Source organism: Centropristis striata, chromosome 8 (genome assembly GCF_030273125.1).
Source record: "Centropristis striata isolate RG_2023a ecotype Rhode Island chromosome 8, C.striata_1.0, whole genome shotgun sequence".
Classification (NCBI taxonomy): domain Eukaryota; kingdom Metazoa; phylum Chordata; class Actinopteri; order Perciformes; family Serranidae; genus Centropristis; species Centropristis striata.
In genome coordinates this window covers 26,572,968-26,717,146 of record NC_081524.1, presented here as the reverse complement: position 1 = coordinate 26,717,146, position 144,179 = coordinate 26,572,968, and the positions used below count along the sequence as shown (strand labels likewise).

Here is a 144,179-nt window from a genome sequence, read left to right as displayed (position 1 = left end):
ACAGAAGCAGGATGCCGGGATCAAATAGCCCCACCAATTTTCCGCCTCCAGAGGTAACCACAGAGGTGGAAAATTGGTGGGACTGTTGGAAGAGGGTCCACTATGATCTCAAACAAACTGGCATCGCTTACTCGCACAGAGTGTCCGGTGCTTGTTGTAAAAAATCAGAGATCGCTAAGTGAACACATCCTGCTACAGAGCTAACTGTGCAGCCTATTAGCATTGTGCTACTGCGAAGCACTGCTGCTGCTCTGTCGCACGTCACTATCATCTCCTCCTGCTATCGTCTCCTCCCACGACGATCCGCGACGCCAGACTGCACTATGAAAGGGCATAAATATCGCGCCTTCACAGGATCACTATGAACGTCGTAAAGCGAAAAGCCGGCACAGATCTGTAACAGGGTAGACCTGTATCAGCACTAGATTTGGTGCATTTTGTGTGACACTGGTGGTGAATTTTGTGGAGTGGGTGTGGCTTCACAGAGTGAGTGTGTGTGCACTGATTTCATGGTGATGGGCTAACCTGAAACAGGTGTGCTGGGCATGGCTTCAGCCAGCTTAACTACCCCCACTCTCCTTCAGTCTCCCTCTGCTCTTTGCTGTGACAGGTACTGTGTGCATGTGCTCTAAGGTCTCTTTACCTAACAAATTGTAAATTGAATGTTTTATCTTGTATTGAGTTCCCTCTGCTCTTTGCTGTGACAGTGGTGTGGTGTGTGACGTGGGCTGGAGTAGCGCAAGGATGGCGGGTCAGGCTGAAAGCAACTGCAACGACTGAACAGCAGCAGCAGCGCCTTGCAGCCACACAGTAGGGTGCAGCAGTCCACAGCAGCACAGCATGCGGCATCAGCAGCAGTAGACCAGCCAGCTCCAGCCTGCCAGCCTGGTGACAGTGAAGCCCGGCCACTCACCAGGCCACACAGATCCCACCCCATCAGCTATCCCCCTCTAGTCTTTTTAAATTAATTCCCTTTGGACTCCAACTAACTTTTAAATATTTATGCATAGGAATAATAAAGGACTCATTTAAATTATACTTCTGTCTTGTTGTGTCTTGTCCACTATCCACTGGCTGGTCAATCATACGAACTAAAAGAACACTTTACAGATCTTTCCGGCAATATAGCGGGACAGTCGCAGGACCGCTCTATGAAAGGGGCTATAGAGGCAGAGAACCATTCATGCTCTCAATCACTCCTACAGTCAATTTAGGTTCACAAATTTTATCTTAGCTGCATGTTTTTGGACTGTGGGAGTAAGGGAACCCACACTGACATGGGGAGAACATGCAAACTCAACACATAAGAGCTGCATGCTGTAATGCAAAAGTGCCTACCACTACACCAATATGTAGCCCACACTTATACAAATTTGTAGAAGAAAAACGTAGTTTAAAGAGTTAATAGTTTTGCACTTAAACATATTATTTGTGAATCCAGATTTAATTGTCTACCTTTCTAGCTCTGTGTTGAGAGAAACAATTTGATTTTAATTTATTTCCAGATGTCTGAGTGAAATCTGTTGTATTGTGAGGTCGTTGGTGAAACTGACTTGTATTAGGCCTATGCATATCCACTCAGACAAACTTGTGAGTAGGGTTTCCTAGAAGACTTTCTTAGCCCAACCCAGTTTCCTGTAACCCTGTATGTAATCATGAAGAGAAACTCGCTCTGGTCAGAGAGAATTCTACAGCCTGTTTGGGAACTTCTGTCTCCACCGTGCAGTGAATAAAGCTGAACTAGCCACAAAATTAGACCTGCAACATCTTACACTGTTATACTACTACTATACTGTCATACTGAAGAATGCCGCAGGACATTTCACTGCCCAAACATTTTAAATGCTGATATCTTGGTTTTTCTTTTGCTAACAATGGTTATGCACATCTGATTTAATTTTTTTTTTTTGAATGCAGAGCGTTTACTTGTAATGTTACATTCTTGTAATGGTACTTTTAGTTAAGCAAATTATTTAACTACTACTTCTATCACTACTCTCAAGCTACACTCCAACTGGGTGAATGTTTTACAGCTTTATGGACAAGTCTTTATTTGACTCACTCCTGCCAGCTGCTGTTAGCTTCAGTGTTTATGTTGTTACTAGGGGGCTTAGGTCAGTTCAGTTATTTAGGTGACGTCTTACAGTGTTTTTACCCATGGAGCATGGAAAACTACTGACTTCAAAAATGTGTGTTAGGTTGTGGTTTCTGGCATTCACAGTTAAGTATCCTGTATTTATCCTGCACAGACTAAGATCCAGTTTTTTCTTCTTCTTTGACCTATGATAAGTTACTCTGTGTGTGACTGCTACTGTTGCATTTTAATTTAACGCTGTTTGAATCTACTGGTAACGAAACCTGCTATATATATCTTAAAAAACTTTAAATTACCTTAAATATTTTCGGGGAAAAATGCTGCATCGCGCTGCATTGCTAATTAGGAAATTCCAACAGAAAACAATGCAATCATTCTGATTTTGTTGCTAATGCTTACTTGTGTCTCATTCCAAAATGAGCATTTCATGGCTAACAGTACATCAGAGCATTCTAAACATAGCACAAATCATTATACATGAAAAAGGCAGTTTCTGACGAAACCACTGACCTAGGTTTAGGGAAATAAACTTCCTGGTAAGGCATTATAAAAGACAGTTTAAAAAGTAAATAAATGTACGTAAGTGCCGGAAGTGAAGTAGTTAAGAGGTTGACGTGAGCCACCTAAGTTACGTGAAAAGTATTTTACTTGTGTTTTAACATGGGACGCAAACCCTGTTCTCCAGGGTAAAAACGTCCGCCGTTTCTTCGACCAAGCCACCTCCCCTCCGTCCCTTCGTCCCACCCTGAATGTCACATCTGCCATTTAAACTCTACATTGCCTTCAAACGTTACTACTGCGTCAGCAAGATGGCGACAGAGGACAGTCTAACATGTAAATATGAGTCATATTTTCCTGCCTGTACAAACGCCCTATATTGGGTTGTTTTTTTAGGAGAGACCAGTCTTCTCATTCAGTTAGTACACAGCATTAGCTCAGCAGGCTGCTGCAACACGTAGGTCACGCTTTGTGTGTTTTTCTCTTCCTGTTGGGTGTTAATGTGGCACATTTACAGCACAGATGTAGCTCAGTACAGCCAGCGAGATAAATTGTTGCACATTTGATTTAAAACTAAAACCATGACCAAACATCAACCTGTGAATGAAACCACAGTCTTAATCTTGTTGGGATCCTCCAGGGAGTAAAATTTTAAGACTTCCAAAATGAGGGTAAAGGTCTCCCAACTGAACTGTAGGGACAGTTCATCCTTCTTTTATGATGACTTCCACAGCTGTAGGAACATATATCGCTGTCATTCCACCGGATATATGAGCATAGCTGACTTGCTTTGGTTGCATAACAGCAGAAATGCAAAGTAATGGGTCAGCAGTTTGTCTTACTGCAATGTATCCTGCAGATGAGCTAAGCTTATGAGGGAGGTTTTACTGGAACATCATAATCCTGAACACACGGATCCACCCAGGTCCTCCCATGTTAGAGGCACAGGATGGCCTCTATCTGCTAGGAGCACAGTGCAGCTGGACCCTGCACAGGCCCTGTCCAATATGCCCAAGCAACAGTGACAACACATATACTAGCACAAAAACACAGCCCTATAAAGTACATGCACATCAACACTTGTGCAACCCAAGTGTTTTGCTTACGCACTGAGGCACACCTACTCTTTCACAGCCAAAAACAGATTGACCACCTTCTGATTTTAATTTCCCCAGTGAAACATTCAATATCACAACTGTACATCACAACTGTACAAATTGTTTTTTTTTTAATTTTTATTTGATTATGTACAGGATTATTGCTCATCTGTTTATCATTATTTGGGAGGAAGCTAATGGTAGCAGCTTGAGAAGTTTGACCCTCAGTCAGGCCTGAGGAGGGTTGTTAACATGCTTCTAGCACACACACAAAAACACACAAAAAATGACATATGATCCAATCAGTGTCATACACTGCTGAAAAAACAAAGCTTTCTCCCTGACCACAGTTACATGTAATCACCATTATTCAGGTACTGCGGGTAGTTTATTAGGTAATAATAAGCTCCATGTCAAGTAGAGAGACAAAAAAGAGACCCATAGCAGTCATAGTAATATACTTTATACTTTTAGAATATTTCAAATAAAGCTAATGAACTAAAAAACTTACTATCATCATTAACTATATAAGGATGGACCCTAAACTTCCACTATTTGGATATTTGTTCCTTTTGTAGGTATTGAGTTCAATTTTTTTTCGTGTCTCTCTTCAATACTGTAGAAAAACAGAATCCTTAAAAATAAATGCCTTTAGTGAAAATGAAAGAATCATACTGAGGCACAGTGTTTCCATTTTAGTGCAGCATGAGACTCTACTGTCAGCTCCTTTTCTCTCTCTCTCTCTCTCTCTCTCTCTTTCTCTCTCTCTCTCACACACACACACACACACACACACACAAAATGCTAAATTGTTACTCTTGCTACCAATATTTGCTGCTCTGTTTCACAATGTTAAGTTACAAAAATGTGCATGCAAGCTGTTGTAATGGGATTAAAGAGAAACTTACCCCAGTTTCACTACATGCTACATTTCACGGAGCTCCCATCATCTTGGGGTGGCAGGGACTTTTACTATTGGCTGAGCACCATAATTAGATATCCATTTTCGACAACAACTCCATGGTCATTTTGCAGATGTCCAAAATGCCCCCACATTGCAGATTTAAGGTGCTTTTTGGCTGCATTTAAGATTGAAATGGAAGGGTCTCTCTGACATTTTCAAGTTATTCTCATAGCTTCAGTTGAGTCCATCTATACATCCGGGAATCTGTGTGCGTATGTGTGTGTTTGTTTGTAGAGTTTCTACACAATCATCATTTGGCGTCACACTTGGCGGATGTGTTGCTGAGGACCGAAGGAAGTGCGTTCATATTGTGGTTAAAAGATTTGTAATAGTTTTGCTGTGGTGCTATATAACCGTCTGAAAACAATGTGCACAGCACAAGCGTAGAGCGACACTCAGTTAAATGCTTTTTATGTTGCTGAGTGGACTGGGCGGACACAAGCAAGGCCACTCAACATTGTAACACAAGTTTACCATTTCATTTTGCTAAATTGACGTTATCTTTAGTAAATACCGTCCCACTTTCCGTTTGACTATTTAACAGAAGTCTGTCAAGCTTTTGAATTACCTTTACCTGTACCATACCTTTACTAGTACTGACTCAGTGCTGTGATTGCCCTGAACACCAGATTGGCATTTTTCCAAAGATTTGAGTAAGTTTATAAAAAATCCTCTTTAAGCTGATTATTAACAAGTTTATCCTAATAAATTCCGTAAAAAGTGATGCATCTGAGTTATTTAGCTTCAGAAGAGGTTTTACTAGTCTTCAAAGCAGAAGGGAAAACACCCATCTAAAGACAACAATCTTCATCTAAAAAGCTGTAAACCATTTTTTAAAAGGATTTGGGAATGGGATCTTAAAAGCAGGTTGCTGGTTTTAACGTTGTGTTTCAGCATCAACAGGACAAACATTTCTCCAGTGTTTCCTCACATACACACAACGGTTCTCAGTGTTTAGATTAATGGGCTGACTAAAATATTATCTATTTGACCTCTTAAGTGGAATATGTCACATTTGGAGTTGGTAAACATACTCAAAACTTTGTAAAAACAGGGTTATTTAATAGTTGCTTCTAGTATGTCACATATTTTTTCCAAAGATATCGTTGAGAATAGCAGCGGTGAAACAGAGAGTTGTGGAGGTGTGTATTTTTACATTCCTAATGATGACTGTCGTTGGATCGCTGACAGATCTCGGCAAACGGGGGCTGGAGTTTCAGTCAGAATCTCTGGTGTCAGCCAGGGTTTTGAGGAGACGTCCGGCCAAGGCCAGTGGATGTTTGCCCAAATGAAGTTTACACATTTTGAAACATCAGCCACATGGTTTATTTTCAATAACAATTTCTAAGCATCTCCTGCTGAACTGTCAGCAAAAATAATAGTTTCTGTTTCGGGGTTTATATCAGTCACTTCATCCTTCATCCTCTTTAAAAGGCCAATATTTTTTCCTATATAAATATTTCATCCATTGCTTCTCTTCTTTTCCTGCTTGATGGCTCCAGTTGCAGTGTTTGAAAACTGCCATATGTTTGTTCAAAACACAACATTACCACCAACATTTGTGAAAAAAAAATCTTAGCTTTATAAGTTAAATGGTACAGTTTGCCTTACACATTACATAGATCCACTGTTCTGTTCCACAGGCTGTGTTTTTTTTTTTCTGTGCATGATAAATGCTCTGTAGCCTATGTATGCATGAAAGTATGTATGTATTTAAGTAAATTCATAAAAATCTTTTCACATACATACAGACACGAATACTGACACATGCACAAAACACACACACTCTCTCTCTCTCTCTCTCTCTCTCTCACACTCACACACACACACACACACACACAAACACACACACACACAGTGTCATTTTTTATTTTTAAAATAAAAAGCCTGATAAAAAAGATGGATGACGTGTCTCCTCTTCCTCCCACTGTACAACAGTGAAGCCAAAATATATCTGATACGGCCGCTGCCATCTTGCACTGGAGGCCGCGTTATCAAGTTCCCACCAAAGCATAAATTAAACCTTGAACAACATCATTGTGATAAGACCTGCCTAAAATGACATAAACCATCTTTGGGAAAATGGATGTGACCTGTACTTTGATTTTTTTAGTTGAGTGTCATGTCTCTTCACATAATGCAGCCAGCCTCCGGGGCCAATGTTTTGGCCTCACTTGTGGAAAGCTGTCATGTCGTCCATCTTTATGTACAGTCTGTTCTCACAGTCAGTCATGCTAACCAAACAGCTAGCATGGCTGACTATTAACACACACTTGCCATGTCCTAAAGTCATTTGATTTGTAGCACACATCATCCCATCATACAGACAAAAGGAGTAGTGAGGTGATGAAGAAAGGATGCTTGCTTAAGAAGTTGTCATACCTGAAGAGTTGATGACTGTAAACGCTTAATGAGGCAAATCAGAACTCTGCAGGCTCCTCAATAGCCTGCAATGTTCGTGACCGGAATCAAAATTGCAGCACTGACAGTTTTTATTTGAACTACTAAAGACATTTCACAGTCCCTGTGAAAGCTGCTGACAGTGTTCTGTGGGTTATCTCAAAACAAAAATAAATACAACTATCTGCATGAGAAGATACCATTAGACTATGAAGAGAAAATGGCTTTTGTAATGTATTTTGTTAAATTACCCTTTTAAGTTTCTAGTAAGGAAAGCATGAATTCCTGAATTCCCTGGAGTCTAAACAAAATGCTGTTCAAGCTGTCACAGTTGTTCTGTCATGAGTGATTGAGCACTGCTTAACATTTGACTGTGTCTGTATTGACTGATGTCTTGATAGACTAGCTGATGGATTGATTGCCCTCTGACTGTGGTCTTGTGTTCACTTTTTAGTGACCCATTTCGCCCGCCTCCACCTCCCCTTTAACTCCCCTCCTCACATTAATCTTTTATTGTTTTTCCATTCATCTGGCCATGTTTCAACATCTCTTTATACTGGTCTCACCCCTACACACCCCTCCTCACAGTCCAAAAAAGAAAGCCAGCGTCTTGTAGAGAGGTTGAGTGGCAGTAACTGTTTATTGGTCATGTAACCCTGATTGACCCTTGACTCTTGGTCTTGGCCCATTGTTGGTGTTGCGGTGCAGGGCCCAAGGGTGGCCTGGTGAAAAGGACACCCTGTCTTGCCAACACTGGAGTCCAAGGTGTGAAAGGTGTAAAATCACACACACAGCTGTGTTTATTCTACAAAGAGGCCACACAGACTCTGCCTCTCTATCCTCATGTTGAAAGTTCAGTTGGATTGATACATTTATTTTCTCATATAGTTGACCAACAATCTTTTATCAATTGCACATCAGTGACATCCACCTCTAACATAGTGTACTGAATACACAGGTAGTTAAAATTAATAAACAATTCACAGGACTTCTAAACAAATCAGAGCAGCCTTGACTCTTTAAAACATAGTCTCTGTGACAGTGGCGGTTCTACAGGGCCTACAGGGGCCACTGCCCCTGTGAAGAAGCCCTTGGCACCTGCTGTGGCCCCTGTGTCAAATTAATAATAAAATTATGAATTTATTACGATGAACCATGGAACAATTCTTACCTATTTTTTGTTCAAACAATATGTCATTGTACACAGAAGGAACCCAGAATGTGTACATTGTACAATAGTTTAATTGTGCAATAAAAGCTTGTGTAAAAGATAATTCTCACTGGACTGCACTTTCAAAATAAAAAAGTAATTGTGCACAAAAATGAGAAATGTCATTGTCGTACAAAAATAACTGTTATTGTTGGTAAGTCTCATTGTTTCAATCAATGTTTTTGTGTCTTCCAAATATACTTAAATCACATTTTTAAATAAGCTAAAATAAAGGTTTTGAATGCTTAAAAACGGCAAAGATGATTTTTAATGTGCCACTCTGATTAAACACTGGCCCCTCCTTGGCCCCCACAGTGAAATTGGTCTAGAACCGCCACTGCTCTGTGACGTCAACCATAGGTTTCTGAGCAGCACAAATGAAGCCTTATGGGTGGCTCCCATAGTAGACATCTCGGCAGGGCTGACTCAGTCCAACTTCAATAATCCAAACATGGGCAAAAGGCTGGAGTTACCAAGCTAGTGGAGGCTACTGAGGCTAGCTTGGTGTAGCCCAAGCTTACGCTACTTTACTCAAGGTCAGTAACTCATAACTCTATGACACCAGCTTCACCATGTTTTAAATGTAGGTAGGTAAAATTAGGGTCATTTGAAATGCTGGATTATGTGGAGACTAATGTCTCCAATGTTACCGTGAATTGGCATGACGTTTGCATGTCGATTTGAAGCAAACCTTTTAACCTGAATTTAGATTTAACTTCAGCTAAAAGTTTATTTAGATTCTCTTTAATTAAACTTCATTAGCACAAAACATATGTATTTTCCTGTATTCAGAAGAATTTAATAAGTATTATTAATATAAAGGAAACGTGTTAATATGTTGCCAGCACCCAGAGCTCCCTGCTCACCCACTGGCCACAGGTATGCCAGATGATGTGAGGACATGCGTTTCCTACGGCTGACTTTTGTCACAGAATTGGTGAGAATTTAAAATCGGCAAAGTTTCCCTTTAAGTCTTGGAGCACTGCTTGACCAGACTACATTTTACATGCTATTTGTGAAGTTCAGTCTTCATGATGACAACATTTGCCTCCTCTCCAAACTCCTGATCATTAACAGCCATTTCAACCAGGCTGTGGAAAAATACAATGGAGAACTATCTTGTATATTTATATTTTCTATTCCTTAAATGACATGTATTCTTATACTGTGGTGGGTAGTATTTCAGTAGAAGTAGAAGTCCTCACAAAGGTTTCATTTTTCCATTCTTTTTATTGATCCATTCTAAGTATTTAATACTAAAAATCATATTCATACAATCAGGAGCACAACCAAACCCACCACCACAGTCTAGTACTCTAAATATTACATTCCCATGCTGCATTTGACAATTACGTTTTGACAGTGCTTTATTTATTTATGCTTAAAAACCTTTTTTAATTAAAGTCTGCGGATGTCCAGAGCTGAAGGGGGTCAGTATGGATGGCTGGGTCAAATAAACACAGGACTGTTACTGAAGAGCCTGCTGTTTGCATCCCATGTCAAACCAAATGTTAATGTTGACTTACTTTCATAAAAAACATGCTCATTTAATTCAACCAATTTCTTTTACTAAACCTTACCAAGTAGTTTTGTTCTCTAAACCTAACCAAACTGCTACAATTTCACTAGCGTTAAGGCGGATTTTCAGATGAAACAAGTATCTGGTATAGGTAATGTACTTTTTTTTACTTGATCATGGGTGTCATAAAATTTGTCAATGCATGTTGTTGAGATCAGCTGTCAGAATTACGTCACCATCCACCTGTCAAGCGCTGCATTAGTGTGTCTCAGAGCCACCATTGTGTTGGTCAGCTAAGTGAAACACCAGCTTTACACACTTATAGATATTCATTTTATTGTAGCCAACTTGGGGGAATCACAAGCCTTGAGTATGTCATAAGTAAAAATAAATAAGCCATCAACTCCTGGAATTTCTCTAGGAATTAATCCTGATGCTGCAAACCTGACTGACCATCTCAATCACTGTCCAATTGTTGGGTTTGTGGCTGCCCAGTGTATATGAGGTACACTCAAAAATGTCAAAGAGTCGAATGTCAATGTCAAATGTCAATCTCAAAAGTTTTGTATTTTTTGTGCGCCCGTGGGTTCATAAGGTGAGGGCTTCCACCCACTCTTCAGAGAGAAATGATCGGTTCCTGTCTTTATCCCTGCTGACATTTCACCTGTGTTTTCTGGTGGCTTAGAAGATACATCAAATCTTTTTGTTATGGTGGAACTTCAGCTGTGGAACCCATAACAACATTTTCCACTGCTCCACTCTACCTGGCAGCCACGCCCACTCATCATCTCAACCTGCCTCACCTGTGAGCTCACCTGCACTGATGAGCTCTGGCAGCATTTAAGCCCTAGCTGCCTGCTCTTCAGTGCCACACTGTTCTTTGTGATATGCGAGACTGTCCAGCGTTTGTTTCCGGACTGATCTTCCGTGACCAACCCTGCCTGTTTCCGACCTGCCTCCTTTGTCTCTGCCCTGGTGATCGTCTCAGCGTTCTGTCCCGGATCATGAGTACAGCCTGCTCCTCCCTGGTTCTCGTCTGCTCGGCTCTCGGTCTACACGGCACCTCTCTGGACCTGCCTCCACTATCATGCTTGGTGCTCCCGGATTGAAGCTTCCCCTCTCTGCCTGTAGTGAACTGTGTTTTCTGAGACCGTGCATCAAAGAACATTGTTCACTGTCTGCTGGAGCATGCTGCATTTGGTTCCACACTCGAGCCGTTACACTGGTTTGTTCTGCTCCCTGTGTGCTGTCCCTATGAACCAAGAGAAAAGACTTCATCCTGGATTGGGATGGAGGAAAACGTCTGGGAAAATTGACCTACAATTTCTCTGCAGTAAATCTAGGAAATTATACTGTTGTATAATTGCAAGAGTTTGGTAACAATATAATGTTTCTCATCTGGCAGCCAGAAGTGGTTATAGTCATGAACATGAGTTAAAGAAACACGCAGACACACAAGAGGAGAAAAAAGAAAGTGTGTGTACATGTTTGTACAACTTGTTGCAGTTTTTGTCTCTATTTTGCAGCAGTGGCACCAGTGGCAGCTGGTGGTGGGTTAGGCGCATCTTCATAACACCCATGTCCCTATCCCCCTAAAACCCTCTGAAACTCAACTTGAGTTGAACTTGCACCTGATCAATGGCAGATGCGGTGAAATTATACATCCCTCAAGAAAACACACACACATCAGTACAATACATAATTTAAACAGCTACATAGCCTACAGGGAGTGGCAGAGGGGAGTGAAATGTGGGTGTGGGTCTCATAATTGGAAAAATATTCATTCTGGTAGATGGTTTATGTGTAACATAACAGCAGATTCAGTTGGCGTCAGAGCCGATTCATGCATCACTGTTATAAAGCACTTGAGCTGCATTTCTTGTATGAAAGGTGCTTTACAAACTAAGTTTACTGTCTGGCTTTTTACCCTCTCACTGAGTGCTTTTAAGCGTCACATGCAACTTTTTAAGTACACCTACTGTTTTAAATGACTGAACAGGCACAAAAAATAATGAGGCCTGTCAAACTGCTTCAACACGCCTACTTCAACCTTGTTTTGATTTTGGAGTTTCTAATGAGGATCCACTCACACATTTTCTACTCCAGTTAGCTTTCCTGCTTCTTGCGTCCACCAAGCAGCCTCTCTCTGTTACCGTCTAAAGCTGACACACGTTCAAGGTCATCTTTATTTTTTCACCATTCTCTAACTCTCTTGGGATTAACTGAAAAATGTCTGGCTGCTGCTTCTCCCGAGTTTTCTTTGGCGAATGTGATGACCGATAGCTTGAATTTCATGTCATATTTCTTTCTGCGCACAGCCATATTTCAATTATGTTTTAAGCTATGTACTGTAAGAGCTTACGTCATGGCTTTCATGGCAACAACGTGAACAACTGTCCTTTCGTTATCAGATCAACATTATCATACAATCATGCAAAAAACAGATACACATTTATCAAATGCATTTAAACAATTGAATATTCAATTAATAATTTCACCTGCTTTAGTCACTATAGTTTGATACCTTAAATATCATCTACTTTGATTGTTTTGTCAGAATCCCTTAACCAGAAGTAGTACCTTCATAACATTAAATTGACACATACAAGTATTTTTGAATTGGTAAATTATTATTCATTAGTGCAGTGCCCATAGGAAGTATGTATTCGTACATTACATGCCACACTACAACGTCTGCAACTCCATAAAACACAATTTTCATAAGGTACGCACACCATCCAGCACATACACATTGAACATTGATATTCGCTGGAAACTATTCGAATATTATTGGAGAATCAAACCTTGTAGCGCACTTTAAAAGTCTGAAAGATAGGTAGGCTAAATAAAGTTACAGATGAGATGAGTCAGGCGTGGTAATCCAGAGTGAATTGTGTTACTGACCAGGTGTAGGCCTATCACACAATGGGGCGGAGCTCCCCTAGAAGGCGTCCGATCAGAAACACGTCCTACGTAAATAATGATACTTCGATGAAGAATTCAAAAATTTTCAAAATCGAGGATGCACACCTTCATGCTAATTTTATCATAGTGCAAAAATGCCCCTAAAGTTTTGAAGCTGAGTGCAATTTGCCTCTTTTTTACAGAAGATTTCAATTATCCAGGTTATCTGCTGCTAACGGTTCAGGTCCTACTTACATCCAGGACCTTGTCAAACTCTACACCCCTGCCCGTCCTCTACGCTCTGCATCAGCCAAACAGCTGGCGACTCCCACCCTGCGTGGGTCAACTTGCCTCAAAACCACTTCCAGACTTTTCTCTGTCTTGGCTCCCAAATGGTGGAACGAGCTCCCCACCGACATCAGGACCTCAGACAGCCTGTACATCTTCCGCCGCAGGCTGAAGACCTATCTCTTCCAACAATACCTCGGTTAAGTCATGGTCACCTAACAGATATATAAAAAAATAAAAAAACTCTTATTCTTTTCTCTTCTTTTCTTCTTTAACATATAGCACTCCTTAGCAATGACAGTTAGCTCTTAAAGTTATGTACTTACTCGATTCCTATGGTCTATGTCTAGTACCATCAGGTTGAATGCACTTATTGTAAGTCGCTCTGGACAAAAGCGTCTGCTAAATGACATGTAATGTAATGTAATCCAAGTGGCAGAGTATAAATGCACTAGAGGTTAAAGTGTGGGTTGTGAGGGGTGAAGCTCAGGATAACTCCCAATTTGTGCTGTATATATATATATATATATATATATATATATATATATATATAGATAGATAGATAGATTGGACTCATCTCATTTAACTGCAAAGATGTCCTCAGAGATAAGAGAGCAGTGGTTTTATGCACAAGGCACAACAGTGGTTCTCCATTTATTATTTAAATCTCCAGAGTCAGACCAGCTGATCAGTCAGGAACTAATGTAATTTAATGTTCTGTGTTCTTCCATGCACTCAAAAAATAACACACACACACACACACACACACACACACACACACAAACATACACACAACGTCAACTTTCACACAGTGAGCATATGTGAACGCATTAGCTGTGCACATCATGAGAGTCAGACTGAACCAGTAATCTATTTGTTCATTAACCTAATGAATTTTGTCATGTATTTTCAAAAATGACATGTAAGGGGAGCTGAGAGGAGGGCCCTGCCTCTGAATCCCAAAATTAAGGAGTTTGTGACCTTTTATTCATCCTGCGTTTCATTTCCCACCAGCTCTCTGAAGACAGTAGACAATAATTTTACTCTAGTCAGGTTTAGTGTCCCACTCTTTCAATAATTGCGAGACCAAAACACTGAAATTATATATTTTTGGCAAGAAAATTGTAAAATCAAAGGCATTGCATTATAGCTTTCATTCTTGTCTATTGGCAAGTCCACAAGCGCTGGTTTTGTATTCCCTCCAAACTCCTTTCGTCTTCAGTCAAAGCTCTATTTTGTCTCTTGAGGCTCACATTGCAGAAGGAGAGGTTAATGAGAGGGCCACTGGAAAAATATGTTAACCATGTCGAAAGATGTATTCTAGTAAAGACTCCACCCAACAATGAACTCTCCACCTGCCAGAAGCTTGCTGAGATATGTAATGAGGCAACACCACTCTGTACCATTCCAACTTGGACATATGCAAACGATACTTTTTCATACATACATTATACTTTTCATTTGTTTTGAAAAGATTGTAGTGCAAGTGTCAAAAACAGACAAAATCCTATTGAAGTAGCATTTTGCTCACTGGCAACTTTGGTATACGATATATAAATCAGACAACTTACGTTAAAATATTCATTGCAACAGGTTAGACTTTACTGTCTAGACTCCAACCTCATCACTCCTCACATGTTACTTGAGGTGTTGAGAAGTGATGCATATGTATACTTAGTGAAAGTACTATGTGTGGGCCTGGCACCGGCTGCCATGTAGCCATTCCCAGGGAGCTCCTCAGCTACAAGGGGGAATACAGTCAGCATCCCACGTTCCTTAATTGCATTCCCGTTTCCCTCACTTGCATCTTTTCCTTGTGTCTTAGTTCCGCTCACTGAGGATGCTCAAAAACCACGCAAGAAGAGAGGGAAAGTTTTAAGACACATGAGACATTCTTCTTCCTCTGCCTCATGTAAAGTGACGTTCGTTTCTAATAACGACGGCAGCGGATCACAGCTGGATCAGCTGTCAGTCGATTTTAACAGCTGTTTGTGTGTGCACAGATACAACCAAACACTAAAAATAATAAAGTGTTTTCTCTGTTTAACAAACACCTGCACATGAATAACAACTTTCATTCTGTATTTATACTGTGAACTGTGTCCTGGTTACTGTTGCTATGTACATCAAGCAGCAATGCCGTGGACAGGCGATGTGTTAGCCATTCTTTTTGGAGTAATACCTCCGCTACATCATCGAGATCAAGGATATAGGATATATCACAGCCTGTACCTTAACTTTGTTTGCTACAAACGTTGATAGTTTTGTGGCACAATCCACACATTCTCTATTGGTTTGTATTTACAAACACCTCATCTGTAGGCTACACTAGAAAACATGTAAAATATGGTGTCACTGGTGCTAAGATGGTAAATCATCCATAGCACAGATTCGTTTTTTGTAACGTGCTACATATAGCCCTGTACAGCCCTGTATTATGTTAAGACGTTATCATGAACATAAGTTTGGTGGACTAGTTCTGCACTAGTAGTGGTAATACTAGTTGACAGGAACCATAGCTGTTAAATCCTGTTTGGGTTATCTCATTTAACATAGACAGCTAGACAATCGTTAGTTAGCTCATGTTTGCTAACCAGCAGCTAAACTTGGAGCAGACAAGTGTCTTTTGATGTTGGAGATATTGAGTTGGGAGAGGGGTCTCCCACACTGTTTACTTCACAACCATCCACGCAGCTCTTGCATTTGGGTTTTGGAATTCGGGAAAAGAAACGACTCCTCCTGCTAAACTCTGAGGGTACCTGGTGTCAGACTGTTTCACCTTGTTGCTCAGAGCTCAAAGCTTGACAGATTCTCTTCTCTTAGTAACAGTTGCCTCCATAGGATTGCTTGTTTACTATGTTTCTTTTTGTAAATGCCACTTCCATTGGTTATTTTGACCTGAAGAACCGAACTATATTGTCTTACAACCAACCTTAAAAAGAATTATATCAACCACGGCTACTGGTGGAACTAGAAAGCTGACAATTCATATTTTCAACATTAAATGAACCAATAAGAAAAATCAGCTCCATTTGGCTTCGATCAATCAATTCAAAAGAGGCAGCTTCATTGCACACCTGCCACTCCCGCCTTCAAATTAAAATACTGTATGTCAGTGGTACCCAAATGGTGTGCCGTGAGATTTTATTTATTAGAAGAAGTTGGTTAATGCACACATGGTGCCAAACAAGCTGAAGAAGCATTTGGTAACCAAACATCAAATCCACAGTGAGAGAAACCTGGCTTTCTTCAAGAGAGCACAGGATCTGAACCATAGGCAGCAAAACCGCTTGTTGGATTGTGCGATAAGGCAATGGAGGCAAGCTATTTGCTGACGGAGCTTATTGCAAAGCAAAAGAAACTGCACACAACAGGAGAAGAAATATTCAGGGTAACAGATAACCATATAAAAGACAAAAGTCTGACCTGGGATGGATGGTGCGGCATGCATGACGGGGAGAGTGGGAGGATTTATTGCCAAGGTGAAAGCACAAAACCCAAATATTTTGACAAACTATTTTTATATACATTTTGCATCGAGAGGCATTAGTTGCCAAATCCATGCCCCTGGAGTTGGCTGAGGTGCTGGATCAGGCCGTGCAGATGGTGAATTACATCAAATTACTGCCCCTAAAGTCTTGCCTCTTCTCCCACCTGTGCTCTGAGATGAGAGCTGACCACGAGGTACATTGGCTGTCACTGGGGAAAGTGCTGTCCTGTCTTTATGTGATTCGAGAAGAGCTTTTGGAATTTTCATGTGAACACACAGTCACACATAAAGAAAAGCTTGAGGATGACGGATGGCCAAGCTGGCTTACCTTGCAGACATATTTGCCCATCAACGCCAAGCTTCAGGCAGGAATAAAAACATTCTGTCATCCACAGACAAGATTCAGGGGGTTATGGGCAAGCTCACCCTGTGGCACAAGGCTTTGGATAATGGCTCCATGGAAATTTTCCCAATGGCATTAGCTGCGCCACAAGAAGCCAGGGAGCGTGCTGTATTTGCGGAACACCATCAGACATTAAAAGAGAGGACTGAGCGCTATTTTTCATGTGTGGTTGACATCGAGGACTTTGACTTTTCAAGACCCATTCAATCAAGAAACCTCAAAAGAAAAGCTCATTTTAAGAGAGAGAGAAATGCACAGAGCTCTGCATGGACCCCACAATGAAGCTCAAATTTAGTGAGCTCCCGTTGGATCAGTTTTGGTTGACTTCTGCATCAGAGTATCCAACCATCTCCTGCTGCGCTATTGAGCAACTTCTTCTTTTCCCCACTACCTACTTGTGTGAGTTGGCATTTTCTACTCTGGTGTACATGAAGAGCAACAGGAGGTCACGTCTCTCTGTTGAACAGGACTTGCGAGTGGCCCAAGGATTAATAAAATATGTGAGCACCGACATGCGTCACAGTATTTTGTAAGCAGGCAAACATTTGTATAACAGCAAATAATTTCATGCGGATTGAAATAGTTACATTTAGCCTGCAATTGCATACTACTTGATAAATAATTTATGAGCATTATAGTTTTTGTCAGTTTTTATTTGGCATTAGTAAAGACTAATAAACGTTCACAGAGTGATAACATGTGTTACAGAAGCTATTTTTCAGCAATATATATATATATATATATATCAAAAGTTCTTAGATCAGTCACTTTGTCTGCTAATGATGAAAAAGTAAATCTAAATAACATTTGTATTCGTTTCTAAAACCAAATGTGTCAAACTTTACTAGATTGGGACTTTATTTTGCATTCACCAGTTAATAAAACAAAACAAGGGTATTTAAAAGTAATTGGCTTTTGTGGACACTTGAGAAAAAAACTTGTTAAAAGTCATCAAAACTTTTGCAGCATGTGCCCTTTTTTGGTTACATTGGTGTAAGATGATTTGCATTTTCCTAATTGTTAAAACAGTATGAAACACTAACACTTTGAGGATTTTCCTCCCCTGCTTTGAGATGGTTGCTTCCTCTACTGCTGTAATTGTTTTATTTAACTGAAGATGCCCTTGAAGGCTGCCTGTGACAGAGGTTCCTGCATGTTGGTAAATAAAGGCTGGAGGCAATCCAGTTCTCCTTGACCAGGTGCCACAGCTTCCAAAAGCATTCATTCCATCTTTGAACTGGTGTATCATCTTAGTCGTTCTATAAACCAACAGAGATAAAATGTGTTTATTACTGTGCAGAAGTTTGGAATCACTGAGAGGTTTTAAATTTGAAGTATACTGATTATGGTAAAGATTGAGATTAATTGATTGATTAATAAAAAATAATATTATAATGTTGAAAGTTTCTTAACTATGTTTACAATGGCTTGCTGGTTTCAGTGGCCATAACCAGGACAGAAAGAGAAGAGAAAGCCCAGACCAAGCAGCAAGTTCTTCAAGACAATTCAAGACAGGCCACAAACCAATGGGTGACACACCCCCCTTATCCACCATCCCACGCCTTCGCCGATTTGTAACCCCAGTGTGACAAGCGCCTCAATGGCTGCAGGACCGGATGGCTGCTTGCCTATGCTGGCTCCCCCTCCCCTGTGGCATATCATAAGTCTGTTCACGTTGTAAAGTGTATTAAGTATGTGATTATGTTGCCAAGGTTTTTCTTTTTTTTTCCTCCTCCCCTCACGTTATTCTGTATTTCTGTATGCAATGGGATGGCCACAATGGGGACTAACATCATCACACATAAATGCATTTTTGGCATTCTCAGTTCACCAATTTATATCATTCCAAGACTGTTCAGGAACACCAGTATGAAGAAATATTCAAATACAATTACCAAAAATAACACATTTGTACTGCATGACAAAACTGCAGTTTCTGTCCCAAAATAAATGGATTAGCATAAAGTGTGCATGTGTGTAAACAGGGACCCGTGGGTGCCCAACCCATTCTCATAAAGATAACTTGATGTCAGGTGTCAAGGGACCCCTTTGAATGGCCACGTCAGTTTTTGCCACTCTAAGATGTAGCCTGTAGCTGAAAGACGGATTTCACTGCAGAAAGACACACAAAATAAAATAGCTGCACAAAATGTACTGGTCATGTACAATCACTCGTTTAAGAAACTGGTAGTTATTTTGTTGCTAAAAATTAAAACACCATATCCAAATAGTCAAGAATTATCATCATTATTCAACACTCATAGCACATCTGCCAAAGACTAAACTATGGTTTCAATTTCATGCTGGTCGAATTACAGCTTCTCAAATGAAAACTGCATGTTGCACTGATCCAAACAAGCCAGCGCAGAGTTTAATTAAAAGTGTATGCTGTCCAGAATCATACAAATTCACTACCTGGGGGATTTCTCATGAGAAGTTTGCATGTGATATGTTTACAAATAAACAAAAGAAATCCCATGAAAGTGTTAAAATGCGGGTTTCATTAACAAACCCAAGTTTGCCATTTTTGGGTGTTTCCCCTATGTGGCATAGTTGCTTGTAACTGTTGTGGTGTCAGTGTAGTTGAAATGAAATGTTCATTCTTTTTAAAAAGTAAGATGTTAGTGTGATGGGATCTTACTTGGAGAAGGATAGTTAAGGGAAACTGACACTAAACAGAAATCACCAGTATTTGTACCAGGCGCAAACACAGCTGGGAAGATATAAACTGGAATCTGCATATTTTGTTATTCTGACAGAGACTTTTTATGTGTTAATGTACATACTCAACAGTTGGTAGATCGTCTGCCGAACTTTTGCTTTAACACAAGGGTCACTTTTATTGTTTGCAAAGAATTTTATATCCTTGTATTCATGAGGGAAATTTGTTCTGATCAAGCAGGGATGATCTCTCAGGACAGTTAATGTTAGGCAGAGTTGGACTACCAATTAATTGTGTAAGGTTTTAGTTTATCTGTCAGTCTGTCGGTCGGTCAAATGAAAATTGTTACGTTTGTAAGTAAAAAACAGTTCTCTAGACATGAAAATCCTAATACTTGTGCAGTCCATTCATGATGGTGAAACGCACTTGTTGTCATGCAGAGCAGACCCCAGGGGAAGAGCATTTCCTCGGGTGCACAGCCCTGACTGGTCTGAATTTCCAGGGTCCCATAGCGAAAATGGAATGGATGGCAGTCATGGAGCACAGCAAGGACCAGACCAGATCAGGGCAGAAGTAGTCCTAAGGAAAGCAAGAGAAATGTATTATTTGGAGTCGGATCAAAAGTAAAGTGCCTTGATCAGTAAAAACAATGAAAGACTCCTGTTTCATAGTCTAACAGACACAGAGACATTCCACCATTATGGAGCCAGGACAGCAGAAAGTCCTGATTTTGTAGAGCGGCTATCAGGCCCTCTTCATAGTGAGGGAGTAGCAGGTTGATTGGCAGTAACATAGGAGTTACTCCTAAAGTAGGAGATACTTGGGTGTATGGATTGGCAATGTCCAGGATGTAAGATGGCCCTGAGCCCGTCACAGCATGGCAAGCACCACTGTCATTTCTGTGTTGCTGTGTGTAGGCGTCTCCCATTCTATCCACCAAGGGAATTCAGAAACCATCATCATTATGGCTGTGAATATTCCTTCTGGTGTTAACACGAAAGGAGCTCTGAGTGAAGTGTTTTAGTGGTCGGTCTGAAGACAGCAGATGTTTTCAAAGGTTTTGTTATTGTTGAAGGAGAGATTAAACTAGGGGAGGCAGAAATATTTGGTATCATTAGGTAAAAATTCAAAATTATTGTCATGTGTTCTTTGCAGATGCTGAGATGACAGATGATGTGATTTGAGGCTCTGTATTCCCCCATTAATATGAATTGCTATGGCTAATTCAAGGCCAGACTATAAATTAAGAGAGACTTTATTGTCAGTGGGGTTTCAGAGTTTTGCAAAAAATTAGCAACACTCTGCAGAATTTTTTCAGTTGTACTCATCAATCTGGGGCATTAAAAGCTACAGCCTGTGACAGAAGGGAAGACAGCTAAGAATGCTGACGTCCTCAAGGAGTTTAAGAGGTTAAGGGTTTCCACAGTGTCACAGATCTTACGTAAGTCCAAATAGAGAGAGTTTTGGGAAGTTTGGGAAACATAACCTTAGGGACAGTTACCTTTTTTGTTTTAAGCCCAGATCAAGGATCAACCAACAGACCCTCAACAGAGTGCATCTGCTGGTAATAAATGTCTTTCAGACTGTCAGTGTGATGACGCAAGCATGAAGATGCTTCCCAGGACAAAACTGAACAGGAAACAGTCATAGCGGAGCCTGGTGTAAACAGCAAACAAACTCTGGTTTCATCTCAGACTTTTTAACAACTCTGCAGGCTTGGGAGAGTTCCTGGGATGTCACAGAGGTTAGGACATGTAGTCAATCAGGTTTATGTGTGCACTATCATGTCTGTTTATTCTTTTTTTCTTATTTCTCTTTTTATCTTCATGGTTGGAAATGCATCAGCTTACAATTCTGTATGACTTGAGTGATCATTGATAGGATTACATAAGAATACAAATGGGGAGAAGGCGGCGTGCGGGTGAGACCACTTCCTCTAGGTGACTCAGACTTCCATTAGCAATGCATTACCTTCGGTGTGTTTATCACTGAGAGCCAAATACAGTACACAACCCCCCCATCACGTTTCATCTTAACACTGTAACATCATCCACACAAGCAGGGGAGTTAAAAACACTTGCAGTGTTAAAGCTTATACAACAGCATACAATATTTTGTTTTTGGTTGTATTTAGCGCCTCTAAAGTTGCAGTTGTAACTACTGGCCACAAGCTCCGAAAAATAGGCTCTTAATCAGGCTTCAGTGAACTTTCCAAACTAAATTTAAGACCTGCACCGAGTCTGATAATTTGTTTTAAGAGACTGTTGCACAAGTCCCTCACTTGTGCTTCCTCTCACATCATTGCCTGTGACTCCTGTCTCCTAGACTTTTGTTTTCAATGTACTCTGCTGGATGAGAAATCTTTACGCTGAGAAGCAGCTGAACCATTGCAACAGTCTCTTAAGATCTGAATCTTAGTTCATGGATGGGCCATAATTATAGTTTTAGTTGTTAACTAAAGCTGCTTACTGCTGCACAGCTAACAGTGCAGCTACATCATCTCTCTGAGGGCAGACTGGACGCTAGAGTGTACCCAGTGTTGCCAACTCCTCTGTAAGGAAAGTAGCTATTGGCTGTCCTAAAAGTCACTAGAAGTCGCTAAATGACGTCATCACCTAATTTGCATAATGTATCATGTGCATGTATTGTAATGGACGCTGTGGGAGAAAGGAATAACTTTATGAGAAAGACAAAAAGTTAGTTAAAAAACACCCTAAATATGTTTGGAACTACAAGTGCACTGTCTTTTCTAACAAATCCAACCCTCCTCCTTTATCCAGCCTTCAGGACCGGCAAAAGTGACCCAAGAGAGGCAGACTGGATGCTAAGGGTTAACAACCCCTCCAGCTCTGTGACTGCAGCTGGGAGAGTCTCCTGCGGGAGGACTGTGCTGCTTATGAATGCTTTAGGATGAGGGAGGGGCCGCCGGCAGCCCCCGCAGCTCGTTAAGAAGAGTAAGAACGAGTCTCAAAAAGTCTCCAATAACACCAGAAATCTGGCTTAACCTTACATATGGCACCTTTAAAAATACCTTCCTTGTTAGCTAGCTGTTAGATAGAACAGTAAACAGAGTAGAAAATCAAACCAGTAAAATGAATAACATTCTCCCTCTTAAAATAAAATTGAATTCATGAGTAGGAATACACACCCTGTTCACACTGAATCACACTGTAACGTCTACAGTGCTCAATACATCTACGTAACTACTATCGTATCTACTGTGTACAACTATGTAATGTATTCATGTCTTTGGAATGGGAAACAGGTTCATCATAATTGGTGAGTAACAGACAAAAAAATAATATGCAAATTGTTTTGTGCAGGCCTCAATAATGCCACGTGTTTTGACATGATGTAGGATAACTTTTTTTTCTTCCTATAGTGCAATCCCAGCAGAGCTTAAAGGGAATTAGCATGATGTTAGTTATTGTAAAATTTCCAATCCTTGTAATCTTTCAACCGTTCTTGTGCATTCATTTAACTTTGGAATGGTAGGGTAGAGGATGTCCATTTTCATACCAGACATTGTGTTTATTTTCCACTGACTCGTGAGCAAAACTTGATGTCACTAGTTATAAAGTTACAAATGGCATGTGTTGACATGAGCAGCATAATGATCCCAGTCTTTGACAGACAATTTCTCTTTCGCATGGCCTGAGGTAAAAACAAATTAATATCCTGTTAAGGGTGTAGGTGTGGGAACTATAATTACGTGGATGACTCAGCTGTCGATCATGGGTTGGTCTCTGTACTTGGAGTTTTCCATTGTGACAGGTGGCACCACTATAAATAAACGTTTGTTGATGTTTTCTTTTGCCTTGGCTGTATTTTTGTACCCACGTGAGTGCTACGCAGAATGCCTTCCAAAGCAAATAACACACTCTGAATGATCTGTATTGACTTAAAGATAAAGAAATGAAAAAGAAGCATGTTGGAGGTATTTATGTAAAGTGGAGAGAATACAACAGAATATGCCTTTGATCATAAGTGAGAATGCACTTTCATCTCAGTCCAATACAAAGATAAGTCAAGGACCCGTTAACGCAGCATATAGCAGAAAGACTGGAATTAAATAAATTATGTTCCACAAATATATATTTAGATTTAAGTAGTGAGTGAATTTTCACATTTAACATTTACATTCAGGACAAATGAGAAAATATTATTACTTCATTCATTCACTATCCTTAACCACTTATCCGTTGTGGGGGGGCTGGAGCCGATCCCAGCTGACGGGAGAGGCGGGTTCACCCTCAACAGGTCACCAGACTATCACAGGGCTGACACATAGAAACAGCAATGGGGAAAAGAGAAAAGAGAAAGTGATGGTGGGATGAAAGAGTGTATGTCAATGGGGATACTGTAAAGCCTGTGAACATTGTGGTGAAAAGAATGGTTGAATTAACTGAAAGGTAAGTATATATATATATATATATATATATATATATTAACTGAGCATTAACTGGGATGTTAGTTTTGGCTAGCAAAAAAATAAAAACAAAATGTATCTTTCTTACCTCAGAAAACTGAGCAGCGACTCCCTAGTTTTTTGGAGTGTCTGTTAGTCCAACCAAACACTGAACAAGACATTTTTACTGAACAAAACGTTCAAATAAACATCAACACACATGTCATTAAGTGAAAATACAGTGTGAAAGGGTCAAAGTTATGAGACCAAATCGGTAAACGTCCTCTTTTCTATCTATATAACGTTATATATAACTGTATTGACACGTTGCCGTGGATACGCATTGCTCTGCTTCTCTCCTGGTGACGGCTCGCCTTGTCAGTGACCTGTCAATCAAAGCTAGCCACGCCCCAAATCATATGATTCTTTATCTTCTATTTTCTTCTAAATGGGGCCATAATTAGAACTATTGACATCAAATTGTCTTGAAGATGATTTTTTACTAGCGATTGAGACCATAATGTTGTCCTGAAAATGTTTTCTGAGGTAATAAATCAAGTGAGAAGTTTTCAAATTTTGCACTGAAATGAATGGGCAGATTTTTTTTGCAGCAAAACTTAGCACCCCCTACTGGAATTTTCGGTGAATTGCAGGCTTAATGCACTTCCTGGTTGGCCTCCATGCTCAGGCACGGAGATTGCCGCCTGAAATCACCCAATGGAGTAAGGTTGGAGTGTGTTCAGGGTTGTGTATACAGGTAGGGGTATGGTTGGGGTAAGACACTGGAGTAGGGTCCTGGTAATGTTGTTGTGATGGTTAAGGTAAGGATTTCATCAATCATGGATAAACCTACTATAGATAAACCATCATGTTATAATGTGTATGTCTGTGTGTGTATGAGGAGGGGGTCGGGGCTGGTATTATGCCAACGGACGGATGCTGAATTCCCCTGGGCAAATCCATGGAGCCAAACACCAGGAAGCTATTATCCCTGTCTGTCTGGGCCTCCATGGGACAGTGGACCACCCAGCTGGGTCCACTGAGCTGACTAGGCCAGCGCAGATAACCAAGCATGATGCTGAATATATGCAGAGACCAATTGGCTGAAGCATTAGGAAATAATAAATTGGATATATAATTACTTCAAAATATTTTTGTCTATCCAGGAATGTGCTGGCCACAGCTCTGTTTTCCCAATTCAACAGAGGTCAGTGAAGAGCTTAGGGTCACAATCATGTCAAATAGGGCTTTCAAAGTTTCTGTAACAAAGTCACGGTTACTTTGAATGAACACATTCGTTTTAACAACAGCATTTTAATGCATTAAAACAGGTTGTGTTATGATGAACCTTTGCCGAAAGTTGTATGGCAACTAGCAGCGGTCTATAAAGAAAAACTTACTCTGAATGGCAATTTCAGCTATAATGCCTAAACGGCCTAAATCCATTCAAATATGGATGATGACGAGGAGGAAAAGGAGGAGGAATAGGATTATATTACTGATCATCAATCAACTAACTATCAATATTATGATTTGATAACATTTTAACATTTTGGGTATGGCTTTTTGGGTATCATGAAACAAAAACACATTGTGGTGGTAATATTCCCCATAAAGTCAATGCATTTTCATCTGCTCCTCCAAGGCCGGGTCATGGGGGCAGCAGGCTAAGCAAAGTATTCCAAAAGTCCCTCTCCCTAGTCACAACTTCCAGCTCCTCCTAGGGGACCCCATGGCGTTCATAGGCCATACAAGACACATAATCCTTCCAGCGTATTCTGGGGTGGCTGTCCAGTGTTCAGCCCCATCTTAACCCCCCCCCTGTGTTAATGAAAAAAATATATGTACATGAAAGGAAAATGTATGTATGTGATAGGGCAAAATGAATAATGTTTTGTATGGCACCTCTGGGCGTGAGAAAGACTGAACCGAGACATAACATGTTGGTGTTCGTAAGCCTTTGAGTCTGATTATATATCTATATGGCAGTTGAACTTATCAGTGTGACGCATATGACCTATTGCAAGAAAGCTCAATAGTCTGCATTTATTCATTAAGCAGACAGACAGACAGACAAACATCATTGTAAAGTCTGAGTCTGAGACCAAGAGGAATTTGTTACAGTACAATGCTGTTACAATTCAAGATGCCCATGTAACGAAGAGCACATCGTCACCTGGCTTGCACACATGGCACCACGCACTTTAGACTGAGTGTGACTACATATGCACTTTAATAATTGCACAGACACTTTAAGAGGAGCAACAGCACTTTATTGGAGATTTGCACAATACATTTTAACACAGTGTTTTGCTCATTGGTATGGATATATTAATCATATTTATTGAATATCTTTTAACCATACTTGTGTTGTATTTTAGCAGATGATTTGGATGTGTGTATTTTCTTTGTTAGCGGATATAAATGGGGTGTATGTACTGATGAGGTTTGGGTGAATGTAGAAATAAAATGGTAGGTTCAGCATGTTGTTAGGCAGTGGATCCCGGTAGATGGAATCTCCCGCAGTCATTAGCTGGGACACCCTATAAATAGGCGCCATTTTAACAACCGGGGTGGCTTTTGTACTGAGGACTCTATGCTGTCATGGTTGAACAAAGAATTGTCTCTGTGACCCACTGCAAACCTGCCTTGGATCATTCTTTGCTGTACTATCCAGCAGTAATTGTGGAAGATTTAAAATTGTCCAATGTCTTTGACGACCGGATATGCAGCGGTAAACTGTTCCACAGCTTCGGGGCAGCCACTGCAAAAGAGCGATCGCCTTTAGTTTTTAGCCTGCATTTAGGCACATCCAGGTAGGACTCATTTGCAGACCTCAGAGCTGTGGTCGGTCTGTGAACCTGTATCAGTTCGGTCAAATATGCTGGAGCCAATCCGTTTAAAATTTTAAAAACAAACATCAGGATTTTAAAATCTATTCTGAAACGGACAGGAAGCCAGTGTAGAGAGGCCAGAACTGGGGTTATGTGTTCCCGTTTCTTTGTGCCTGTTAAAAGACGCGCTGCAGCATTCTGTACGAGTTGCAGGCGTCGCAATGAGCGCTGGTCTAGACCTACATACAGCGAGTTGCAAAAATCCAGCTTTGTAGAGATAAAAGCATGAATAACCTTCTCCAGGTCACTAGGAGAGAGGTACGGTTTTACCCTGGCCAGAAGTCGCAGCTGGAAAAAGGCACTTTTGACCACATAGCCGATTTGCTTATCTAGTTTAAAATCACTGTCGAAAGTGACACCAAGGCTCTTAATGACAGAGCACTTTTTTTAACCCAGGGAGGGGGGCAGAGCATCAGCACAGTCGCTGTAATGTTTATGTGCCCAAACACAATGACCTCTGTCTTGCTGTCATTCAGATTTAGGAAGCTGAGGCTCATCCAAGTCTTGATGTCAGTTATGCAGTCAAGTAAAGATTGTACAGAGTCTTTACAATTCGTTTGCATGGGGAGATAAATCTGAACATCATCAGCGTAACAATGAAAAGACACATTATGTTTGCAGAAAATGGAACCAAGGGGCAACATGTACAGTGTGAACAGTAAAGGGCCTACAATGGACCCTTGAGGCACCCCACAAGTAAGAGGGGTCACACTAGAAGAGAAATCTCCCAAATGCACGGAGAAGCTCCTATCAGTAAGGTAGGACTGGAGCAGCATGAGGGCAGCACCCTTGATACCAACATGATGCTCCAGGCGTGAGAGCAGGGTCCTGTGATCTACCGTGTCAAATGCAGCGGTTAAATCTAATGTCACCATGATGGCAGCACATCCAGAATCAACAGTTAAAATAAGATCATTAAAAACTCTTAAAAGGGCAGATTCTGTACTATGACGAGGTCTAAAACCAGACTGGAACTTTTCGCAAATGTCATTGTTTTCCAGAAATGATACCAGTTGGGTAGCCATTACTTTCTCTAACACCTTGGACAGAAAGGGGAGTTTAGAGATAGGCCGAAAATTAGCAAGGATGGATAGCCTGGCTAACACCAGACCAAATCTCATTGGAGATTAGGTCTGGACACCTGCTGTTTATTTCTCCGTAGAGGAGGTGTGGTTTACGATCCTCCGGAGCCGTTTATTGGACGCTTAGAATGTCTATCAAAAGCGTCTGTAGGTAGCTCTTAGCCAATCAGATCAGTTATACCAGATGACGTAGTAAAGCAACAGAAATGGATGTTTGTTGTGTGTGTGTCTGTGAGAGAGTGTTGTTTGCTGCTTTGCTTCTCCAGTTCTCGCTTTCTGCAAGATTATTTATTTTCACGCTTTATTCCCCCTCATGTCATTCAGCCACACACATCCACTGATTTTATGGGCAATAATCAAGCTGCTGCGGGCCTCTCAGCGGCTCCGCTGTCCGCGGTAGCGGGGCTATTAGCCGTTAGCGGCTATTAGCTATTAGCTGCTAACGGCGCTAATAGCCGCTAGCGACGCTAATAGCCCCGCTACCATAACGGCGGTGATCTCAGCGGAGCTGCCGAGAGACCTTTCGCCTTTCAACTTTCGCTCTAAACTATTTAAAACACCGTCTTCAGCTAAAGAGAGTTTCGCGTCTGCAGCAGCCATGTTGGATCCGGAAAGCTTCCAAGTGCCGAGTAGTGCGCGTCATCGTCTCACCGTCCCTCCCCGCTCTGTGATTGGATCCCTAAAACAGGGCTAAGATTCCTTCCTGGTTGCCAGACTGCCTGGAGGTTTGAAATTAAATTCGAGCGCGCAAGGCAGTCTGGGTATACCCAGGCTAAAGGATGGATGGGTCAAGGCTAGGTTTTTTGATAAGTGGCTGCACTATGGCATGCTTAAAAGGAGCTGGAAAACAGGCTGAGCTAAAACAAGCATGAAACAGTAATAAAATGAATGAGCCCACAGAATTAAAAACCTTTTTTAGGAGACGAGGGGGAAAGCTATCAGAAGGGGAAGTTGTGGGGCGTAGTTTCTGCACTATATCCAACAGCTGAGACAGTGATAAAGGTTTAAACTGGTCAAAAACAGCAGGGCACATCGGGGAGCTGGAGGGGTCAGAGGCAACAAGAGGCGGTACTGATCGCAGAGCAGAGATTTTGTTGACAAAAAATCAAGAAAACTGTTACAGAGAGCAGGTGATGGCACAATGGGATCAGTGGTGCATGGGTTTACAAGAGATTCCAGAACATTGAACAAAACATTTGGACTGTTGATGTTGTTTGAGACAAGGTTTGAGAGGTAACCTGCTTTGGCAGCTTAACAGCATTCTGATATTCCAAAAGACAGTCCTGCATTATGCCACGAGATACGTGTAGCTTATCCTTCTTCCACCTCCTTTCAGCACGCCTACAGGAGCGCCTGAGAGCTCGGATAGAGTCATTTATCCACGGTTCAGACAGGGCCTTGACGGATTTTTTCCTCATAGGGGCGATATAGTCAAGGATGCTAGTACATTTTGAGTCAAAAATAGCTACAAGCTCTTCAGGACACAGACAACCCAGCTCATCCATGTGTGAAATTACAAAATCATCGAAAGCCATGGAAAACATCAGTGTAGTGCAGTGTCCGAGTTTATAACACAGTAACGACGGGGAGCAGGACGAGTTTCAACAACAGAGCAAGGGACAGTAGCAGAGAACAAAACAGGCAGGTGATCAGAAATGCAAGCGCTACTACAGATCTCGTCCACAAAAACAGGCACCCCTAGAGACAACACTAGGTCTAATGTGTCCTTTTTCATGTGTTGGGCCAGAAACCCACTGGGTCAGGTTAAAAGAGTTGATCAGAGATAGGAAGTCCTTTACCAGAGGTTTGGTCTCACAACACACATGGATGTTCAGATCACCTTGAATTAAAACATGTTCATAGTCAACCATAACATCAGAGAGGAAACCTTCAAAATCCTGTATGAACTCCTTATTATGTTTTGGAGGACAGTACACCACTGCAAACAACATGGGAGGAGAACAATTACGTTCAAAAAACTGCAGTTCAAAACTGGCAAATGTGACGGATGGAATCTGCCGACAGTGGAAACAGGATTTATATACACAAGCTACTCCACCACCCTTCCCAGTGGTACGCGGAGAGCTAAGAAAAGTACAGCCAGGAGGGAGAATTTCTGAGAAGGCTATGGACTCACCAGCATGTATCCACGTCTCCGTCAGGCACATAAAATCCAGTTCACGGGATGTGAAAAAGTCGTTCAGGAGAAACATTTTGTTTGCTAGCGATCTAGCATTTATCAAAGCTATCTTCAGTGTGACCTGGGGAGTCACGGTGGACGATGCCGCGGCACGGCTCAGCGGGCGGAGGTTTGTGTGCACAACGCCGCTTCTGCTCGCTCGGTGGTGTCCAGGAGAAAACGCCGACGTCAGGCCATGGACGGCTGGAGCCACCGGGGGTCCGGGTGAAGCAGCAGGGAAGAGCAGCGGACTGGGCGACAGCGTCAGACCGGGAGAAGAGTGGCTTTGCATCAGTAGCAGGCCCTGAGGTAGAGAGATCCTTTTCGGGCCGGCAGAAAACGTCCGTTCGGAGGCACCAGCAGGAGGGCTGGGAGCTACAGCTCGTAACCAGGGACTCCTGAGCTGCAGTGAACATCTCACAGCAGAGGAATAACACAGACCTTCACGTCTGAGGCGAGGGTCGGACACACAGGAATCCGACAGGTAAGCCTTAACTTTCACCAGCACACCGGCCCGTTTCCCTCGTCTTCTTCGCCGCTTCTTCCAGGGAGTGGCGCAAGGTGTACGGCGCAGGTGAGCTGGGATATCCGCCAGCAGGGGAGGGAGATTTGCGGTCCGGTCCGCCAATCACTTCAGTTTTATCTGAGTTTAACATTAGGAAGTTGTGGACCATTCAGGTTTCTTCTTTCCTGTTTTCACTGTTTTTCATGGGACCATCAAGCGTGTACTTAAATTGACTGGCACTTTGCACAGAATACTACGGTACTTTGTTCACTCATTCAATCATTCATTAGCCTGTCCTCTTTTTTTGGAACTCAAAATGTGGTACGATATAGGCTACATTAAACTTAATATACTGCCAATAATGTTCAACTGCTGGAGTAACATAGGTATAAAGTGTTTTTATTAAAGCCTCCTACTTTGAGCAGATGGAAGTCGATGGCGGCTGTGGCCTTGAGCAGAAGTGTACGGCGTTTAAAACCAGAGAGTTCCCATTGAGTCAAATGTATTAATTTTTCGACATTGTTGACTTTACTGAAAAAATATTATTAAATTTTACTCAGTGATTTTGAGCTGATATTATTCAACCAAAAATAAGTAAAATGCAATTAATGGTAGTAGTTTATATATACTTTTAATGTAATAAATTCCCGATAATGTAGTAACTTCCCGATAATGTAATAAAGTGCATTTCCCAATAATGTAATACATTTTTTTCCCAATAATGTAATAAAGTATAACATTAATGGGAGGTTATTACATTATCAGGTTAGCCTTCATTTCGCAAGTCTTGATAATGTAATAATTCCCCAATATTGTAATAATTTAACAGCAGACCACCCATGACTTGAGTTCAAGTGGTGTTACTGTGTAGGCAACTCTAGCTCAAGAGCTCTAGCGCCACCAACAGGTCAAAGTTGCTGTTTATTAACTTTTGACCCGTTCGTCCGTTTTTCACAAACGAGGTATTCATGACACACGAATGCATTCAACAGCTTCTTGAAATCTAAAGGTGCTTGGTGTTATACTTTATTACGTTATTGGTAAAAAGTGTATTAAATTATTGGGAAATACACTTTATTATATTATCGAGAAGTTATTATATTATCAGGTTTTTTTTACATTTTCAATGGACTCAAGTGCAGGTTTTTATTACATTATCGGGGTTATTACATTATCGGGAATTTATTACATTATCAGGTTCTACAAGGCTGTAGGTAGATCTTTCCATCTTTCCATCATTTGACACACCAACAGCACTACGGGAGGATGGTGAATAAAGTTAGTGAAGAGCCCTGCGTCCATGATTCTGTTATCAAAGAAACTGTTGGGCCTAACCATCACTGTTACTGGCCTTTCCTGGAGGAATCCCTGAAACCAAACTGCCTTGTTACACAGTTTGGTTCCTATGAATACTGTACTGCATAGTATATAGATGGATGACAATAAAGTCTCAATCTTATCCAATAGTTTAGCTTTGAATTTTCCATAGCTGTTCATGTTTTTGTAGCCAGCCAAAGCTTCAAATCAATATGGTCCACAAGTGTGTTTTCTAATAAAAACGTTAAAAAAAATAGCCTTCAAAGAACACATGATGATAATTGTAATTGGATTGCCACTTTATAACCTCATGGGATTGATTAAATGAATGATGAGTCCTCCTAGTTACAAGACAGCAGAGAGGGGAGAGCTGTATTTTCAAACGTATAGCACAGCTCACACAACTTGATTTATGATATATTGAAGACTTACTCGAGACTTGAGTAAATGTACTTCCTTCCACTGTAATTTCTACATTCATTGGGCTGTGACGACCATAGATATATATATATAAACACTAGATGGCTCACGCTCGCTGTTAGCCAACGGAGACCGACGTCCGTACACGGTGGCCATCTTACCACAGGCAGCTTGCCCACTCTTAACATCAGTCATGGTGCACGTAGCATTTAAATAACCATAGTTTGCTTAATTTGAACCGATTTTCAAACGGTTTGATTTGTTATAAACCTCAGAGTTGTGGTTATGTGCCTTAATACTGAAGAATAATTTTAACCATGGACTTTCATAAAAAAACATTAAGCAGATAGGTAGAGTAATAGCTATAGGCCTACACACACAAGGTAGTTAGCCTATATTAAATCATTTATAAAACATTTAATCATTCCATGTATATTATGTTAGTAATATTTCTTTTATAATAACAATAATGACACATAAAATTAACATATATGTATTTATTTTCATTATAAATATGTCTTATGCCTTCCTGTATATCCATATACATAAACACACACATACATATATGTGTATACACATACACACACACACACACACACACACACACATATATATATCTCACAGAACGGATATACAGAAAGGTGCATGTATATCCGTATCCAGGGCCGGAGTGGGGCCACTTTTCAGCCCGGGAATTTCAGGCCCAAGACCGGCCCACTTTTTCCATGGTAGTGGAAATTGGATAAATGAAGCAACAGTTCAGCTCTTACTATCCTGTAGTTTTTTTATTAATACCATGGTTCAACAGATAATGTAAAGGTTAAATAATAATCCACTTAAGATGAGAAGTTAACAAAAAATATTCCACTATTCCACAAGGATACAGTAGGTTGATAAATTAACAAAAGCATAAAATAAATAAAGCATTTGAAACATATCCCACTCTTCAATAAAGATGCATATTGAACTACTGTTTACAGTTCAACTCACAGTAGCTACACTATTTCTTACATTAAATAACTTTAATTCATATTGTTTACTCTGTTATCTTCTCTACCTGTCCCTGTAGTCATGGCCTCCTCATTGCAAATTTCGGGCTCATCATTTTCAGCAGGAGACTGGCTTATCTGCTGCTCAGAAGCTACAAAGAAAAAATAATTTCACTGCATAGCCTACACAGATCAAGTTTGAGTTTTGTTATCAATATTTTCATAATATTTGCAAAGTCTATGAATCGCCATATATCAGGTGACATAAAAAGGCTTATATTTTAATTCAATTCAATATTTTGCTTGCGAATAGGTTGACAACGCTTCAACGATATTAACAACGTTAGCCGAACAGTTACGTTGCATTAAGCCTATGTCTCTCTTTACCAGTTGCCACTTGTGTTTGTCCTCTCGAAAATAAATCTGTAAGCTTGGCACATCTGGCAGCATCCTCCTCCAATGCCTTTCTTTTCTTCAACCTGGCTTTTTCAGCCCCTCCTGGCCTCTTCCTCCCATCCATCCTCCCCGACGTGTACCGTTGAGATAGGGCTGGCCCAGCTATCGGTAGCCTACCTGAGAAAACTTTTTTGGAAAGACGGCTATGGACCCAACCAACTTTATTTGGGAGGGGAGAACTCCCTCGCATGGTACAACCCATGCTGAGGCTGCGGTGTCAGAATGCAAAACGTGTTTAGCGTACTTTAAGAGAAGATGGACTAACGTGAAAAATGTCAAATAAATAAATAAATTATCCAAAAGTGAAGCGGCCCACCGGGAACTCTCCCGATTCTCCCGATTACCCACCCCGGGCCTGTCCGTATCCAGACATGTGTGTGTGTGTGTGTGTGTGTGTGTGTGTGTGTGTGTGTGTTTATGTATATGGATATACAGGAAGGCATAAGACATATTTATATTGAAAATAACAACTCTGAGGTTTATAACAAACCAAACCGAAATTTGAAAATCGGTTCAAATTAAGCAAACTATGGTTATTTAAATGCTACATGCACCATGACTGATGTTATGAGTGGGCGAGCTGCCTGTGGTAAGATGGCTGCCGTGTACGGACGCTGGTGACTCCGCCTCGAGCCATCTAGCCTTTCTTATATATATCTATGGTGACGACCCCCAAGACACGGGTGACTAAAGGCTCGGACACACTTTCTGCATTGCATCTCCAGACAACTGCAGACACAGACACGCACACATCCTGCAAGAGCTTGCATCGGCCTAAAGTGGACCATCATGGACACAGACATGAAAAGTATAAATTGGCTTTTACACACAGTGTCAAACAATCCACGTTGATACTGTCAAGTTCTAGTAGGTCAGTTATAAATGCAGAATCTGGATGAGTGTAGTGTGATGTGACCCAGTGCCAGAAAACCAAACCAACCATACAAGTAAAGTAAGAAGGAAGGACATGTTCTAACACAGAGGGAGCCGTGGCTGATGCTCTGCTATGCTTCCTCAAAAGACACTGTGTTTGGGAACATTTCATTCATTCATGTTCATGAAAGAAACATTTAAGGAACTGGTTCAACCTTTTCTCTCTATTGACATTCAGTCTACTGCGTTACATAAGCAAATATCTTGTGATGGCATCCAAACAGGCCATTTGTAATGTGATTAGTGACCACACTGTGGTTTTCCAACACCTCCAGGTCTCAGTGAACTTTGGTTGCTGTGCACACTCACTCCCACACTCCCTGCTAGCAAACATGCAATGCTTTATGCAAGCAATCCAATGTTGCCCCTAGAACATGAGTTGCTGGAAGAAACAGATTACATTCTAACACAAACACTATGGTGACTTATGACTGGTGAGGCTTCATCAGCAACATCAGCAGTTACAGAGCAACAATTATAGTGGTGATGGAAAAAGTGAGTGTTTAATGGATGTGTACAATAAAGACATGAAATATTATAATTATTTCTACCAGAAACTTCTTCACATTGTTTGCACACATAGTTATCAATTCATACATTTTTCTCATTTTATATTCCAGTTTAGCCATAAAACTTTAGTATTATATTTAAGACTAAAACTGCAAATACCACAAAGGAGCTGACCATGACCTGCCAACATAGCAGAATGTGATGACAGATTCCAGAAACGCATAAACCGCATAGTCTGTGTGTTTAGTGTAGCTGTTAATGCTTATTGAACTGGAAGAAAGCTCATTAAGTTTTGTGGCCTTTAGAAATCCACTGGGCTTCTGTGGCATCAGCAAAAACGTCAGGGAGGATCTGATGGCGGCTGACACACTCACTTTTTGTTCTTCAATTAAAACCCAAAGCTCCACAAACTAAAAGAGTGTGTTGGTGCTATATCACATTACAGAGGGACTCACATCTTTGACCTGCCTCGCTCTGTCCTTGCTGCACTCCTGTCCCACAGCATAATTATAGTCTGATGCGTCTTCCAGCCTCTTCTTGTGCACATTATCACTGTGACTCACCTCCAAGTTTGAACCTGTTAAAATCACACTTCTATATCATGTAAACAAACCACAAACCAATAAGCTGTGCGCTCAAGATCAGACTGAAAACATTACCACTTAAAGGATGGCTGATAAGCCTCTTCGTACAGGAAACACACATTTTTATATGATGATTATTCAGGTCTGTGGCTCCCTCCAGCCAGCTGCCACCTTATATAGGTTGAACATATGAAGGTATTGTATAGATCATTCTTCATGTCAGCTTTTTGATTGCAATACAAGTGACAGGAATAAATAGTCACTGATTATTACCATACCAAACTTTTACCATAGTTCTGGTTTTCATCCAACCCCTTTTAGTCTCTCAGTGTGGTCTTTCTTCTTTCTTATTTGTTTGTTTTTTTGTTTTATGTTATTAACACTTATACTATTATTTATATTACTTCCTTTGTGAACTTTGTTGTTTTTGTTACTGCTCACCACTGCTACCATCATTGTTGATTATTAATATTATTATCAGTATTATTGGTGTCTTTTTCTCCACATTCTCCGTTACCACCAGGAAAGCTACTGTTCACATCTATTACAGCTGCTTTTACCTATCACCCAGGTTTTCTGTTGTTTTTTATTTATTTATGTGTCTACCTTTTCTTTCTTTTCTTTTCTTTTCTTTTCTTTTCTTTTCTTTTCTTTTCTTTCCTTTCTTTCTTTTCTGTCACCTCCCAATCTTTTGCTATTTCTGGATCTGACTCTTATTATTTCCACTAGTATTGTGTTTACTACCTGTTACTGAGGCCAACCCACAATTGCCATTTATGCAAATTTCTTTCCCCTTTACACACATACACATGTAACAGATGAACTGCATCACATCACAACCACATCCTATTACACACCCCTGCAATACATACAAATAATCACTATAAAAAGAAAGTACACCAGCAACACACCATCATCTCCCTCTGCCATGTCAGCCGCCCATCTCGCCTCCACTCTCAAACGTCACCACCCTTCAATATAATATGTCAACATGTCCACAACCCCTTCACACCCATTTCTTTCCATATTTTTTTCCTCTCCACCTCTATTATTTTATCAATGTTTTTTTCTCTATCTTATTCCCTCCCATCCACCCATTTTTCCTCTCCTATCCCTATTTCCTGTCCATACATTCTTTGTATATGAATACACATGAACATGTATATCGACATTTATGTGTGTATGTGCAAACATTTCAAAACCATCTGAACTGGCTCTCTGCCAATGGGTCTGTTCAAGATGGGGAAATGGCGACAGAATGAACTCTCCATAGCAAGCTCCCTCCCCTGGGCCTGGGGGCAGCTAAAGGGTAGGAACCATTGCCTTACACAACATAAACAAAATGATAGCAAAAGATAAAAATTAAATAAATCATTGGAATATAGGTCATCATATCATTAGCCACCCCGGTCAGGGAAACTCTATGTATTCATCTGTACCTAATGTTTTGTCTTCTTTATTATTATTAGTTTATCTCTCTGTTCCTCTTCTTCTAAACTATCAAAATAAGATTATATATCACCTCAATGTGTCTGATTTGGTTAAAGAGATTTCATAGGTATAGTAGTTTGGAAAAACAAAATTCACACTATCCCAGAGTCAGAAACGTATAAATGCCCGTGAACAGAACTGATTTGTGGTTATCTTGGCTCAGTTGTTGTGTCTTGAGGATCAAATAACATATTAATGATCCTAAAGGCATCCAGGGATTGGTTAAACAAAGTAAAGCATGGGGTGGGGCACCAAAGTCTTTGAAAATTACTTGCCATAGCCTGTTGCTACATTGAGCATTATGATACACTAATATTATAACCTTCACTGTCTAAAGTCTATCAACGACAGGTCACGCAGGCATAATAGCAACAGAAAGCCTAGTGGTGCCAATCAATGAAGTAGTCAGCGTGTCCATAAATGGTTAACCTGCACATAATGGATTGTCAGATGTTCAATGGAGGCAGTGACTCCAGGGGAGGGTTTAAAGATGTGTTTGGCCCCTGTTCCAGTGTAGAAAATGGGCTGATAACAGTCAGACATATAAAAAAAAGAGAAGACAGTTTTGTCAGCCGGCCCTCCGATAAAGTGCCAGGCAGTCCAGCCCTGTTTCAGGCAGCCAGAGAGGAGCAGTGTCAGATCTGTGCAGAGCACCATAACAAAACACTAAAAATTTGACAGTATAATAATATTATCCAAAACAAGGCAGGCAGCAATGCACACTCTGTGCACGCGGCGCACAGTGAGACTCTGGGGTTCAAAGCGGGACATCAGTTGAGTAGGTGGTCCTTTTTGCCATTTTATTATAGTAGAGTGAGTGAAATATGTATTTCAGCAAGTGTGTATGATCCATTTGTACAGCGAAGAAGACAATAAAATACACAATAACAATATGCATTTTAGCATGTAAATGTGTACTATAAACATAGGCTTGCCCCCTTAGATGTGAAACAATAAAAGACACCTTGCCAGCAGCCTCATGCCCGAGGCACACAATGTAGCTGGGATCCTCCCCAAAGAGATTTAGTGTCATATATTAAATTTCCTGCATTTTGCTGCTTTTTATGCATCACTTTACACATAAAGGAAATAAAGCACAGTTGCATCAGTTACGTTGAGGTCTGAAACATCAGATCATAAATATGGCCAACATGTTTGGTCTGTTAAAATACAATTTGGTAAACTGGATGAACTGATTCAAATACTACACTTAAGTACAAATTCAGGATACTACATTGCTGTAGATTAAATTACCTGACAGTGTATAATTAGCACAACATCACATCTACTGCATTAAAGATGTAACATAAACATTTATGCAGATGTAATATTAATCCAAACAACAACATCAGAAATAATAATGAAACATTGACTGGGGCATTTTACTCTTCTTTCCCCTCCTCCACCGCTTATAAAAAACTACTTATGTTGTTATATTCAGAACCTGACCTCTTGATGACAAGTACAGTCAAGAGGCAAATTAAACAATACAAGCAGCTTCTTTGAACATGCCCGGTGCTCCTAGCGCAACAAGCACGTAAATCAGTGAATTAAGATTTATTCCTAGAATCAGATTGGCCAGTGGTAGTCTTATCTCTGATCCAGCAGGAATTACAACATCTTTTTTTGATTTGATTTATTTGTCACAGTTTTAAAAGAGAGAAAATAACATAATAACAACAACAATAATACAATTTATATATTCCATATACATATTGAAATAAAATAAAGACATGCCAGGAAAGCCCCAAAAAACCCTCATGGGGCTTGAATAGTGGGATTCCCTAATATAACATAAAAATAAAAAAGAACAAGGAACATAGAATTATACAGAGCAAGAAACTAGAAAAACAAAACAAACAAAACATACGAAAAATTCGTATTCTGTAGAGAAAAGTAATAGCACACCGATCCCGATCAAACCGCACGTTTTGATATATAATTTGTCCTGCAACTCTTCAAGTTGTAGGACTAGTAGCGGGACAAAATTACGTCCGGAAGAGGAATAAGAATAAATCCACAGTGCTCGGTGCGATTGCCCCGAGGCCCTAATAAGTATTTGATCCCCTAACAAAACATGACTTGTTGGCAGCACACAGAGGTCAGACGTTTCTTGTAATTGGTCACCAGGTCTGTTCACATCTCAGGAGGGATTTTGGTCGACTCCTCTTTGCCTCAAAACCTTAAGGATATAGACAGGAACTGCAGTCGCTTGGCAGCTCCAAGCTTCAGCTCCCTCCACAGATTTTCTATGGGGTTAAGGTCCGGACACTGGCTAGGCCACTCCATCACCTTAATATGCTCTTTGTTGAGCCACTCCTATGTTGCCTTGGCTGATGTTTTGGGTCATTGTCGTGCTGGAAGACGACCCATCTATCTTCTCCTCACTGTGGTGGAGTCGTCCTGTCCCCTTAGCAGAGAAACAGCCTCAAAACATAACGTTTCCACCTCCATGCTTGACGGTGGAGATGGTCTTCTAGGCAGCATTATCTTCCTCTTAACACGGCAAGTCAAGTTGATGCCAAAGAGCTCAATTTTGGTCTTATCTGACCACATCATGCTCTCCCAAGCCTTCTCTGGATCATCTGGTGTTCATTGGTAAACTCCAGATGGGCCTGTACATGAGCCTTCTGGAGTAGGGGGACCTTCAGGCACTGCAGGATTTTAATCCATTACAGCTTAATGTGTTAACAATGGTTTTCTCCATTACTGTAGTCCCAGCTGTCTTGAGATCATTAACAAGCTTCTCCTGGGCTGATTCCTCACCTTTCTCACGATCATTGATACTACATGAGACGAGATCTTGCGTGGCGCCCGAGACTGACGGCCACTGATGGTTATTTTGTGTTTCTTCTAATTTGAATAATCTCACTGTCTCCTTCTCACCAAGCTTCTTGCTGATGGTCTTGTAAATTCCAGCCTTGTGCAGGTTGACAATCTTGTCCCTGACGTCCTTAGACAGCTCTTTGGTCTGTCCCATGGTGGAGAGGCTGGAATCTGAATGAATGATTCTGTGGACAGGTGTCTTTTATACAGGTAACGAATTGAGAATAGAAATACTTTATTTAAGTGAGACGATTAATTTGTGGGCCTCATGGGCACATAACTGGTCTGTGGGAGCCACAATTCTTGCTGGTTGGTGGAGGATCAAATACTTATTTCCCTCAGTCAAATGCAAATAAATGTATAACTTTTGTATGATATGATTTTCTGGATTTTCTTTTTTAAATATTCTGTCTCTCCCTGTTTAAATCAACCTACCATTAAAATTGTAGACCGTTCATTTATTTGTCAGTGGGAAAATGTAGCAAAAATCATAAAATTGGCAGGGGATCAAACACTTATTTCCCAATTCTAGCAAGGATGTTCAATGATTCCTTTAGGGAAGGTTGATTGCCAGTGACATAATCTATCTTTGCTTAGATAAAGACCTTACTTCCTGCAGTAGTTACAGAACAATTTCAGTTTCACCAAAAGGCTGTCCATTAGGACACTCTTTTTTTAACACCAGGTTAGTTAACATATTTTTCTCCCCCTTCTAATGCCATGAAATTATCAAAGTACTTGACTCCTCCTGAGTGTCCTGAGTTCTCCCTGAACGTCTACATATGTTTTTTTAAGAAAAATGAAAAAATAGCTTTGTTAGAGCGATCTTAAAAAACTGTTACATCTCCTTTTTTCAGAAATCTTCCTGCGTTTTTAATATAGGAGCCAATGAGGCTGTTGGTGCGTGTTGGTGGCGCATCTGCGGTCCTACACCCAAACTATAATTCTGACAGCTTTACCAGAGGATTGTGAGGGAGAAGACTAATTTTCCTATGTTTCTATGTATAAATTATTTTTGTAGAGTGAAATTTGCGGCCTGGAGCGCAGTTTTCAAATTTATTTTTTGACAATTTTTTCTCTCCTTCTACACTCTGGCCATGATGTTACACACTGTGACACGAACATTCCATGCAATACACACCCATTATAATCCCAGAATTTCTCCAAAAATGATCATGGTCATTGAACAGGGATTGATAAAAAAACTATATGACCTATCGAAACGTGGATTAATACACCAATACACAAGACTTGTGTCTACTGTTTAAAGTTTAAATGGAGTCTCTAGGTGAAATTATGCCGGAGAAGTAGACGTTTAAAAGTCTCCAATTATTGTTCTTTTTCGCTCATTTTTTTCCGGCCGTCCCATTCATTTCAATGCAAAATTTTGGGCAGTTTTTCGTAACTTACGTCGCGAAAAATTCGTATTCCATAGAGAAAAGTAAGAGCACACCAATCCCGATCAAACCGCACGTTTTGGTATATAATTTGTCCTGCAACTCTTCAAGTTGTAGGACTAGTAGTAGTAGAAATTGTGTCCAAAAGAGGGACAACAATAGTTATACAGCTATTGCTGTATGGGACCAGTGCTCGTGCAATTGCCCCGTGGCCCTAATAATGGTTAAACTGCAAACTCTTCTCTCTCTCTTTACACTCTGTGACTTGCTCTCAGCCTATTATAGCAGTCCACAAAGTTTTAAACATTCAGGTTTTTACTAATACCATCAAGATCTGGCTCCAATTCAGAGAACAATATGGTTTACACAGAGCTTTGATTGCTTCGATCATCTTTTTTTCCATCCTGCTATAACCCCACTTTCCACAGTTGGTCAAATGATGGCCTTCAATCATGCAGTCATCTTTTCGATTTTTTTTCTTCAAGTAAGGCATCTTGTTCAAAGCATTTCCTGTTTCCCAAACCACTCCACGGACTCATTCACCTTCATCCTGGACTCCAAAAGGGACTGATATCCATTATCTATGGCAAAATTGATCCCAACTCCCGGAGGAGGTCAGGTTTAAGTGTGGCAGCATTTGGGTTGAAGCCTTTGATCTATACTGTGACATGGAAATCAGCCAAAAGTATAGCTTGTTGTGCAGTAACTTATCATATGTTCATGACCACAGTTATATCAGACATGTATCACAGACAGTCTAGGGAAACATAGGACTTCCTCTTGTACAAGTTGGCACAGTATCAGACATTTGACAGACGCTACAAAGTAAAGAGCAGACTCTTTTAGATACAAGTCCTGCTTTTTGATAAAGAGTTAAGGCCAAGGAGTGGGAGCCTGCTCAGCAAGACAACCACAGCCTCCTCATGACCCACGTTGTTCATTCATTAAACAAGTGACATTTCATAGAGTTGCATGCAAGGAGTCACATGCTGCTTTTTAAGCGTCATTACTTCAGACACAAGTGACTGCAGGTGATTAAAGTAATATGTCCGGAGCCCTGAAGAGGACATGAGGGAGAATTAACAAAAAATAAGGCCAAGAGTTATTATTTTGTGCACTCAAAATTGCTTTTCATGCTCACAAGGTAGTAAAATGTAGCCACGAGGTTGTAAATCATGGATATGTTTTGACAATTAATTCTCTCATTTGAGTAATTTGTTACCTTGTTTTAGTTATTCGTTACCATGACAATTGGAGGACCACAACATGCCTCATCGTCTCTTAAGGGCACAGATCTGATGGGGTCATTACAATCTAGTTTTCATGCCTGTGGGCCCTTGCACTCAAAGGCAAACTTTGCTCATTTTCATCCGACTCTGTTTCAGTGCAGTGCAGGCAGTAGGCCTATATGCAGATGAATGGACTCCCTCCATGCACCAGCACCTGGAACTCCCAGCTCACAAAAAAGCTCGGCAAAGGTCCAGCAGATGACATAAAACATGTAGTTGATGAATGATTTTGACTTTTGACTTTTGACTTGACGTTTGAACAAATGACCAAGACATTTCCAATTATTTACATGGAAGCATGAATATCCACAGCAGCACTGTGGTTCTTCTGTGTGGAGTTTATATGTTCTCCTTGTGTTAGCATTGGGTTCTCTTCGGGTCCTTCCTCCCACAATTCAAAAACAAGTAGCTTAGGTTTAATAGGTGACTCTAAATTCCCCAAAAAAGTCAATGAGAGCGTGACAAGTTGTCTGTCTCGATGTGTCAGACCTGTTTTAGTCTAACAACCTGTCCAGGGTGTACCCCGCCTCTCACCCCACAACCTGAGTCAGTTAAGGATAATGAATAAATTAATGTCGTAGACGTCTGGCTACTGATTTAACATTGCAATGGACTTTAATGTTATAACAGTATTGCTCCAGTATTGCATATTTAGCTAGTTTTGCTATAAAAAGGTCAAGCAAAAGGTTGGCAGAATTATTAAGGATTGTTCTATGAAGAACTATACAATGAATATAAAATATTTAAATTAAATAAATAATTCTTTGTAATCTGTGTAGTATTTTTTAAGATGGGCAACCATGAGAATGGTTGTTCAAAAGGGAAAAAGTATAATACTGTGCATCTAAAACATAGATATGAAGTTCTGAAATTGATTTTCAAGTTCAACTACTCCATAAATTCCAGTGATATCCTCAAAATAAATCAACTGCTTCTGAAAACATTGTTTCATATCAAGAGAGTCTATTGTTTTCCTTTTAAATGAGTCAAGCACTTGTTTTAATCATAGCTACAGCTAACTCACGTGTTTATGTATTGGAGCACCTTTTACTGTTGTCATCACATAGTTCTGACACAAAATAATAGTCATCATAGTCATCATCAACTGTTACTTCAGCAAATCAAACAAGACAAGTAGTATATATAAGTAGTTAGTATGTTTTGTCCTTAAATTACAAACCAGTAATGATACGCTTAATGATATATATATATAAAAACTTGTCCATCACACGTACGTCTCTCGGATAAAATAGGATTCCATTCTATTAAATGTGTCAATCCACACTGAGACACACATCTCACAGAAACCCCCACGTTTTATAGCTGTCAAGTCTATTTTTGTGGCGTTATTTGCATCCACATTGACCATTGATCAAGGCTCCCGCTTTGATTAATCACTTAACATGAGGTTAATAAGTTAAAAACACATATATAGTGGCACATTTGTGTGATTTAAACAGCTGTCTATGCAGATTATGCTTCATTAAACGAAACAGAATTCAGATTCAGTGTGGATCACTGTATACATGCCGATCACGTCTCCCTGACAACGTGTTTGAAAACAGATGCGCACTGCGAACATATAAGTAGTCCACTCAGCCAGTGGGTCACATACAGACCTGTGTGTAGGACTGACCTCCAAAATGAATAAAGTGTCCTTTGAGTTATGGGGAAACAAATGTGTTTTTACTACAAATAGGTTAAAATGTAATCTGGAAATATTTCACCACATGGGGAGTGTGGACCCCACACCGTGCCATCTGCATGCTAGGTATCAACAGATAAGATGACTAATGTCACATCCACGGTAATGTACAGCATCAAATCATTGGGCCATGTCGTGTTACGTGGAAGTTAGACTGACGCAAAATTACATAATTTAGTTCTATCCTGTCTTACAACACAATTGCTCTTTGGAAAATGAATATAGAGTGAGTGGGGCACACTGCATAGGCTGCATACATGTGCAACATTTCTCTGCCTCACCCTTTACTCATCGAACATTAGCCAAGAAAGGCTTTCCTTTGAGATACATTGGTAATATTATATGAGTTGGTGTAGTTTTCCATATTAGGTTTAGGTACCATTTGGTACCAATTAGGTAGCAAAAGAATACTTTGAAATGTGCTAAAGAACGTCATTTAATTTTAGTGCTGTTTTCTTCTTTCTCATATTGCATGCCTGTTATTTGGTTTTTTTAAGACGCAGTTTCACCCACAGAATAATCCTGTGATGAAATAAATATGTTAATGAATAATTTTGTGGTTTGTTAGTGAAGGTTATGAACTACATTGCAGACTAGAGTCTGAATAAAGGCATTGTATCCTTCTGTGATGTTGACTGTTATTACTTAGCCAATCAGATAGAGTAAGACTACAGACAGGTGACTGCAGACAGGCGGAGGCTGCTGCATTAGAGCACACTTTTTATTGTATATATTTGATATGAAATTGTAACAAACAGAATGTAATTGTGTGGAACACTTGATTCAAACACCCAACAAAGCCTTTGGTTGAGTAACCTAGGAAATAATAACTTTATTTATATAGGTAGTGGCAGCAGGCTTTGCAACCTAAGAAGAAATGGTTGCAAACTGTCATAAAACAGAAAGATGAATTAACTGTTTTTATTGTTTTTTATTTAACCTTTATTTAACCAGGTATTAACCCACTGAGAGCTTTCAGTCAGGTGACCTGACCAAGAAACGCAGCAGCACACGTCATAAAACATACTGTACACAAAACAACATATAACAAGACAAAGCAGCAGTATGGAGAAAAACAACAGAATTATCACATCATATAAAGTGTCTTAAGTCAGTACGGTGGCAAATCAAATACATAGACACTGTCCAATATTTTTAGATCCTTTAGGTTTAGGCAAATTTAAATTCCTCTGGAGAGTATTCCAGGCAAAAGGGGCAGCATACTTCAAAGCTCTTTTTCCCAACTCAGTGCAAATAGGTGGAACATTCAGTCAACTTTGCACATTTAAAGTGCCATGATACGCAAAAGAATCATGGTACAGGAAATGTTTAACATTAAAAACTTCCTGGGGGCGGAACCCCAGACTCCATACTTCATACGTACAGTATTGTTCAAAATAATAGCAGTCCAATGTGACTAACCAGATTAATCCAGGTTTTTAGTATATTTTTTATTGCTACATGGCAAACAAGGTACCAGTAGGTGTAATAGATTCTCAAGACCCAGCATTCGTGATATGCACGCTCTTAAGGCTGTGCTATTGGCCAATTAGTTGAAAGGAGTGTTCAAAAAAATAGCAGTGTGGCATTCAATCAGTGAGGTCATCAATTTTGTGAAAAAACGGGTGCAAATCAGGTGGCCTCTATTTTTAAGGATGAAGCCAGCACTTGTTGAACATGCATTTCTCTTTGTTTGCCATGTAGCAATAAAAAATATACTAAAAACCTGGATTAATCTGGTTAGTCATATTGGACTGCTATTATTTTGAACACTACTGTATGTAGGGCAGGCTGAGTCCTGCCTCAGCCTGCCCCTAGTTGCCGCTATGGGCCCAACGTGTCTGGGGACACGATACACCGGGCCCCTCTTTTCTTCTCTCTCTCTGATGTCCCAATAATACATGACACAAGCTTGTATTTTCCCAGAGTACTCGCACTTTTCTTTGCTCTCTCTTCCACAGAGTGTGGAGCTGTGGTCCTGTTTCTCTCTCTCACTGCCGTGGATCTTGTTCGGGCATGCTCCTCTCCTGGTCCACTCTACACTCACCACATCACTACTGGCCAATGGTGGCGCTTCATCACCTGCTGCTGCTGAGTTCTGGGAGGAGCAACTTTTGCTGTTTCCTTTGCTGCAATACAAGGTCCAGCCATCAAACCCACTGATGATGCTGAACAACCCCATGACCGATCCCAAGGGAATTCCACCGGACACACCAGATGGACTAAACATGTAAATTGTCACCTGAGCTGTGGACTCTGCGTGTGTGTGTGTCTCTCTCTCTTCTGTACTAACCCACACACCCATTATCCCTGCACACTGTTGCATGCATTACATACTTCAAAGGTCATGTGCTTGCTCATATCTAGTTAAACTCTCGAGGTCCCACCTGCTGACTGGAACTTGATGCAGTCACTCACAAGAAAATGTTTGCAGCATGCTGTTAACACACACGCACACACACACACACACACACACACACTTGCTTTGAAGCTCAGTATTGTTGTACTTTTAGTGTTTATTGCTGCTTGCTGCTTGATTGTGGATTAATATTGCTTCAGTTTAGTAAAATGTATTTTACCTTTTAAAGAGCAGTTCTCAGTTAAAGTTAATTTTATTGGTATTTAATAATTCATAACATAAATGACAACAATAATAAAATATAATATTTGATAATAACCAAACCTGCTTCTACCAGTTTCTATTAGGTTTAGGTTTAGTTTTATTTTATTTGCACAGTTAGAATTACATAAAATGACAAAGATAGCATATAGTGTAAAGTGCAGGGAGAGGCAGAAAACCCAGATGGGCTTATTTAAAGCCTCCACCTAAAATTTCATGGTTATTAGAAAGCAATAAACTGATAAAAGAAAAAACATATGTTTAACATCAACAAGTTATAATGACAATAACAAAAACAATAAAAAACAAAAATGAACATGTTATAAAAGTGTATTTGTGTGTGAATTAGAATTTTAAAACAGCAGTTAAATGAGCTTTTAGACATCCTTTGAAACATTTTAAAGATATGGAGTTATTTGCCAGATGGGAAAAGGTATTCCATCATTTAGTCCCTAAATTGAACAATAAATTGACCCCTGCATGTCAGAAATCTTGGAGGATGAAGATCTAAAGACTGACGCGTTGAATAAGAGTGAACCTGATAATTAAATTTAAGATAAGTCTTAAGGTGCTTTGGAAAGTTTTCATGATCTGAATATACCTTAAAAATAAAAACACATATTTGAGAAATATTGATGTCATGGACAGTAAGTATTTGGAGTTTCTGAAAGAGGGGTACAGATGAGGCATGTGACTCAGATTGGGTTGCATCCTAACAAAACATTTCTGAAGAACCAAGATTCTATGGAGTAGGAAAGGTGCTTGCCCAAACTATATTACAATATGAAAGATATGGATAAATTAGACTATAATAAAGCGTATGAAGACAGTTTGTAGTTACCAAATTACTAATATTACTAATCCTCTTAATTATACCAATAGATTTGCTTATTTTTTTGCTAACCCAGTGTATTTGTGCTTTTCAACTCAAGCTCTCATCAACAAAGATTCCCAGGAATCTTGCTGTTGACACTTGAGGCATCTCAACAGACTGAATTATGACTTTACAAGAATCTCTAGAGTATGATTTTTTGCCACAAAATATTATAAAGTTAGATTTTTTTTATATTCAGAGATAATTTATTTAATTTGAACCATGTAGTATATGTAGTTAAACAAACATTATCATTTTTAATCAGAGAACTAAAATTTGAGTAAGAATGAACTAGAGTTGTATCATCTGCAAACATTATTGGATAAAGAATATTTGAGACATTTGATAAATCATTAATATAAATAAGAAATAATAATAGTCCAAGAATGGATCCCTGTGGGACCCCACAAAATAGTGTAGTTTTGTTGGAGTAGCATCCATTAATACAAACAAACTGTCTTCTGTTTGAGACATAGTTTTTTAACCATTCAAACGTAACATCATGAAATCCATATCAAAGCAGTTTTATCAACAAAATATGATGGTTGACTGTATCAAAAGCTTTTGAAAAGTCGATGAATATACTACAGATAAATTCATTATTTTCTCATGCAGAGGTAACTTTGTCAATCAAATGAAGCAAAGCCATATAAGTAATACAGTACTACAGGTCAGAGGAAAGATGCTGTGCTTCCAAACTTTATACAAGTCACAATAACTGTCAGCTTCAGTAGCCTAGTAGATAAAACTGCTCAGTCAGCTAAATTTCATGCATGCTTTAAATACATAAAAACCTGGATGACCATCAACTTAATGATGTTAAACTCAGACATAACTGAAGTTATGGTACTCAGCTGCCATCACCTTATGGAAAGAAACTGTTACACTGAATGGCATCACCGTGGCCTCCAGCACCTCCGTAAAGAATCTCCAAGTTATCTTTTATCAGGATTAGTTTTTCAGCTCCCATATAAAATGAACTGAAGTACTGCCTTCTCTCAGCTATGTAACATCATAGCAAGACACATCCTGGCTAAAAGGATGCAGAAAAACTAATCCATGCTTTTGTTACTTCTTGGATAGATTTTAACATTTTTTTCACTGTCAGGCTGCTCCAGTAAATCTCTTAAGACTCTCTGTCGGCCAAGAAACTGTGTCTTGTATACTTACAAGAACTAGTTTAAGGGATCATATCACCGGCACCCTGCAAAAGCCAGAATTTAATTTATAATCTCACTTACAAAGCCCTTAATGGTCAGGCACTATCATATCTTAAAGAGCTCATAGTATCTGTCACCCAACTAGAGTACTGTGCTCCCAAAATACAGTATTGGGGTACTCGTGGTTCCTGGGGTTTTCAAAAGTAAAATTGGAGCCAGACCCTTCAGTGATCAAACTCCTCTCCTGTGGACCAATCTTCCAGTTTGAGTCTGGGAGGCAGACACGCTCAATTAAGAATATGCTTAAAACTTGAATTACAATTGCATTTTTTAGTGATTGGATGGCAAACACTTTCGTTCTCGAAACTGCTTGGAAGCCTCCTTTTTGTCAGTATATCCAAAAGCCATACATCATCATCTGAAAGGTTGTGGGTTCACACAATTTCCCCTTGGGGATTAATAAAGTACTGTGTCTGTCTGCCTGTCTAGCTGTAAAGTTTTAAGACACTGTAGTTATCCTAGAGGTCACAAGAGGTAATTTAATACAGTGAGGGCAAGTTTTTTTAAGGCCTCACTACAGTGAAATGGTTACTATGGGACTAACACATTCACACATTAAAAAATGTGGACTCATTGAATCCACTTAGCTTTCCAGACATACCCAATTCATGTAATCCAAACACTGTTTCTGTAATTTAGTATGCAACAATTTGAAAATACACCATTTTAGAAACATTTTTACAGAATACAAAGAACTGCAAGGTTCTTGTTCCAAACTACATAAATTGGGGGTGTCTGTAAAGGGAGACAAGTGGGCACCCTGAGGGGAAATTCAGTTAGTCTGTTGGCTCTTCTGTAAATTATTATTATAAGAATGAGACAGCCTGATGGCTGTAGGAGCGAAGGATCTTTTGTATCTCTCCGTCCTGCAACAGAGGAGTCGTCTACTGCTGTTTTTTTGGTCCATAAAGGTTTTGTGTAGCGGATGATCCGGGTATTTCAGGATGGACTCGAACATCTCTCCACCACCTCCTTCTTATAGGGGCCAATAGAACCCATTTTCATTCTGATACGTAACGGTTAAAGGTCAAGGGACCCTTTGAAAATGACCAAGCCAGTTTTTCAATGATTATGCACACACCAATCAGGAAACTACACGGTGAAACAGATAATATTGGTAATTATATCCAGGAAAGAAAGTCAAATTGAATTGTAAGTCATTTTAACAAGGCTGGAGTAGTTTCTGCTAACTACTGTACATGCATAGTGGCTCTTCACAATAAACTTCAGTTTTCACATAAAATGGTTAACTCCAGGCAATAAAATAATTTGAATTAAAAACAAATACTTCCACTTATAACTACTGGATGCAGTAGGCAAGCTGACAAAGTAATGACGAGTCCAAGGTTTGTTTGACCCATCCACCAACTCTACAGCACACCCTAAACCAACCAACTGGTGAGTTGTGAGTAAGACAGGGCTAGTGGAGAAAGAGAAGGAGGCTAGAGAGGGCAGAGACCATGGAAACTATGTGGAGAGCTTCAGTAGAGCAATGAGCCATCACTGTGCCAGACTCTGCTTTAGATCAGAGGAGGGGCTGAGGGTGTTGTTGTACAATGTTAGTGCACCACCTGTTCAAGACCAACAATCGAAACCTCAATATAAAAGTTGACATATATGCAGTCATAATAATACATTGTAGGTAACTGCTTATTAACACTGCATAGTAACACATCTGGGCAATTTAGGGTCACCAGTCTTTGGAGGAAGCCACAGGACCAAGAGCCATTTGTATGTATGTAAAACCTACTTGGCAATAAACTGGATTCTGATTCTAAAAACCTGACCAAGCTAGTCAACTGTTTTTTTTTTTCAAACCAGGATCAAAAATAATAATAGTACACAAAGTTGAAGGTAAAATTAGGCCCATTTTGGGCAATTATTATTTCTGATTGTGAAGTCATCATTTTAGCATTATTTTAGTAGTTTTGTTGCCTAAACCTTTACAAGAAAAAACCTAACCAAAGAGTGACAGAAAATCAGTCGACAGTCATGGAAAAAGTTATTAGACCACCCTTCTTCAGTTTCTTGTTCATTTTAATGCCTGGTACAACTAAATGTACATTTGTTTGGACAAATATAATGATAACAACAAAAATAGCTCATAAGAGTTTAATTTAAGAGCTGATGTCTAGCCATTAACCATGGTTTTCTTGATTATGATTTTAGTTATTATCAATAAAACTGCGGCTCTTCTGTGTGGAGTTTGGGAGTTTGCATGTTCTCCCCATGTCAGTGTGGGTTCTCTCTGGGTCCTATCAATATTATTATTATTATTATTATCATTATTATCATTATTATTATTATTCATAACAAAAATAATAAGTAAGAAGAATAAGTAGTCTAAGTAGTAATACTTGTTGTAGTAGTATTTTGACAGTTGACAGTGGTCAACATAGGAGGTTATAGCAAATACTCCAGGCTCAACCAATGTATGAAATATTGAAATGAAACGCAGCCAAACATAACATATGATAGGAAACGTTGAATGATCCAGTCTGTCGTCAGTGGAAACCCCTCCTATGTGTGTGTAAGTGAACAGCAGGCCCAGATCAGCTCCGCCTCCTTCTACCATTGGTTGCTCTCGGCCGCCCCGCCTCCAGGAACCAGCCCGCTTGGCCGCTGATGCCAGGCCACCTTAATAACGCATGAACTACAGGAGAAACCGCCAAGAGGAGACAGAACGCGTGAGAGACGGGGACAAGCTGCTGTCGATGCTCCCCAAATATTTATAGATAGCGAAGAGAAGCCGAGGCACAACATAGAGAGCGACACTAAATAAGAAACATTAGAAGAACGGTTTGCGGAAGAGAGCGAAAGGATCACTTTCTTCTACCGGCAAACAGTGCCTGCTGTCTCCCTCCACACAATCACACACAGACACACACCTTCCTGTTGTGGGATTAATGAGCGTACAGAGAGACACCGGTGCGTAAAGTTGATGTGCTGATCCGCCAGTCTCATCTTACACTGTGGACATTATTGTTGTTTTTTTTTTTTGGATGCTGGCTGTGTTCCTGAGGTCCGGGATCCAGCGTGGATTTTAGAACCAATCACAGTGTCTTTGTCTGGATGAGCGAGACTTGTTGGATGGTAAGAGCTCCAGCCAAGCGCTGCTGCTAGACACTGGAAGCGTCCCTTTCAGCGTGTCACAGCGTGTGGAATATGTGGATTTGCATATATCTATAACCAAGATTTGCCGTGTTTAAAAAAAATATATATATTTTTGTTTCTTTCTTTATTTTTCAAATGTGTGCATAATTTTTGTTGATATTTTTTTTTTTTTACTCTTCAACGACAACAGAGATTTCAAGACTTATCGTGCGGAATTACAACCATGAACTTTGTTGTCAGTTTGCTATACATCCTTTTCGCAGCGGTTCTTCACCTATCCACAGTAAAGGTGAGTCTTTGATTTATTTAATGCCCATCTTTATTATTAATAATTAGACTGCTTCTCTTTCACACGTGCTTTTAAAGCTCAACCCATTTTTCTATCCTCAATTATAAGGTTACAGAAAAAGCTGACCAATTAAAACAACTAAATGTGTAATGTGGAAATGTATAAATCATTTTAAAAATATATATTGCATACATGTTGTGTTTGACTGTGTAGGTAGTCTAAACAATCAGCATTTTCTTTTCAGTAATTATCTGAAGGCCTTCGTCTTACATTGTCCCTTTCGTTGAAACCTAAATAGGCCTACATTCGCCTCTTTTCTTCTTCTTTTTTCTTTTTGCAAAGCCAGACTATATTTAAAAATCAGTGAAGTTAAGATTGACCAAGACGCACAATACACAGAGTGATTCTATTAATACACAGAGTGTATTAATAGGATCCATGTCGGCATAATTTAGTTCAAAGCAAAGTACTTCTTTCAATGGAGATAAAGCGTCCATTTGGTTGGTGCGAATGTCATAAAAAAAGTTGTGAAATGTTCTTTAATTAATGTTGCTTGCTGAATTACCTCTGTTACGAATCGAATGATAAATCCACAAAAGTTCCTTAGTTATTACTAATATGGTCAATATTTTTCTGAGAGTGAGCTTACACTGAGAAAATTCTGAATGGAGTTCTGCCTCAGGCGTTTTCATGAGAGCTAAGTATTGTGTAGTTTGAACTCTGTACAGTCGGCCCCCTTAGCTGTTCAGCAGCTGGGTTTAGACATAGGCCAAGTCTTCTTTTTTTTCTCACGGTGATCTGGAGTAGGTGGAAGCTGAGACCCGGTTTCTCCTGTCCTGCCGCCCTGTAGGATGTCCACATCGTTCCCACACACACTGATTTGCTTTCTCACGCAATATCTCGGCCTCTTACAGCAGCCACATGAGGTGAACGGAGGTCTGCCAGGGATGCCGATACGTCACGTCATTTTTTTTAACCCTCAAAACAAGGGCCGATTCCTGTTACGCCTTTCAACGTAAAACTAAGCCACACAACACTTTGACAAAGTGAACCGTTTAAAAAGAAAGCATGTTTTAACAGAATATGCTATCTCTTTAACTATTGAAAACGTATGTCAGTTGTTGGAATATTATTTGGACTCTCTACTTTCATTTTTAAATGATTAATCTCATGAAAGTAAGTAAGCACTAACTCCTATGAGACTTTTAAATGAGCGTGTACAATGTAGATTTAAATGTAGTTTTATTGTCTTTTGGTACATCACAATAAACTGTACGAGCAAAACTATTCAGCGCTTTTATTTTGAAGGTAAATCAGCCTTGCGCCTCAGCTGCGTGTTTGTAGCTTGACTGGGCTGATGCATCTGACTGCACTTGCGAAACAAGCAGAGATAGACTGGAAAATACTGCTTATAAAACAAGGTTTTTAGTGTGTGACACCTTTATTCTAGTATCAGTCTTTACCTTTTTGAATTATAGCTCATGTCATGGTCAGTATTGCATCAGACTGGGCTTCTCTGTGGATCATGGTTTGGTATGGCCACTGAGCTAAAAAAACAAAAACCCAACAACAACAGCTAAACAAAACCTTTCGTAGGCTACTTTCATATACTATCATATATCATGTACTTATTTGGATTTGTTTTGGTGATGACAGAGGCAGTGCTGCATGCAGATGAAAAATATTTGACACCTGCTCTGATGTGCATCTCTTACAGACTGCCAGCATTAACAAGGGAGTGGACAAGAGTAAAAATGAGGGTAAGTTTTCTATCATTGAATCCAAATATCAAGTCTTCATCATACTTGCAGACTTGTAGACTCTGCGGGGGCGGTCCCGGGAAGTCTGCAAATACTGGAACTGTCCAAATCCACAATTTATCCAGTTCACAAGGGCCGAAGCTGACTTTCTGCAGGCTTCCAGAGAAGCTGCTTGGGGTGCAGACTTTACCAGACTAGACTGATTTAACCCACAATTCATTGTAATACAGAAGTGACAGCATAGTTTTCCAATTGATGGCTAACAAAACAAAAGGCAGAAATTATATTCAGCCATATCATGATACAGAAATATGTAGAAGTAGGCTATAGAGGTAGGACATTCTGGAATTGTTGCCATACTGCTTCTGACATGATATATATTGGGACATTTGTTCCTCAGTTTAAACTGAGGATTGTTTGTCTATACAGAGCAGACAGGAATCGAAGTTCCCAGCGGTAAAAGGTCTCACTTGGGACTTTGGAGTCGTCATAAAAGTGTTGCAGATTTCAAAGCAACCATTAATGTGAGAGAAAAGGTAGAAATAAGTCACTGCCGCCACAGTCATTTACAGTTGTTACATTTTTTGTGTTACTTTTTTTGAAAGCAGTCAATACATGAGCAGATAGTCAGCCTTGGTTCAATGCCATACTCATGTTTGTTTGACAGTGACTCTGTTATGCTGAGGCCAAGGTTGGACCTGTTGGTTGGTGATGGATGGAGACAGAGATTAGTCACAACAAACAGCATCACTGGACATGTTGTGTGGTAGTTTTAATTGTTTGTATAGGAGCAGGTACTTTGGCATCTGCATGCAGCTGCCTTACACACCCACACTGTCAGAGATAACACTACCTGTCAAATCGTATACACTGTGATAAGAACGTGGGCTTATTACACCTGGTGGAGAGCTCTGAACTGTTGTTGATATGACTTGCTTAGTCCACCTCAGCCAAGAAGGGCCTTGATATATTTTTCAACAACAACAGATCCCACAAAATGATCAAACCCTAAATTATGTCTTGTGATGCTTTCTGACTTCTCTTCCCTGTCAGTGCCTCCTGGCGACAAGCTCATTTCTTCCTACTGAATATGTAAATCTTTAAAAAGGACTCAAAATATGAAGTTTCATTGGAAAAAAAAGGTCAGTAATTATCGAAAACAGCTGGGCACAGTAGTTTTCAACAAACCAAACATTTCTGAAAGATAAAATTAGTGTTTTTTTTGCACTTTAAGTGCTGTAGTTAGAATTTAGGGCAGCACAATAGTGTATTCAAGATTGAGTCCAAGATCATGAGATGTAGTTGACAGCCCTCGAAAAACGTAGTTAGTGGACCTTGAGTTATGTCTTTTTCATTTTAGAGACTGTGTGGGTAAATGTCCAGAGAACAGTACAAACATAATAATTAGTTTAGTGAGAGCCACAATAACCTTACAAATTAAATAAAACAGTGTTTATATTTTCTTTATCACCTCCTGAATAATCTTGCCAGCTTAAAAGAAAGCCCCTCTCATGATACAGAAAAGCCTAACTTTAGCCTCAACATACCTCACTAATCCACTATTCTTGCTTCATGGTACAGCCCTCTTATGCATGACCAGAGGGCTGCCTCTGAAATAATGTGTAAAAACCTTTAAAATGAAATGAAATACCCAAGAATGCATGAGTGTATTCATAATCATAAAGCAAACACAGTGATTCTGTTGAATTAGTCCCTGGGCAGAGCTTGCACAGGGGTGGGCTTCCTTAGGTCACAGGTGAAGCCTGGCGCCTCAGTGCCTGAGGTCACGGCTGCCCTGACAAACCAGGGGTCAGGACTTAGCCATGGGTTGTTGGGAACCTAGGCTGATCTACTGTGGGCCAAATTATTCCGGGCTGCACAGGGAATTGAAATACAGAGAGGGCTGCCAGTCACTCGGTTAGTTTCTTTAAGTCTCGAGCTTGGTTTGATCACTATCTAACATTGTTATCAAAACTCTGTTATCAACTTATGTTCTGGATCTACAAAGATTACTTGATGCTTGTATGTCATGTTGTATTCAATTTTTGCAGAGGGGATGTCAAGAGATTTAGTATTTTTACTCCATGGCTTCTTTCTATGTAGCTAAAATCTGTCTATATTTGCTCTCATCAGCTTTTTACTCTTTTGTAACATGGCCATATGTCTGCAATTGCATATTCCTAAAGCTTTGTGGTATTTTTTGGTAATCTTGGAATTTTAACTTTTTCCACATTTCCACACATTAATGGGAGTTTATTGGAGCATATCCTAATGTTATGTCAATTTTCACCAAATTTTTGGATGGCTGTTTACCACTACTTTACTAACTTTGAACTTTGAACATTTCTTAAAAAGAAAAAAATAGCTATAGGAAACAAGCAGTGAATGTTGGGCTGGAGAAGTATCCATTATAATATAAATATTTTTTCACTTTTGGCACCGACTATAAAGATTGTGAGAGTAATGATGATTGTGATGATGATGATAATGATGATGATGATGATGATGATGATGAAGAAAAGCTGATTAATCCTTTTCTCTTTTTACAGTCATCCCTCTCCTAGATGTTTTTAACAAGAGTCAGTGTCAGCCCAGAGAGGAGCTTGTGGACATCTCCAAAGAGTACCCGGGGGACACAGAATACACCTACGCTCCTTCCTACGTCGTCCTCAACCGCTGCAGCGGCTGGTGCAATGATGAAGCAATGGAGTGTGTACCTACGCAAACAGGCAACATCACAATGCAGGTAAGCCCAGGGCTAACCAGGGTTCAGAAAGCTGCTGTCTGTTGATTAAACAGAAAAAAAAAATTGACACCTAAATCATCCAGAGACCACTAAGACTTCATGCTAGAGCTTAGCCAAAGAATTGTTGTTGAGATGTTTCGGTTGTCATCAAATATTCAGTTGGATTATCGTGTGACTTAATTTGTATACCGTCAAACCTCAAATCATTGTGATTATTAGAGACATACAACTAACATACAGAAGCAGAGCAGAGAAAGTGAGTTGGCGAGACATCTTAAATATCTTGTTAAACTCGCCACTGTGTTTGAAGCCATGTCTGTGGGGTCAGTGCCTCTCCTGTCTGTTCACCATGCCAGCTGTTTGGCATGGATGTCGGCTGTAGACTATAGGGTCATAGAGTAATAAAGCCAGGTCACAACTTCAAGCTGTGTGGTTCAGGAGCGATCAGGGCTGTGTTGCTCAGACTGTAGATGACGAAAAGTGTCATTGATGTTCTTTTAATCCAAACCTTGCTTATGTCCTCTGTTTCTTTTGAAGGTAATGAGGATTAGACCATTGATAGCGGAACATATTATTCAATTAAGGTTCACAGAGCATCAAAAGTGTGAATGCAGGTAAGAGACTATATGAGACCTAACACACAGTGACAGTGATATAATTAAAAGGAGAAACTAAATAATCTTCCTCTTTTTTGATTTCAGACTAAAGCCAGATGTTCAAGCAAAGAAAGAATAGTAAGTACGTGTTTTTATTTCTTTTCTCAATTTGAAAGGTTTTGGTGCTGGTGGCAGGATCTCACCTACTGCAAAAAACTTTACTTCATTCCTGTCCACCCCTGGTTAGCTTCACTTTTGACTCTAAATTGCTGAGCATAGCTGTCTCTTTCTATTACCTCTTTCACACTAACGACCAGGGTTGTTCTAGGCTTATCTGACCTGTGTCCAACCCAAGCCAGTCTTCATGACAATTCAGATATTACCTGATTTTGTAATATGGATACTTCAGATTTGCAGTGTCTGTCAATCAACAGCCTTTTTTTCCTCTGTCTACAGTACATACTTATAATACTGGACACATACTTAATAAAGGAACATTTTCATTTGTGTTCCTTTCAATCCAATTTAACAGAAAGTGACCACGGCTAGTTATGCCATGATTTAGGAAGTCAAAAGTATCCAAGTCAAGTACCATCATGTTTTCTTCTTGGAGTTGGAGGTAGAGAGTAGGGCCTTCAGGTCTTCCACCTATCTTTACATGGCTCTTACACTTTGAGCGTGTACTTTTTATGGCAGCAGGTTTAGTACTTTATGGTGCGGCTATAGCAGAGTGAGGTGAGTGATTGAGGCGTAGCCAGCCAGCTTCGGACCACCCGCTGCTGTCTGCACTCTTGTCTCCAGTTGCACAAACCTGACCCTCGGCCCTCGACTACTTCTCCAGTCTAATCATAGCAACAGGTGTCATGCAGTTAACCTATTTTTATTTTTAGTGGTGTAAATAGAGGATGAACTCGGAGGCGAGCAGAAGTGTCCTCGCTGATTGAGAGAAAACACTCACTGTCACAGCTGACAAAGGGTTGTGTGTGTTTGACATATACATGCATGTGGTTTGTATGTGTCTTGAAGCTTTTCAGCAGCAGGTCAGGTTGTTTAATTGGATCAGACGAGTATGTGTGTGCCGCCTGTGCCTTGGCAGGTTAATAGCTGATGTACTGGTGGAGCAGAGATGGGATCATGTTAGCTAAGTCAGAACTGGTTCCACTGAGCTGAGCTTCATCCAGCCTTGTTCCATGTCTGCCTGTCATTGTGCACGTAGGTGGCTAGTTTACCATGTGGTAGGGTGGAGGGGAGGCTACAGTCCTATCCTATGGATCAGTATCCATGGCTGCTCATGAGGAGACCAGATTACTGCAGATGGTTTGTTGGTTGATTACCTCTTGTTTGGTTTATCAGCTATTGATTGAACCCTGAATGCCAGTCCCTGCATCTGCTTAGGTCTCTTTTTTCCTGCTTTCTCTTCTGTTTATCACACTGTAAAAAAAAGATGAACGATAGCTACTCAATAAAATTAAGGCAACAGATTGCACGCAATTTTATTTATTAAATCTAACTACGTTACAAGTTGAGTTAATAACAACTTAACAGGGAGTGCCTGTCAATTAAAAACGGACTAATTCTATTGTGTTGGATTCATTCAAAATTCTCTTGATTGAGAATTACAAACACATAAAGATTATATTTAATGTGATCAAAATAAGTAGATTCTATCTCAAACATTTTTATATTAAAGTTACTTAAACAACTGCCTCAAAATCAAGGACGCATTTATATTTAATACATTTTATCAAATATATTAAGTAAAATGAAATGACTACAGAATAATTTATTACAGTGCAGGCAGAAGGGCTGAAAGCTAAAGACTCCAGCAGGATTATTGAGTCCTGACCCACTGCTGCAGTATATCTTGGCATCAGCATGCTATCCTTTTGATGGTTGATGCCAAATAACTTTTTGGTGTCTTCTAAATATACCTTTTGTACACAGATTCAATCTGTTACCTATGTCCTTTTTTATATCTGCAACAACATTTCTGTGCCATGGTATTTGTCATGTTATCTCCATAAGAAAAGGATATTGTGAAGTCTGTCTGTTGGCCTGTAGTGTGCTGCACTGATAAGTATTTTAAACAGGAGGTCTCGTAGATGATACACAACTTTATCCTGCTGCTTGGATGTGTGTTTGGTAAAGCATAATCGGTTCTTTGAGACAAAGCAAAGCTCCTTTTATATATCTAGTGCTGTCCTTGTTGTGTCTTTGGTGTGACCTTCCATCTCATAAGCTGAGCATTGTAACAGATACGGCAGCAACTATAGTGTCTACCTCAATGTCAAACTATTACATGTTCATTTTGAATCTTTGTGCACCACTTATAGGTGACACCCTGTACCAAGCCTTTAGGGATATATTATGAAATACTGGGCAGAGTGGGCTCTGTTGGCTTTGGCTCCAGCTACTTTACTTCAGGTTCTGCTGTAATGATGGATAATTGACAAAATCCGAGAATCATCTTTGGCTGTTTGTTAAAACTTAAATTTCAACATTTTATTCACAGAATTGATTTTCAAGCATGATCTGAATTTGTAATTTGTGTTCTTGTTGAAACAGAATTTTGGGGCATTAAAAATAAAAATTTGGGTTGGTTTATTAGCTCACCTGCAAGTGTAATGTTAGTGTATGTCACCGTTGAAGATTTTGTGATTTCCAGAGAGCATTTCAATGCTTCTTAAGGAAAAATAATGGCCACGCTGGAATAATGCTACTTCTACGCTCCCTTAACTGAGTAGACTTACTTTGTGATTTACACGAATGCAGCATCAAACATATGACATTAGTCTATGAGCTGAAACATCACATCTGAGCCACAATTCCTGTTTGTGTGTAAAAAAAATGTTCATATTGTATTTACAAAGTGATCATAGTGAGGGCTGGTTTGGGATGTGTGGAGGAGATGAAGGATAGGGATGTTGCATGAGTGTCTGTGTCCGCTCTTTCTGCAGTATTTGCTCTATAGCTTAGATCTCTCTCCTTGTTTCTCCCATTTTGCCTCCCTTGCAGCCACTGTGGGCCTTGCTCAGAGAGAAGAAAGCGCTTGTTTGTGCAGGACCCTCTCACCTGTAAATGTTCCTGCAAATTCACACAATTAGACTGCAAGTCCAGGCACCTTGAGTTAAACGAAAGAACTTGCAGGTTTGTTTACCTTACATACACGATAAACAATAAGCCCTGAATTCCCTTTCTAACCCCCTGTCTACCTATCTCTGTGCTTCCTGCAACAATTCATTTCATGCTTCTTCTTCCTGCTTTTTGATGTTGTGTTAGTGTTTGTACAGGAGTATGTGGTAGCTCTGTGCTGCTCAGTGCTTGCATTGTCTCTTAAGATTCAACGTGTTGATGATTACCACTGAGATGTTTGAAATCATTCTGCATGTTAAAGATGTTACATGTGACTGGTTGCATGACACTTTTGCATGTACTAAAGAAGCGTGGTTTAGGGTTACAAACTACCAGACCCACACATTCCATATTAAGTCAGTCTGGATGAAGCAACCAGCAGCCTTTATTTATAATTAGAAATGCCACCTCAACAATAATTTTTCAATGTACTTATTTTTTCAATCATCATGAGCTGATGTGAAAAGTGAAAAGCTTGTATCTTAATGTTTTGGTGAAGTAAGACAGTATTTTTCATCATTCAATAGCAACCTTGTTTTAGCTGGAAGACAAAAGCTATTACATAAAGGAAAGGGTTTTATGGTTTTATAAGCTTAAGAGGATTGCGCCATGGAGGGATGTGTAAACCTTTAAAGGGTGAGTTCGCCCTTTTTTTTTCACTAAACTCTGGTAAGCATACATTCTTATTTGTCCAGTAGTTTTTACTTTTACTGGGCTGACATCTATTTTTCCATTTCCATCCATTTTGCATGGCCAGATACCATTAGAAATAACTGAAAATCTAATTTTTCCCCATTCAATTTTTGATGGAACAAGAATCACCAATTTTGAGATACAAGGTTTTCACATTTCAGTAACAATAAGTCTGTCTACCTGTAATGGAGGTGCTTTCCATCTGGCTTTAGTTCAAGTAGAGAAGGAGTAAAAAAAAAAAAAGATCTATTAGGTCTGCCAGGGTGTCAATAATTATTCATTTTAACAGGGTATTGCAGGGAATTGTGTCCATGCTGCTTGCGCATCACATTTACTAATGTATTATTTTCATATGAACTCAAATCATATTACTAATGAGTTGAGTTAAACTCATCACCCCAACTATGTGCAGCATATAGCCAAATAGAAAAGTGCTGGGACTGCTGCCCCTAATTAACAAGGTTTACGACCTCTCCTGACCCAGCCACTTCCATGACCTCTGACCCCCCAGGGACCCCCCACACAGCTTTGGATTTAGAGAACCACACACTTATGGGTGAAGAGACCACTGACATGATTCCAGTTGACTTGTTCAGTGTTCAGAAGAGAGGGTGAAGGGACCTGAGGATGGGGACTCTCTGGAACTGGAGTTAGAACGTGTTTACTTCCACCAATCCAATCCAGCCCAAACCCCAGATCCAGCTAGAACCCGGGCCCTGATCCCTTAGCTATCAAAAAATGTTATGACATGAAAACTTGATGTGAAGGTTTAATTGGTTGTCTATGTTTTACTTAATTTTAATTACCTCATTTATTTTACTGAAAAAGTACATTTCATATTCAGCAAAACTAGTACCAGGAACTGGAAACTGACCCAGATCATCTATCCCCAAACCCCCAGTGTCCCCCACTATCCACCTATGCTTCCTGTTCTGCCCGTCTCTAAAGAATCCCTTTGTTTTGCATGGATGAGTTATGTGTAAGACATCATTCTCATATTCTGGGAGGCGAGGCTGTGTAAGACCAATTTCCTTCTTGTCACTTAACCAGATTTTCATCTTGTCTTCCACAGATGTGATAAACCGAGAAGATGAACCCAGCAACACTGTTATGAAGGAATTCTTTTCTTGGCACAGCACTTTCAAACCTGAGGATGCATTCCCTGCAAGGACACAAAATGACAATGCAAGACAGGAAATCCTTGAAACAGATCTTGCCACTGTCTTTATTCCACCTAAAGATATTAATATATATGTATATATATACTTTTAGTACATCGACAATGTGTATTGCTGCTACTTAAAACAATACTATTTAAAGTGAAACGAATGCGCCACTGGCGTGTGAATGGGAAAGGTTTCAGTGATGTTCTGCTCATGGGTAGAACTGGTAGACGAAATCTATTATTTTATTAACACTTCACTGGATGCTGGTCTACTGTGGATATCTTTAATATTTCTAAATAACTAGTGACACCAACTTTAACGAGCGGTGCAGCAGAAGCTGAACTCACTTCCAAACTCTGACATAAGGACTAAGAGGAGAAGGAGCGAGGACGAGGAGGCGGAAGTGGAGGAATGCCTGTTGTACTTGAACTGAATGGCAGGTCCAAGAACTGTTTCCCTCTGTGACATGATGTGAAGTTTTGTCTCCACTGTATGGAGTAACTCCAGTTTATGTGAGAATACACCTAAAAAGTGTCTCAGAGTTTCCTGACTGTGACTGCGGATGCATGTTATGTGCCAAGGTGACGGATAATGTGAACATGACCTTCCTTCCTCATAGGGTTACATGATGTTAGCAGGAACTGAACTAGTTAAACAGGTCAGGTAGATAATCATTTTAGCAGGTAGAAATATTTTAGTCAATGTTAAAAATTAATTTAGGGTTAGGCATCCATAAGTGTTGGCAAGTAAAAAATGACAAGAGTTCCATCAGGGTTATGGGTAAGAATCAAGTACCTGTTTCTGGTAGTGCCTCCTTCATGTAATCCTTCCTGGTGGGAAAACAGATTTGTCTCTCTTTTTGTGCACAGAGTTTATTATTTATATTTTGTGGTATTGTGTTCCTTTCACAAACTGTCTTGAGACTAGGCTGTCTAAAGGGATATTACTGTAGGTATATACAGAGACAAGAAGGGACTAGACAAGCTGATCGTAGATCAGATCAGCATGTCGCTGTTGAAATCCGTAACTTTTCCTTATTTAATGGCTTTGTTTGTGTTCCAAAGAAATAGGCATCCACAACAGAGCAGTTCATCATAAACGATCTGTATATACTTACTAGGTATTCCTTCGTCTAGTACTTTGTCTAAATATTTATATGCAGTGTTATTTTTATTTGTAAGCCTCACCTGTCTGAAGATTGAATGGAGAACATGTATGACTGTAGAATCCTTCCTTTTTTCTTTTTTTTTTTGAGGGGGATGGGGGGTGGGTGGTATAAATGCTTTGACATTCCTGATTTAAACTAAAGCTGTGTTTGTCATGGTGGGGGCCTGTTGACCGAAAGAAACCCCAGTCACCAACATGTGCGTGAATGATTTGCCAACACAGATGTTTTTCATTTTGGACTAAGGCTATGGACACGTGGTTTTGCACTTGTGGGCCCAAAGGCGTGTCATATGGAGGACTGAGGGCGTCTTGTTGCTGGTGCTCAGCTCTGACCTAATATAGTGAAGAATTGAACCAGACTGAGGCCTCTAGTCTGACGGTGGTAAACTGGCATTGTGTTGATTTTTTTTTAACACAGGCGCTACTATAACTTCCTCATTCCCAAGTATTACACTGTTATGTGGTTCAGTAGGTTACTGCCACTTACCACAAATCAAACATCCTTTAATGCCAAACTCTTCCGGTGTGGAAAAAAAACCCTCCTCATCCATGTGTCATAATACAGAAGAAATATGACATAATGTTCAGTGTAGTTGCATGGAATATTTTCAGTAGTGGATGACAAGGAAACACAAGTTACAGGAACAAAAAAAAGATGTACTGATATACAGTGCCTGTGCTTTCACATCAACTATTTAGCTTAAAAAAAAGAGTTGGTCCATGATAAAAACAATTTAGTTGTGACATTTATATCAATTCTGTGTTGCCTGGCAAGTGTTGGGATATTCATGTGCAAGAATTGGTAACTTGTGCTCTCAAGTTAATAACTATTTATTCCCTTGAAATAACAACTTGTGTGCTCAAATGAGTTTTTACATACATTCCTTTACAGAGTATTTACATGTACCTCAGTAAGAAATCAAATCAAATCCATACATTGTCCACTGTTTATTTCAGCACGTGTACACCCAAAAGCCAAAACTGGTCAACAAAAACTACACCGATGGAGAAACATCCATGTTTCATGTTTATTGTTTTGTCAGAGTGAGTGTTCATAGTTTGAAGACATGTGAATCTATTATTTATTTGAAGGAACGATTGACTAATTTGTGTGCACAAATTATTCATCCAATGTCATGAATTCTTAACTTTACTACCTGCAAGGCACTGTACAATATCATTAGAAAGTGTCAAAAGATCTGTCAAAACTCAAAGTCAGTTATTCTGTAGTCCATTTCTATAATATAGGGTCACTTTTTTTCTTGACTCCTACCTGTGTCCCTATTGGTGTCAGCTGTACCACTGCTGTTCATGTGAATGGACTTTCTGTGCTGCCACCCTCAAACTTGGGGCCTGAGAGTGTCTTCACTGACCCCGGCTGCTGCCTTAGTGCCTAGACTCTCCAGTCCTCTGATGATGACAACATTCTATTTGTATTTAAATGACAGACTTGCTTGAGTTTATACAGCAACACATATTTAGTATATTTTCACATTAATATATTTATTGTGCTGTAAAATGTTATTAATACGCTTTTTGTTGTTTTTGGTGTAAGCATTAAACATATTTATTTTGAAAATACATTGAATATGTTTTGTTTTTTTAAATTAAATGTTAACTAATGTAAAAGCTTCTGTTTTCAGTGTGAAAATGCTGCTGTCAGAAACAGCTAATTAAGTAAAATGAAACATTTCACATACTGGTAGAGAGTTTTTCTTCAGCTCATCTGGACCTTCCCTATGGCTTTCTGTCAGTGGCCACCAGCATGGATGAAAGCAGGAGGAAATTCAAAAGCCATTTAGGCTATACTACCGCTGGTTGCTATTTATTGCTCAATTAGAAAAAAATGAAATGCAACTGTTTTGAAGTAAAATCTTTTGTAAATCAGTACTTCTTTCCATTACAAATTTTCACTGACACTTGTTTCATAGGCAAGCATCTGGTTTCTGCAGATATGGCAAGCCTGTCAGTATTGGTTTCTTATAACAAGGACAATCTTTTCATAATCATAATCTTAACCATGAACTTTTATGTTGTCATAAGCCCTGGGGCTTGTCCAGTGGCCTCGGGTGGCACAGGCCACTCCTGAAAGCTGATTGGCTATGCCAGGTGCCTCCCCATTATCTTGAAGTATAATTGGCTATCTGCCCAGTCAGAGGCAGGACTTCAGGCTTTTTTTCCAGTCTTGGCTAACACGACTGTCTCCGTTTAAACCTCTTCAACTCCTTGAGGATGCCGGCGTCCTCGACCGACTTTCTGTCTTTCAGAGGCTGCAGCAGGCTCATGTTTAATGCCACAGTGAAAGGCTGACATATGAAACTAGAACACCTAATGAATCCATTGATATTGATATCCATTCCACTGATGTCATGCTAGCATGGCAATATTCAAAGTGGCCCTTTGACCTCTGACCTTAAGATATCTGACTGAAAATGGGTTATATGGGTACAAGTTTCTTTGAAAATCACCTTTGAAAACAAATCACAGCATGGATTTTTCTATAGTGTTCGTGTCCTAAAGTTGTATTCTGGAGGGATTTTTTAAACATTTTTATCGATTATTAGGGGGTCAAAGATTGTTGGATTTTGCAAAAAAAAAAAAAAAAAGGTGTCAACCCAGAAATTGCTGCAACAACTTATGAGACAAAATTGAGAATGGGAATGGCCTTCATATACTAACATCATAAAACACAATGTTTATTACTTGCTTACACAGTGGTGACAATGGTATATATCATTTCTATGTGACCCCCCCCCCCCCCCCCCCCCCCCCCCAAAAAAAAAAAAAAACCCACCCGTCCCACTAAAATTACAAAAATGGCTTTGTGTGGGTCTCAAAGGGTTAATGTAGATATCAGTAGTGGAGCAAGAAATGGTGAACTAATGCCCAATGCTATTCTGACATGTGTCACCCCTGCATGCCCCCCTTGGGCCACCCCAGTCAAAAAAGTCACGACAAACTGCATAACTGCATAAGCCACGCTTGCAGCCCTGTAACACTGGATTGAGGCACAGCAAGTTAAATGCTAAAGTCAGCATGCTTAGATGCTCATGATGAAGAGTCCTCCAAAAAGGTCAAGATACTTTGGCCTATAAAAGGCATGATCAATCACTTGTTATTGGATGGTATGCTTCTCAGTTAATATAACTGAATTGGTTGGTGATTTGCGAAAATGGTGAAATCAGAAATGTTTGGTTGCTTGCCAATCTCCTGGTAACCTTGCAAATTATGCCTGCCATTTGTGTCAAATAATGACTGCTGTGATGACTGGATACATTTCAAAGGTGGTGGAGGAAGAAGTAAGAACTAACAGCTGCAGATAAAAAAAAAAGAAGAGACAGGGTCAAGGTAAGATGGATGAAGGGGATGAAAAGACGAGGTAGGGTCAAGGGGTGATGGATGAAGAGGACAAGGGAGATGAAGGAAGGGGTCGAGGGGCATAAATGAAAGGGATGAAAACAGGTAGGGTGAGGGATGAAGGGGTCAAGGGAGGCTGGATTAAGGCAATCAAAAGAAGAGGTAGGATAAGATGAAAAGGATGATGAGGGTGAAGTGAAGAAATGGGTCCAGGACTAATGGATGGATGGATGAAGGGGGTTGAGTGGATGAAGAGAAGAGGTATGGTGGCGGGGTGATGGATGAAGGGGATGAAAGAAGAGGTAGGGTCGAAGTGAGATGGAATAAGGAAAGTAGGGGTCAAGCAGGATGAATGAAGGAGATGAAAAGAAGAGGTAGGGTCAAGGGGGATGGATGAAGGGGGAAGGATGAAGGAGATGAAAAGAAGAGGTAGGGTCAAGGGGGTTGGATGAAGGAGATGAAAAGAAGAGGTAGGGTCAAGGGGGATGGATGAAAGGGGAAGGACGAAGGATGAAGAAGATGAAAAGAGGGAGGGTTGAGGGTGGATGGACAAAGGGGTCAGGAGAGGAAGGACCAAGGGAATGAAAAGAAGAGGTCTGGTGGAATGAATAAAGGGAATGAAGAGAAGACATGTTGTGTTGTTGAGGGGTGATGGATTGTGATGGTTTTAAAGGAATGAAAAGAGGTAGGGTGGAAGGGTGATGGATGAAGGAGTCAGGGGGAAGAATGAAGGGATGATAAGAAGAGGTAGGGTCAACGGGTGATAAGGCCCTGCTTCCGAGCCGAAGTTCACTACTTTACTACTGTCATTTCAAAGGTTTAATAATTTGAGAAAGCATAGGATGGGCGAACAGATGTAAGGAAGTAATTGAGGAACTTGGAACAGATGTATGAAGGGGATCTTTCTCAGGAGTACAGCCCCAAACCAGTTATGATTCCCAGAGAGAGTCAGATTTAAAAGAACCAAGGTGAGTCTGCATATAACGGAGATTGTTACAATGTTATGACTCTAAGAGGGAGAAGTGATATGCCTGAGATGACCGATGGCCAAGGCTGCATCGTTTCAATTCCCCTGGACTATTGACTAAGAGAGAAAGAAGTATGAATTGCAGTGTGAAATTGGCTGGGATGTAGAGAAGGGTTGTAGGTAGATGCAGTCATGGCAAATGGAAAAGTATTTGCTGTGAGGACAGGTATGTGTTTTGTGAGGGCTGATCAGCATGGATAAGCTGAAATGGAAGGTAACCAAAAGCAAGGAACTGTTTCAATGAAAAAGCTGATTCCATCTGTGTAGGTATGGATAGAAGAAAAGCAGATTTTTGGAATTGCATGAGCCTGGGTGATACAATTGCAGAACGATGTAATGTCTAGAGAAGTGAAAGGCAATGGTATAAGTTGGAAATGTCTTGAAATGTTTCTGGGTGGTTAGAAAGGCTAAGAGAAAACTTAAGACAAGCAGTTAAGGATGGCTTCTTACGAGGCATTTAGTTTTCCAGCTGTTGAGCTGATTTTACTGAAAACTGTGGGACTAGTATGGGATAAATGTCAGATTCTGGGCTAGAGTCCAATTTTTTGAAAGGGGATGATTCTCTTGGGTTGTTGTGTTAGCAGTAAGGCACATATTTAGAAGGGCGGAGGTCATATTGCTCTATACTTGTGAAAGACGGGAAGAGAAAGGGATGGTGGGATGAACCTAGTCATGAAAAGACCGAAAAATTAGCTGTAAAAGGTCAAACACATATATATTTTTTTCACATAAACAAGCATTTGTTTTTGTCTTGAATGATTTTCTTACATAAATATTAAATGAGTGTTGTTAGAAGGAGCCTGAAATCTAAGATATGCAATGCCAACCAAAATAACTGAATTAATAATTGATAATGATAAAAAATAACTTGAAACTAGAAACCATACAACATAACACCCGCTATGGAGAACTAGTGACACGAACTGTGGCCATGGAGGAAGTGGAGTCACAGTGATGTCACATCTGACAATCCTGCAGGTGGATGGGTCTAGCCAGGTTGTCACAAGCTTGCTCAGCCACAGCAAACACAGCATCTCCCAGTTGGAACGACCTGAGCTGTTGTTGCTGCAGATGAAAGGTGTGCCTTTTCTCATTTAGAGTGCGTTGGAGATGAGGCAGGGCCCACTCTCTGATGTCTGGCTTGGATTGTTGTTATGGAGACAACAGGTCCCAGGAATGGTGGATCCAGCATAAACTTGAGGTATACTGCTGCCTCACACATCCTGCGTGTATTTGAAGCGTTGGTTGTGCACATTAATGCACTTGTGTGGTCTACTCATCCACCTCATTGTGCATTAGTACACTCCAATCAAAGCAAGATGAATGAAATTTGTCCGGCAGGATGACTCATTGTGTATGAATGCAGTTTCCCGTATAGTACAGTTTGGTGCCGCCAGACTCCTCACCTGCACTAAAAAACATGATCACATCACCCCGGTCCTCGCATCACTCCACTGGCTCCCCATCCGTCACCGCATCAACTATAAACTACTTCTAACTGTCTACAAATCCCTCCATGGTCTGGCCCCTACATACCTGTCTGACCTCCTGCACCACCACACCCCCTCCAGAGCTCTACGGTCAGCTGACCAGCTGCTGTTGGAGGTGCCCAGGTCCAGACTAAAAACAAGGGGCGACAGGGCCTTCTCAGTAGCAGCCCCCAGACTCTGGAACTGCCTCCCCCTCCACATCCGTGCAGCGCAGTCCCTAAATGTTTTTAAGTCTCACTTAAAAACCCACCTCTTTTCTCTTGCCTACAATTAAAGTTTTTTGTTGTTTTGTTTGTATTGTTTTGTTTTGTTTTGTTTTGTTTTGCTTTGTTTTGTTTTAGTCTCTTTTTACCTTTGTCAATTCTGTATTTTATTGCACTTTTTGCACTTTTATGTGAAGCACTTTGGTGCGGCTCAGCCGTCTGTAAATGCGCTATATAAATAAATTTGACTTGACTTGACTTGACTTGGTGATACATCAAGATAAATTGAGGATTAATGATCATGGGGGCATTTTGACAGAATAATACACAGTTCCACTTAACTGAGAAATCTGGTGAGTAAAGCAGAGGCATATTTGTTTTGTGTTAAAAATGTTGTTGTGGTTCATGCTGGGATGGTGGCTCAACAAGCCATTAACTTTTAAGTTTGAGTAAATTACTTTCTAATTTTTTTTGTTCTATTTATTGTACAATAATAGAGAAAAGATGTGGCATATGATGGTTCACTTGAATGATAGCTTTTCTAGCTTTAGTTATTAAAGTTCTGCCAGGTAAACTCTGGTATTGGCTGAATGTTTAGGAACTTGTGTACTACATTTCTGCTGCTGAATGACAGCTGACTGGAAAATATGAGATTCAAGAGTGGGAATGCATTGCCACCAACTGACGGCATTTTTAAACAAAGATTAGGCATTCATATCATACACAGGTTTGAAAGCACCTTAGAACAGCAGCTTTTAGGCAAAATGAGGCCTCCTAAAATGCTGGGTCCTTGTGCTGCTAAATACTCAGAAGAATGCAGCAAAAATAATTATTCTGTGATTAAATGGGTTTTCTTTTAATCAGGCCAACTGTACCCTTGTATTAACTAGAGTGTGGCTGGACTTCCATCTGTTCCCTCACTAATGCCAAAGACAAATAGGGACCTGTGCACAAGATAGCCCTTATATCCTTCATTTGATTGGCACAAAGTACATTTCAACTACTTTTGTTACTGTAACTGGCCATGACTCTTTGTGCACTAACACCTGATGAAATTATACTTTAAAGTGGCACTCAATATCTCTTTCCAAACAACAGATCGAATGATGGTGAATGTGTATTGTCAAAAGTGTCGCTTGCAGTAATGATCTAAAAGAGAATTCACACAAACTCTGCAGTGCTGCTCAGCTCTCATCTTTTTTATTTTTCTCACACCATTAATGTTTTGGTTCAATCTCAGGGTTTTCCTCAACGTGCCATTCAGCAGCGTATTCTATACAGATAATGTACTTTTTCAGGCCCAAGTATTATCTGAGTAAAATATGTCAATATCTGTTGTAGACCAGCTGTCAGAATGACAGCACTGCTAACCTCATTCAAGCCTTCATTCATGTTTTCCACAGTTTAGTCCACAATTTTCCAATAATCCAATCACAACACCTAAACAAACCAACTATTCTTCAGGAAATATGTTAGCATGTCTCAGAGCTTTAACTGTTTCAGTGTAGCCTTCTCCTTAGATACAGAAACCTTGGGAGTTTGCTTGTGGTTGTGTATTTTTTTGAGTTTCTCTCTGAGTTGCAGGTATTGGTGGAGTAAAGGCTGATGCTGCAAACCTGACTGACTTGTTGGTAGTATGAGAATCTGGTGTATTTATTGCAAATAATTTCTGTTATTGAACTGTAAATACAGATTTTTGATTTGATTTCATGATTTTTGTTCTTTTGTGGGAATCTGCAGTAAAACCCAAAATAGATTTTTGCAACACATTGTCACCCCCAAGCTGGGCACCCCTTAGTGTCAGATATGGGAACTCAAAGTATGCTAGAAATTTCGTCTTAAAACCCACTTATGCAGTTTTCTGACATTCACCGAAGTTTTTCTAATGTGGGATTTTTTGGGAAGAACAAAATATGAGCAAACTTACACACATCTGAGTGCTGACATGTTTGTACATGGTATACATGTATCTATAATATTATATATATATATAATTGGCATTTGAATCAGAACTAATAATAATTTACTGTACTGCATTAATATTATTTTTGTCATTTATAATATCATTTTTATATATTTGTCATGTGGTTTATTTTCACAAAGCACTGTGGTATTTTTAGACAAAATAAAACTCCTTAAACACCAAACAAACTTAATGTTTGTAAACAACAAACAAACTTAATGCCAAACTTGTTTGGCATTAACTTCCTGTAGATGTAATTTTTCTTTAAAGCTATTTAAGTTTAAAAAAAAATTGAAATCAGATACCCCACCCTCTTCAGACGTTCGTTTGGAATTCTTTACATAATTCTCTCAACTTTTCTTTTCAATTTCTGTATGTGACTGATTCATCATTCTAAGAACACAGATAAAAAAGGCTCCATCTCATAATCAGGGATGCTCCCTTGATAGGACAGGTCCTTGTTAGTCATTGCATAAATGGACAGGTCCTACATTTAATTCAGCACTGATGTCAGGAAGAAATACTTTTATACATTTTTAAAAATATATTTCATAAGTTTCTTTAAAAATAAGTAGCATACTTTGCCACTGAGGTCGGTTATCATTTTTTAAACTAAGACCATCGTTCCTTGACTTTGAGACACACCTAAGCAGTTTAGTTGTCCAAGAACACATCCAGAATAAATCTTCCTTTCAATAAAATGTTTAATTAAAGTAAAGTATATTACTTTACACTAAAACCTAGTGTGTGGTTATTTTTTTTATATATTTTTTTTTCAGAAATTATTTTCAAAATGTATTTCAAAATAAGAGGGTCACTCCCAAGCTGGGCATAAGAAAAAATAAATTTCTGTAGCTATGCACTGAACACTTTTTTTCCTATTTTTGTAACTAGTGTGAAATGACGGCTTCGTGGTGTTATTATACTGTCAGGCGGTGTGTATGATCTGGAAGTATAGCGTTTTCTTTTCAAGTGGATGAAATGGTTTTGAGGCGAATCTTTGATTTTGCCCGAAAAGTCTATGTTTTTTTTAATGGCGGACAAATTTGAAGATATAGATTTGTGTTTACACTTTTTTCCCAAAAGGCGAAAAACTGTAATAGTTAACCAACTCCAAAAGATGGCAGTAATGCAACACTAAGTATGCCAGCTGCCGTTTAACCTCAAAGAAGAAGTTAAGAGGCGGAACCCTGTTTGTTGGTCGAAATTACACCACGGAGCAATATCAGTGTGACTCCACGATGGCAGCTCCTTCGACAACACATGTGCAGTTCTCTGGTGAGTTTTGGTTTGAGATTTGCTATTGTTGACTCTTAAAACACGACAGATGTTTTTGTTACTTATTTTTAATTCTACAGATATACGCTGTCTAATTAGCTAGCGTTATTTCCTTTGCTGTGCTGTATGTCAAGACGTTAGTTCTGCTCCTGCTAGATAGCCACTTAGCTCAAATGTAGCCTCACTACCTAAAACTGTACAGTTCCATGTTTTATGTTCCACAAAAGTAATGCGGCACTGCAGGCAAGTACTAGCTAACAACCATTACCTGTCACAGGAGGAAGGGAAGTCTTTCCAGTGATGTTCTTACCAAGTTCTCCGTGGTCACGTGGACAAACAACATTTAAAGACTTTTATTTTGTGATCTTGCCAAAAATAATAAGGAAAAAACTGTATGTTTCCATGCTTGTCGATAAGAATTTGACATCGCAAAACATTTTGAGTACGTTCCTCGTTTTGAAATGTAAGTTTCCCTGTTGCGTGTCTATTATTATAATAACTATTATTATTTCCAAAATGCTGGACAGAAAGTCGAATGTACATTTCAAAAGTCTAACCACTTAAGCAATAACACCAAAACCACAGACAAAAGGCCAAGATGTATGTATGCTGGATTGAATGGATTTATGAACCCCCCCCCCCCCCTCTCTCTCTCTCTCTCTCTCTCTCTCTCTCTCTCTCTCTCTCTCTCTCTCTCTCCACAATTGTTAAAACACGACACCCCCATATTCTCTGAACCACATACTCACTACCCAAAACGCATTTATCAAGTAATTCACGGTTTTGCACTTTAATGCACCTGTGTTGCAAATTGGTAAACACGTTTGGTAGAAGCTGTACACAAATATCTCAGCTATCATTGTTTTTAATGACTCAAAACTGTAGATTAAATTTGTGGCAATTTGAGGCACAAACTGTTGCTGCTGCAAAAACACAATGCTACTCTGTTCTTTAATTGTTAATTTTCACTTTTGCTTGTATGTTTTGATTAGATCATATACCTTACCACCTTCTCCTTTTATGAAAGATTTTGAATAAAAAGCCTTCATGCAAAATTAAATTGAAAGACTTTAATTAAATAAATGAAACCCTAACTCTTTTTTGGTTGACATGCTTTTTAACTAAAATGTGTAAGGTATTTTCTCAGTAAAGCCTTGTATCCTGGTCTTGCACAACAGCAGTAATAATGTATATTTCCTTGTGTGACTCAGGAGACGATGCACTGCATCAGTTTCAGGACAACGACGAGAGTGATATTGAAGAAGTGAGCAACGATGATGGAGAGAGTGATGACGCAGATAATGAGGAAGATGGTGAAGGAGGGAGTAATGGGGAGGAGGCAGAGGATGAAGATGGAGGAGAGGATGAAGATGGAGGAGAGGATGAAGATGGAGGAGAGGATGTAGATGGAGGAGAGAATGAAGATGGAGGAGAGGATGGTGAGGGAGATGACGGCAATGCCAATGCTGGATGGGCAGAGGCCATGGCAAAGATCTTGGGGAAGAAAATCCCTGACAGCAAAATCAGCATCCTGGTTAAGAACAAAGAGCTGGACAAGATGAAGGAGAAAGAAAAAGAGGAGCAGCTGGAGAGAAAGAAACAGGTGATGCGACTGCTTTATTCTTTATTCACTAGTGTGTCTGTGCATTCATCATAGTTTAATTATGTAATTATGTTTGTTGTTACTGAGAATTGTTGATCATTGAACAGTAGGGCTGGGCGATACGGTCCTAAAAGAATATCACAACATTTCAGGATATAATATTTCTGTAATAACAATGTTCTTGACAATATGACAAAATACTGACAAATGTATAGATTTTTTATATGATATGATTTATTATTTTTGAGTCTGTATGGATAAAAATCGTACAACAAAATAGAAATGAACCATAACAACAGTACACAAACACACAAAATGTACTTTTGACTCTTCAGTGCAAAATGGAAAATAATAAACATAATTCTGCAAATGTCAGCGGTTGAATGTAACGAAGTACATTTACTTCAGTACTGAAGTTAAGTACAATTTTAAGGTACACCTACTTAACTTAAGTATTTCCATTTATGTAACTTTATGCTTCTACTTCACAACATTTTAAAGGCAAATACGCACTTAATTTAGCTGCCAGCTTTAGTTAATTCATACATCAAGATTTAACATAAAATATGAGAAAACATTTTTATAAATTAAACGACATAAAAGTATAATCAGTAGTTGAAATGAGTGCTACCTTGACGACAGTAAAATGCTGCTTTCATAAATGCATCAAAAATAATTATCCAGAAATATATATAGAAAACTAAGTGGGGTCCTTCTGCATAATTAGTACTTTTACTTTTGTTACTGTAGGTACATTTTGTGGCTGCTACTTTTCAGTAAGTTTTGCATGCAACGATCAAGAAGTAGGAATGTTGGCATTAATGCCATACGCATTTTTTTGTCATAAAAAATATACCAGTATTACAGTGACTGAAACAATATGGCACGTCTCTATTGAACACCTTCTAAATCAATGTAACACTAAAGTAAATTTGGCATACAAGTGATTCACGTCGAGATCACATTATAGCGGACGCTCCACATTTGTGTCTTTTGTACTTGCATTGTAAAGAGCTTGAAATCATCTCTCAGACAATATCGAAAAACTTTATTCTCTCACATATCCAGTGATGTGATTCCACATTGCCTCCATATTCATCACACAGCTGAAAGCAGCACTGTTTCATTTGAATCCAGACTTAAGAGGCATTTTGGCAAAGGTTGAAAATCTAAATTGAGCTGCGGTTATACCATGTTCAAATACTTGAAAAACTTGAGATTTATTACATCTGCCATAGACTTTTGCTGTCTGGGAATTCAAAAGTACTTCTGAGGTGGAGCATATGTCATGTATTTGTTTTATTATTATTATTATTATTATTATTATTATTAATAATAATAAAGTTTTACAAAACAATTCTTAAAGTATGGAAGGCACTAAAAACTCAATTTGAATATACAGGCACCTTATGTGCTGCCAAGTTGAAGATGTTTGAAGCATTAACATTTTTAAAATATAATTTAAATTATTGTCTCCTGTCATTGCTACAAATGAGTCAGGACAGACATGGATGGTTTTTATTATAGTCAGTTGAGCGTCAGCCAATAAATAAAAAGATAAATGTTGCAGATCATATCAGCGACCGTTAATTAATATTCCATGAGTAACTTGATGACTGGATGAAGTGCCGTCTGCTGAATGGTGTGGGGTTAAGACAGATTTTTGTCATGCAGGGCTACAGTCTGAATGCAGCTTAAATGAGCAGGTACATTGGTGCAAAATCTAAGAAAGTCAAAGGAATGACAGATAGGGAACACTGAAATGTAAAAGTATTGCACAAGCTGCCTGAAGTAAGACTACAGGAGCAGATGCAGACAGGTGATGTTCTCCAGCATCAACGTTTTGGAAGCTAAACCTGGAGATTTTTTTGTACCTGTGTCCATTAGGTTGACAAGAAGAGAGCGTGGGAGATGATGTGCAGGGAAAAACCTGACATAGTAAAGGACCGTGAGACTGAAAAAGCTCTACAGAAAATCGCTACCAGGTGCGTATACGTTGAGGTTCAGCTCAACATTCTCTGAAAAAAGTTTCAAACCTGATTGCAGCCTGTATTGTCCTGTTCAGAGGGGTGGTGCAGCTCTTCAACGCCGTGAGGAAACACCAGAAAACAGTTGATAGCAAGGTGAAGGAATTTGGTGGCTCAGAAAGGAAGAAGGCCAAGTTTCTGTCATCGGTCTCTAAGAAAGACTTCATCGATGTGCTGAGAAGGACAGGGGGAAGCAGCGGAGTCACTGGCAAGACGGAAAAGGATGCTGTAAGTACATTTATGCTCTGACTGTTTTTAGATATGCCTGCCCCCCCCATTGATTATTGATACATTGATTCCTCATGATATATCCTCACTATGAATTCATATTTTAGAATCAATACTTACATGTGCACCGGTCTGTTTTCTATATTCTGTTCAGGGTCATGGAGTTAAAATTGCTTTGATAAATTAGGGCCCCGATATTTAATCCATTGCAGTGTTATTTTTCAGAATAGATCAATACTTCACCTTTTCGTGGCTCTTTTTAAGAAACTGCAATTTTACTCTCATGGCGTCACTAGCGTTGTTTCCATCAACGGATTTTGATGCACATTTTGAAGATTTGCATAAGGAAAGCTTAATGGAAACACCAAAATTTGAAAAAGAACTTTCGAAAATGCACAAAAGTTTTAATCCTTACTTGAGGTGGGTTTTTTTTATTTCTAAGTAGTTAAAGCACTTTTTCGAATAAGGTCTGACGTAGTGAACATTGAACTCATGACTGATCAGTTGTTTCTGAAGACTACTCTCCATTTTCCTGCCATCTCTAGCCAGAGTTAACAACCTCTTCTATGTTATTTTTTCTCTCTTGCTCAATCTCTTCTATTTTCTGTCTCACATAATCTCTTCTTCTACTGTTTAATGATGGAATAGACTACGGCAATACATTACACTGCCATCATCTGACCAAAATGCATTCATGCAGCTTTGTTTATTTGCTCTAAACTAGTTGATAGAAACGTCCCTAATTAGTTTTTTCTTTAAAGCAACATTTCAAAATTTGGCTTAAAAATTGGATTAGATTTTAATGGAAACACGGCTACTGTTGCTTCTGAAAATGTTGATGAAACGGGGAGCAGAGCGAGAAGCACATACTAAAGCTAAAGCCACTTGTGTCTGTGCAGGCTGCTGTAGCCGAGGAGAAGCCTGCCTGGAGTGTTCTCACAGACGACTTTATGATGGGAGCCACCATGAAAGACTGGGATAAAGACAGTGACGGAGAGGAGGCTGATGCCCCCGTAGGAGGCGGGGCGGAGGAAAGTGACTCAGACTAATACCATCCACCACCTGACACCAAGTCTGTGATGCCTTGAGTGACATTCTGAGGAACAGAACTGCTGACCTGCTGAGAACACACTCAGGAACAGGCTTCACATGTCTGTGTCTGGAAACCAATGCATGGTCAACTAATGCCGTGGCCCCACTCCTCATCAGTGTGTTGACTGCACAGAAAGCAGAGAGAAAAGCTAGAAACGGCTTAAGTTCTTGTTCGGCAAGAAAACACTTTTATACCATCTGACAGTCTGATATTAGTTGCTGAATATATGTGCAGAGAAGGTATGGTATGGTAATGTACAACATTCTATAGCTTAAAGATGTAAGAAGAACTAATATGTGAAATTTGCCATAAAGGGAACATAAAGATCTATTTAACTTCCTCCGCTTTTCCACCAGCATGGGAATGGTTCCCTTCCAGTTTTTGCACCTAATATTGAACAATTCAGAGAAACGGACTAAAAAACAGTTATTTCTGAAACAAATATTTTTTTTCCAGCTGGAACCCCAAAAATAGCAGCTTTTTCTGAACTACAGTGGGTGTGCCATATTTTATGGTTGGAAAGAGTCCTGCATGTGATATCCTTCTTATAAATAATTCTGTAAGTCTCTCCCTGTGTGTGTAATAACTGACAAAAGCTTGCAGGTAGTCAGGCCGTCAGGCTACTACTGTTTACGCCCTCCATTAATGATACATCTTTGATTACAATGGTCCCATTAAAATCTGGTTCGCTAGATATCACAAAGGTTCCAAGAATCCTGAACAGAACTGTTTTTTTAAAGAACCAGAGCTTGTGGAGAAGGGGTTTGAGTGAATTTGCAGGTCCGGAGCTACTGCTCTTAATCATAGAGTCAGCATCAGTTTACTCCATTTTTGTCTATATTGTACTTCATTATTGAACTTGGTGAAAAGGAATGTTTTGTACAGCTTTGGTTGAATAAACAACCAGTTAATTTCTCCCTGTCAGGGCTTTGTGTCCTTTCTGTAGACTGGACTTGTAATTAGTCATAGACTTTCTAAATCTCTCTGCATCATCCATGAGGCAGTTAAGTGTTGGGAGGTGATCTCTTTAGGGTCAGAATGGAGAGGTGGGCTATTAACAGCTACTCAGATAATTAACATATGGCATGTGAATGTTATTTATACAGTATATGGTCCGTATATAACAAAAAGCATTGAGTTGCTGCCATGTGTTTACAAGCAGTTGCACATCTACCTAATAAAGTGGCCGCTTAGTGTACATGTGTATGAGGCTACAGCCTACATTACATTTAAATATATTTGTTCAGGTTCAATCTGACCGGTACGAAACATGGGCCAGCAACTGAAGATGGTAAAAGGAAAAATATATCCATCAAAGACGGACATAATTGTCAGTGAACAAGCAAAAAAAGCATAAAATGCTTAAAAAAAATACCCTGTCCATTTTTCCCTTGTTGAAAAATAGTTTCTGTGGAACATTAGTCACCCCCTCCCCGACAATATATTATGACATGGTACCAATTGATTCTTTAGATCTTCTAGTTCCATATGATATCAATATCTTCTCTGTAGCCGTAAAATTGAGTCCACTGCAGCTTCTGAACAAAAAACCCTTCCGATATGTAATTTGCCAAGGGGAAATCCCACCAGAATTTTTTTTTTTTTAAATGGCAATGCAAAATTGTAGTAAAAGGTGATGAGGGCTTCCTCTATATGACCAGCGCAGTAACAGCAAGTCTTGCATGTTGATATGCAAGATACGATGGTACACAGACTGAATCCTAACCACAGAAAAATCAACTTTGTAGCAGAAAATAAGAACTACAACATTCAACAATTCTGCTCATTTTCCCAGGCAAGTTGGTGAGTTAATGAGAAAACAAGGGTGCACTCTGTTCACTGTCTTCCCAGCCCTACTGAAGCTTTCCTATATATTTTATTAGATATTTTAGATGTTTTAACTCTAATCTGTTTTAGAAATCTGAAACCCTCTTCTCTGCCCTGACTGAATGAGGAAATTAGGATTTTAAAGAGACAGTGCAGAAAAGCTGAGAGGAGGAGGAAAAAGGATAAACTCAGTGCCCCCCTGGCTTCACTTAAACAGTTCATGTTCAACTATCAGCTCAAAGTCAGAGAAGCAAGAAACCCTTTTCAACACTATCAAATCTGTCACTGGCCCGCCAACTAATCAACCTGTTGATTCCTCCCCGGAAAAATGTGAACAATTCTTTAACCATTTTATCAACAAAACAGAAGTGATACGCCAGCAGTTTAAACCCATATTCAGAGACTGATTCCTTTTCTGACTCATCGCTCACTCACTTTGAGGAGATATCTCTGTCCACCCTGGAATGCACTGTTGCACTTTCCAAATCATCCACCTGCCTTTCAGATTGTTTGCCCATTTGGATTTTAAAAGCTGTATTTCAGACAGTTGGTGCTGTGACTTTAGCTATTATTAACTGCTCCCTGTCATCTGGAATTGTCCCCTCCTATTTTAAACATGCTATTGTTAAGCCCTCTCTAGATCCCTCCATTTTAAACAATTTTAGACCCATTTCTAAGCTGCCCTTTTTATCAAAGATTTTAGAAAAATGTGTGTCCACTCAGTCGATTTATTTTTTGAATGACAATATGATTTCTGAAAAGTCTCAGTCTGGTTTCCGTCCCCTGCACAGTACTGAGACTGCTCTGGTCAAAGTGTCCAATGACTTGCTGCTGGCAGCTGATGCAGGTCTGTACTCCATTTTAGTTCTTCTTGACCTCAGCTCAGCTTTTGATACAGTGGACCACAGTGTTTTAATCAGCCGTCTGAAAAACAGTATTGGTATCAGTGGTGCGGCGCTGGACTGGTTCTTATCATACCTGTCAAATAGATCATTCTCTGTCATGCTTGGTGATGCATCCTGCTCTTGTGCTCCTCTTTCCTGTGGGATGCCCCAGGGGTCCATATTGGGTCCCCTCCTATTCAGTATTTATATGCTTCCCTTAGGAGAAATCATACACAATCATGGTATAGATTTCCATTGCATTGACACCCAGTTGTATGTCCCTCCAAGGCCTGGATCAACAGATGTGTCCCACATAATGTCCTGTCTGTCTGACATCAAAAACTGGATGTCCACATTTTTTTTTTACAACTCAATGACTCCAAATCTGAAGTACTAATAATAAAACCCTCTGGCTCTAACAAGAGCATTGCAAATAACCTCACCTCTACTCTGGTGGCTCTATCAAATTTTGCAGTTTGCAAAGAGGCCCGCAACCTTGACAGACAGTTGTCCAGTCCTGTTTCATACAACTTAGGCTACTTACCAAAATCAGGTCATTTCTCTGCCGTGCAGACTTGGAAAAAGTCATTCATGCTTTTATTTTTTCCAGGCTTGATTATTGCAACGCACTTTATACCGGCATCAGCAAACTTAATATTCACAGACTTCAGCTAATACAGAACGCTGCCGCCAGGCTGTTAACCCGCACTACAAGAAGGGAGTACATCCCACCAGTCCTTGCTGCCCTCCACTGGCTACCTGTGAGTTTTAGAATTGATTTTAAGATTTTACTGCTTGTTTTTAAAGCCCTTAATGGTCAGGCTCCTGCTTACATTACAACCTACTTACTCCCTATGAGCCTGACCGCTGCCTGAGATCATCCAGCAGTTCCCTACTAGTGGTTCCTAAATCCAGACTGGTCATAAAAGGTGACCGAGTCTTTGCTGTTCGGGCCCCAAAGCTTTGAAACAACCTGCCTGGAGATCTCAGGCTCAGTGTCATCTTTTAAATCTCTTCCTAAAACTCACTTTTATCGTATTTCCTTTTATTGACCTTTTCCTTCTGTTACATTGTTATATAAATTGTTTAATTGTTTTATTTATGTGTTCTTAATTGCATTTTGTTTTATTGTCAAGCACCTTGTCACTTTGTTTTGAAAGGTGCTATAAAAATAAAATAATTATTATTTCCTGAGGCTCAGACGTGCACTCTTCGATACTCAAGTCAATCCCAAGGATGTCCTCAATAGCGAGACCAGGCAGTCTAAAGGGAGTGTACTAACAGCTCGGAATGGGGAATCTGTTTTTTTTTAGCGGCGGGGACCTCAGAATAAAGAGCATATTGATTCATCCGCTACACATCACCTTTATAGACCAAAAAAACAGCAGTGGACGGCTCCTCTCTCTGTTGCAGGATGGAGAGATACAGAAGATCCTTCTCTCCTACAGCCATCAGGCTGTCTCATTCTAACAGAGCTAACACAATCACTGGATTTCCCCTCGGGGATAAATATAGTAATTTTGATTTGATTTGATTTGATTTGATTTTGATTGGTCATATATTGATATGTCATTTGTCAGATCAGGTGAGTTCAAGGCCATAATATGTCTCCAAGGATTCAATTTATACATCTTACCAGGTTCCCTGTTTGTGTCATAATTGACATGAGCTTCGAAAGAACACATTATTTGGCTGTGGTCTGAAACAGGATTGCGGTCAAACAGTTAATGCATTAAAAGTGGAGGGCTCCATGTCAGTGCATAGAGTGCATAGTCTACTTACTAGACCAAGGAGGTGAGGAGCATGTAAATCTACACTTAACTTTGTACTTGTTTTTTTATTTTTTTTATTAAGGGGCTTACTGTGGCTGGCACTTGCTGGTGGCACAGCCATTGGAAATATTTAGGCAGGATGTTATCAGCATAGCAGGAGGACAGCAGCAGCCTGTCTGCACCACACTGGACGCTTGTCTGTTATGGCAATGCGGTGGCCTGCCACTCCGGAAGGCTGCTTTTTATCCTGGACCTGTTGACACAGCCTGGGGAACAGGCAGCTGTGACGCATCATTTACCAAATCTGCTCGGTCTCTTTATGAAACTTCTGTCTACTTTGCTCTGGGCCAACTGAAGCTTCCAATTCAACTTCTGGCTTGAATTGTGACTGTCACATGAAACGTCACAGTTGAAAATCCAATACAACACTTGAAGGCTTTACAGGAAAGGCTTGTCAGAATAAGACTGAATACAGTTTTTTTTTTTTTAAACAATGGACAATTATTAACATTTCTGTAAACGTACCATTGTTTGATGTTTGTGTAATTTTCAACTACAGTCCTTTGGCAAATTGGGCCTGCGTTGGGGGTTTATCTAGCCAAGGTTGTGAAGTTATTTGGGTCTTTTGCTTAAATCACTGTTTTTTTTAATTATTAATGCATATATATATATATATATATGTACATTTCATCAAACTTATGTCTTAACAATGGTGCAATGCTATCATGAATGAAAGAAATGATGATCAAAGCTATGAAAAATATATATAAAACATAATTGCAATTTAACCCCCCCTGAAAAACTGCTATTTGTTGAACTCCAGTGGTGTAACTTTACCCTGCTGTAGTGATATACAGTACTGTAAAGCTGAGCCTCTTTCACTCCCTACATTTGCACAAATGCTGTTGATGCTGCATCTCTAGGATGTCTTGAAGAAGAGGGAGCAGGAGAACCTAAAGCTGCTTCCACCACTGTCTTTTTTACTTCTTTACTTTTTTTTAACATTTTTTTTTTAATTATTTCTTTTTTTTTAATTATTATTTTTTTTATTATTTTTTAAACATTTTTATTAATTTTTTAAATTGTATTAAATTTTTTATTTTTCTATCCGGCTTTCTTTATCTCCGGCTTCTGCGCATGCGCGGCCTTTCTGCGCTTCTGCAGGTCCAGAAATACCGCTCATGCGCAGAACCGAAAAAAAAGAAGAAAAAAAAAAAGCCACGCATGCGCAGAAGCCGGAAAAACAGCGCATGCGCAGAAACGCTGAAAAGCCGCGCATGCGCAGAAGCGCCGGGAAAGCCGCGCATGCGCAGAAACGCAGAAAAAAATAATAAAGAATAAAGAAAAAAATAAAAAAAATAAAAAAAATAAAAAAATAAATACAAAATAAAATAAAATTTAAAATAAAAAAATAAAAAAATAACAATACATTTTTTTAAAATAAAAGAATTCAAGAAAATAAAGAAAAAAATGTAAAAAAAAATAAATGTAAAAAAAAGTAAAGAAGGAAAAAAGATGATGAAGAAGAAGTGTTCAGATCCTTTACTTCAGTAAAAGTACTAATACCACACTGTGAAATGACTCCACTCCGCTCATTTTCACTACAAATATATTATATATATAAATATAAATATATAAATATTAAATGTATCATGTTTTTCATTTTAAATCTTGACCTGAAAAGTAACTAAAGCTGTCAGCTGTATGTCTCAAAATGCAGTGGAGTAGAAGTATAAAGTTACATAAAATGTACATAAAAGTACCTCAAAATTTTACTTTAAGTCCAGTACTTGAGTAAATGTACATAGTTGCTTTCCTATGTTACCATTGCTACCTGCCTCTTCTAACTTATACATATCAGTTAAGAGTCCTCCTTCAGAAACTGTATGAGGATTAAAGGGATAATTTGTGCATTATTATACAAAACTTGGTACAATTATTGTCAATGCCCTCCTGAGGATAACCCTTTAAGGTTTTATTGATCGGCCCCTAGGTGGCACTGTGGTGGCAGTCTAATTTCATATTTGGTACCGTGGCCACACTATAACACTTAAGGCAATGAAATTCATAGGGGTGGTATAGACTGGCCCCTGTAACGCACACACCCCGACGGCAGCATGCCCCGACATGCGTGTACTGCGAGGGCCCGTTCAGTACTGCTTGCAGTCCTAGTTTCTTCTTATTATTACTCCTATTATTACAGATACTATCAATTCTATTATCATTGCACTCTATTCTCTGCTAATATAACTATCAGTTATTGTCATGTTTCTATGATACTATTACTCATAGTTCTGCTGTTATTTTCTTTCTGTCATATATACCACCCACACGACAACTATCATTAATCACAGACATCAGCCCCCCTCTATCTTTTGTAATATTATGAGTTTGATCTGTTCTGAACAAACAATATCTATTATGTCTGTCTGTCTGGGGGAGGGGAACCCTGTTGCTCTCCTTGAAGTTTTTCTTTATTAATTTTTTTTAGGAGTTTGCCCTTATCTGCTGATACATAAATGACAGATTAGGGAGAGAAGGTGTCATTTGCTTGTGATTTGGCTTTATATAAATAAAATGGAATTGAATTGAATTGAACGGAACTGAAATACAGTTCCAGTTCCTTATCTTTTACCCTAATGCCTCTGCTTAGTATCTGAAGCCGCACTTGCAGCAACTAGGAGTCAGCAATACATGAGAATCATTACTTTACAGAGTGTGCATCCCAGCAAGCAAGTGTGCGCAAAAAGTATGAGGCTGATTGTTACAGTAGTATGAGAGATAAGTTGCAAACTGACAGACAGATGAACAGATACACACACTCACACACACACAATCAAAAGCTTGATCCCTTCCAGGCCTACACCTGGGGAAGATTAAAAATGCTGTATGAATGGTATATTTATTTATTTTTTAAATCTGTGGACATTTCACTGTGGAGTTTCACAATCTGCAAGATGCAGTCAAAAAACTTTTCAGACGTGTGTCCCATGATGGGTGTAACCCCCTAGTAAAGGCACACAAGTAGGGGGTAGGTAGTATATAGTGAAGGGGCCATCGCTCCCTGCTTTACATCCCTGGCCCAATTTGGTTTTGCAGCTGGTGTGATCCTATTGCAAGATTCAATTAAATCTTGTTTATATAGCCCCAGAATCACAAAAGACAAGTTTGCCTCAAAATGCTTTACCATCTGAACAGATGATGGTCTCTAGTTAGTAGTTGCTTTTGAAAAATTAGTTTTTCTGTCCCAGTACTCAACATTTTAAAAGTACATTAATTATATACATAACATACAGTATAATGGAATAGTTGAACGTTCAATGAAAACTGAGCAAACTCAATCTGCTGATGGGTCATTCCACAGAAGACTTTATCGAGAGGGCTGTGGATATTAGAACTAGATTTACATAAATTTACCCACCATCATGGATTGACAGAGCATATGAGTTGGTCCTCAAAAAGACTGAGACAAAAGAATTTGAAACAAAAATAAAACCTGTTACCTATAAATACACGACACTCTGTCCACTCCAATGCCATAAAATTAATCTCTAAATAGAAACCTGAGAATATATATATATATATTGAAACCGGAGAATATATATTAAAACCTGAGAATATATGTTGAAACCTGATAATATATATTAAAATATGAGAATATATATTGTAACCTGAGAATATATATAAAAACCTGAGAATATATTTTGAAATTCAGGGAATATATTGAAATCTGAGAATATATATTGAAATCTGAGAACCTTTAATCAGCCTATGAGCAGTAGAATATCAGTGCTCTGATGAGACGTAAATACATAGATACATAATGTAACATAATGAACACGTCATCACCACCTGAAACCTGAGATATTTATTGAAAGTCTCAGAATATCTAATGTTGGTGCTACAACAAGTGACTAGTTAATGGTGCTAATGGTTATCTAAAACACTGAGGTGATTATTATTGTTATTATTTTTTATTTATTTATTTTCAAAAAACATTTGCCTGATGAATGTCTAGCATCTATAATGCTTCGATAAATATATTTTATCTTGAAGGTTAGACTTGCGGGAGTCTTCCTCATATAATCTAGCCTACTATCCCTCTCCTACACATCTGTCCATGAAATAAATGTGCAAAGTTTTGTGGTACCGCTTTAGTGACACCAACTGTTGATCAGCAGCCTCTGGATGCAGAGAGTCATGGCTGTCAGGCCAGCAACAGGCTTTGGCAAATCATTTCTAAAAAGTGAGAATTTCTAAAGGGTGTGAATGTAAATTCAGCCGCTACACACAGGCTCAGAGTGTGTGGGATTGCACAGAGGAAACAAGGCTGAAGGAGAACATGGGGGATCTGGATCCGTTTGTAACTTCTGATGAAGTCAGATCAGTTGACAAGCGAATAGAGAATACATTCTCTACAACACTCAGACTTAATCGCTGCTATGACGCCTGAAAATTTAGCATTTCCTGGCCACAACCCACCTGATCCTTGAAAATAAGATAGATGAGTCCAGATATGTTTATTAAGACATCGGTGACTGCAGTCAAGCTTAATCTGAAATGTCCCTAGTCCCTGGGAAAATTCCTGTAGTTGATAAAACCTATGTAGCCTGTCACAGTACTGATTCTGTTCCAACATATAACCTATCAGAACTCAACATGTTTGATATCCTGTCTTTGTGAGGAATTTAAAAATATTTCATTTTTAGATCGGTCAGCTACTGACTGACTATACCACATCTAGTGACACAGAGGCTCAGTGTGAATCTCTCACTGTTATGGTGTTTTATGTATCTTTATATGGTTCGTTATTATGCTTTTTTGAATTCCTCGTTGAAATCAAGTTGAAAAACCTAACTTGTGTCTAATGGAACTGTGACTGGGAGAGAAAGTTAAAACGTATCAAGTGTAGAAATCGAGAGAAATGTCGGCTTTAGGACCCAGCGTCACACCGCAGCGGGAGCCAATGGGTCATTAGCCGATGCAGCGCTGTCCCAATGGGCACAGTGAGCTCCTATTTACAATAAATCGCCTCGTAACCTGGAGTTTAAGGGGTTCCCTTCTCCGACAGTGATGACCACAAACTCGGTTTGATGCGGGTGGAAGGGGGAGCACGTGGTAACTTTGGTTCTTTATTCTCCAAGCGGCCACTGCTGCCCGCTTGGCACGCGTAAAACACGAGCCATTCCCCAGCTAGATGGGTTGGGGGAGACGGGTAAAAGCGCTATGCAGCCGTCCCAAAGAAAACTCCGAACTCCGAGCTGTTTTTGACCTACTTTTAAAGGACCTTTGAATAACTTTTTCATCGTGAAGTCACAATTTCGTATGGATTTTTGGATTTCGCCTTAACGAGTCGGCCAAAGTTGAGAAAAAAAAAAAAAAAGGTTCACACTTATGTCCCTGCTCGACGCCAGAAGCGCTCCTGAGTTCGGATGTTTACGAAACAACGTTGTGATATGTGTGGGGAATAAAAAGGAATGAATCGCATGTCAAAGCACTGAGGTTTGTCGGACAGAGATCTCGGAGGTCGGGCTGTTGTTGGAGAGCTCTGATGTGGTGAAGGTGTGCTCAGCCGTCTGTGCCCCGCTCACGATACCCTACGCTGTTTTTAACTCTCCTTTTTTCATCCATATATCCCAGATCCGTTTGATGGCCGTAAGTTCACCTCTGGCAACATTTAGCAGCACCTCTACGCACTTTCGCCATGCGGTAACTGTCACCGGGGAATAGATCCGTGCGATCTCTTCTGACCGAATAACGGCTCTCTTTGTGTTTCGAGACAGTTGGATGGATTTTCAGGTACACTTTACTGAAACTGGAGAATTCGAACCATACGATTTTCAAATACCTGTTCGGGGCCAATTGTCTCGTTTGCATAAATGCTTTTCACTTAGATTTTTACCATCAAAATGCGTTTCCCTGGTAATATTTAAATCAATTCGGTGGATATTTTCCTGAATCTGTATTTTATTTGAGATTAAACGACGTCGGAGAAGATGAACCTGTGTATTGTCAGTCTTCTTCTCACTTTGGATTTAGCCACCGTGGCGCTCAGTTTGTCCACATGTAGCACGCTCAACATGGATCAGTTCAAAGAGATGCGCATCCAGGCCATCCGAGGGCAGATCCTGAGCAAGCTGAAGCTCACCTGTCCCCCGGAGGACTTCCCCGAGCCCGAGGAGGTGTCTCGGGACATTGTTGCCATTTACAACAGCACCCGAGACCTGCTGCAGGAGAAGGCGAACGAACGGGCGGCGACGTGCGAGCGGCAGCGGAGCGAAGAGGAGTATTACGCCAAGGAGGTGCACAAGATCGACATGCAGCCCTTCTACCCATCAGAGAGTAAGTTGTGTTTATTTATGTATGTGCAAACATGTGCAGGCCCGCTGGCCCCCACTCATGTTACTGGAGTGTACCAAGTTTAAAAGTATTGAGTCCAAAATAGCGTTTGAACGGTGTGTTTGTGATTGTTATGGAAAATCCGTCCCATCGTGCTTGGCTGGAGTGCAGGGTGAAGCAGCCAGAGAGAATGGGGGAGTTGGAGCTGGGCTTCACTTCTTGGACATCAACAACGTCCTACTTCTCTCACTCATATAGCTACAGCATGCACAGGCCATCAGCAGAGCCAAAACACAGTCATTACTTTAACCATTACATCTGTGAAGTTTACCATCAGTGCCAGCAAAGAAGGTTTTATTTAATATTTTTTAGCCCTTTAAACTTCACCTTCAGATTCTCTGTCAGTGCAGTTAGTTTTCACGTTGGTTCACTCTTGTTTTCATGTCTCTGAGATTCTCATTGTAACTACTCAAATTGTAGTCCCTGTAAAAGCTGTCAATGTATTATCCAGAGCAATAGTTTCTGAAAATACGATTTTTAGATCTGGTGAACTAACCAGGCACATTTGTCCCCACTTTACTCCCCTGAGTTATTCAAGTTACGCCCTGAAAACTCTCACTCATCTCTCCAACATGATATGTCTGCAGTTAAAACCCACTCAACCGCTATCCCAGGTGTTTAGCAGTAAACTGCACACACTGACCCTGTCTCTGTCTCACTGTTTTCATCAGTCAGTCACAACTTGATAGATTTTAGGCCAAGTAGGACTACAATACAAGCACATACCCAGAGAGATCAAGTTGATTTTTGTTTGTTTTTATTGGCTGTTGTAATTGAAATTAGCTTAATTTTGCAGTTTTAAAGGAAAGAGTGTAAGAAATGTACACAATTCGGTGATATTTTCTTTAGATTTTAAAAGTGCTACCATCAGAAGGACAGGTTATTTTTGTACCGAATATTGTGATCAGTTAGACACAGACCACACTGATTCAACATTTGACCTTTAACTTATCTAAGAATCTAAATGTCATTTGAGTCATCATCCTGAGAAAAAGGGACAAATTCAGTATTCTACAATGACACAAACCCACCTTAACCCAATTTACCCTACTCTTTATTTGTACAAGTTTCATAACTTTTGAAGCTGGAGATTTCTTCCCTTGTCAAAGAGAACGTCTTCCAGAGATAATGGGGGAGTATTTCTTTCTCCTTCTTTCCCTTTTAAAGTCTTGTATTACTGAGTAGGCTCCAACCTGAATTTAATTTAGGCATTATCATCAATATGAAGCATTTGCCCTGACATGCAATCTGTTTATGCTTTCACCCACTCGGACATATTTCAATGTAAATTCTCTCTCTTCTCCCACTCTGTTTCACCATTAATCAGCTCACTTTGATTTGAGTGTCTGCTTGGCAGCATTTCTATCACATTGGTGATATCCTCATTTGTCTGTATTATGTTAAGATGTTCGCATTCATCAACAGGTTTATGTTTGCTTTCCTGGAATTGATCCTTGGTGTTACGAGCATGCAGACATTTTCAAGATACACTGTTGCCAATTAGTTGGAATCATTTTGTTTTCAGACATATTTCTCTGTTTATTCCTATTTAAATGCAATAATCTCTTTGGAAGAGATTGATTAATAAAGTTTTTGAGAAGATATACACTTTATCTGTCAAGAATAAATCACATTGTCACAATCATTTCATGAAAAGAGATGAAAAATATTTTATTCCAACTTTATGAGCAACCATGTATATATGTGTGAAATGGAGGGAGCATCTCTTTGTGTATTTAAAGTAGTGTCAGCCTTAAAATGATCATGAACTGTGTTATAAGAGTTGCCTTTTCTATTCAACTACCACTCTGGTGCACAATGTGCCCAACCTATTCTCACAGATTTAACTAAAAATGCATGCTGACATCTCAAAGGACTTGTGTCAGTTTGTGTGTATGAGGTGGGCTGAACCCAGTTGTTTCATTAAATACATTTAAAACGGACAAAGAGGAAGCCATGTTTGAGTAATAATCCTTAGATGGCATGAGTTCAGGTCTCTCCTGTTCGACAGCTGACCCTGACCTTTGACCTCCCATGTGGAGAAAAATAATTTCTCCTTCTGCCGAGCAAAGAAACATTAAAAGGCAGGCATGGTTTTCGAATAAAAATAATCCAAATAAATTAAATTGCAGAATCATTAACTAATGGTTAATTAATCATTAACTAATTGGTTAATTCATTATATGGTTTTCCCACTCACATTAGAAATGTGAGTACATGAATTGAAGCAAAAATAAATTAGCACATTTTGTATGCCCTAAGGTGTTTTATGCATTCAATGCTGTCGTTGGCCCTGCTTCTTGTGTAAATACCTTAAATATGAATAGATTTGGCCTGATGCCAAGTGCAGTCTGGAAAGCATTTACAGGGTATAAATAATACTGAGTCAACATGCAGGGAGGAAAGAGGCCAGAATATATTCCCATTCATGTGAACTGGTGACACTGGTCAGGTCCTCACATCTGGTGATAGATAAGAGCAGGAGAGAGATCAAACAGTAAACCCTTTAGCTGATAGGCTGTATTTATCTATTCTTTTTCACTTGACGTGTGAGTGTCAGTCGCTGTGAAAATAAATATCACACACAAAAAATCCCACAAAGTATCAGCCTTATTTGGTTGAGTGCCAGGAAACCTTCAGAGGCAGCAATGTGAGGGCACAACGGCCCTGGAAGCTTAAAAGAAATGCTGAGCAGCGGAATGAGGAGGGTGGGGAGGGGTGAGGGGGTGTGGGCGGTGAATGGAAGGGGTTGGAGACACTAACGTCCCAGGTCTCACAGTCGTTTATTTTAGACCCAGTTAGCTGTGAGGCGTTGTGTGTACCCTGCCTGCCAGTCACTGCATGGAAAATTCCAGCCGGAGAGACGCTCAGTTAGTGGCTCATATCTTTGAAGCTCTGTTTGAGACTTATAGCAGAAATTGGGGGTGTGGACTGTGAACACACAATGTTGTTTACCAGGCAGGTAGGGTCAATTAAAGACAATATCAGTTGCATCATGGGACATGTAGGAAAGAACATTTTTAAGCTTGATTCATAATAAATCTGACGAAAAGTAAAGCTATTTTGTCCATTACTGTTTTAATCCAACTCTTGTGAGTACTCCAACTTTATGTACTTCCTCTATCTGACGGTGGTACATGCCATGTAGGGGCTTGTCCCTCCATGTTGTTTGCTCCTCGTCCTCTTCACCGTTGTCTGGTTTCTACTGCCTGAGGCATTCACTGAGCAGCTTATCATTTGGGGCCATTTTCTTGATGTATTCCTGGACCTTTGATGTCTCATCCTGGATAGTGGCTCTGACGCTCGCTAGTCCTCGGCCTCCTTCTTTCCGCAGATTGTAGAGCCTCAGGGTGCTGAGGTCTTGTCTTGATATCTGTGGCTTCTTTCTTCTCCTTTGGCCACTTTATGATACCAGCTGGGTATCTGATGACTGGTCGTGCATACATGTTGATGGCTCAGATCTCACATTTCAAAACTTGCTGGAGGAATTAAAAAAAAAAAATCTTCAGTCTCCATAAATTTAAATCTCACAGTTTGAACCCATCTTAAATTGTTTTATCTTGAAATGATATGTTGTATAAACATTATCAAGTTATTTAAGTTACAATAATGCAGAGTGTGTGTTTTGTTTGACTCTGAAATTAAAGTTTTCTTACATTGATAATGTGACTCTCTTCTTTGTTTTAACTCAGGATTAAGTTGAGACAAGTAATTAAAAGTTCAATCAGCTTAGAAACAATATTGACTTAACCCGAACATCATAGTTAATTAAACTTTATGAACAACTGAAAATGTCTTACAGTGTACAACCTGTTGTCTCTGCACTATGCTGTTATACTGTTGATAATGTGTCCAAAGCATCAACTGTAAAACATTGTTAGCAAACATTAATGACATTCTTTTTGTTCAATATCAACCTCCTAGATACCATAAGTAGCATATTAACAGTATTCCAAGGAAAATATGAGCATTGTCATTGTTTCTCTGACTGCATTAGTTCAACTTCATTCTCCACATTTGCAGTGACATGATGGTTTTCACACCACGCTTTGCACAAAGTGTCCTTTATACTATATCAGATATTGTTTACTATATTTCACACACTGAAAGGTTGACACTGCTCCTGACCTCTGCAGGAGATGTCAAAGTAGCAGAGTTGTGTTGTTTCTGTGGTGTGCAAAGATCCGGAGTGTAACAGTTTGAAACATCTCGATAAAGCAAATTTGTCCTTGAAGGCAGACAGCCGGCTAAGCATGGTCGAACACCCTCCCACTTTTCCCCTCAGTCACTGATAAAACATGCTTTTTCACAGCCAATGTTTGTCTTTAATATGTGGCATGGTTTGATTTACAGCACAAATTTTGCATCAGACAGTGACACAATGCCAACTTCTGTAAAAATCCAGAAAAGTAAAACACTTGGTGAGCATTTCACACAGGATGTAAAGTAAGTCTGTTTGTTAAATAATATAGTGAGCCAAATATTGACATCTTATTTACACAGCAAACATGAACCACATGTTGCACTCTGCTTTTATAGAGTGAGCTGAATTTTAAGACATGAGGTAACAACTCACTACATTAAACACTCCAGACCTGTTTTTGGATTAAATACATATTAAAAGTATTATGTGAGCTTTCTAAAACTTCTGTTTGCCTCATGAACAAGAGGTGAACTGTGAATATTATGAACTAAGGTATCAGTGTGAATACTCACTTACGCAAGAGCTTCAACTGGTAATCTTAAAGCAGAGTGAACTGTTGTCTTTTCAATGCCTCTAATAAGGCCTTTAAAGGGTTTGCAGGAGGGATAACTGATTCCAGGTTTTCTTCTTCTAAGATTTAGAATCTGTATGTGTGGGACTTTAATGGGATTGCTGGAAGGCGATGAAAACTGAGTCACAGCACATTAATGTTATAGCACATATAAGTTGCCTGGAAAGTCCCAGAAAGTTTACTTTATAAAATAATTGTAGCTTGCAGGTGGCTACCTGAAATCTGATGACATTACGTGAGATCTAACTACACAAGATCAATGTAATATGGACACACATCTGACGTGGGGCATCTGGAACACCGGCTGCCTTCAGTATAAGGCCTCGCACTCTGCCAGGTTTGCTACGCTTCGTCCCTTCATGTATTAATATTAGGGCCAGGACTTAAACACGTTAATTAAGATGAATTAATTACACAAAAATAAACGCGTTAAAAAAATTGACACATTTTAATCACACTTATTTTTGCACCGCGGAACGTTTCTCACTGGATGAGTTTCAGGCGGACCGATCATACTGGAGCACCAACTAGCATTCATGAGTTCAGACAACAACAAACCACAGTGAACATGAAGGAAGAAGCTGATGAGACCGCTTTGGTTGGCCCTGTGGATGGGAAATTTTGTTACAAAAAACGAACGGATGGAAACGTTGATAAGAGCATGGTTGTATCAGCTCAATACAAAACATATAGCAGCTCACGGCTAGTGTGGTAGCTAGCGTGGATTATGTATAATAGTTTACAGAAGGTCTACCTACCTATATGCTACTTGAATTTCTGAAATGTACTATATTTCTAAATATGCTATTGCTACACTTAATGGCAAAAAATGCACTGGTCTGTTGGACTGGTAATACTAAAAATCCATGTGAAAAAAAAATACTTCTCACTGTTCTCAGGTCAAATATTTATATGCGATTAAAATGCGATTAATTACAAAGGCTCTAATTAATTAGATAAAAAATTTTAATTGAGTCCCGGCCCTAATTAATGTTATCATGAAGCTGAGTTAAATTGCTCTGAAACTATATTTTATGCACACTAAATATATACAGTACAATACTTTACCCTCTGTGCCCCGTGTCAGTCGGCTGTAGAAATACTGATATCATCAGAAACTAGAGAAACATAAGTAATCTATTGGTACCACATGTCATGCGAGCTTGTTGTGAACTCTTGATGAATGAAATGGGTTCTATGGGTAACCAAAAGTCTCCCCTATAGACTGTATAAATAATAGATGTAATCACAGTGACATCAACCGTTGTTTTGCGGCCCATTTGAGGCATCGAGTTCAGCGTTACACTCGTTGCCATCTTGCGGGGAGCAGACCATATTTGGACTGTGGAGGAGCGAGAGGGATCTGACGACACTGACTACACGCCTCTCTACACCTCAACCTGACTCAGCGAAGCCGCTGCTAATTCATGTTAGCATTAACTGGAGCATTAACTGGGATGTTACATTTGGCTAGCAACAAACAAAACAAAAAATGTATGTTACTTACCTAAAAACTGAACAGCGACTTCTTGGAGTGTCTGTTATTCCAACCAAATGCTGAACAAGACATTTTAATGAACAAAACGTTCAAAAAACTGTCATTAAGTGAAAATTCAGTGAGAGGGTCAAAGTTACGAGACCAAATCGCTAAACGTCCTTTTTTAAAATGTATATAATGTTATATATGACTTTATTGATACATTGCCGTGGATACACATTGTTCTGCTTCTCTCCTGTTGACAGCTCGCCTTGTTAGTGACCTGTCAATCAAACGTAGCCACACCCCAAATCATATGATTCTTTATCTTCTATTTTCTTCTAAATGACTGTTAACATCAAATTGTCTTAAACAAGATTTTTTACTTTGAGACTTTTAGAAATCAAGTGAGAAGTTTTCTCATTTTGTATTGAAATGAATGAACAGCCACCATCAGCGCCCCTTGTTGGAATTTCCGGTAGAATGCAGCTTAAGGCACTTCCTGGTTTGCCTCACTGCTCAGACCCGGAGGTTGCCGCCTGGTCTCCCCTTTACATACATGCTACTTTAATCATCTTTAATCATGCATTTTTAGCCAAATATAAGTATGTTTTTTCATGCAGTATAAATGTGTTCATTTGGAACAAAGTTTTGGAGTTTTATAAATTCAATATCACTGGAAAGCTGAGATTATTGTTGATTTAATTAGTCTAATTTAATCAGGTGTGATGATGTTAGATATTAGGTCGGATGTCCTCAATCTTGTCTTGACTCACTGAATGGTCAATTGTCTTAAATTAAAAAAACAAGGTTTGTTGTGGTTAGAGGTCATTAGTCAAAAAAAACATTTTGCTGTAGCATTTTTATTTTCACTCCTATGAAACTGCAATATAAATATATAATATGATTTTAGTGTACTGATATTCTTCTTCTACAGTCTCTCAGCCTTCTTACATTCCCTTTTTGTGCCACAGATTCTTTCTGTAATCCAAGGTGATACCGAAGATAGTTTAGCTTTGGATACACACTTCACTAGATCCATACTGTCAAGACTGTTGTTGACAAATCTTTAAAAAGGTTCACTTTTAAATCATTAGTGTTTGAATGCAACTAGAAAGATTCCCCAGATTTTCAAATAATGACGAGAATAGATGACACAGATGATCAGAAATAAAAAAGTCTCTTAAAATCATCTATGATAATTCCAAACCTAAAATAAAAACCAATGTATGGCCACCACTATGATATTGGCCAGACACAGGTTGAGTAAAGTGCCATGAGAAATTGGATTTAAGTGGACGATAAATAACAGCACAGAGGACAGGATCTATGCAATACGTTTTTAAGACAAGAGCCTCAGAAAATATTTATAGATGAAATAAAATCACTAAAGATAAACATGTTATTTGAAAGTGATCATACAGTTAAGAGGGATAATTTGGCAGCTTTTATTCATCTCTGATCTCACCCTCAATGAACTGGATTGCTAGGATGACCTACTCCGGTGTTCAAATTCCTGTTTACATTTGATGAATAAAGGAATACCGAACATGTGCTGGCATTGTCAAGGTAATGTTATATGTCTGTCTCATTCCTATTGTACCATTTTTAGCCCTGACAGCCTCTCACACTCAAGCACTACCAGTTGACGTCAGTTAAGTTGCTGCGGGTTCAGGGCTTAAGGCCTGAGGGTGGACATTGAGATTCAGCTATCGTGTTATTGCTGGTTGCTGCAAACAGACTACTTGGTAACTAACATTTTTCATTTCTGTAAACTGCCAGTGTTCTACTGTGATGACTGCAGACCAGGCTTGTTTTTAATCAGGATCTTTGAAATTCAGCTGAAATCCTCTCTTCCTGTGATGGAGTGAGAGAGAGAAGGCAGCTGCAGGGAGAGTTGAAAGCTTGAAGACCTCTGGGTATTTTCCTGAGTGACAGACCTCACCACAGGGTTGTTGTTGAGAGCCTGCTCTCTGTTCACTTACGCAAGACCTGGACGTTGCTGCCATTTGAACTGCTCAGCCACTGTGGCCAAGCAGCATTGCATAACAGAAGGGAGAGAAAGAGAGAGCGATTGAGCGAGAGAGTTAAAAGAATAACAAGTTCTCCTCCAGCACTTTCAGTATTGTTTACATCAACGGCACAGGTCCTGTGTAAGATGATAGTCTTAACAGGAGTGCAGGAGGATGTTTGGCTGGGCTGTGGTGTGGCTCACATGCTGGATGGGGTACTGGACTGTGTTTCTGGCTGTGCCAGTGCTCAGCCTTGGGTTATGCAACAGGTTGGTCAAGTAGAGCATGCTGGAGCCGTGGTTACGATGTGTGTGTCATTTACTGAGTAATAAGGCAACGTTTGTCTGCCCTGCAGCCTCTCTGCATGTGCGCACACCACAGTGTGTGCGTGTGTTCTTGCACTTTCTACATAGTGAGGACTGGAACAAGTCTTTAACTGACAGCATAAGGACATTTTTGGGAGGTGAGGCCATTTCGGCCGGTCCTCATTTCTTCAAAGGCCTGTTGGACGGTTAGGATTTGGTTTATGGTCAAGGTTTCAATAAGGCCTAGATTAGGGTTCGGTTTAGGTTTGGGGTTAGGCATGTAGGTAGTTGTGATGGTTAAGGTCAGGGTAAGGGGCTATGAAATGCATTATGTCAGCGACTGTCATCACAAAGATAGAGGTTCAAGGATGTCTCTTCATGTGGGTAATTGGAGAGTAAGGATGATAAGGATGTTTGATGGGCATATAGCATTTTGGACATTTATGAAGGAGACTAGAGTTTGCGCCCAGTCACAGACTTGCAACAAACATTTTCTCTTTTATAAATTGCAATCAGGATCTTGTCGTAAACCATTCTTAACATGTGCAGATATTGCAGAATTTGTAGAATTTTAAGAATATTAGCAATGGGCATTTAAAATAGGGATTTTGAGAATCATATATATGATTAACTCATATATTATATTATGCCATTCTGTAAAATATGAATCAATAGTATCGATAATAAATACTCACTCTTACTATTGACTTCAGTTGCTTGCAGCACAGAAAACCACACTGAGGTTATACTGTAGTTGGTACACTTGTTGGTACTGCTCTTTCTATTTACTCTTATTCATTATTATTCTAAACACATTTTCAATTACTTTTCTTAATCCTACTGAACACTGGACATCTGCAAAGGATGATTCTGTCCTTTCCCATATTTTGCACATTTGCACCAGTCCAAGGTAATTAAATATGATTCATTGTTTAAAAAATGCATCGCTATATTGTTGCCACTCAAGATTTTTTTAAATTTTTATATGTAAATAAATATCCCAAGAGTCTTTCCAGCTGGGGTGTGCCATATCGTGTCGTTAACGATTATACCCGTATTATTTTTTATATGATAAAAAAAATGCAAATCATGATACTGGTAACATTCCTACTTTTTGACGTAGTGGCGTAAGGGTTTCCATTAATCACCCAGACTGTGGCGGCCCACCAGAGTCTCATGTGCTGCGCTAACTACACATTTCAAGCTACTGAAAGTATATTTACATTATTCATAATAAAAAGTTATTTTGCGTTGTGTTGCTGTTGCTCAGTAGAGTGTCTGTCATCCGTCAGTCAGACAAACCCCGACCACCATCTCTCCATCCTCCTCCGAGACATGCATGCACATTCACACACTTACACACACAATGAATTTACCGAGCTGCCCTCCCCACTTCTCCGCTTCAAAACAATTCCAACATGATAAAGAAACATGCCTTTCTGTCTGTATCAGTCCCGTCCCCACATCATCTCTCCGTGTGCGCGCCAAACTAAATATTAGCAACCTGTACGGGCCGGTCAGAGGTGATCTAAACATTACAACTAACTAACATTAGCTAACAATTAAAGTTGTTTTAATTACAAAAAGCGAAACTGTGGCTAACGGTCTGTTGCTAAACAGATAGATAGATAGATAGATAGATAGATAGATAGATGGATGGATGGATGGATGGATGGATGGATGGATGGATGGATGGATGGATAGATAGATAGATAGATAGATAGATAGATAGATAGATAGATAGATAGATAGATAGACAGACAGACAAAATATGATCACAGTGTGTTAAGACTGTCAAAATGATTAAAATTAAATATGCATGAACCCTTATTCTCCTTTACAATATTTCATTAAAATGTGCAGTGATTAAGATCAGTGTACATGATGGAATAGACTGTGGAAAATGTTACATGAGGTGTTTGCTATTTATTTCTCAAAAGTGCTCAAGATTGATGCATTTTACATAAAAATGTTCAACATTTTCTCCTGGGGGGCATGGCCCCGGATCCCCTGGATGGTTATTTTTTATTATTTGCTAATATTTCCATTTTGCACTGAAGAGTCAAGAGTACATTTTTTGTATTTGGCAATTTGTATTTTTGAGATTTGCACTTTTGTTGTACGATTTTTATTTATTCATACAGACTAAAAAAAACATGTTTTCTATATTTTTTTTCCAGTATTTTAATAATATCGTCAGCAATATCGTTATCGCAGAAATACCCTGAAATATTGGGATAATCTTTTAGGGCCATATCGCCCAGCCATACTTTCCAGTATGCTGTCTCAGATAGACATTGGCCATGCAGCTGTTCAAAGTACCTTTTATGTTCTAATTTTGACACTGGTGGTATTTAAATCATTTTGTATTGCTTTGAAATGTGAAAAAATATAAATCATGACTTGGTATAAGGATTGGGTGGATGACTTTCAATTGGCCACTTAAAAACCGTCTCTCTAAAGAATATCATAGCAGTAACATATCTTAGTTATACAAACCCCACCTCCATGTCCCATCAGTCATTTGTAAATCTGTATATGCATATGTGTGCTTCTGTTTTGATTAATGCCTAAATAATACAAGTCACACAGTGCATAAAGATCATGTATCCTTGTTGTGTGTATGTATGTTTATCTGTTGCTGGGAAGTGGGCCTGTGGAGACTGACAGGCAGTGGTGGATGGGCCTTCAAAGTACTGGGTATTTTTAGTTTCCAGGGATTATGTGCAGAGTTGTTTTCAATTTACTATTGGCAGGTGAGTAGTTGGGCGGAGGTGTCTGCAGGGAACCAGACAGGCAGGGGCTCACATTCCCTCTGCGTAGATCCTTCTCTTTCCATCTCTTGCACTCTTATTCTCAGGCTTTTCTTTTACTCTTTCACTTCTGACACCTCCTTCCCCTCCTCCTATCCCCCGTTCTCTTCCTGTTTCCTTCATTTCCTCTTGGCTGCTGTGTGTCTGTAGCCGTCTGTTCCTATCTGCTGCACTCTTTGTCATTCTTTCATTCCTCTTTCTCTGTTTTGTTGATGTTACTTTTACTATTTGTTTGGTTTCCTTGTCCATAAATCACGTCTTTAAGCCAGACAACAATCTGAATCACTGCCACTGCAAAGGGATTCTTTCTCCTTTAACTGTGAAAACTTTTAACCTTATATCATTTGTTGTTTCATGTGGTGATTTTTTTCTTTTCATTTCGTCGCTGCTGTGGCCAAACTCACTCTGGCAAGGGGGAACATTTTTTCAACTTTTTTCAAATCCTATTCTTAACCCTCTTTTATTTTTTTTTATTTTTATCTTTGAAAATCTTTGCAAACATTGGACCTCATTCAACCACTGTTTTAAAGAGGAAATTTCTTCTTAAAACCCGCTTCTGCAGTCTTCACAAAGACGCAGACGTTCAGAATCTACACACACTGAGGAGCAAAGTTAGATTGGAGATTTAAGTGCTAACATGTTGTGTAAAATAATTGGCTATTGCATTATTTTTATCATTATTTACATTTTTCTTCTACTGGTATATACTATTATGGGATTTTAATTTAGAGTAATATCTTATTAATTTGCAAAAATATATATATATTTTTTATAAATTATTTTAATTGTTTTACATAGCATTATGGCCTTTTCTTTTTTATAAAATAAACACTACACTTACACTTGCAGCAGTATGCCATGGGTCAGAACTGAACCTGGGCCTGTTGTAGGGTTGGTTTTTAAAGGAGGATCAGTAGATTTTTCCAGTGTGTAATGTGTGAGGTGTTCCTTGATTTCCAGTTCATGAGTATAGTTTATTTTCAATAGCTAAGGCCACAAGGAGTAATCTGCTGTTGGTTTAGTTTAGTTTGATTGCTGATAGGTCAGTTTACAGGGAGAGTGGGGGAGATAATGTGGTAGCCCAGGTGTACAGTGAACATAGCTATCTGGACTATTTTGCTTGTAGTGTGAACAGATATCTGATGGTAATCCCATTTTAAACATTTTTTGCTCAATAAAGTGAATTCTGTGAAGAATCTTAAACTGTATGAATTGAAGGTTGGTGTTTCTTTGTCATTAAGAAGACATTTTTTTCAAATTTGGATCCAGAATTGGCATCTGGTGTAAAGGATAGGTCTCCTTCGCATTTTATTGATGGTATGGATAGGGTATTGTTGGACTGTCATATTATTGAAGATGTGTTAAGGATGCCTGATGACTTTTTTGGTCCATTTGTGGAAATTGAGTGGTTTATTTTTACTTATAAAATCAGGGTTGTTCCAGATGCAAGTAAAATTAGAAGGTGCTAAAGTGGAGTTTGTGATTTTGTGGAATTTCCACCAGACTGTCACAGTTTCCAATATTATTAATGCTTTGAAACAACGATGATGTTTGCTAGATTGCCTGTGAAGAGCCTTTACATACTGATTGTTTTATCTCTAACCATGTGTTATCTGATGAATTGGGGTGGATCCATTTACTATATATATGTATTGAAGTTGATTTGCCAGTGAGTAGGGCTGCACGATTATGGTCAAAATGATAATCACATCAATATTTAGAGCATGATTAATTAACATGGTTATTTGTTTATTCAAGAAAAACATATTTTATTGTCATATAATTATAACAGTTTTCTAATCCATATTGTGTTATATTCTAATGTACAAATGTGCATCAAAATGAAATTGGTCTTCTTCACCAAAAATCAGTGCATTTCCTTAAAGAATAAATACAAGTAAATAAAAGAATAATACGGCACTCTTTGCATATGACCTGTTCTTGTTTTGTGGGACTTGCCTTGAACCTGAATGCTTCCACACAGTGATGACAATCTGATTATCGGGACAAGCCCCCTGGCCTCGCCTGCGTGTTCTAATAGATCCTATTCTTATCAATGTGTCAATCACTGGACGCATGAGACACGCGTCCCACTGAGACCCCCGCTTGTTTTTACACGTCGGGTCTATTTCAGTCGTGTTTAATGAAGCATACAGCCATTTAAATCACACAAATATCTTGCTGTATATGTGTTTTGAACTTATTTACCAAATCTACGTTCATTGATCAATGCTGCCACTCTGTCTGTGTTCCTGTTTCACTACACGCAGATTACCCTCGCTCAGTGGGTAGGAGAATGTTGATTTCTTTCTGTGAAGCCAAGATGAAAACTATTCAGTAAATCAGTGATTTCATTACATTTGTGCTGTCAGCAGCTGAGAGCAGGAGAGTGAAGCTCACAGACAGACCAGGAGCAATGATCGATCCCTAAACATGCTGTAAACAAGTTCAAAACACACATACAGTGCAATATTTGTGCGGTTTAAACAGCTGTCTATGCACTAAATGGAAAACCCGTCCAGTGGGGATTGTAAAACAGAATGTGTACGCACCACTCCTGTCTTGCTTCCAGTGGGGATTGGCATTTATTTATTTTTCTCTGTTTTTAACTTTTTTTAAACATAGTCATTTTGTGCCCCTTCGGTGAGAAAGACTGATGGAGTGTAGCAGTGGAGAAGTGGTGTGTGTGCTTTTCCATACACATAACAAAGTAATAACATATAGCAAATAATTGTGTATAGGTCAGTGCTGCTATAAAAGCAAAAAGCAAAAAGTATCAAGTAACGTGATATAGATACTTGATTTGACTTGAAGTAAAAAAAAAAAAGACAGTAATCAGTTGCAGCTTTATAATTAGTTACCTCCAATATGGAAGTTAAAAAGATTGCCATTACAGTTGCAGATCAATGTATTAAAAAATACTGTTAAGGACTTAAAAAAAGGCATTAAAAGGTATTAAATTCAACGTATTGAAGTATTTCTTTATATACCCTGTACTTGCAAACAGAGTGAACAATGTGTTAGCTGAGGCCAGCTGGAGAACCATGTTTTGCTTGTGAGATCAAGACTATACAATAGATCATTAATATGCACACGCCACCCGCTGGACAGGGGTATGAATTACTTTAATTATGGCAGATCACACCAGTTGTCTAATATGTCAAAATGACGGCATTCAAAAGTTTCGGTCATTTAAAAAAAAAAAATCAGTCAATGGTGAAAATATTTGGTTATTGGAACCCTTGAGTAGGAGTATACCTCTGAAATGGAGGGGAAAATTATTAAAACAACCATATTAATCTGTTAAAGCGGTAAATGCCTATTGTGTCATTAATTGAAAATGAGACAGCTCATTTGAAATGCATTTAGTGGATAAACTGACTTTTAATCAATTTGAGATTTCATTGTTGTTGTGTTTGTATCATTCAGAATTTTTTTATTATATTATTTTATTTTTGTCTTTTGTATTAGTAGTGGCAAAATTAGCAGCAGTACAATAAAAGCCATTTGAACGAAGAATTCATTTATATAGTTAGTTAGCACATGCTTAAAAGAGCCTCCAACTAAATTTAAAAGCTTGATAGCTTAATAATATATTAAGTAATTGTGCAATGAATTATCCGATTAGTCGACTAATTGTTTTAATAATACTAATAATACTACGAATAATAGAATAACAATTCAACTATTAAAATAGTTGCAGCGCTTCTTTGATAACGAATAGCAGTGGTTAACGGTTCAATAAAATGATGACTGGAGAAGGAGAGAGTCCCTCTGTGCAGAGTGAAGCTTTATGAGAATACCCTCTACTGAGAACAGTGTCTGAAGGTGGGCTGTGCAGAGCACTAACCCAGATATTTAATGCTTCCCCAAAGCCAAATCTGTCTAATGTGGTAAAGAGAAATGACCAGTTAACTCTGTCAAAGGCTTTTCGTCATCTAAGGGGGCCATGATGGGTTCTGTTTGTTGTGAAAATGAATAATGCATTAAATTAAAAGGTCTGCGTGTGTTATTGGATTTAGTAAGATTTAGTTAGATTTAGTGAGATTTTGTAAGATTCAGGTTTGCACACACACTGAAACAGCGAGCAGTGAATTTGTCCTCTGCATTTAACCCATCCTGCACACACCAGTGAACACACCATGCTAGGAGTTCTCTAACCTCTAGGCCGTGAACTGCCCTAATGTCTTCCTTTGATAAAGCTGGTTTGATCTGGGTGAATAACGAATGGTGTGACTTTGTCTAATCTGTGAGCCAATGCCTGAGTAATGGTTTTCGTATCAATGTTGAGAAATGGGATGGTAACTGGTGGTAAGGATGGGTCTTTACTCGCTTTGTGGAGTAGTGAAATTTTTGGCATTGCTTAATTTCGGTTATCTTGTTGAAAAGTTGGGCTAAAATTAATCAATAGTGTTTATAAAACCCCAGCAAGGAAGCCATGCCTGGTGCTTTGTTATTGGCTATAAGATTGGGGGCAGTGAAAAACTGTTCCTGTGTCACTGGTGAACCAGTCATGTTGATTTGTTCTGGGCTAAGCTGTGGTTAGTCGATGCTGTCAAGAAATTAGATGATGTCTTGTTGACTTGGGTCCTTTTTTGACAGATTGAAATGATTATACATCTACGAACTGAAGAGTTGGTGTTGTCTTTGGGGTATCATTTATTATTTTTATTTTCATAGGAAGGATGCCCACTCTATTTTAACATGGCTGTCAAACTGGTCTGTGAGAAGGGATATATTGAAGCAATCACATTACAGCTTTTTCCCCTTAAGTTAGTTACTTCACTTTGCACAGAAGCTTCACACATATTTATAAAGTTTGTTCAATATAATGGGTTTTTAGCCTGTTTGCTAGGCTAGCTGGTGCTTATTTTATTTATCTGAGGGGAAGAGCTAAACAAAGGCAGGATGCTTCCTCTTACCTCCCCATCTGCTGGCTGCTTGCCATCGGCTAAACCAGCAAGTTGCTGTGAACTTGTGGAAAGAGTCTCTGTCCTTGGCTAGCAAGGAGAGGAGGAACAGCTCATCAGCACCATGCTAGCTCAGGCGTGTAAAAAAGATCCTTTGTTTCTCCACAGATTAGTCTTACCATCCCTTAGTGAAAGTACATGTTTGGCTCCTCAGTCCTTATTTAAAGCTCTCACAATGTTTCTGCCATCAACTGCTAATGATTTCCTTGGTCTACTTGTTCAATGTATGTTGCTCAGTACACCAGGGGTATCTTTCTCTTTTAGAACATTCCAAATGGCTGTTCTGATTAGAGGCTGATATTTGCGTTTTTTACTTTTATCGGCATTGGCCGATACGTACAGGCGATCGCCAGCCCATTTCACTGAGCCAACACCAGGCAAGGCTCGGTGCAACATCTGCCATTCGCTGGTGAGCTGCTGCTGATACCGTTTGTTTAAATTGAGACTTGTGTAACATTTGTTATCATTGTGTCATTTTTATCATGTAAATGTAGGAAGAAAAGGCAATATCGGCTTTAAGAATCGGCCCAAAAAAATCGGCAGCACATATCGGGGATCGGTGAAGAATGATGTCAAAATAATCGGTAAAAACCTGTATCGGTCGACGAATAGTTCTGATGACAGCCAATATTTGTACAATAGTTCTGATTAATTTTTCCACTTCTCTCAGCTTCAAAATAGTTTGCTTATCTTCCATAGATGGCCCTCTGGTCTTAACGTTGGTAACACCTTTTCTTTTAAGCCCTTAGCATTCTGAGAACTTTTACCTACTTTTTTTTTCTGATGATGTAGTGGGCTCAGTTTATCTCATAGGATATGATATCATATGGTGTCATATGCAATATATCATATCTTGTCAGGAAGGGGGTGAAGTAATGCTCCAAAGTAAGGCTGTAACAAGGCCATTTCCAAAGGGGTCCCTTGACCTCTGACCTTCAGATATTTGAATTGGTTTGGAGGTCAGTTTTCGTTGCTCTGATTGCTTGTAGGTCTATTCAGAAACATTTTTGTCTGCACCCGTTTATAATGCCCCTCGGAAATAAAACATGAGCTCATGCAATCTCTCATAAACAGACCCATCTTCACCAAAAAGTCATACGATTATTTAAAAGCCCACATCATATGCTGGACACCACCTTGACATGTATGTCATCACTGGCCAGATCTGGCAGATGCCCAGAGAAAACCACTGGCTCCAACATGTCTTGTGTTAGCTGAGGTACCTAAAAAGCCTCTGCATTGGCACACCAGCAAACTATGAGGACCAGAGATAAGAGCCGTTCAATTTTCATTCAAAGGATTTTCATTCAAGTAGTTGACTGAAACAGATGATCTCATGGCTACAAAGCAAATAAAGACAGTAATCGATAAATAAAGGAATTGAAACAAATTAAATTTACTTAAAGAATGCATCTGGAGATACCACATGCAGTCAAGTATTCTGCAGCAGACAAAGGAGGAGACTGAGCATGAACTGATTAAAGCTTCTTATCATTTTAGGTGTGGTTTGATAGATGGAGGCTAAGTCCTGCCCCCCTTAGGCCAACCAGATATTGTTACCACCAAAGTGAGAACAATTTGCGCCTTTTATAATCAAGCTGTGTTAAAAGGTATTAAACGTTGCTTACTCTGCCTCTAAAGTCAGCGGTGTCACTAACTTAATTTTTCTCTTGAAAGACAATCACAGTTTGTTTATCAGTGGATGTGTTGCTGAGTGGCGAGAACCTTCTAGAAAAATGAACTTGGTGGTGAACCGTGGGCTTCTGCCTATGGCTATGCTTCTTTCAGACAGCAACCCAGCCTTTCTGGCTTACCAGCTCCTCTGGAGGTTAGCAAGACAAATATTAGGTCTGCCTTTACCGGCTACAGGGGGCTGGCTAACCAAGCAGCTAATAGCAAATAAACTTCATTTATTCCATGTACCATATGTTAAATATCTAAATATCTGTTATTGGCTTTAATCATTTTGTTGGAGAGTGTTTTGAGACACTAAACAATTTTACATTTAAGATAGACCTACTTACTGTTCTATACTTCTCTTTTTCTGTGCATCACTACAGACAGGGAGAAATACTCAAAAGTAGGTCAAATAGTTTTCCCTCAAGTCAGTCCCAATATTTCAGCCCCGCAGACCAATATTTAGTCCCTGTTTCCATTCTCAAATGGTAAAAGTGATTCTGAGGTAGTAAACAGTTGCATTTGGTAATAAATCTGAGTTCTGGGGAAATAGTCCCTGTACCACACTGAGGGAAAAAACAAAGCAAAACAAACAAACGAAAACAGAATATCTTCTGATAAAATCCAATACACTCAATTGTGTGATTTATTAAAACTGCATATTTTGCAGTAAAGGTCTCCGTGGTAACTGAAATGTTTGAAATATTACAAAAAACACTAAATAATATCGCCATGTGTGTGTGGAGAAAGAGTTGAAAATGATGATGATGATGTGCCAGAACCCACTACCAGCGCTTAGGAGACACACATGCACATGTGGATTTCTTCATGCCAATACATCTGCAAATGCAGTCACAGCTGAATTCCTAACAGCTTGGGATCACAGCGTAATTATTTCAGAGCAAATGTTTTCATTTTGCATTCCCACACTTTGAATCTGTTATTGTTCAGCTTGTGGATAGAGCTCAGTAATATGGTTGCCACCTGTTCAGGTCATGAAAGAAAAGGTTTGGAAACTAAAATTGGAAATGGTAAAAACCCTTTCATGGCCTAGGATTAGTAAAAAAGAGCTGAAGTGGAGTATTGAGGCTGCCTAAAACCTTACAAACAGACTCCAAATTAAACACTTTTAGATCTCTTTTTTCCTCTCTTCAAGGTTAGATGTTTGCTCACTGCAGGTGTCCTGCTCAGCCCCGGCCAGGACTATAATGACCCTTTCATGTTGTAACCTCCAACTCCCTGACAGTACATAAAAGTTACCCTAGAGAGTTAAGTCCAGCTGTAGCTAAATCCTTACAACTTTCCCTCAGAAACCATTTAGTCCAGTTTAGAGAGTTTGGTCAGCTGACACAAACTGAATTACCAACACATAAAAGTCAGAATCAGCTTTGATAAGTAGTACGGACACATACAAAAAATGCTGAATTTGCATAAAAAATATTCATGTAGAATAGATACACGCACACACACACACACACACACGCAACATATCTTCAGCATTGTTGTTAAATTCTATTTCTTTGTATGAAGGCAAATGTGTACACTAGGGTTATAAAGGGGTGGAAAATATTCAGGAAATTTCCAGACACTCCATGGGAAGTTAGGAAGTAAGTAAGTAAGTAAGTAAATTTGGAAATATTCCAAATCCAAAAATTTCCATGGGAATAATGGAAATTTATGGGGATTAACTGGAAATGCAAATGCAAAATATTACAATTGAAAAACATGTCATTTCAACATATTTGTTTGTAGGTAGAACTTAATCAAGTTTTAATTATCTTATCTTACAATCAATTCTTCCATTTAACAACAAAAACATGAATGTTGAGTTCAATATTACATTAGTAAAATGAAAAAAAAAATTTCTAGGTCGCACTGGTGTACCTGACGCTGCCCAGGGGCCCTAACAGCGACGTCCGTTTCTAATGACGGCGGCAGCGGATCACAGCTGGATCAGCTGTCAGTCACTTTATTAGTCGTAGACATGCACTAATAATAATAATAATGTGTATTAAAAAATAAAATAAAATAAAATAAAAGTAAAATAAACACCTGCACACGAATAACAACCTGCATTGTGTATTTATACTGTGAACTGTGTCCTGCTCAGGGAACACGGGAATACCTTTATATTATATTATTTATTATTATTATTTGCGTCTGTATATAGACGATCCTGGTGATGAATTCATTATTTAATGTCCCGGAACATGATTGTGTCTGCTGAACACCGACCAATGTTTTATTAGGTTAGATGATTAAGGTAAAATGTAAATGATGTCACTCAGATCAAACCTACACTCAGGAATGATCAGCCTCATGTGACTGAATGAAAATTACAAACATGTAAAAGTGTTTCTTGCTGACAGACAAACTCTCAGTGGTGCATTTTTTGATTGCTTGAACTATTTAGCTGCTGCAAATGTCCCAAAAAAATGATGACTAGTTAGCTTACGTAATGTTAAGGTAAATATGATAGCTATACTGACCTGATTGATCGTGATAACATGTCTTCATAGTAGTAGGCTATTATGTCATAAAAATGTCTTTCTGGTGGGCATGCAGGCTGACTCAAACAGTAACTACATATTTTTAATTGTTTTAATTTAATAACCATTACTGTACTGGGTATGCTCATAGATCTTCATCAATGACAGACAGCCTCCTCTACTGTCACTATACAGTAGAGGCAATATCACAAATCAACATTGTATCCTGTCACCATCAGCTCCATTCCTATAAATTGTTTGTGTGTGTGTGTGTGTGTGTGTGTGTGTGTGTGTGTGTGTGTGTGTGTGTGTGTGTGTGTATGTGGCACTTACTTAAATTTTTAAAGACCCAAATGCAGCATTTTTTCCTGATTAAAGGAAGCATTAAATTACTGAATCCAAATGCAAAGCTTCAGGATCAGAAATCTTTGGATCTGCTTTGAACGCTTTTTTTTTGGATCAGATCAGATTGCAAATTTAAATGTATTCAACCAATTTAATCCTGTGATAATTTTGAGAAACTGGCCTCTTAAGATATTAACTGCATTTCCAGAACTGGCTGAAGATCCATGCAGGTAAAAGTTAGAGGACAGCCTCAGCTATGTCCTGATAAATGTCATGTTCGCTTCTATCAGACATGTGTGTAACCTTTCAGAGGCCCATGTGAGTATGTTGAAGTGTTATCAGCTCAGCTCAGCTGAGACTATGTCAGCATCAAGGCTTGTGCCAATTTCCAGTTGAGCCATTTCCAAATTCCTCCTTTTCTCAGCAGTTTGGACTCAAAGGTTCAACTTGCCAAGTACGAACTGTCAAGAACCTGGGTTCAGACAAACACTGAACAAAGGTCGTATTGCTATTAAGTATACTGACTCTACTCCAAACAAAGTGTAACTGAGGTCCTGTCCAGATTCATATCCTACAATCCAATAAATTCTTTTTTTTGGTCACTTGGTCACTGAAATTATTATTATTATAATAATGCCAGTTATAGCAGCTTTAACTCCATCATAATTTCCATTGGCCTCATTATTTTACGTTTTTATTAAAATTATGTGTGGCTTTAGTGGTGTTTAGTTGAAATATTATATAAAAAAAAAAGACTAGGTCAAAACCTAGTGTTAGGACCACAGGTAAACTACAGGTGGACTGCATCCTGGACTGGATTTTAATGGGAAACACAACAGCATTTTCAAATTGAATGTTCTGGTTCTTAAAATGGCAGCTGAATGTCAGTTGTTCTCCAACAAAGGAAAGAAAGCCATGAAACTCAGTTCCCTAGGATCCTTCACATATCACACCTATGTGAGAGGATCTCAGCTTTAACCATCATTGGTCAGTATAACGTCTGGCCCCTCGGGGGGTTATCAGCTTATAAAAACTCAAGACTCCCATTGTTCCCCTCACTCTCTTCTGTCAAGCAACTTCCAGAGAACACAGTTTGCAGCCCACAGGCTCAGTCTTCCACGCTCTTCTCTGGACTCCTGTTCCTTAAGCAGCTCCTAGACCTGCATGTGGCCTACTAACACAGCAGAGGCCTAATGGCAGAGGACACCTACCTCTTTAGCCAGCACATTGTTATCTATCTCCAGAGACCTTAACACAAGGTCTGTCAGCTAACTTTGAAAGCAACATGAGCCAACAAATCAAAAGAAGACAAAAGCAACCAGTTTTTAACCAGTCTGCCACTGGATCCAGCAAAAGACTGCACTAAGAACAAGGAACCAACTTTTCTGCTCTTTTCCTGCTTTCCTTTACTGTAGGATTCAAATCCTTTCTTCTCATGGACTTGGTGGTAATAGAACTGGGACTAGCATTAACATTAGCACATGGTTAAGCACATGATTATTGTTCTAACCTGAAACCACTAGATCACGTGCAATATACTTTAAAATTAGCTTTTGAGAACTTTGGGAGGAGTTAAAATTGCTGCTCCTCATTGTTCTGACCTCAACACCAGTCAGCGACAGACTTTTGCATTCATAGGCTGGCTTCGGCCAAAAATGCTGTGTAGCACTGTTGGCTCCATTCAGATAAATCGTCCCTGCTAGATATTTTTCTACCAGTGTGCTTCTTGTATCACTTAGGTTAGCTGCTGGCTAAAACTGGTGCTGCTGGTATTCTTCTGACCAGTTTTTATGCTACTTTTTTCTTAATTTCTTTGTCACTGTAAGCTGCTTACGTCACTATTCGCATTGAGTGTGATATAAGTGCTGATGTTTTACCAGTTCAGAATGCCCTACTCTTCTGTCCAAAACCTTTTTCCCCCAGCAATGCAAATGTAGGTATTTGTTAACACAGAATGAAGACAGTCTTACTTATCAGAGTCAAGAACTAAAAGCCATGATGAACAGACTGCAACTTTAAACTCAAGTGTCCTCTACTGATGTAACTAAAGCCTACATCACACAGACAGCTACCCTATGTCAGGGCAAAGCCCCACATGCTGGCAACAGAAATGTGTTGTTGTATTCATACTGAATTGAAAATCCTTTTCAACCTACATTTAATTTTTTATAGTATTATTCAATATTCAAACGGATGAAACTTGTTTTTTGTAAAAATATACATTCTGTTTTTATTTCCATTTTACTCAGCATCCCAACTTTTTTGGGTGGTAATACATGTCATAGAAATAACCTGCTATTATTTGTCATTGGCTGATGGAACACTTTGATCGTTTTAGCTGATCTCGGCTAGAGAGGCTGTTGTATATTATATTATATTATAATATCATAGCTCCACACTAACAAACAAGTGTGGGGCTATCCTAACTTCACCCCATGTGTGGGACAAAAACCATGAATGTGCCCAAAGCCCACGGCTAAAAGCTGATGACAAACATTTGATGCCAATCGAGGCTGGTTGTGTGTTGCTACTGCTATTTGATTGACTATTTACCAGACGTTAGTATTTATTATTAATAATAATAATAATAATAATAATTTTTTTTTTTTCTTTAAATATATTTTGTTTTGCCATTTTTAAGGCTTTATTGCTCTTTATTGCTCTACCAGGTGTGCCACCAGGACGCTCAATATTATACATTTTAATTGTAATACACTTTTCAGTTCTGACAAAAATTCAAAGTGCTACGGAGTTGAGGGTAAGAATAAAATCAATTAATTAAATAATAAAAACAACAATAAAAACATGGGGATAAAGGATGGCATCTCAGGTAACTACAACACCAGCAAAAGTCTCTGTTGAAGAGGGGGGTTTCTTTTAAAGAAGCTAGTAACTATGGCCACCATGAACAATGTGGATTATGTTATGCAGCAAATTTTTCTTCCTTTTTGTAGAAAACTTTATGTTTAACACCAGCTGCAGGACTTATTTATGAACCAAATCAATGTGTTTTGCTTTGTATGTGTTATTTGGAGGATCAAGGACCCCAAGCATCTTTCTGAGAGGAACATAAAACATGGTTGTGACAGCACATACAAACAGTGAATTGAGCCGTTTAACAACAGATTGAGGGCAGGTATGTGATCAGTTAGATTATCACTTGTGTTAAACTGTGTAGGAACTGAAAAACGTGTAAGTTTTTTTTAATCTGTCATAAGGAGCTGATGCCCCTTGGCCAGTGTCCCATCATCTTTCTGCCTAACAACACAGCGTAACACACATTCTATAAGTGTTCTATAATCACATGTATGTGGCATTTTCAATGACACCCTGGCCTCCCATGTTGAAAAATGTCCCATTACTCACTCTTTACATACTTATTCTATATATGTTTTTATTTTCATCAAAGTGTCTTTAAATGTATCAAAGATACAAAGTTACTGTTTAATGTATATATTTGCAATAATGTAATAGTTTAAATTTTTCAGTAATTTGGCCTGTGAGTGAGATTAGAATATCAATCTCACATGTGTGTAAATCATACAGCTTAACATTAGCACTGACAGCAGCTAGGTTAAAGAAATGTGCCTCCAAAACTCACAACTGAACACATACAAAATCTAATTGGTTTAATGTGAACACGCACAGAAATGTAAAGCTGAATATGCTTTGCATCTTTGACACAAACTTTGTCTTGTCATAGGTTTCAGTCTTACCAATATCATAAACCTATGTATGGGTCAAACTAATAATACATTGGATTTCATTTGGAAAACATTATTAGATTAGACCGGGGGTGTCAAACTCATTTTAGTTCAGGGCCACATACAGCCTGATTAGATGTCAAGTGGGCCGCACCAGTAAAATCATAGCATGATAACCTATAAATAACAATAAGTCCATGTTTTCCCCTTTGTTTTAGTGCAAAGAAGTATAAGTTACATTAGGAAAATCTTTAATGTCTTCAGTATTAATCTACAATGTTGAAGGTGTTTTACAAAACACTTCATGAACAAGATTTCTTAAGACAAACGTACAAATCTGTTGATCATTTACATGTGCGCATTACAACTGATCACAGTGACTGAACACATTCAGTCACAGTAATATGCACCTTAAGATTATATCAATTTATCAACATCTAGGAATTATTTTAACTCCATTTTCACATGCATATAAAATCTCAAAAACCTAAATTGACTACCCACATCTTATAAACTAAAGAGGGTGCTATTAAATGTATAAGTATGGTGGCCCTGAGAGCTCATAGCGCTGCAACTTAAGAAAACACCAGCAAATTGAGAAAACATCTTCATCAATTTGACAACATGCGCAGCATTTAGAAAATGCGCTGCAAAGACCACAACACAAAAGTGTTTCCAGAGGACCCTTAAAAGTGATGCACATGTCTGGACACATGTTATTTGAAGATAATGATAATTTCACGTTATAACGTTATAACGTGAAATTATCACATTATTTTATGATAATGATATTTTCATGTTATAATGTGATATATAGCGTTAGCCCGCTAGTCCGTATCAATCACATTGCAGTTAAACAAATCAAATTAGTGAATGATACACGTTTTAGTTGGTCTCTCTCAATGGCACCGAGTTGGTCTTGGTCTTGCTCGCCTGCTAACATTAGCAGGTTATTGATTGCCGGCCAATGTTAACATGCTATCGATCGGCCGTTAACGTTAGCATGCTATTGATCGTTATAGCGCAAAATTATAATTATCTTGAAATAACGTGATTCTGTTGTCTTGTGGTCTATTTGCAGCACGTTTTCTTATTGTGTTGTGTTGTAGTCTTTGCAGCGTTTTCTAAATGCTGCGCTTGTGTTGTCAAATTGATGAAGATGTTTTCTCAATTTGGTTGTGCCCTAGAGGAAAATTTAGGAATTGCATTTATTAAAAATGTATAGTGTGTGTCTTTTCTTCCTTTTTTTTTCACTTTCAAATTCCTAGCGGGCTGGTTTCGTATGTTTGACACCCCTGGATTAGACTAAAGTTCTGCACTCAGAGTAATACTAACTCTGTCATTACAGAAAAAAGAAAAAGAAAAAGAACTGAAGCTAGTTGTTTATGCTGACAAAGCCAGCCGTCATATAGTTTGCTGGTGAGGGAAGGAGATGGCAGCCAAGCACAGAACTCTCAGTCCTCCAGGAAGGAAGCCTGTGTTTGATGGAGTCTCCCACAGGTTTCCTATGAACTTCAGTCAGGAAGACATTTAAGGTTTTATTGTTTGAAATAGATTGGTCACTAACAGATGGGCAGAAGTTTGCTTCCGGCTAACTGTACATGGTACATTTAAACTGTGCATGGGGAGATTTCTGTCTATGATTGTCTTGTGTCATTGTCATATGAAGCATTCCTAAACCACATTAAACCTTTAAACTCTACTGGAGGATTTTACCAGGGGAACTCCATCAAAGAAAAAGAATAACGTTAGTCCAGAATTACATAGCTATCAGTAGATAAGAAAGGAAAAGTTGTGGGAATATAACTTTGATAAAACCTGATGAAGGCAGTTTTACACTGAGGATTCAATGAAAAAAAGAGATAAAAAATGTGGAATATCTGACAATTTAAATTTTTTCGACAGGAATATTCACATTCCATGCAATCTGCTGAAATTAAAGTTTTGCAAAGCTGCACAAACACACAGCTAATCATTGTTTTTACTATAATACAACCCAAATCAATTCAACACGCTGGAGAAGGGCTAGTATGGCTGGTGCCAGAGAAAAATGTCAATGTAGCAGCCGATAATATGTTGAGCTTTTTTGCAGTGTTTTTAGGATTCATGACTGAACAGAGTCGTATGTGTTTATGTGTTTATTAGTTATACATGGCTTTTAACACAAAGAAGGCACAAGAAGAAGGGACAAGGATGTAGTTTTTGGTCTTTGGCACAGGACCACCCAACCCCAGAAATATAAGCAATCACCTTCAAAATGAACAGTCGAGAAGGGTAGGAACTGAAAAATGCTGGAAAATTAACAGTAATGGGTTTTTGGGGTCCATTCTTACCTGCCCACTCTCAATAATGTAGAAACTGGAAACAGAAAAGAAACTGAAAGGATGTAAAAGTCATATTTTCCGCATTGAAGAAGAGCTGTTTTCCAGGAGCCTCAGTAGGACCTGCTAAACATTCACCACATGATCCTTCAGACCATGGGAGAAAACCAGAATGCCATTCAAGTAGACAAATACAGAGCAGTTGTGAAAGACACACAGCACATCATTTACCAGGGCCTCAAAGACAGCAGGGTCACTGGTTGGGAGCGATGTCTGTGACTACTCATACAGAGGAGAGTGTTGAAAGCTGTTTTCCATTCATTTGCTTCATTAATCCTCACCAGAAAACTAAACTGCTCCAGCACAACTTATCCATGTTTTGTGATTGTCTTCTGTAACTAATGCATCAGATTAAACCTGTCACATAATTTCACATGCTTGCACATATAAATAGAAAACTATGCACCAAACATCTGTCTTTGCATCAGCATGCATACTGTAAATACTTGTTATAAAAGTCCTGAAAATTTATTTTTTTATCAGCATCTTACTATGACGGATGAAATCTTGCATGCACTCTCTTAAAGGTGGAACAGTGTGGGTTATTTCACTGAAGCGATTTTTGTATCTCTTAATTTCTCTGAGCTCCTTTTACTGGTTTTAGGTTGGCAGCACTACCATAGAAAAAAGTGATGTCAAATACGTCCATGCTCCAATGAGGATTTAGCAACGTTTGAATCAGGTGGCTGAATCTAAACTTTTAACACAGTCCCCATGAATCACATTAGCTCAGGTTTTGAGCGTTAAACTCTTAATAAATAGGAGTACTTAAACAACAGTATTCCCAAGCGTGTACCAATGTTCCCTATTTTATTACAATTATTTATTTAATTAATTGAGCATATTTGCCAAAACGTGTGAATGTGCAGCTTGAGGTTGGCATTGAACGAAGACTCATTGTGTACAGTTAAAAAATGCACTGTTGTGTTAAAAATGTGGTGTTCACAGTTAGTAACTGGCTTAGGATTTGATGGTAATTGCATTTAATGGTATTCATAGCAATACGTCTCAACAGGCACTCTAAACTAGGTGGTTGTAAATACAAATGTACACCATTGTGAAACATTTTCTCTCTGGTGGTTGAATCAATGAATAACCCTCAGCAGTGGGAAATAATACCTTTGGTTGAGCTGATCACAACTGCTCGACATATGCAACGGTTGACGGAGCGTCACAAATACACTTTGCCTTGTTTTAAGGGGTCACAAGTCAAAAATGTTCATAGCTACCAGCCAAATATAACCAATAAGATCTAACAGGCTCACATACAGTGGATGTTGTGTTGTCAATGTTGTCATTATTTAACAGAGGACAATCACTCGTAAACTATGTACTTCTTTGACTTGTGTTTTGTGCATTGCAGCACATGTTTTAGTGCTTTGCCATTGTTATTTAAGGTAATGGGAGTGTTGAGTAATGAAGGGACTGATTACAGGAATCAAGGGCCCTGTGTTGGCTGTGTGTGACAGCTCTAATGTGACATCAGCTTTTTTTCTCAGAAGGAGTAACTATGAAAGAACAGCATCCAGATCCCTGTGAATATGTGTGTGTGTGTGTGTGTGTCTGTGTGTGTGTGTGTGTGCGTGCACGTGTGTTATGACATCACTTGCCTTACTCCCGTCTTAGTCCCGTCAATGTGATGGAGCGATGCACACACACACACAATCACAGACAGACCACAGCGGCGCCAGTTGTGGTGGATCATTTTCAAGTCAAGTTTGGATAAATCAGTGGTAATGAGGGCTGACTCTGCTGTATGTCACTGCCTGCAGGCAGTCATGAAGTGATTTGCTTATGGCCCACACTGTCAACCGACCTCTGGAATTTCCCTGCAGATCTCCTTTCACTTTAATACCCAAGCGTATTTCAACTGGGAGTCCACTTACTACTCTGTCTGTGAGGATTTAACTTTGTTTACTGAGCATTTTTGTGGATATTTGACAAGCACAGTCATACTTTGTGGTACAGTGTTTAAAATTAATATTTCAACATGTATATTAAGAGATACGAGAGAAAAGGATATCAATCTCATGTTAGTATAAGTACAAATATGGATTCAAGATTATGTTAGCATACCTTAACATAAGTCCAAAATTCAAAATACACCTAACAACACTTCTGAAGCTCACCGATTAATATGTTATTTCTTATTTTTAGACAGTGCAGGATCCTCATGGGGAGATAGAAGTGATGTATGTCATCTGAGAGCTAGGAACATGACGGTTCATCTGAGATGAAGCTAAGCACTGTGTGTCAAATTGTTCTAGTCATTCATTTGTAATAACATTTAATTAATACAAATTGTGAAAATGTAAAGGGCTAAGAACTATATGATAGGAGTATATAATGATAATTCCTATGCTTAATTATATCTCATAAATTGTTACAGCAAGTTTTGGGTTAATGCTCATTACAGATTAAAATGTTCAAAAATCCCTCCAAATTATTTCATGCAACAAGACTTTGATAAACATCATAGAAAAAAATCCATGCTGTGGTTTGGTTTAAAAAACGTTCAACATTGTGGAGATTTTTTCAAGAATCACATTATTTGAAGATTGTATAGTGTGCTTGTCTGCTCTCGACAACTTCTTTGAACGTATTGCAAGAATAAAAATTAATTTGGACGCCAATGCGCTCAGTAACAAGCAGACTAGACAAAATTTCTTTCTTTGTGTAGAAAACAGTGGGTCAACCTGTCCCGGCCAGGGGGCAACCTCCAGGTCTGAACAGGGAGGCAAACCAGGAAGTGCCTTAAGCTGCATTCTACCGAAAATTCCAACAGGGAGTGCTAAGTTTGGCTGAAAAAGCATTTCGGTCCATTCATTTCAATACAAAATGAGAAAACTTCTCACTTGATTTATAACCTCAGAAATGTTTTTTAGGACATTTTGGTCTGTCACTAGTAAAAAATCTTATTGAAGAGAATCTGGTGGTAATAGTTCAAATAATGGCCCCATTTAGAAGAAAATAGAAGATAAAGAATCATATGATTTGGGGCGTGGCTTCCTTTGATTGACAGGTGGCCTACAAATGGTAAATGGACCTGCACTTATATAGCGCTTTTCTAGTCACTTTGCAACAACTCAAAGCACTTTAAACTACAGGCGCGCAGCCTGTAGTTTAAAGTGCTTTGCCTTTCACACACACATTCATACTGGTGGCAGTGGCTACCCTAAACGGTGCCACCTGCCACCATTGGGAATTCATTCACACACCGATGAACGCAGCATCGGGAGAAATTTGGGGTTCGGTATCTTGCCCAAGAATACTTCAGCATGTAGTCTGCCATGGTCTGGGATCGAACCACCGACCCTCCAATCACTGGGTGACCACTCTACCAACTGGGCCACAGCCGCCCCTTACAAGGCGAGCCGTCATCATTAGAGAAGCAGAACAATGCGTATCCACGACAACGTGTCAATAAAGGACGTTTAGCGGTTTGGTCTCATAATTTTGACCCTTTCACTGTATTTTCACTCAATGGCAGTTTATTTGAATGTTTTGTTCATTAAAATGTCTTGTTCATCGTTTGGGTGGACTAACAGACACTTCAACAAGTCGCTGTTGATTTTTATTAGTAACGAACATTTCATTTTTGTTTGTTGCCAAAATGAACATCCCAGTTAATGCTCCAGTTAATGCTAACATGAATCAGTCAGGTTGAAGTGTAGAGTGGCGTGTAGTCAGTGATCAGATCCCTCTCGCTCCTCCACAGTCCAAATATGTTCTGCTCCCCGTATCGGAAACAAGATGTCGACGAGTGTAACGCTGAACTCGATGCCTCAAACGGGTCACAAACCAGTGGGTGACGTCACGATGACTACGTCCATTATTTATACAGTCTGTGGTCCTGGCCTGTAAAGGTAGCCTGCAGTTATGTTGCAGTTTGCCTGATTGTTTTGATCATATCCCGGACATGACATTTACATACATAGAAATTAGGATATTAATATCTCCAAATACAAGATAAATAATCCAGTCTGCTGTAATTTTTCAAAAACAAAGCCACAATCGCCGATGAGAGCAACAGGATCTGCAACATTTAAACTGAAACCTACTGTGCATTTACTTCAGGACCACTTGACAACTTTATTGCCACTGTTGATACAATTAAAGTGAAAGGGGAAAAAAGTGAAAGAGAACGCTTTATTGACAGTCAACACTCAACAAGAAGTCCCAAGACTCCCTTAAAATCAGCAGCAGTTTTGTGAGGGGGAACTTTATACACTTTGTGTGTAACTTTCTGCGACAAAGTAGCTATTATCTGTGCCTTGTTATACATGCAGCCAATGTAATATATCAGTTTATTTCCTTTTTTGTGTAAAAACAGTTTGCTGTTGATAACGTCAGAAGCTTAATGAGAGCCCCTCACAGTTACCTCTAATTCTAGCCTACATCATTCATTTCCCAGTAGTACTGCTTTCATTTTAATAATGTTCTGTCTAATAACCCATTGCTAAGAGGCCCATAGACAGAATAGAAATTATAGCCTAATCAATCAGCTTGTTATGTTGCTTTTTCTGTGAACAACTGAAGGCCACGCCATGAATGTTACAAGGAGGCCTGAAGCTGTGTCTGAGTTACTGAAGATGTGGGGAGAGGCTATCATGGCATGCTGATCACCTCTGAGTGAACCAGTATAAACCTTTAAGCTGTGAGTAATGGTTGGATGACATTTGTAAAATGACACATTGTTTACCTGAAACATAGTGAAGCAGGCTGTAGGCCAGTTCATGGAGATTCCTCCTTGATCATAGTCCATTCTTATCAATATATTCATGCTGGTTCTTTTTTTATGCTTGTGAACATGTCAGACTACACAAATGATTTCAGGGTGTGAGTGAATTGAAACCTCTCTCTCTACCTTAAGGAGCATCTTATGTCACACTTGTCAGTATTGCTTAAGTTTTTATGAATTCTGTGTTTTTAATATTAACCCAGGAGAACAGGGTTTCTTTCCCGTGTGAAAACGAAAGTAAATTACTTTTTACTTTTTACTAGTGCTGGGAAACGATTAAAGTTTTTAAGCACAATTTCAAAATTCTATAATGAATGGACAGTCCGTGGCCGAGAGGTTAGGAATCGGTCTTGTAACTGGAGAGTTGCCGGTTTGAATCCCGTATACTGAGGTCTAGGACTGAAGTGCCCTTGAGCAAGGCACCTAACCCCCCTGCACAGCTCCCCGGGCGCAGTAATGTGCTGCCCACTGCTCCTTGCATGGTGTGTTCACTTGTGTGTAAAAAAAAAAAAGGATGGGTTAAATGCAGAGGTTGAATTTCCCCATTGTGGGATTAATAAAGTAATCTTCTTCTTCTTCTTCTTCGAATTACAAAGTAGTGTAATGCGCAGTGTAGTGTGTTTTATTTTAACAGTACTGCAAGTTTGCAAACACGTATAGGAACAAATAAGTTGCTTTTTAACAGCAGTATTCCCTTTTTACAGTAGCAGTTAAAATATTTCTTGTCCTGCCAGGACATTAACTTGTTATTATGTTAATTAATGTCTCTGTTGCCGCCAGTTCTCTTCTGTTCTGATTCATGTGAGCGCTGCAACAGCCTGAGGCCCGCCCCCAAATGCTCTCATTGGTTGAGACACGTGATGATGCCCATCCCCAGCCAGTACTTATCAACATCCCCCCGTCCTTTGACCCATGGTCTCTCTGTAAAGCCATGTTTGCACTATAGTTGAATACTCAGAATGAGGCGGGTCTCCCTCTTTGAAAAGCCGGGACATTTCTCTCCCCTGAAAAAAGCCTGGTTGCTAATTGGATAGAACGCTAAGCAGGATGTGCGGTAGTACTCGACGCCACAACAACACACGCCATTTTTACAAGCTGGCAAAGTAGTGAGTAGTCACAGCAATAATAATGGCCGCCATGTGCATGAACACAGCGACAGAAACACAGCCGCTCTGCTCCTTCCATCTCAGCTTCTCCGTCCTTATTGTTTACGTTGGGCGCGTCTCCCATGTTTAATCCGTCAAGCATGTGATGTCACGGTCGAAGCTGTCGCTAAGCGATTACACGACGATCAAAAACCATACGTCACCTTTAGAGTCTCGTAAATCCCTCTGGGGCCTTTTTTTGTAATGGAGACACGCAGAGTGCGCATCCATTTGAGAGGGCGTGGCCTGAGACTTTCCCAGCGGACGCTCTTTACCCTAATGGAAACATGGCTACTGTATATTAGAGCCAGTGAGCAATGGACTTTCAAAATAATAGTAATAACTTTAAAAAGTGCGTTTATGCAAGATAAAATTATAGCCGGTGTTAATTAATTAATTAATTAATTAATGCATTAATGCAATAAAAACTTTTATAACGCCTTACCAGGAAACGTAGGTCATTGGTTTTGTAGCCTTTTTTTTTAGAACTGCTGCTAAGGAAGACACAGGTTGTTTGTTTCACCTGTGTCTTCCTGCTCTCCTTGTGTATAGTCTTTGTGTTTTTGTCTTATCTACTGTCTAACATTCTAGCATGTTTCCACTGGTTTTGTTTAATTTACTGTGAAGTATAGTTTCCAGTGTTTCGTTTTCTTTGTTCATTTTTGATTACATCTGTTACCTGCCTTGTTTTTGATTCTGCTGTATGTTTTATTTAAAGTATTTAAGTGAATTATTCTGCATTTTGGGTCCAATTCCTGCAATTTCAAAGACTGTGATACTAATCCACCAAAGTTATTTTTATTCCACTCTTTGTCTTTCAGTGCACACTTCTTTGATTGATAATTGCTTATGAGCATGAACATATTGGCATTAGTATTCAAGAAAGCACATATCAGTCAAAACCTAAATACTGATATATTTTTTTGTCGAATGTCCATTATGACTCCTGGATGTGTGTGCTTGTATGTGAGTGTGTGTCTGCCATTCCCAGCATGTGTCAGCGTGGCCGCTGCTAAATGCGTCCAGTGTTGTGTTAAAGTACAGCGGACTCATTCATGAGGTTCTGTAGCAGTTTGTGTAAACAGTGGCCTTCATTTGGTCCTCCAGGAGCTGGAAGTGTGAATTTCTCAGAAGGAAACAAGAAGGTGCATTGTTAGTCTTCACTCATCTGCCGTAGCTGCTCACACAGCAGCTGGAGGAGCAGAGGGATCAAACATGTTCATGTGTGCTTGTGATTGGTGTTTGACCAAATGCTTGTAAAACCGCATTCCAATCAGCCTGAGCTGTACTTTGCTTTAAGTGTTAATAAGAAATTGTTAGCATGGTAACACAGTAAAATAAAATGCTAAAATTATCTGCTAAACATCAGCATTTTAACATTGTCACAATGAGCATTTTAGCATTCTCACATCACAAACTAGCTCACAACGCTGCTGTACGTACATACATCATTTGTTTTTTGGCCATAGACTGACACGTTTGACACATTTTAGACCATAGATGTATGGATTGTGTATTTCTTGCTTGTCTTCCAGCTTGTTTGACCTGGGTTGGACTCTCCCATTTAAAATATACTGAACAATTCCTTTACATATGTAACCTGCAATATTTAGGAATTAATTAGTATTCTTCAGAGAATCTATCCATTTAATAGAATTTTTTACTTTTATTTATATTTGGATGGGGTGTTATGATTATGATTACGCCAGCTGACAGAGGATCTTCAATGCCGGGTCACGGTTGTCAATCAGTCAAAGTAATGTATGTTGTAGTTATATGGGAATAGTATAACAGTACTAACAGTTCATATGACTCACACAATGATGATTAAAGGTGCAATGTGTAATTACTTGCCACTTGCATCAAAACACTCAGCAAGACTTTCATGATTTACAGAATGCAGCGATGACACTGTCGAAGATTAGTTACAGTTAGACACACAATAAAGCAAGAGACTGTTGCAATACTATTTATACTAGCACAACGGTTTAAGATAATTATTGACCAAAAAAGGTTGTAACTCGTAAAAATGCTTGTCAGACAAAACAAAATCAAGCATAATATTGCCCTCATTTAAGATATTGCAACTGTCAGATATTTACTGACTTAGACTTCACTTCTCGCTGTAGCAAAGTGTTGTGAGTGAGTAATCTTAAATCTATGTCATAAAGTTGCCAGGTTTGTACATATAATATAATATAATATAATATAATATAATGATAGAAATGGAGAGAGGCAGATACACCAGAAACAGACTTGTTGAAACACAACTGCAGACAGACAAGGTATTTTACAGTTTGTTGTGATCATTTGAGCGCTGGCTGGCGGTAAAAGCAGACAGTAAATCCTTCTGTTCTTCTGCTGCAGTGTGTTTCAGCTGTCTTGTCACTTAACACAGATCAGTCCAAATCCACCAATGATGTAACATTTTCTCATCAAGCAAATAAAAAGGATTCCCGAGTGTAACAAATCTTTGTATTTAACATAATGTATAGCTTTATTATTTATTTTCATGCTCAACTACGTCCAATAAGTCTCCGGCCTGTGCATGAGCTTTTAGTAGGCTCATATATTAATCTGTATTTCAGGCACATAGGTCTGTATTATAGAAAACAGGATAGGCTACAATATAGAATTATGAAAGGACAGCAGTGTTAAAAACATGGACATAATCTAAACTGTGCAAGCTGCATGCAGCTTGACATTTGCTGCAGATGAGAGGGTGAAAATGTCACAGTTGCCTTATTCACCACTGTCTGACTGAACAGCCACATGAAAGGGGTATTTTACATTACTTCATATTAAAAACTATGAAATTTTTTAAAGGCAAGTAATTTTCTCCTCATGATATCAAGTTAGACAGATTCCCGAAGAGTCCGATACATCCCGCAGACACACAAAGCATAATGTATGGCGGGCTCTTATTAAGAGCGAGCGAGGGAGGAGAGAGAGCGATATAGAAGTTACGTCTACACTGCTCACATGTGCCACCTGGTGGTTGTTGCTGTGCATTGCAGCTAAACAAAACAATTCCCCCTCCTACCCCCCACCCCTCATCTGACGCAGCACAGCAGCATTAATGCTGTGGGAACAAATTAATGCAATGACACCTGTACTAGTCCCCTTCGCTAACTTCTTGGTCACTGGCTATTTCCTGAGTTATCCACCTATAATTCTGTCAGCCCCTTTTAATATAGCAGCTAAAGCCAGTCCTGAAAAGAGGAAACTTCTTATACGGATTGGAGAAGCTAGACTCTGGCCACAGGATGGCTTTAAATTTAAAGTAAATTATTCTGCATGCAGTTGGATTGCACAATTCATAAGAGACTATGTATATTCTTAAATGTTATAACATGTTATCAGTGCTGTTATTTTGTGATGTGTAGCTTTGTTGTTTTAATGAGCTGCTGTTTTTGGCAATAAAGTTGAATTCTATTCCCTTCAGCCTGCATGTTTTCCTTTCTTTCTGACGTTTGAAATCAATAAGAAAAATGTCATCACCAAATTGATCCATAATTTTAATAATTGTTAGCTGAAACCCTTATCCACATTCTATTCGGAAAAGCTATATCAACACTTACACAGTAATAAAACTATCACTTTAACGAGACAGTTAGTTCCAGACCATGGAATCGTCCATCTAGTAGCTACTGTTGACCTGCTATCTCCCCCTAAACATCCCCACCCTGAACTCTCATTGGACACGGAACGTAAAGGGTTAACTAAATGTCTTAATGTCAAAGTAAACCTTCAACTGATTTCTCAGCAGTCCTTTCTCCATGTCTGACATATACACACCTAAATCAGTCTTTCTCTTTCCTTTTTGTAGATGTTATCTCTGCTACACACTTCAACCCTTACTTCAGGCCGCTGACCTTTGATGTGTCTTCCCTGGAAAAGAACGCCTCCAACCTGGTTAAGGCTGAACTCAGGATCTTCCGTCTACAAAACCACGCAGCCCGAGTGTCTGAGCAGCGCATTGAACTCTACCAGGTACACACACTTTCCTTTGGGCTGACAACAGGATTTCTAACTGTGATTCACTTTTTGGGTTTTGCATGTTTTTGGACTGTGGGAGGAAGCCGGAGAACCCGGTGAGAACCCACACTGACAACATGTAAACTCCACACAGAAGAACCACAGGCCAGAGTTGAACCGGCGACCCTCTTGTTGTGAGGCAAGAGTGCTAATCACTACACCATGTAGCCTGACACTAATATTGTTATTATTATTATTATTACTAGTAGCCCGTAGGAAGTATGTATTCGTACATTACATGCCACACTACAACGTCTGCAACTCCATAAAACACTTTCTTTTCATAAGGTACACACACATTAAACATTGATATTTCAATGGAAACTATTAGAATTTTATTGGAAAATCGTACCTTGTAGCGCACTTTAAAACTCTGAAAGATAGGTAGGCTAAATAGACTTACAGATGAGATGAGTCAGGCGTGGAAATCCAGAGTGAATTGTGTTACTGACCAGGTGTAGGCCAATCACACAATGGGGCGGAGCTCCCCGAAAAGACGTCCAATCGGAAACAGTGCCTACGTAAATAATGATATTTTGAAAAATGAATTCAAAAATCTTCACAATCGCGGATGCACACCTTCATGCCATGAACAAGCCACTTACGAAATCTGAGGTCAGTCTGATTAAAGGTCAGCGAGATTAGAGCCTAATTACCGTGATGTCTGCAGTAAATGTGAGGACTCTGGACATGTGCAAAGGTAGAGAGGGAACCTTTTCACAACCAATGATATATTCTTATTTTACGTGAATAGACTTTTTCGGATGCCAACTCTATCAAGACAGAGTTTTGTTAAATTTGATAAATGGGGACAAACTGGTCAGACTTTGAAATGCTGCATTCATTGCAATGATGAAAAAAGTTTGTGGTTGGTCTCACTCTTTTTCAAGAACAAGTTAAAGCAGCTGACGTGACTGTGCTCAGCTCTGTGAAGCCCAAAACCCTCTTGCTGCCGCTTGCAGCTTTAATGTGAGCTGCTTCTGGCTGTTAAGCATAAAAAAGCCTGAACACAGAATGGCCACTTGCTGCTATATTTATTTTTTAGATTAGATGATCCTCTCAATGAGTCCTCTCAATTCCACACAATAACTCCAAATGAATCTCAACAGTGGCATATGTGTTTATATGATTTGGTCCTAAAGTGACCCCTGGTTGCCTGTTTGCTAGCTTGTCTGCACCACCCAGTTCCCATGCTATGTGTACATCCAGACAAGGAGATGACAGCTGAGCTAAACAAAGCTCCAAACAGGGAGATTTTCTCATGCAAACACACTGTTGTGGAAATGTTTCTGCTGCTGGTGAAGAATGAAATAGATCGCGAGCGGTCAAGATGAAGAAAGACCCCAAAGATGGGGAAACCTGTGCATTTTATGCCTGAAGAATGCCCCCTAGGGTGTGGTTCACATCCCTTTCTCCACTGGAGGCGCCGGCCCCCCTCAGGGTGTGGGGCATCCTGCAGGATCCTGCATTTAGGTGCAAAATTAAGTCTGGAAATCACAATTTAAAACACAAAGAGGACCTTGATGTCGAGTGGTAGAAAGGGGGAGGGAGGTTGGTATGTCAAGTGGCTGAGATAAAAAATTACTATACACACCACCTGTAAATGTGTTAGGGTGGAAAGGATGGGCCGGTACAAAATGGGGAAACTCAGTAACATGCACCTTGTACACATTCATCACACATGTCTAATAATGTCTATAAACTATGTTTGTACATTGCAAAAAAAATGTAACACCAGATATATTTGAGTTCCGGCCATCTGTCTTTCATCTCACCGACTCAAAATCAAGCATTTCATTGTATCAATTTACAGATTTCCAAAGTAAAAAGTCCAACATTTGTGCATAGTCTAAAACTTTAGGTATTTTAATAAGATTTTGGGTCTCATTCATCAAAATTCATGTAGAAATAAGTGCAAAAGCAAACTGATAAAACATGATTGCAATACTGCAATCAATATTGCATACTGTCACTTTTATTTCTCTATATAAGGAGATAATTGCCAAGAGGGGTATCCTGAATATGGATAAAAAAAACCTTGTATCCATTTCCAGTCTGTGCCGCATTTGGGTTTCCCAAAGTTGATCATGACTAGGGATGGGTACCTTTCACATTTGAACCGATACGGTACCGATACCCGGTACCTGGGAATCGGTACCGGTACTCAGCGGTACGAATTTTCGGGACTTTTGCGTTTGTTTATGTGGTAATAAATGTTAATTTGTTTAACAATAAAATCTATTTTTTTCAATTCAACATATTTATTTCTCAAAATATAAACTTTAAAAAATATATCAAAACAATATAAAATCCAGGATGAGCAGTGCTTTATTGTTGAGTGAACGTGCATTTTGTAACATGAAGGTTGCAGTGTTATCAAAGAATGCAGAGGAGCGGTCTCAGGTGGCAAGTGCACGGAGGAGGAAAAAAAATAAAAGGTTGCAAGTGCACGTGTGATTTGTTGTGATGACGTCGTAGCAGCGAGGCAGTTTGGAGTAAAGTGGCAGGTAATATTCCTGAGTTGAAGAGCGGAGTATTAGCGGAGGACCAGAGATGCAGCAGCTAGCTGCTAGCTGTTAATGGCTGGTCTACAGAAGAATGGAGAGAGCAAACGAAGTAAGGAAGGTCCAATCTGGAGGCAGACGAAGGCCAAGCCCGGGTAGAGACATTGGAGAGATAGCAGCTGGCGGCTAGCAGGCCTAGAGCTGGGCTGTTCGTCTCAGCGCCTGGGTGGACGAGGGCAGCAGCTAGTGGCTGCGCTGAGCAGACAGGACCAGACGAGGAGGTAAATAAATTTAAAAAAATAATGCGATCGTCAGCACACTTGTTAATCAAAGACGTCAAATGAAAACAGGTTGAAATCAATGATGAGTTTAAAGTTAACACCGTTAAGGTACCGAAACATGGTACCGTTTGTTCTTACATGAATCGGTACTTGGTAGTACCGACGGAATTCGGTCAGTACCTATAAAAGTACTGAATTCGGTACCCATCCCTAATCATGACATTTCCTTCGAAGAAAGAGAGGGAACTGCAATATTAAGTTGGTTATGCTGTTGGAATATTATAAATGTCTGTGTGATTTCGATTTTCCTACCTCTGTTCAAGGTCTTCTTTATATGTACAAGTAAAGTAGTTGGACCATAAGGGTTAAAAGAATCAGACAATCTTTGTTAGCCCTCACACGTCATAAAAACTCTTATCTACCTCAGTTTTTTCCTTCTTTTCTCTATATACTGTTTGGGTCTGACCTTCAGTGTCTTCTCTGTCAGGTTTCCCACACCAGTCCTGGAATCTCAGTGAACGCAGCAGGAATTGTGTTTTACGCATTAGGCAGAGATAAGCCAACATATACACATGGTTCTGAAGGAGATCTGCCCAGCATCTGGTTACACTCACTGCTCCTCCCAGACCTGGACAATTAATCAGAGAAGAACAGGCTGTTACAAACAACTACTGTTGCTGCTTGTGTGTCATCCATGTTGATGTATTGTGCACTATGCTATGACTACTGTGTTGACTACTGTTATATAATCCAGCTTCAAATGAACACTGAAGTACCATTAAGTTTACCTAGTGATATTGAATGACATTCCCATTTAAACCATGTGCAACTACTGCTACCTATATCCAAACCTGCAGTTCCATCATACATGCAGCGGTTCTTCTGTCCGAACCAGAATGAAACTAGAAACTGAACTTGAAGTAATTCAGTCCATCAAGAGAGATATTTCAGTCCAGTGGGAATCAGATTAAACCTGGTTTTAGCCAATGCAAGTTGGAATTCTATATCATCCATCTCTAATTATTATCACCGATGTTGGGGTGTTTTCCGTCTGGACTATAATGGGCATATGGCACTGATCAATGGACTCACACTAGCACAAATCTATATCAGAAGAACAAGACTGACTTTGTCCCCATGCAAAAAACAAATGTCATGTCCAGACTGACATATCTCACTGATTTACTCACACTGACTTTGTTAATCCCCTGACTTCAGAATTGTCACGTATCCTCTGTAATATCTTTACGAGATCAGTTGGTGCAAATTGCTGTCCAGTAGAACCATGAAAAAGACACACACATCCTCGTATCCAATGGGATGGGTTCTAGAGTCAAAATAGTATAAAAATATCAATACACAAATGTATATAAACTACACAAATTTATGAATATGATCAAAATATTAAAAATATACAGTGATATTACACCCGGGGCACATACAACTACAGGGTTATAAAAAAGGCACTTGTACACAAAGAATACCTTTTACTACCTCCAAGGGCAATGGCTCCAGTTTGATATTTGCAAGGTATAGTAAATGTCCAAAAGAATTCAGGAACCTCTGGAATCTACATATTATAAAGTATTATAGTATTATACACTCACTGTCCACTTCATTAGTTGAAGTGGTAGTGTGGTCTTCTGCTGCTGTAGCCCATCTGCTTCAAGGTTGATGTGTTGTGTGTTCAGAGATGGTCTTCTGCAGACCTTGGTAGTAATGAGTGCTTATTTGAGTTACTGTCGAACCAGTCCAGCCATTCTCCTCTGACCTCTGGTAGCACAAGGCATCAAGGCTCACTGGATATTTTTTTCAGACCATTCTCTGTAAACCCTAGGGATGGTTGTGTGTGAAAATCCCATTAGATCAGCAGTTTGTGAAATACTCAGACCAACAACCACCAAAGTTCAAAGTAACTTAAATCCTCTTTCTTCCCCATTCTGATGCTCGCTTTGAACTTCAGCAGCTCATCTTCACCATGTCTATATACCTAAATGCATTGAGTTACCGCCATGTGATTGGCTGATTAGATATTTGCGATGATCACCAGTTTAACATTATACCTAATGAAGTGGCCAGGGTGAGTATATTATTATATAGTTATGTTACCCGATCAAAATACAATGTACAGAAGCACACAATGGTAGTATAAATTAAGAACATAAGCACAACAGATCACAGAAGTGTTCTAATATCAAACTTATATGTAACCAAAAAAAAATTGTACATGACATTTGGAACATGGAGTCATATTATCCTGAGCAGAGAATGGAGTTACGCTCCCCCCATGTGTGTCAGTAAAAACTGAAAAAACAAACTGAAAGCGCAGAATGAACAGAAACTAAACATCATTAATCTATCCAGTAATCCTATTTCACAGACATGTATAGCTGCTCTTAGTGAAGGCCTCTGTTGTGTGCCTTCTAGACAATGTAATGAGTTTAACACAATAATAGACATGCATTAATTATGTCGCAGCCTACCAATAAAATAATTCTTTTTGAGGTTATCGGCCAAATCTTATCTAATCTCTAACTCCACTACTATCTCCCAGGAGGCTGTGAACACTCATCATCTCCCCAGTGACAACCTTCTTGTGCCTAACTATTTTTCTACTGCATGGACACTCACCCCCTTCAAAGGTAAATCCACTTCCATTCCAACTAAGTACAGAAACTCCTCTCAAGACACTTAATGTAATTTTAACAGAAAAAAGAGGGAATATAAAGTGGTGGATGATCTGACAAAAGAGCAACGTGATGAACTTAAAGAAATAAAAGGAGACAAAAAATTCACTAATCAGAGTGCAGATAAAAGGGTGCTCTTGTTATACTAGACCAGGCTGCATAAAATGTGAAAACTTTGTTCTGCAGAAAGCAGGATCACAAGCCTATCCCAGAGACAAAACAAAAAGCATTTACAGATGTGCCTGCAGGTAGACCTATCATTGCAGCCATTGGATAACTAAAAGTGAAAATCTTAGCTTTTAAAGACTATTTTCTACAACCTTTGGTTACATTAAAGACTCTATAGATTTCATAAAAGTCATCAAGTCAATAGAACAGGTAGAGGAAACACACTTAATCGGAACACTGAACTTTGAATCCCTGTATACTAATGTCCTCTTTAATGGTAGCCTGTCAGCTACTCAATTATTTTTATTATATTATTCTCTTTGGTAATGAGCTTGACCTCCAGGTCTCAGCGATGGCCATAGTTCAAAGATATCCCCTATCTTTTAATGTATGTGAGATTTTTGGAAAAGAGCTAGGAGTAGGACATATATAGGACTAGGGAAGGTTTCTGGATATAGTTTCTTTATATTGACTGGACCAGAGACTATGTTGCAGGATTTTCACAAATTCTCCATGGCAAATCCTCCTCTCAAAAAATCTTCCAGTCTCCAGTCAGAATCAGACAGATATGCAGCCCTATTGATTACATCATCACCCAAATGTAACCCTGGTTATTTTCAGTAGTTTACAGATTTATGAATGTCCCTTGAATCAACAGCCATTAAGATTTTTTTTTGCTGCCTGGGGATTCTGTCGTCTCACCTGGATGTTGATTGGGGTGCAAAGTGCCGTTCAGAGGGGGCAGTAGGAAGCACGTCACATGGAATTAAATTGAGGAATATTTATTTTATTTGTACTTTTTTCCTTTTTTCGTAAGATCTCAGGGTTTTTTATTGGGTCCAAACCAACATAAAGAACATATTCCCTTTTAAAGGAGCACAAACCAACCAGGTTAAAGGTTAAAGGTTTTTTATATTAAAGGAACAAATATACAAACAATTCAGAGGACCTACCTAAATGGTGCACTGAAGTTTGATTTTGGTCAAAAGAGAGGTCATTTCATTTAAAGAATACATTCATTTGAAAATTGTACCTTGTGAATCAAAATGGAACTAAACCTCTTGTTTAGTTCTCTTAGTTTAATTGTGTTTATAGCCTACTGATGCTTGTACTAGGCAGTTATTATAGCTGGCAACTACCAAACTGGACTACTTACCCTGCAAGGTACTAAAAGGCATTCTTCCTTGTTTTTGTAATCTTGAAATTGTATGTGTCCCGGGTATAATATCAGTGTTTATTTCCAAAGGTTTTGAATTGTTTATATTTTTGATATAATGTATGTTGGGTACGAATGTAACGATGCATCAATAAAGCAGTTAAAAATCAATTTCGATACACATCGAGTCCATGTGTGACGATTTAAATCGGTTGAGATGAAAAATGTATCGGAATAACCTTTTTCAACAGCAGAGAGTGTAATCGACTTTTGATTTCACTTGTCCGACGGCGTATGTCACTGTCAGTTATAGAAACAGAGTGCAGTTTAGCCCAGCCCCCATGGGAGAACAATTATCGCTCTCCATTGACTTTGTAATAAATGTGGGCAAAAGTGGATATTAGCTAACATACAACAGCTTGCTAATATATAGCTAACATTAGCTTGCTAACATAGCTAACATTAGCTTGCTAACAAATAGCTAACATTAGCTTGCTAACATATAGCTAACATTAGCTTGCTAACAAATAGCTAACATTAGCTTGCTAACAAATGCCTAACTTTAGCTTGCTAACAAATAGCTAACTTTAGCTGATCTTCCTGAAAAAACAACAACATGTAAATAATTAGGGACACATGCAAGCCTTAGTTCATATATTTAAAGATATTTTATTTATTTTTATTATTCATTTAGTTATGTTGATGTGGAATTTGTTATAAAAATCATCAATCATCTTATTTTTTTGTCATTTAACATAAAATATTATTTATTTTGCAGTTTAAGAGGACATTGTTTTGCAGTTTACCCTACCTCAAAGGGAGGTTGAGTGATCATTACATCCCTAATGTTGGGTATATAGTTTTGCAAATTGTTGTAAAACATTCACATCTTGTCTCCTACCAAGAGTTATGCAAAATAAATTGTAATTAAGTCATTTAGTTGCCTTACCCTAATCAAACCTTAACCACTGATCAGAAAACAATCATACGGGTCAGATGGGAGGCTAACAGATGATCCCTTTTGTTGTCAAGGCTGGAGAACTTGTTAGATAGGATTATGGTGCAATAAACCACGGGGAGTCTCTTTGTATATTCTACTCTTTATGTTGACAGCAAATAAAAAACTGTTCAAATTATTCAATCTTAAGAAATTTATTAAAATATATGTATTTGTGTCTATATTTCCATATTTCTATTAAGTTCTTTTGTACATATCTCTATTTTATTTTATTTATTCCAAGTTATTCTACATTTTATATTTCTATTTGTACATATCTTTTATTTACTTAAGACTGGCATTTGTGTTTATATTGTTGTAAATTTGGTGTAGAGTGCTTTTTACTTTTTACCTGTATTTGTTAACAGAAGTACTTCTTTTCTATTCTTATACAGTAGCAACTGTAACAAAAAGCAATTTCCCCCCGGGGATTAATAAAGTATTTCTGATTCTGATTCTGACTCTGAAATAGCTTGAAAACATTATTTTTTTGTTTAACACTCTTCACCTTTTATGCCTCTGTTTTCTACACAGATTTTAGGACACAAAGACCAGACGTCCCCAACACAGCGATATATAGACAGCAAGGTGGTACGAACACAAACAGAGGGAGAGTGGCTGTCCTTTGACGTGACAGAGGCTGTAAGTGAATGGCTGAACCACAGACGTGAGTGCATAATCCTCCAATCACTGTAGCACATTCCTCATCATTCATTGCATGTGTTACATTAATACATCTCCTTAATGTGACTTTTGTTTCTCCATAGACAGAAATAGTGGATTCAAGATCAGCCTACACTGCCCCTGCTGCACGTTTGTACCATCAAATAATTACATTATTCCCAACAAGAGTGAAGAGCTGGAGACACGGTTTGCAGGTTATTTAATTTTGAAATTTTAAGGCATGTTGAAGGATTTTATTGACATCAACAAATCCCAACGAGAAGAATACCAGCAATGTGTTAGCCCATCTCTTAGATTTGATGAAAGGACTAGTCGTTACAGTCCCTAGTATTTGCACCACTGATCCCATATTCCATTAGGAGTTCTTGAAGATAGCATGAGACTTACCACCAACCCCAGGACATATCGTCAGTTCTGTACCTCCGCATGGCAGGATGTTTCAGCCATTTGTCACAAGACACCCTCTGCCGAGGAAGGCCCACCGCAGGTTGATCGCTCCTGGGTCTGTGTCCCGAGGTTAGCTGTCTCCCTGCCATCCCAGATGGTGTCACTCCTTTTCAACCACAGCCAGTGGCTGGTCCTCTTGGTGGTGTCAACCAGCTCTTTAATTGCTCATTTGTGAGCCTGTCCCCTGACTCCAATCTCCCTAAGGAGTTTTGATGTTGAGCTGACTACAAAGCCCCTACTGAGCCGATTGAATAAATCGCCTCACAGTAAGAGTTGGTTCGGATCAGGCTTGCGGCTCTTCTGTGTGGAGTTTGCATGTACTTCCTTCTGGTTTCCTCCCACAGTCCAAAGACATGCAGCTTAATCGCTGACTCTAAAATGCCCGTAGGAGTGATTGAGATCGTGAATGGTTGTCTGTCTCTATGTGTCAGCCCTGTGATAGTCTGGAGACCTGTCCAGGGTGTACCCGCCTCTCGTCCGATGTCAGCTGGGATCGGCTCCAGCCCCCACAACCAGTGTTTGGATAAGCAATTACGAAGAATGAATGAATAAGTTATCATTTGTAATTATTAGCAGTACTAGAAATGTTGACATAACGAGATATTTCTGTCCAATATAAAATCATAAAATACAGTGCAAATAAACAAATCTATAAAAAAAAAAACTTGTGGTATTGCTCTGTATTGCCTTGAACTACTATTACAGAAGTTTATTGTAAAAATAAATTCAGCTAAATATAACAAATGCAACCAAGCTGCCAGTTACTTACTGTAAAAATAAAAGCAAATTATTTATCATATATGTTATCACATTGATCTTCTTAATGTTTTCAGGTATTGATGATAGCTTTGTCCATGGCGTTGACCTGAAGGTGTTCAGAAAGCGGCGGCACAGCGCTCGGGCTCCACATCTTCTCCTTATGCTGCTGCCTTCATACCGGCTGGAGTCCCATTCACAGCACACCAACCATCGATCCAAGAGAGCCCTTGACACCGCCTACTGCTCCAAGTACGAACCTGGAATTTACATTCTTGCTGCTATCACACACACTCATCAGGAGATAAAAAGACAAAAGAGATCATGAGCTGAGGGCTAAGGCACTTTTCTATCTATATTAGGTGGTTCTAGTTGGTGGCAGAAGTAAGAAGTTTAAGGACAGAGAGGTTAGAGGACATAACATGTGACTTTGTCCAGCTGCAGAATTAATAACAGAGTTAACATTTTGAAGATGGTTACGGAAGAGTGTAGCTTTTTCCTTATTGTCATTGAGGATTTGAGTGGTGGTGTGTAATTGTTTTCCATGTCTACAAAACTCCTAGGGTTGGTGTTGTGGTTGAGTCTTCTGTTGGTGAAGGGCAAGTAGTATTTCTATAGTGCATTTGAGTCTGTTTATTTGTATTTTGACGTGAGCTGATCTGTACCTGAGGAAAAGGTTGTGCAGTTTTTGTTTCTGTTTTATGAGTTGGAAGAAATGAGGGGGCATTATCTATATTGGTGTTTTAACAGAGATACTGTTTCCTCTTTGCAAGGTAGAGAAGTTGTTTTAGTAGAGTTGCTTGTCAGTCCAAACTTGGTTCCAACTGCACCACAATTCACCGTCCCCTCCATCTCCTGTAGAAACGTTCAGGACAACTGCTGCTTACGGCCACTCTACATCGATTTTAAGAAGGACCTGGGCTGGAGGTGGATCCATGAGCCAAAGGGCTATGAGGCCAACTTCTGTGCTGGGGCTTGTCCATATCTGTGGAGTGCTGACACTCAGCATTCAAAGGTACTGTATGATCTGTGATGTCAGAGTCTGTAGGATCAGTAACTTGAGCATGCATGTTTTGTTCTTCTTTATTCTAAGTTCATGTTTTCTTCATGGAGTGAATCTTGTGTTTTAGGTGTTGGGCCTATATAACACGATCAACCCTGAAGCATCAGCATCTCCCTGTTGCGTCTCCCAGGACTTGGAGCCCCTCACCATCCTCTACTACATTGGCAAGACCCCCAAAATAGAGCAGCTTTCCAACATGAAGGTCAAGTCCTGCAAGTGCAGCTAAAAACCCCAACGAGCCAGAACAAACTTTCTCTCTCTCTCCTTCCCTCACACAAGCACAGACAGGGACATACACATACAGATGATTTGGGCATATATGCATTCAAACCGCTACTGAACTTCACCTCATGTGCACTTTTATACTCACTGCAGTGTTTCTACTCCAGCACAGTCAGGAGTCGTGTGCTGGAGAATGTAGGTAGAGACAAATTCAATGCATACACAATATACAGGAATGTCATCATACCCGAAACTCGACATTGATATTAGTGCTGTGTACCATAAGTCCAGTGTTGCATTGCAGTCCGTGACATAGGTTCACACTGCCCAGTGACACGCAGATGGGGGCTTGTGTGCAGAACTTGTCATGATTTACACAAGAGTCTTTAGTTTGTTGTGTAGTGTTTGGTTTTCCATGCATCATGAGCTGTTAGCTATCCAATGTCAACATGCATGTTTTCTACCTATTAAACCTTCTCCAAGACGAGTGCCAATGCAGGTATTTCGTGCTACTTCAGTCTGAATGACTTACGTTAGTTGAATGGCAAAAGCAAACCAAACTAAAAGCAGCAAATTATAAGAATGGTCCTACATTTAGTTACACCCTACCATTATAAGACTTGGGAGGGTCGCCTAAGTGTTTTTGCCAAACACCCATGCTGAATGAATGGGAAATATGAAAAAAAAAAACAACACATCTACCTTCCTATCCTTGAGGTGGCAACTTGTCCATCCAATCAGTCTCCTGGAATTCTCAGTCACACATCTGAAAAACTATCTCTGCTGCATTTGAAGTTTTTCAGGGTAAGATAGGTAAGAAGCCAAGGATAGCCAGAAGACTATTTATTTACTTGGTTCGAAGGTCTCTATTATCTGTACAACATCATTCTACAAACTTGTCAGTTAATTCACAAAAGCAAAAGTAATTGGACTCATTGTTGGCTAGTAAGTTGGTTGGTGAATTTTGTGGGTTAACTAGCAAGCTAGCTTCCTCATCTCCGGCTAGTTAATACGGCGCTAACGGCAGATAACGTTAGGTAATGTTAGGTTGGCTGATTTGTGAACTTTGTTGTGAGGTTGTATCTCTGTCCCCTGATGATGCTGCAAATGATGAGTCTAACGTTACGGTTGATTTGTCTGGGTAGACTGGCTTGCTGGATTTATCATGAGATCAACTGTACTAGTCATACCTCCACACTTCGTTTGAGCGCTGCTATAACTGTAAAACAAGCGCTTTCAACTTAAACAGTGTATGATGAGGCTCTAGTCATTCATGTTGTACAAAAATAAGCAGTCGATGGTTTGAGCTGTTAATCACTGTTTTAGCTCCTGGCAACATTTTATTTAAAAAAAAAGAGAAAGGGATCCAGATCAGAAGGTTAGAATCATTTTGATACCTGCATGCATGATGAATCCGGTGAAATGTTCTTTTTTTCATTCAGTACCACTAATGGCCAGTGGATATTGGTTTTAAAAATCTGAATTTTATTTTAAAAAGTAGACCAACTGATAAATCTGACAGAATTAGCCTGTCACAAAATCATCAATACATAGAAACATAGACACATGCATACATAGTTGCATACATGTACAGTAACACAGATACGGCTTTTATATAGACCTGTTTTTTACATTTTGAAGATCCTATCAACACTCATCACCTCACACAATTGTCACACCAACAAGAATACAAAGGAGTAAGGCACTGGAACACTGGAAGTATAAGTAATAAGTCATAACAGCCCAAGCCCTGACACCTACCAACCACTTCCCTCTTTTTTCACATCCCTTTCCTCACCTCACCCATTCACAGTTTACATAGTCACACCACACCATGTCCCCATGTCTGTTTTCATATTGGTTTGGTATTGTAGTAGGACTGAGGGAGGAAACCAAAAACCCACACAAGAACGTGGAGAACTTGCAAACTCCACACAGAAAGTTCCCAGCTGGTCGGTCAGAAGTTTATAACCCATAGCTATTGTAACTAAAAGATGACTACAAAAATTAGACCCATTTTTTTAATAATACAGAATCATCATTTTAATGATATGAAAAAACAAATTATTGCAGTTACATATAGTTTATATGAAGTCAATAAACAGGTCTCTTTATTCCCCAACTAGTTTATATCTGTACTTATTTAATGCTTTTGAACAATTTGTTGCTTTTTAAACATAAAGAAACTCAAATACGTTATGTTAGAAAAAGAACCCTTAGAATTACAGCAGTGTCATCCCAGCGCTCAGTACACCAACAGAGTCAGTCCACACTAGCTATCAAAGGTCTGGGTTCAGAGAGAGGAGATGCTGTTTTTTGGTAAGTGATGATGGAGGTATGTTTGGAGACACACAGTTGTTGATTAGTATGATGGAAGATTATAGAAGGTTTTAATGAAGACTAGTTACAACCTTAAAAAAACGCTCCTAGAGCCAAAAATATAACAAAATGTATCCAACCATCAACAGCCACCTGTGTTGCTCTGTAGTTGTGTTTTGTAGTGTCATCAGCGTGTCGTCTTCCTGCCAACATAAAATCCTCATTTCACCCGCAAATTTGCAAAAGCTACCTATCATTCATTGCTTTCTATGCTTCTCTGATATAAACAGATTGCACTGATGCTGATTTAATTCACTATTTTAAAGTACTTAGTTTTCTTACATAGTCAGAACCCCCACCCCCCAATTATCAAATGAGGGTGAACTGACCCCAGTCGCTTCGGGTGTGTAGTGCCACTGGACTTGATGAGTAGATTCGGAAGAAAAAGAGCGAGGAACCAACTTTGTCACAAAAGAGCTGTTATTTTTTATGTGTATTATTTTTGTTTTCATCATGATGACGATGATGATAACAAAGATTACGATGATGACGATGTTGATGATGATGATGACATTGTGACCCATTATTCTGCATTGTAACACAGTGTTGTTGTGGTGCTCTAGTGGTGAATAAATTATTTAAGTTTCAAGGGAATTCAGTGTTGTGTTTTGTTTTTTCTGACGCTAATTTGTTTGTCTGAAGTGATAATCTGACTGCTGCAGCATGTGCTCCCTTCGTAGAAACTCTAACCCCCTCCTAAACTTTAGTTCTGACTGTGACAAGCCCAAAAAACAAATAAGACACTCACGTTTACATAATTTAATGCAGCTTTGTCAAACTGCTTTTACAAAATATATTGTTCCGGGCCTTAATTATGATTGGCTGACACACATTCAAAGTTGTTGTAAAATACTGACAAACAGATCTGTGACCGCATCACATCAGTATTACTGCGCCAAAAACGCTTCGAAATGTCAGATTTTGTTGTAGATTTTGATTTACTGTGTGAACTAACCCCTTAGCTTTCTGACATCCCACAATCAAACACCCTGCTGACTTTTTTTCTTTGAGAAGCTGTAGTAGGGTCATTTGTTTAAAATGCAGGTAAGATAATTTTATTTCTATAACCAGTAGGCCTATTTACTACATTTCCCATGAACACTGACAGATGTTTCAGACACCCACTGGCTTTGCGCGATATTTGACGATACAGCAGTCCAAAAAAGAAGAGGGAGCTAGCGGAGCAGAACAGTAAAGTGAAAAAGTTAAACTAAATGCAGCAGTGGTTATCTGGGGGCGAGAAGAGGAAGAAGGCAGGGGATGAGAATGTCGACAGAGCGTGCGAAACGAAGAAAAGAAAGTTTATGTATATTGTTTTATGTATTGTACTTTCTGTACATTGTACTTTCTGTGCATGTTTAATGCCAACAATGTCAATAAATTGATGAAATGCATTCAGTGGCACTCATAATCTCTGTTATTTTCACCGGGAAATAATTTTGGCTAGTGGAAATTCTGATTGTCTGGTAACTTTAGAAAGTTACCAGCCACATTGGCTCAAAAAAAAGTTAATTTAGAACCCTGTCTATAACCCCTGAATCCTCAATCACAAAGGGCTTTACAGTCTGTACAGGGTACAACAGCCTCTGTCCTTTGACCCTCACAGCGGACAAGGAGAAACTCCTCAAAAAAGAAGAAACCACAAAAATAACCTGCAAAATGTGTTGTTTAAAGAACAGGTCAACATAGGATGTTGCAATAGATAGAATGTGAGAGGGGAGAGGGAGAGACAGAAATTAACAATAACAGCAATGAAGATATCTGAATGAAAATGGGCTCTATCAGGACCCACAAGTCTCCACATGCTCACTTTATGGTAATAGAATGCAGTTTGAGGCAAAAACCATGCATACAGTGGTCAAATTAAACTTCCGAGCTTTCACATGGTATACACCACTTCTATGTGATATCTACAACTCCAATTCCCAAAATGTTGGGACACTGTGTTAAATGTACATAAAAACAGAATGAAATGTTACAAATTTCATAAACTCATATTTTGTTCCCATTAGACTATAATAATAAACAACATATCAGATGTTGAAACTGAGACATATTACCATTTCATGGAAAATGTTAGCTCATTATGAATTAGATGGCAGCAACATATCCCCAGAAAGTTGGGACAGGGCCATGTTTACCATTGTGTAGCATCCCCTCTTCTAAACAACTGTCTGTAAACGTCTGAAGTAAGGAGACCAGTTGCTGGAGTTTTGGTAGAGGAATACTGTCCTGTTCTTTTCTGATGAAGGATTCTAGCTGCTAAACAGTCCTGGGCCTTCATTTTTTGTTTTATGATCAAGCGGCAACCTCTGGTCCTGAGCTGTGAGGCCTATGTGGAAGTACCAAAAACTGCAATTCCTCGACTCACCGCTTGAGGCTGGCTGCAGAAGGGAGCAAGTTAGATTGACTCTCATGTCAACTTTATTTTAGTTTATCATATCTGGTTAAGTGCACGGTCCTATATGTGGCCCTGTGGTAGTGTTGATGAAAAACTGTGGCACCCTCCAGCATTTAAGTTGCCCATCCCTGTTCTAAATGAACAACTATTTTGAGTGTCTTTTAGTCCAACTGAACAGTTAACCTAATTTTTTTTTTAAAACGCTGTGAAAGTTCACTGTGGTAGCAACCTGTCAATCACATGGTATCCCCATCCTAAAGCATATCCTGCTTGATCTTCTATTATACCTAAATTATTAACTATTGTACCATAGTTTACTAAATGAATATCATTCTTATTGGATTTCATGCAAATAGTTTCAGGCCAGGCTAAAAAGAAGAATCCTGTGGCCATTATTTTTTTCTTTTTTTCATGTTTATCATGCAGTCAGTCAATAGTTGTCAGGGCAATTCATGGGCTGTGGTTAGACGTCTACTAAACTTTTACTACCAGTTTAAATATAGCCATGTTTTAGCCTAGTCGGAGGATAGACAGCAATTAGATGTATAAAAGGCACTTAGACATAGTCAATAAGATACAATTCCCTCCATAGCCTACTGACACTGACAGCCCAATAGTCCAGGCTATTGCATCTATTGATTGCTGGGATAATCTCTCCATGTCCAACTAATTTTTCAGAACAAAATCACTCACTCAGGTGCTAATGGACTCAGTTATACTGTTTCTTTCTTTGTGTAGAAAACATTGCAACAGTTTTAGCCTGCCATACGCAATAAAAAAAGAAAAAAAAGTGAAAGACAACGCTTATTGATGGTCAAGATGATACATGACGAGACATACAAGTCCAGAGACTTCCTTAAAAAATAAGCTTTTTGAGGGTAAACTTTATATATTTTGTACAACACAGAGGCATGTCCCTGTCATCCATCTTGGTAATACACAATGTGTATTCGTGTTTTACTAAGAGCTGACCTTGTGTTATGATAATAATCATTAAGCAATATGTGTGTGGGAAGCATGAAGACATGAAATATGATAAGAACTGCTTATTTTGAGGGTGCAGTGGTTATACTGTTTTAGCTTCCATAATCACTGCTTCACCTGATGGATGTATAAACCATTGCAAATTCTTTCCACACGCGGAACTTAGGGGCTTTTCAAATCAGCCCCTTGTTCACTATGTCATCACAGGGGGCTCTTATTTCAGCCAAGGCCCTGGGGAAGTCACCAATGGGACCAGCTGTGGATCGGCCAAGGCCCTGCCACGTAGGAACAGGAAATTAGGGGTGCCTGCAACTCTACAAGGGGAATAAAACTGACCGTGGTGTGTAGCCAGTTGTCTTTGGCTTTCACCTTGTAGCCAATCAGATTCCAGAGGCTAGTGGAACATTTCTTTACTATCTGTCTTGCACACATAACCACTACTACTAAGTGTAAAGTGTTAAGGGGAAGTCTTTTCTCAACAAGCAGTTCCTGTGAAAGGCCTGCAAGCCTGCAGCAGAGTACGGCATACATTTTCAGGGTGAGTGGGCTTGCCGTCTCTGGGGAAAAAAGTGATTCAGGGATTTTGGTTACTCACACAGAAAATCAGACAGAGGTACTCCAACTGTGACATCAGCAGCTAGCAATGTGTTGGCCCCCATCAGCAGAGAGAAAATCTCTAAGGCTCGCCTACTGACAGAAATGTCTAACCACATTTGTGTGTTTGTGTGTTTGCATGCTGGCAGCCAAGGCATTCCATCGACAGCAATTTAACTGAACTTGATACCATCTCGGTCTGGTTCTCTGTGCCTGCCCACCCCACTTCTGATTCCCCTCGCCCTGTGTCTCATGTGGTGGCAGTAATTGCAGAAGAGAAAGTGTTGTATTGCATCTGCAATTACACAGGAAGGCCAGCTCTTTGTGCTCTGGAGTATTGACTTTCTTTGTGTTTTAGAAAGGGGGGCACAAAGGCAACCGAAGTATCACTCACAAGCTCAGAACAAAGTGAGTTTTTTTCCTACTTTCTTTTCTCTCTGTTGCCTTCCTCAAAGTTCGACATGCGTCTTGGCAATATCATGATGTAGGAAGAGGCACGAAGACGGTCCTGCAGCCAGAAACATTCAATCCCTCCAGCACCAGTCTACCTGCCTGTCTGTCCAATGTTTAAGTCAAGTTCACTTAAATATATTAAGGCTTAAACACAAAACACTTCAGAATTATGTGCTCTTGAAGGTTAATAGAAAAAATAAGAAAGTAACTACATACAATATCAAAGAAACTATATATACATATATATGTATATATATATATATATATATATATATATATATATATATATATATATATATATATATATATATACATATATACATATATATATATTATGTACAGGACAATGTAGTTTATTTCAACTCAAACCCACAACACATTCTGTTGGCTCGAAATCCCAAGTTTAGCAGCAAAAATAGATTCATCTACTGCTGAAAATGGTCCCCACTAATTGCACAAATCCCTCCAATTTAAGTGACATTTTAAAA

The 144,179-nt window shown here is 39.2% G+C and overlaps 3 protein-coding genes across 3 annotated transcripts; all 3 read left to right on the top strand.

The window, feature by feature from the left end:
* The first annotated feature begins 51,866 nt into the window (after nucleotides 1-51,866).
* On the top strand, nucleotides 51,867-65,467 carry vegfaa (vascular endothelial growth factor Aa). Its single transcript, XM_059340175.1, has 8 exons — nucleotides 51,867-52,322; nucleotides 52,534-52,632; nucleotides 54,350-54,392; nucleotides 56,942-57,138; nucleotides 57,676-57,752; nucleotides 57,840-57,872; nucleotides 60,750-60,881; nucleotides 62,632-65,467. Exons 1-8 carry the CDS (start codon nucleotides 52,302-52,304, stop codon nucleotides 62,651-62,653), a joined length of 624 nt encoding a protein of 207 aa, XP_059196158.1. The 5' UTR covers nucleotides 51,867-52,301; the 3' UTR covers nucleotides 62,654-65,467.
* Nucleotides 65,468-73,083: 7,616 nt separating this feature from the next.
* On the top strand, nucleotides 73,084-79,082 carry rrp15 (ribosomal RNA processing 15 homolog). The gene is made up of 5 exons (XM_059340187.1): nucleotides 73,084-73,210; nucleotides 74,422-74,813; nucleotides 76,701-76,798; nucleotides 76,879-77,068; nucleotides 77,968-79,082. The coding sequence occupies exons 1-5, from the start codon at nucleotides 73,174-73,176 to the stop codon at nucleotides 78,115-78,117; spliced, it is 867 nt and encodes a 288-aa protein (XP_059196170.1). The 5' UTR covers nucleotides 73,084-73,173; the 3' UTR covers nucleotides 78,118-79,082.
* An 8,576-nt stretch (nucleotides 79,083-87,658) lies between these two features.
* On the top strand, nucleotides 87,659-138,781 carry tgfb2 (transforming growth factor, beta 2). The gene is made up of 7 exons (XM_059339258.1): nucleotides 87,659-88,986; nucleotides 125,707-125,870; nucleotides 134,243-134,375; nucleotides 134,476-134,586; nucleotides 135,673-135,847; nucleotides 136,457-136,610; nucleotides 136,726-138,781. The coding sequence occupies exons 1-7, from the start codon at nucleotides 88,641-88,643 to the stop codon at nucleotides 136,882-136,884; spliced, it is 1,242 nt and encodes a 413-aa protein (XP_059195241.1). The 5' UTR covers nucleotides 87,659-88,640; the 3' UTR covers nucleotides 136,885-138,781.
* The last annotated feature ends 5,398 nt before the right edge of the window (nucleotides 138,782-144,179 follow it).

What these genes read in the sequence shown, in the direction of transcription:
- vegfaa (XM_059340175.1), top strand. Translation starts at nt 52,302, where the DNA reads ATGAGCGAGACTTGTTGGATG. An exon ending in GGACAAGAGTAAAAATGAGG is followed by an intron (nt 54,393 to 56,941) that starts GTAAGTTTTCTA and finishes CTCTTTTTACAG; the next exon opens with TCATCCCTCTCCTAGATGTT. An exon ending in GTTCAAGCAAAGAAAGAATA is followed by an intron (nt 57,873 to 60,749) that starts GTAAGTACGTGT and finishes CCTCCCTTGCAG; the next exon opens with CCACTGTGGGCCTTGCTCAG.
- rrp15 (XM_059340187.1), top strand. Translation starts at nt 73,174, where the DNA reads ATGGCAGCTCCTTCGACAACACATGTGCAGTTCTCTG. An exon ending in AACACATGTGCAGTTCTCTG is followed by an intron (nt 73,211 to 74,421) that starts GTGAGTTTTGGT and finishes TGTGTGACTCAG; the next exon opens with GAGACGATGCACTGCATCAG. An exon ending in AGCTGGAGAGAAAGAAACAG is followed by an intron (nt 74,814 to 76,700) that starts GTGATGCGACTG and finishes TGTGTCCATTAG; the next exon opens with GTTGACAAGAAGAGAGCGTG.
- tgfb2 (XM_059339258.1), top strand. Translation starts at nt 88,641, where the DNA reads ATGAACCTGTGTATTGTCAGTCTTCTTCTCACTTTGGATTTAGCCACC. An exon ending in TGAATGGCTGAACCACAGAC is followed by an intron (nt 134,376 to 134,475) that starts GTGAGTGCATAA and finishes GTTTCTCCATAG; the next exon opens with ACAGAAATAGTGGATTCAAG. An exon ending in GCTGGAGACACGGTTTGCAG is followed by an intron (nt 134,587 to 135,672) that starts GTTATTTAATTT and finishes TAATGTTTTCAG; the next exon opens with GTATTGATGATAGCTTTGTC.